Raw genomic sequence first — 144179 nt, 5'->3', positions numbered from 1 at the left:
AGACTCTGAGCATAGAGTTCAGCTGTGTCTACATGGTCTGCTGACCTTCACAATTGTGAGATAATATGCATATGTTGTATTAAGCTGTTAAGATTGTGATAATTTGTTACACAACAACAGAAAACTAATACAGGCAGCCTAAAGAATGGCTTGACAGCCAGAAAAGATACCTGTTCTAATTGTTTGGGTTAATTTCCAAAAAAAGACATTTTCATGTTTGCTTAGAAAAAAATCTTGTGGGAGAATTTTAATCAATACAAGTATTAAAAGGTAGCATTTTTATTTTCCTAATAGCATACAATAACAGGTTACTATGGATAATCAAGTTTCAACCTTTCTGAAGGTAGGTGGCCAACACAAAAAACAAGTAGGGATTACTATTAGAAATAATTTTTCAAAATAAGCACATTGGGTAAAATCATCACTCTGAATCCCCATGTAAAGACTCAGTTGTCTTACATTTATATATTATTTGTACTGGTCAAATATTTTAAAAGATAGAATAGGAAAAAATATCCCAGGATAGCCACTATGACATTACTGCTCAAGAGCATTTCTACTCAGTGAGCAGTTAATATTTTCTGATTTGCCTAGCATTTTTTTCTTATGGGTGATTTCACATAACACAGTCTCTTCCTCGAGGCAATCAACACTTGCTTCATGCTAACCAATCAGAAGAGCCCAAACTACACCATTTGTTTATAATGATTGGTTCAGAATTGTTCATACTACTAAAGCACCATCAACCAGTGAACTAATCATGAAAATATAAGAAACAAACAATAAATAGGCCTAGCCTCTGCATAAGGATAATTGTGCCATACATCAAATTCATTATGTCCCAATCACTGCTTTATCAAAGTTCTACTTTCTCTCTCTCTCTCTCTCTCTTTTCATTTCTTCCAATAAATTGCTCTTTAGAATTTAATTAATTATTGTACCTTCTTTTGTGTTTGGGAAAAGACTGGATAAAGAGAAAGTATATAATTTTTGAATTGCTATTTTTGGAAGCTGGGTAGTTTATGGAGAGCTAACTTGGGAATCATATAAAAACATAATGCACAAACATTATTTGTGTATCTCATCTCCAGATAACTCAAACTGCCTAGGCTACCTCTTCATTTGCTAAGTAAAGTATCCTTAAATTATATAAATTGCAGGAAAGCAAAGCTTGGGATTCAGCATCTCTCTGTAGGATGTGATTTGGTCATAAGTGACATGATTAGCTAATTTGGTGAATTGCTGTTTGAGCTTATTTTCAGTTGAGGTTCTGCTGATAGAAAAAAGAACAAGCAGGCAAGCAGAGAGTATTATATGCATCACTTATTGCTTATCTTTATTGCATATAAGTAAGTGCTCTTTTTTTTCTTTTTTTTCTTTTTTTTTCTGTTGCCAAGTAAGTCATCATATTTTAGTTCTGCACTGAATCTCTCAGCAGGAGAGAAGATTTGAACAGATCCAGAGTGCAAGAAATAAAAAGAATGCACATTTTGGCTCAAATGCTTCTCTCTCCATTCTCTATCTCAGCACTCTCACTGGTCACTGGCACAATTTATACTAATCTGTATGGAACATTTTATACAAAGAATGGTGAAGTTTTATGTTAATGTTGTTATCTAAACAAAAAGTATATTCATGATACATTACATAAACAAATTGAAAGACAAAAATCCCAGCAAAATAGGAATAGAGGAAGTATATCTCAGCATGATAAAGGCCATATATGACAAAAGTAGAGCTAACATCATACTAAATGAGCAAAAACTAAAAACATTTCCCCTAAGAACAAAAACAATATAAGAATGTCTGCATTTACCACTCTCATTCAACATAGTACTGGAAGTCCTAGCCACAGCAATCAGACAGCAAGAAGAAATTAAATACATCCAAGTTGGAGAAGAAGTGAAATTCTCATTATTCCCTGGTGATATGATATTGCACATAGAAAACCCTAAAACCTCCACCAAAACACTACTAGATTTAATAAATGAATTTGGCAATGTAGCAGGAAACAAAATCAACATCCAAAAACTGATGGCTTTTTTACACATCAATAATGAATTCTTAGAAAGAGAAACTAAACAATCCAATTTACTATTGTAACAAAAAAATAAAAATACTAAGGAATAAACTTAACCAAGGAGGCAAAAGACCTATAGAAAACTACAGGATGCTGAAAAAGGGATAGAAGATATAAACAAGTGGAAGAATATACTATGTTCATGAATTGGTAAAATCAGCATCATTAAAATGTCCATGCTACCCAAAGCAGTCTACAGATTCAATGCATTCCCTATTAAAATACTAATGGCATATTTTACAGATATAGAACAAATAATCTAAAAATTTATATGGAATCAAAAAGACCCCAAACAGCTGCAGCAATATTGAGAAAGAAAAACTAAGTTGGAGGAATCACAATACCAGATTTCAAGAAATACAACAAAGCCACTATAATCAAAATAGTCTGGTACTAGCATAAGAACAGGCACACAGATTAATGGAACAGAACAGAGAACCAAAAACCAACTCAAGCTATTATGCTCAATTAATATTTGACAAATGAGGCAAGACCATACAATGGAGTCAAGACAGTCTCTTCAATAAATGGTGCTGGGAAAATTGGACAGATATATGCAAAAATTAAAATAGATCACCAACTTACACCATACACAAGAATAAACTAAACAAGGAAAAAAAAGATTTAAATGTAAGTTGTGAAACCATAAAAATCCTAGAAGAAACCATAGGCAGCAAAATCTCAAACATCTCTTGGAGCAATAGGTTTACAGATACTAAGGAGAAAATAAACAAGTGGGACTACATTAAAATAAGAAGCTCCTGCACAGCAAAAGAAACCATCTACAAAATGAAAAAAGAGCCCACTATATGGGAGGACATATTTGGCAAGGGTACATCTGATAAAGGGTTAATATCCAAAATATATAATGCACTCATACAAATTAACCAAAGGAAGACAAATAATCCAATTAAAAAATGGGCTAGGGACCTAAATAGACACTTCACCGAAGAGGATATACAGATGGCCAAGAGATATATGAAAAAATGTTCAGTCACTAATTACCAAATCAAAATGACAATGAGCTATCATCTCACACATGTCAGAATGGCTACCATCAACAAATCAATAAATGACAAATACTGCTGAGGATGTGGAGAAAAGAGAACTCTAGTATAATACATTGCTGGTAGGAATGCAGACTGGTATAACCATTATGGAAAAAAAGTATGGAATTTCCTCAAAAAATTAAATATGTATCTTCCGTTTGACCCAGTTCTCACTTCTAGGAATGTATCTTAGGAAACCCGAAGCAGCAATCAGAAAGAATGTATGCACCCCTATGTTCATAGCAGCACAATTTATAATAGCTAAGATTCTAGTCAAGGGCATGTACCTTGGTTGCAGACACATCCCCAGTAGGGGGTGTGAAAGAAGCAGCTGACCGATGATTCTCTCCCATCGAAGTTTCTAACTCTCTATCCTCTCTCTCTCTGTAAAAAAATCAATAATATATATATATATATATAAATCTGTGGTACACTTATAACATGAAATGCTATGCAGCAGTAAAAAAAGAAGAATCTCTTATTCCTTGAGATAGCATGGAGGGACCTGGAAAGTATGATGCTAAGTGAAATAAGTCAGTCAGAACAAAATAAGCATCCATGATTATACTCATATGTGGTATCTATGTAACAAAATAAACTGATGAACAGAGTGGATCCAGAGACTCAAAGCATGGAACAAAGTGCTCGGACGGAACTCAGGGTAGGATGAGTAGGTTGGAGGTAATCAACTAAAAACCTTGGGTGCATATATACATAACCTTGGACACGGACAATAGGGTGCTGAAGACTTGGGATGGAGAAAGGATGGAGGGGTCAATGAGGGGAAAAGAATAGAAAATGTAATGCTTTCAACAATAAAGAATTATTTAATAAATAAATAAGTATATTTATTCTTCTGATAAAAAAATGCATTATTTTTAAAATACAGATATATGTAAGAAAAAGTAAAATTTACCTGAAGTTCCACTTCTTGGAAGCTCAATAACATTTCAGTGCCCATCACTTATCTCTGTTCATATATATCTACCCATATGCTATTACCGTGTTTCCCCAAAAATAAGATATCCTCCGAAAATAAGACCTAGCACATGGAAAGATAAGACATCCCCTGAAAATAAGACCTAGCACAACTTTGGGAGAAAAAATTGATATAAGACAGTCTTATTTTCAGGAAACAGGGTATTTAAATACTAGAGGACCGGTGCACGAAATTCGTGCATGAAGGGGGAATTTCCTCAACTCAGCCTGCACCCTCTCCAATTGAGGATCCCTTATGCCTGACCCCAGGGATTGGGGCTAAACCAGCAGTCAGACATCCTTCTCACAATCTGGGACCACTAGTTCTTAACTGCTCACCTGCCTGCCTGCCTGATCACCCCTAACTGCCCTCTCCTATAAGCCTGATGTCACCCCCAACTGCCCTCCTCTGCTGGCCAATTTGGTTCTGATTGGTCAGTTCCTATACCAGTCAAAAGCTTCATCTCCTAGGCAGCCATTCGCTCCCCACAGCACCCAGATTTGGTTCTCATTGTTAGGTTCCCATTTCAGACAGTGTCAAAAGCTCCACCTCTTAGGCAGCCATTGGCTCCCCACAGCACCCAGATTTGGTTCTCATTAGTCAGTTTCAATGCCAGTCAGCGTCAGAAGCTCTGCCTCCTAGGCAGCCATTGGTTCCCCACAGCACCCACCTTTGGTTCTGACTGGTTGGTTCTTATGCCAGTCAGCATCTCCAGGCCTATCCCTGGGCCTGATCAAAGAGTCAGGACTTAACAGCAGCCCTACAAGGCCAGGAGATAAAGAAAAGCCTGGCTTCTGGGGAAGAAAGAGGGAGAGAAAGAGAGAGGTAAGTACACTGATCAACAGCTTCCACTGAGGCTACAGATCAGACCCTGACTCACTTTCCAGATGGTCTGCCTTTGGTCGCAGGCTTGGCCCCTTCCGCAACTCAGCCCTTGTTTGGGAAGCGGCCCCTCCCCCTCAACCTGGCCCTTGCCCTGCCCCTTTAATAACAGGGTTGGCCTCTCTGATGGCTGGCTGGGAGTGACCTGGGTGCCGAAGAGGTTCCCGGGACCCAGATATGTATGCAAATTAACCTCCATCTTTATTGGGTTAATTTGCATACTCACTCTGATTTGCTGTGGGCATAGTGGAGGTACAATTTACCTGTTTCTCTATTATTATGTAAGATAACCATAGTAATATGATTTTTTTTTAAATTTCATGAAGTGTTATGTTTCCTTCCATGTACATCTTTCTCCTAATCAATCATATAAAATATATTATATAAACATATTTTACCTTAAAACAGACTCATATTTCATATACTTCTCTGTATCTTGCTTTCCCTACCTAGCCACATATTGTTAAAATCCTGAAAGGGTGACTGGGATAAAATTAACACATTTCTTTTTAATAGTTGTGTAATAAATCCTAGCATGAATGCACTACAATTTATTCCAATTATCCCCCTATTTATGAGCATCCAGATTGTTTCTAACTTTATTGCTATCACAAATAATGATGCACTAGACATCTTCATATGCTGGTGCTTTTATTTTTATAAAATAATGTCTCAAAGTAGAATTGTTAATCCAGAAAAGCCAATGGTATGTATATATTTGATGTTAATGATGTTGTAAAAGTCTTTCTTAAGAAAGCTTAAACAGTCCCCATGTCTGCAACAATGTATAAAGATGTCATGTTCCCTGCAACCCAACAGGCAACTGGACACAAACTATTTGTTCTATAATTTTTTTAATTAAAAATTTTTCATTGTCCTCCATTTTCACCCTCATTGCCCACCTCCACCCAGCCCTTGCCCACCCTCTCCCCTGACCTTCATTACACTATCATCATGGGCTAAGCATATATGTTCTTTAGCTAATCCCTTCACCTTCCTTTATCCAGTCCTCCCACCTGCCTTTGACATTTGTCAGTCTGTTCCATATATCCATACCTCTGTTTCTATTTTGTTCATCAGCTTATTTTGTTCATTAGATTCCACATATAAGTGAGATTATAAGGTATTTGTCTTTCCCTGATTGATTTATTTCACTTAGCATAATAATCTCCAGGTCCATCCATGCTGTTACAAAGGCTTGAGTGAGTAGTAATATTTCATTGTTACTTTAGTTTCCATTTCCTTAATAATAGCTTGACTAAATGTTTTTCCCCTATATTTATTGGCCATTTAGGTGTTCTAATCAGTAAAATGCCTACTCATTTCCTTTGCCCATTTTTGTCTAGGCTGTCTTCCTTTTACATAACCATTAAAATCACAATGATGGTTATTTGAAGAGCTTGAGGGATACTGTGATCCCTAATGTTTGTCTTTCCTGATGTGACCCTCTGTACTCATCTCTCCTTACATATGGCACAGTTGGCCAACTGCTCTCTTTAAGCATGTTTACTTTCTCTGAGAGGCCTGAAAATCCAACCACTGGGAAGCTTGTTTGGATAAAAATGATTTATGCTTTCTTTGGCTTTGGAGAATATTGCTATATACCAATTGTCATGAATAGATTATAAACTTTGGAGGAAGAAAAGGATTATTTGCTTTTAAAAAATGTATTTCTCATTTATCCAGGAATCTATTTATAGTACAACATAAAAAAAATTATTTTCATAAAGTCCTAAAATAAGCTGTGAATATTTCCATGATACAATTTAGCAGGGGCCAGTGGTTCTTTAGTGCTATTATTTGCAAGTAAGTTTGAGGAGGATATTGCACAGCCCAATTCTTTTCATTTACTCCAAGCCATTAGTAATCAGATTAATTCAAGTTGTGGAGAATATTTAGTATTTGTGTAGACATGGGTTATGCATCAGCTCTATAGCTTTGTTTGAAAGCACTAAGTTTCTCAGCAGAGTAGCTGAATGCTTGAGGGCTAGTGGGCAACAGAAATATGCATATATTTAGTTCTGTTTGTTCTGGCAAACTTCAGAGTGCAGCCCTGGCGATCTTGGCTCCCAGCAGTGTATGGCCAGACTTTACCTATATCTCTGAGTGTATTTGACTTTTCATTTATCTATCAGATACCTCTATCTCATCACTTCCTCCAAGACATGTCTCAGACCCAGTTCCTTCCTGATAGGACTGACAAAGTGGCTGATAAATCTCCAGTCTGAATGGCAGATTCCAAACAATATAGCCAGAACAAGTACGTCAGAGCTGGAAATATAATATGCTCTCTCATTCTCAGTGCTCCCTTGTAAAAGAGGGTACACACATTTGCTGACAGCAGGGCAACTTGTGCAAAGCTTGGGCTCTGCACGAGAAATAAAATGAGAGTCCGGGTTTTCTCAGTCCCTCAGGTGTGCCTCAGCCACAGAGCAATTTGCACTTTAAGCCACACTCGAATTGTGAAACACTTCCAATTTACTCACAAATCCTGCTTTTCTCGAAGTGATTCTTTCCCTTGAAGGGATCTTTTAATTACTGTTCTCTGAACTAACCACCCAAGCTGCAAAACCCTGAAAGCAGCAGAGTGCCCCTCCAAGACTGTGGTGCAGCCTCAGCAGGTTTCCCTGCAGAGGGAAGCAATTTCACCAGACACTTCCTGCCAAAGCCCTGAACTGAGTGGGTATGTTGTTTCAGGTATCATTGTGTTATCTATAAGAACAGAGAACTTTAGAGAGAATATTTTCAGAATATGAAAACTGTCATGAAGCTTTTATGTAAAACAAAACAAAAGATACCACGAGCCCTTTTGGGTTAATATTGTCCTTTCCTTGTGAGAGGAAATTTGGTTCTGCTCTAGTGTGGTGTGATGTTACCACAGGGAAAACTATAAAGGAACCATACATTTTTCCTGTCCTTACTGTACTGTTGCTGGTCCCCTCCTAAGTCAAAGCATAATACAGTTGTAATGGCAGTGAATAAAGTAACCATTCATAACCAATTCATAACCATGAATATTAAACTTACACTTGGTTGCATCCTACTCTAAGATCTGAGCAACAACTAAGTTTCTGCTAAAAACAAATAAAACAGAAAACATTTGTAAATGAACTTGGAATATGTGCTTTTCCATTCTTTTATCAGTGGACAATGTTGATACAAAGCTGTACTATCTACCAAGGAGAGGCAGCCAACTAGGTCCAGTCCAAGTCTCATCATTTAAAAAAGTTGCACCAATTGCTTGTAGGTTTACGCTTAATGAAAGGTGTGATTATAGTTTGGAATAAGATGAGTCACTGCACCAAACTTAGTTATGAAATAGTAGAGCTAGAAACGGCTTGCAGATGAGATCCAACTTTTTCGTCTGTCTCCATGTTATGTTAATGAAACCATATAAGACTACATTTTCCAAAACATATTTTATGAACCAAACAAGTCAAGCTATATATTCTGCCAGAGAGAGAGTTTTATTATGACCTTCAGCATAGAAAATGATCTAGTTGGTTTTACCTAATATTTCTCAAATAAATTTGATCACAGAACTCTTTTTTTCTCTATTACCCTTGTTGACAACCTGTGGAAGCGCTGATATATAGAAAAAAACTTTGAATAATGTTGATCAAATGATTACAATCACCAGATCTCCAGAGAGAATTTTAAACTGTCCTTCAGAGAGTTATGCCATACTCTCAGAAATATTAAGCATTATTCTTGAAAACTTTCTTTTGATAAATAGGCCTCTATATTTAAAAAATAGGGATCCCTGGCTCTTATTATTAAGGGGGAAGAGCAATGCTTATTAGCTGCTTATTATTTCTACAGAGTAAAGACTACTTGAGTACCCTTTCTGAGAAGGACTCAGGGAGCACACTTTCTATTTCTCTCATTTTTATGACTGCTTTTCTTCTGGGTGAGATTGGGGTAAAATCACTGCTGTTGTCTAGCTTGACCCCTTGGTTTTCTCTTCTTGCAACTACATGTGAACCTGGACTGTAAGTATACATGGGCCCATGCATAAGTGCCTTGCATTGTAGATCCAACTCTATCTTGATTGGGTCTTGAATTATGATTTGTGGGGCTGAGTAATGGAAATGAAATGGCAAGTGAAAAAAGGAAAGTAAGCAAAGTAACAGAGCACCTTGCTTGGATTTCAGGCCCAACTTATGCCCTACAACACAAGAAACCATGACTATTTAGGCTAGTAACACTGACTCTATCCTTTAATTATCATCTGGTTGCTTGTGTCTGTTCTCAATTTGGTTTTTGAAATTTGAAAAAAAGAAGTGAAGAGGAAAATAAGTAATTGGCATCCTCTATCCCCAGGACTTATTCTATATAATAAAAGCCTAATATGCAAATCAACCAAACTGTGGAACAACTGGTGAAATAACTAATCACTATGACATGCACTGACCACCAGGAGACAAATGTTCAATGCAGGAGCTTCCCCCAGCCCACAGATCCAAGGCCAGCCAAGGCCAGCCAAGGCGGATGCCAGTGGGGACCCCTATCATCCCGCTGGTTGCCCCACAGATTGGCCCTGATCGTGGCCAGGCCTAGGGACTCTACCCATGCACAAATTCCATGCACCAGACCTCTAGTTATCCTTATAATACCTTTTTATTGGTTATAAATTATTATGAGGTTACCCTGCAGCAATTTCTTCCTCAGCCCAAACAATTCTAAGTTCTTTTGTTCTCCATAGGTCCATTTGCCAACACTAATTATTTTTGTTGCTCTTTATGATTCATTTCCAACTTTCCAAATCACTTAAAAAATATAGAGCCTGAAATGGGACAAAATCTTCTGTGGGCCTGGCTTAGTCTGAGCTTCTAGATTGTTTTCAGGCCAGTAGTGTATGCAAGTGTATCTCCATGTTGTATTAGCTTTAATGACTATAGACTGACACTGATGACCCCACTCCGTGGCTTACTATAATGTGCACTCCTATATTGTGAGGGTGCTTAACAACCATGATATTATGATGATGGCATCAGCTAAGCATTTCTCATAAGTATCATATTGTTCACTTTTTCGAATTGGTTCACATAATATGCTATTCCTAGTGGATCAAATGGCTTTATTTTTAAATGATTCTAAAAAATATTTTGTTTAACTTTTCCTTGTAGTTTAGGCTAAAAAAATTCTCATTCATTTTAAAACATTCATAATATTTAGTCAAACTTACAAATGGTCATTATAATCTTGAGTTTGTAATTTAATTCCTACCTATTACATTGTTTTGTTTATGTACACTTAATGTTAAGATCTTTGCATATACAAGACATAGTTTATAGCAATTTGCACATTGCTTTCACAGTATGTTTTTCTTTATTCATTTGCTTGACAAATAGTATATCTTGACAGTGTGTCAGAAACTGTGCTGGGCACTAATAGGATAAAGGCAAATACAACATTATGACTGACATCAAGAAGTTCACATTCTGGAGTCCACGGGAACAATTGCAGTACCATGTGGTAAGTGCGTAGAAGAGGAAGCAGTGCTTTGTACATGGGCTGGGAGGAAGGTTTAGAAGGAGAGGAGCAGTTGTGTGAGGTTCACAATAGAAGGGCCAATAGGCTGCAATAGGGGAGTGAAGGAGAGAACACTACAAACAGAAAATGGGCACAGATTTTAAAGGTCTTCAATACACCTAAGCATTTACTCAGCATACTTACTCAGTACATACGCAGTGTATTATCTACCCAGTCTTACAGATGACAAATCTGGGAGCCAAAGAGACACATGAATAAAATGTTAGAAGAAAGATAAGTTCTAGACTTTTGACTCCTAGGCCATTTCTCTTTCTTCATGAAATGTCTGACACTAAAGTGAAAGGAATATGAAAAAGATGTGTGATTTAGTGCCTAATTTTTTCCTAAAGTTTATATTTTATATAAGGAGTTAAAACATAATACTTGCAAAATATAAATGAAGAATAAATAAAAATCACAAGGTAATAATATATTGAAATATTTTCTGTCATTTATATATATAAATATGCACAGATATTTTATAAAATTGCAGCTAATAGATATACACAATTGTATGGAAAATGATATAATAATAAATAACAATACAAAAATAAACTCTGTTTCATGTACTCACAACTATAAACCTATTTTTGCTCACCCTGTATACTTTATTGTATCCTCTTCTCTTCCTTGAATAAAATATAATGTGACTATTTCCCTCTTGCAAATAAATGTGATTTCATGTTATTATTTTTAATGACTGCAAAATATTCCTATTTTGGAATACTTTGGAATTTGTTTATTTCTCTATTTTTAGCATTTAAGCTTTTTATATTAGTTTTTAGAAGCACATATCTGATTCTTCAGGATAAGGAAGGAAGTCAGAAACTATAGTGCTTTAAAGACTCATGACACTTATTGGCAAATTGTCCTAATTTGCAATCCCACTAGCAGTGAGCAAAATGCCAGTTTCACCACCACTGGCAACACTGTGCATAATATAAACAACTATTTTTTGCCAACAAATAACTTTTGGATATGATTTTAGTTAACTTTTGGGAGAAAGAGAGAGGAGATGTGGAAGATTTCTGTAGTTACAAACCTCATTTACATTCAATGAGTAGGGGGCCCTTCCATTTCCAGCCATCCTGGCCCACGTGGGACATGTCCATCTTGTGTAGAGGGACCAAGCAAAGTCTGTGTCATTCACCCTGGCTTGTGACAAGTGTCAGAGCACAGTCCTCTCCAGTCCAGAGAGAAGGAACACTTGTCATATGGCCTGGGGCAGGCAACAGAGTTCTTCAAGGGAACATTGTTTCACCAGAGGCTTGAAACTCAGACAGTACCCTCCCAGCAGCGTCTTGCCATCTAGCTAGGCAGTCCTCCTGGGCAGTTGCCCCCTCTTTTGAGGGGCAGTGTCCTGTAACCATCAATCAGGTATACCCAACCCCACCCCCACCCCCCACCAAGTGCTCTCAGTTCCCACCTCCCTAATAGGCCCCACAGCAAAACAAGCACTTTAGACTCCTCTCCATGACATTTTACTACAGCAGAACTTTAAAAATATATACTTAAGGAATTTTAAAATTATGAAACCTTTCAAACATACTGAAAAGTACTGAGATTAATATAACACTCTTCAGCCCACTACCCAGATATAACAATTATTAATACTTTACAAAAGATGTTTCCAACATTGTTTTCTTCTTAAGAAATAGAATGTTAGAGATACTATTAAAGCCCCTTTATACTACTTCTTATTTATCCCTGCCCATTCCTCAGAGACAATCACAATACTGAGCTTGTGTGGATTCTTGTATGAACCAACTAGATGTCAAAGAAAACTGCTAGACAGCAGCTGTGAGTCACTGAAAGATGCCCAGGACCAAACCAGAAACAGTCAGACCTGTATCACCACCATTTGTCCACCACCCAGAACTGAAATACCATTGCTGACATGTACACATAAGGAACTATTTGACATTGAAATTGGGACTCAAAAGAACTGTTGGCCCAGAAAGAAACGCACTACAGACTGATTCATTTGCCTCTCAGCATAACCAGGCGTCTTCTCACATGCGGCCCGCAGAGGAGTCTGATCCAGCCCGCCAGGTTTTTTGGGCAGTGAGCGCAGCCGAGGTGTTACAGTAGGAATTAGTAGTTCATATAGTCCGGCCCTCCAGCTCTCTGAGGGACCGTGATCTGGCCCCCACTTTAAAAAGTTTGAGGACGCCTGCAACCGTTATTGCTTGTCTCATTTTTGGTTCTTACAAGTGTATTTCTTGTATCACATGATCTCACACAACTAGGGGAAATAATGAACAACATAAACTGATGAACAAAAACAGACCTGGAGGCAGGGAAGCATCTATCAGACTGTCAAACGTCAGAGGGAAGGTAGGGGAGGATGGGGGGAAGAGGGAGAGATCAACCAAAGGATTTGTATACATGCATATAAGCCTAACCAGTGGTCATGGACAACATGGGGGTGAGGGCATATGTGGGGAAGGGTTTGGAATGGGAATGGGGGGATGAGGACAATTATGTGATACTATAACCAATAAAGAAATTAAATATTACAACCCATAGTGACAAAAACAAACAAAAAAGAAAAGAAAACTGTTAGTTCTTTATCCCTCTCCTCAGCCAATCAGATTTCTTTTCACTTACATGGTTGAAAACACTGAGTAGGGCAATGAAGAGAAAGGCACTGCTTATTTGAAAGAAAAAAGTTGTTTTCTTTCTGATATGTGGCATCATCAAACCAATTGATAGTAGGAAGCCCCTTCACTTTGGTCCTGACCAGATGACTATGGTTGTGGAGTCAAGAATAAATATGAAGATCAGGACATAAATAGTTGGTCGAGGCAGCAGACTTACCAGAAAGACAAATCTGGAACAGTCTTTAAAAATGAAATAATTCTGAATGAAACCTTAAATGTTCAATAATAAAGAACTACATAAGCAAAATATGGTCAGTATTTTAATGACAATATTATACAAGCAACTATAAAATCATATTTTTGAAGACTACTTAATAAATATAGGGACAGGCTCATGACACAATTTTAAACTTATAAAACAAACAAAAAAGAAAAATGCTAAACTGCATATGTAGTATGATCCATATATATTTACATATATGCCCATGTAAGAAAACAGATAGAATAGATAGACAGATAATACAGATAAATAAGAGCCATTTTGTTTATATTTTGTGTGTGTGCATGTGCATATACTTATGTTTATGTTTTAAGTTAAAGACTAGGATAAAAAGCAAACTGAAATGTTAATGATTGAGTGATAGGATTATAAGTAAATTTTATTTTTCTAACTAAATTGTTTTTATTTTCAAACTAAATTGCTTGCTTAATTTCCCCAAGGTATTTCTTTCTATAATGTGTGTGTGTGTGTGTAGAGTGAAATTAGAGTTAAGTTTAACTTAATTCAATAGTAAAGGCAATTTTGTATTTCTCTAGCAATCTATGAAGAAGCTAGCTCACCTGAGAGCACTATTCCATGGTCTACAATTCATGAAAGACAGAAATGTTGATAAGTTTAAATGAATGGAAACATAGTTGATCTTTATCTTAGCTTCACATGAAGGAAGACCTATTTGCAAAAAAAAGGTGAGTATGTAATTTCAATGGTCTTTCCACTGAATCAGGTTGAATAAGTTACCAATGTGATCAACTGCATGTAACTGAATAATCAAGATAGAAAAAAGGATTAAACTAAAAATAATCAATACAATAGCCATATGTAGACTCAGAATCAATTTTAGAGTCAAAATAATGAGAAAATCAAGTAAACACTTGCTTTATAAACCTTATCCAAATGTGCTTGGGAACAATAACGAATATTTTAGATTTCCTTAAACTATGTATTTATAATGCTTAGTTACAGACAGCATGATTTTATAATTCTCATTTTGACAACTTTGGTAGTTTTAATTTAATTTCTTCATTTTTGAGTGGTTGCAGACTGCCAATCACATCAGGACAAGCAAAATCTCTCCTTTCTTCCCTCCTTCACTCCAAAGATCTTGGCTGGGTCTGGGATGCTATATTCTAAAAAGAAAAAAAAAAATTGTGAACAGGGGGAAGTTACTGCCCTACAGTTTTGTAGGGTTTTTTTAAAATTCTTTATTGTTTAAAGTATTGCATGAGTCTCTTTTTCCCCCATTGACGTATCCTCCACCATCCTCTCCCCCAAGTACAAACCCTCACCTCCCTACAGTTTATTGTTGTTGAAATAATTTTGCTCACAAAGTTTTAATTTCTGAAAATTTTATTTGAAATAGTAGACCAGCTAAAACAGTGGAAAGAGATATTCATAAAATAAAACTTAGTTTTGAAAGTCATAATGAAAGGGATCTCACCTTGGGTTGAAATGAAAATGTCTCAACACATTGTCATTCACAAACACATTGACAGCCATTAGTATGAATTAATAAAAGCATAGTATCAAAGGGGTGAAAGGGGAATTAGACATTATCTAATTCAATTTCTTCTTCATTTTTTTATAAGAAAACCATGCCTCCCCTCTCCCCGCAAAAAAAAAAAAAAAAAAAAAAGTGACCTGTTCAGATTGTAGCCAATCTACTCTTTTTAAATGAATGAATGAATACATACATACATAAAAGGACTCTTTTCCAAGGAGTTGCATGTAGTCATTCTTTGTTTACATTGCACACTGTTTTGTTTTATTTTTTTTCTTTCTTTTTTCATTGCATACTGTCTTAATCCTGGGCATTCAGCCTCAAACAAATGCCATATCACATAAACTGGCAGGGCTTAGTGGAACAGATGCCTTTATGAAAGCTCCTCAGCCCACCCAAACCACACTGCAACTGACGAAGACAACTTAGTTTAGAGAGCAGGTGAATCTAATGATATAAAAAGAAACCACTTAAAAGATAATTGCTTTCAGACGGGCTTCTTTAGTACTGAAGTCTACTATAAAATTGGTGATTATTGTATGTCATTATAGGAAGCCAATTTTTATGAAAGATCTTTTTTGTTGATTAAATGAAATTCTTTTTAGTGCCCTTGGGTCACACATAACATATGTCCAGTCAATTATTTTAGGAGTAGTTGAAGATTTCTCTTTTCACAGTAATAGTTTTTTTGGCAATCAATAGAGCTTTGAAGAATAATTTTTTTTGATAATAACCTAGATCTTTTTAATAGGAATTTCTTCCCCCAAGATGGATAGAGCTGGGTCATGAGGAAGGGTGGTCAAACGTGCGTTATTGTAATTTTTCCAGAAAGATCAATGGTTTTGCATTCCAAAATGATAGCTCAGAGCAATAGTCTTTAGTAACTTGAAATGACTAAAAACAAATGTGGGTTTGACTTGACAGATATCAAAAAATATTGATATTAAAGAAATAGCCATCCCTTTTCCAGGAAATCTCATCTCTTTTCATCTTATTTAGATCAATAAGACAAATTTAAGCTATATGGTGGTCAATAAGCTAGCCAGGTAGAAGATTCAATATTAGATATCTGGGAATTTAGCTGCAGGTCTAAATCTGATACACTAATTTTCTATGGAACAATCCTTTAAATTTTCATTGCTTTATAAATAAACTGCTAATGACTAGCTACCAATTGTGTTTATGAGAAAAATTACATACTTACTAAAAAAAAAAGACTTCTATTTATATATGGCTCTTTGCTTCCAAATTATGCTCAGATTGAAATGAATAATTCAGGGTCTGTTGATCTGCCCTTTAGTCCATACATATAATGTACACTAAGCAATATTTTCTCCTGAATGGGTTGAAAGTGTTTTTACTGAATAGCTTAACTATCAACCGCCTTTTATGTAAGCAATACTTAAATTGACAATTTGGTTAAACCCCTCTACCAATCCTGTCAGAAGCATCATTACTGACTCTGTTAAATACCAAGGGAACCTTGCTGACCTACCCTTTCTCTAAGCAAGACATTTGAAGTTGTGGCCAGACTTTATGCCTGGTACCTATGGACTATGGTATGAGAGGACAAAACATAAAGGTTAAGGAGAATGTACAGGCAGCACTCAATTCTTAGACCAGAATGGGCAAAACTGTGGAAATGGGCCAGTTTGTGCACATGTGCCTAATCCTAGAGCCACCAGCCCACCAGGCCAGGCCTTCTTTCAAACCCTTATCACAACACTAGATGAGAGGAAAGGCAAATGTTCTTCTTCCCAAGGAATTAAAACTACAAGGGAGCCACATCTAATTCTTATCCCTGATAGACTTAGAGGCATCCGATAGCTGCTTTATCCACACATCAATCCGGTATACCCAGCAATTATCGCAAAACAAATCTGTTCCCATGTGACTAAGCAGTGCCATGGGGGCTCCAAGTTAAGAAATCTGGAAACACAAATTAGGCATAGGAGTCTATTCTGTGCAATTATTTCTACCCATTAAAATGGTTTCTGCTCAACAAGTATATTCATTCTGTACATATTCGAAGTTACATAGAATGAAACACATATTTAAAGCTCGTTAAACCCCATGGCATCTCTTTTGGAAAAGAACAGAATGATCTGGGATTTCACACACATGAACACACACACACACACACACACACACACACACACACACACACACCACAATCTGCTATAGCCTTAATAAGGTTCCCTTTTGAGATTGTTAATTATGCTTGAACCAGCTCTACAGAGTTTGAGTCTGCAAGCTGAACCCTTGATCTGAGAGGATGGCAAATGGAAGATGGTCCTCCTGACTTTTGAATGTACTTTAATTACCATTAAGTGTCCCAACAGATGATGCTATAGATTCTATGCCAAACCAAATTATAAATGTTGACATCTTGATATATACCTTTGATATCCCTTTTCCCCAGTTCCTGATTAAGAATGTTCTAAATATAGTGTGACTATAGTATTTCTGCACTAACACCAATAACATATTGTCAAGTTTGGAAGTACAATTATTTGAACACAAATATCATTACTCATGGAGGGGAACTAAATCCAAGGATGTCCAACACTTCCTGAGATTTTCTATAACAAACAGTGGTTCATGCCCTACCTTTTCACTTTGACCATAGCAATAAAGAACTCTTCAGGAACTGATATGGGTAACCTGGCCATGGATAGGCCTTCAGAATTCCAACAGTTAAAAGCTCTGACCCTTATCTTGATACCACCTAGCCTTCCATGACCGCCACAGCTGATACCACAAGCATCCTGGCAAGAGAAATCTTAGTGCCCACATCTCTAGAAACATGGTCCTGCCTGAAATCAACATTGCTTATGAAACTTGGAAATTATAGTGGTTGATACCAAGTTTGAGTCAGATCTCAGTCAAGTGATGACAAGGCATCTAAACACTGCTGTCCAGAAAAGCTGAGGTACCAGAGTGGACAGGTGAAATGGCTGTGTTCTTTAAATGCTGCAACCTGCACACTTTAACTTTTGGAAAGCTAGCACCAGATATCAGGTCACACAAAAAAGCAGGGCTTTTTCTAAAGGAGAAAAGGCACATCACTGAAAGCTCCTATGTTCTGGGAACCTTCTGCCCATCCAGATGTCACTGTACCCAAAACAATATTCCGTTTGGACAGCATATGAGTGCCTGATCATGTCAGTGTCTAACCAAGGTACCACCTGGAGTCTTTACCAGGCTTTAAAGTATCCCTGACTATCTTAGAAAAGTGGCAGTGTATCCCAGCAGAACAATTAACAATAACTCCTTATTGTAGGCATGTTCTGGATTCCTGTTTAAACTCTGATCTCTTGCTGTGCTCCTTGTCTGTCTCACACCATTTTCTAACTTTGGTATCTGTGACCCTTATCATTTGCAACTGTCCTTTTGGCATTTGGGGCCTTAGTTTTCTTCCCATTGTAGAAAAATGATGGAAAGAAACTAAAAGCAAAAACAAGACTCTTACCTTTCCTTTCAGAGGTAATCACTGTAGTATTTTAGTGGTATGGCCTTCCAGGTCTAATTCAACATGCACACACACACACACACACACACACACACACACACATACAAACACATACACTCTATTGCTGCACATATATGCACATATGATATCACAAAGGGAAGGTGTGTATCACAATGCCTGGCACACACTAAACACTCTGAAAACCTGAGTTATTGTTTTATATCTGATTTGTAACTTGCTTACATCACTCAGCAATTTAGAAAGTATATGCACCATAATTTAATCCTCTATTGTTAGACATGAGGTGTTATTATGTTATTTTTCTGTAATAAACACAGATACAAGGAACATGGTTCTAGTGAATTGTCTATATTACAGAATAAATTTCTAATAATAGAATTGCTGGGTCAAAGAGCTTACATAGTACAACCTCTGATATAAAGCGACGAACTTCCCTACAGAACACAAGCTTATTCCTGTTTACAATCTCCCATTAGCAGCACATCCAAATGTCAATTCATTTGCTCATTTTTAAATTCAACACATGAATTTTATAAATTATGATAAATGCTACAGATACTTTAGGTACCAAATATACAAGAATCTTGCTCTCCTGGGTATGCAGTTTATTTATTTTTGTTTTTAAATATAATAAATCTTTATTGTTCATATTATTACAAAAGTTCCTCATTTTTCCCCCTCCACCAGGTTCCTTCCCACCCCACCCTCTGCCCTTTCCTCCACCCCCATTGTCTTCATCCATAGGTACACAGTTTGTTTTGTCTCTTCCCGTACCTCTAACTCCTTTTTTCCCTGAGAATCGTCAGTTCACTCCCCTTCCATACCTCTGATTCTATTATATTCAACAGTTAATATTGTTCATCAGGTTTTTTAATTCCCTTGGTTTTTAAATTCACTTGTTGATAGTTACATATTTGTTGTTCATAATTTTTATCTTTATTTTCTTCCTCTTCCTAAAGAACCCCTTTCAGCAATTCATATAATTCTGGTTTGGCGGTGATGAACTCCTTTAGCTTTTTTTTATTTGTGAAGCTCTTTATCTGGCCTTCAATTCTGAGTGATAGCTTTGCTGGGTAGAGTATTTTTGGCTGTAGGTTCTTACTATTCATCACCTTGAATATTTCTTGCCTTTCCCGTCTGGCCTGCATGGTTTCTGTTGAGAAATCAGCTGACAATCGTATTGGTGCTGCTTTATAGGTAACTACCTGCTTTTCTCTTGCTGCTTTTAATATTCTCTCTTTGTTTTTGGCTCTTGAAATTTTAATTCTGATTTGTCTTGGTGTTGTCTTCTTTGTATTCCTTTTGTTTGGAATTCTGTGCGCTTCCTGGACTTGTAAGTCTAATTCTTTCACCAGGTGGGGGAAGTTTTCTGTTACTATTTCTTTCAATATGTTTTCAGTATCTTGCTCTCTTTCATCTTCTGGGACCCCCATAATTCTGATGTTGGTTCGCTTGAAGTTGTCCCAGAGGTTTCTTACACTATCTTAAACTTTCTGGATTCTCTTGTCTTCTTAGGAGTGTCCTCTGGCTCTTTGTGTTCCAAATCTTTGACTTGATTCTTACAATCTTCCATTCTGTTTTTAGGGTTCTGTATAATATTTTTTATTTCAGACAATGTATTCTTTATTTCTAGTTGAGCCCTTTTCATATACCCTCATAGGTCTCGTTTATTTTATCAGCCTTTTCTAGGAAATCTTGAAAATCCTTATAACCGTGGTTTTGAACTCTATATCCAGTTGCTTTTTGTCCTCCATTTCTTTCGTTTGTGAACTGTTTCCTTGTCTCGGCATTTTTGCTGCTTCCCTGAGTTGGGAGGGTGACTTTGTGTGTTAAGGTGTCCTATATGGTTCAATGGGTCAGCCTCCCAGTTATCTGAGGTGGACACTCTTGGTGCAACCCTTTGTGGACTGTGTGTACAGCCTTTTGTAGTTAAGTCTTAATTGTTGTTAGTATCACTAGGAGGAACTGCCCTCCAGGTCAATTGGCTGTGAGGATCAGCTGTGTCTATACATAAAAGCCTCTGTGCTCAGCTTGGATGGGGCGGAGTTTCACGGTGGAGCTTACAGCCTTGGCTTCCTGTCAGCCCCGCTCTATGAGGTTCCTGAATCTCCTTTGGTACTCGGTGCTTTGGTACATGCTGCAAGCACCTCTGAGAGAAAGGTGCCCTCGAGTTTCCGGAACTGGAGTTCAGTGCAGTTGGAAGTGGGGTTCAGTGCAGTCCGGAGCTTTTGTCTCCTTCCTGCTAGGGCAATCCAGTGGCACAGTCAACAGTCAGTCCTCTGCCTCAATGTGTGCGACTCTGGGGCTCTGCCTTTTGCTGCTCCCCTGAGCTTCCGCCTTAAAGCCTAGAATCTCTCTATATGATCCTGGGACCCCAGAGTCTCGCCCAGAACTTGGGTTCAGTGCAGTCGAAACTGGGGTTCAGCACAGTCCGGAGCTTTTATCTCCTTCCTGCTAGGGAACGCCAACCAGGCACTCAGCTGCCCCTCCTCTCTGGCTCCGTCCTCTCACCACGTGTGCACCATGTCTCCGTACCTTAGGCTTTTATAGCTCCTCTGACTTTCTCTTTCCTTCTCGTTGTAGAATTTGCAGTCAGTCAACTTTCCTGTAGTTCTGGATAATGTCCACTTTATATTTTAGTTGTATTTTTTGAAATTGTTGTGTGAGGCTGCAATTAGCTGTTTACCTATGCCACCATCTTGGTTTTTTCCGATTTTCTCCTGGGTATGCAGTTTAAAGGGGGAAGAAAAACATTAAATAAATATTAATTAAATATTACAATATCAATTACAAAGTCTAAAAAGTGCCATGACTATAAAAAAAAACAAGGTGTTATTAGGTGTGTATTGGCTATGTACTGATGAATTACCCCACACCATAGTGATTTAAAACAATAAACATTTATTATCTTACAGTCTCTGTGGGTTAGGAATCTAATTGCAACTTAGTTATATCTACTGAAGAGATTTAATATGTATATTTTAGAGGATAACAAGGCTGGCCTCAGTGAAATATAAAAGGTGGATGAAGTAGCCTGGCCCATGTGACTCAGTGATTGATGATTGAGCACCTACCTATGAACCAGGAGGTCACAGTTCGATTCTGGTCAGGGCACATGAATCAGGTTCAACCCCAGTAGGAGCGTTCAGGAAGCAGCCCATCAATGATTGATATTCTCTCTCTCTCTCTCTCCCTCTCTCTCTCTCTCTCTTTCTCTCTCTCTCTCTTTCTCTCTCTCTTTCTTCTTCTTCTTCTTCTTCTTCTTCTTCTTCTTCTTCTTTTCTTCTTCTTCTTCTATTTCTTCTTCTTCTTTTTCTCTGAAATCAATAAAAAAAAATTTTTTAAATATGGATAAAGCAAAGAAAGAAATCCGAAAATATTTCCAGGGTTCCTGCTTCAGTAATTAGCTATAGATGTTAGAGCTTTTATTATTACTATTTTATTATTGTTAGTAGTATTTGCTTATTCAATAGGTGAATATTATTTTTCATTTTATTTTTAATGTAATTTACTTTTTTATGTGTTTATTGGTCAACGGGGTGTTTTGGTTTAACTATTTTATCATTACTTTCATAGCAGTTACAACACTATTTTTCCAAATAGTACAATTCATATTAGAAACTTGGTCTTTTAACATCTTTGTTAATCTAAACATTAGAAAATTTTAATGTATATTAATAAGAAATAAGTAAGGAATTTAGTAATTGTTTACAAATGAATATATAATAATAAATTTATGTTTGTAGGTATAAATATATTTTCAAAGGCTTTGTCTATAGTCAAATACTTAAGAAAATGGTAAGAGTATTTTTTTTTTTTTTTTTTTTTTTTTGGAGAAGAAAACTGATAGCTAACCAAGAGATATTTACTTTCCCTTTATACTTTGGCTAGATTTCAAATTTCATTCCTTATATAGATATTATCAGTTTTAAAAATTGATTCTACTAATAAGCCAATAGGTATGTATGACGGTTTTGTTGAAGTAAATATATGACATGCTTTAATACCCATTCATTCTACTATTATCTAAGGGCTATTTTACTAAATGAAAAAGATATGTCCAAAGGCCTCCAAGAGAATTCATTTTGAATATGCTGGCTCAAAAACATGGATTATATCATAGAGAGAACTGAATATAAAAAGTTAGTCTTGGTGTATGGTAGTCAGTAACCTGAGATCACTAGTAACAATAGTGTTTTGTCTGCATATTAATGTCCTCTGTTTATGTATTGTCTACACCAGATATCAATTACTTAGCATTCACTATTGAGCTGTGCATTATCTAGACTCTTTGATTCACGTCCTTAGTTCCTCTGCCACCTGATTCTTAATCATTCTTTTCTGTTCCTTAACAGTTCCAGTGTGTATGGTCATAAAGGGAATGGAAAAACTCAAATAAATTTGTTATTATTAATTGCAAATGTAAAAAAGCTTTAGGAGAAAAGCTGGAGGTTAGTGATTAAAATAAGATGTTTTAGTAATTTTAATTTATTTTTTCTTTTTATTCTTAATTCTTTCACATTTATGCACACTTCTTACTGCTAAAGATTGGTTTTTCTCTTCTGCTACCAAAAAAAAAGATAAATATGACCTACACAAAAGCCTATTTAGATGCTTACTGGTCCATTTGATATTCCAGAATTTATCCCCAAATCTAGGCAAAATATATTGGAGAAGCAATTTGCATTGCTGAAATGAGAAGTAACCAAAGAAAACAACAGCAAATTTAAAAATACATTAAGTGGACAAATAAAGTGGTATGGGCATGACTCAAGAATAAATACTATACAATGGCCAGAAGCAAACTGTCCCTAAGAAAACAGAGACTGTCATATACTTGCCGAAAGAACTTGGGGGTTGGAGGGGAGAGAAATGGAAAATATCCATACTTAGAAAAGAGTAGAGCAGGTAGGAATTGATGACTGAAATGACACTATAGTAGAAGCATTATATAGTAGGTAACCAATATCCATTCACCTTATTCTAATAACTGTCTCCAATTTATCTATTTGGGATCTGGTCCTCCAGTCTCAGTTCTTATGGTCCCTGAAGAGAAAATGCTATTTTGAATCCAGGGTTGGCACGTGGTCCAAGACTGGCCAATCAAAGCATCATATTTGCCTGGTAACAGTAATTGGTTCTCAGTGATCCCATGGCCCACGTTAGGCCAATCAAAGCCACTAATATTTATTTGGGATAATTACATTGCTCTTTGGAGAAGTCATTTACTGGTATGTCCTTTTATAATGGACTAGGAATTTGAAAAATTTAGATTCAGGATATGCTTCTGCCATCTCACTTTCGTGAATGAAGCTAAGAATCCAGCCAACACGCCAAGAGTGGAGAGCTGAGTCCTGCCAATAGGCCTGAGAAAAACCAAGACCCACTAGACATTGCTTGCGCTCTTGCCTAAATCAGCCCCACCAAAACCCATCCCTACTCCTGAACTTCCCAGTTACCTAACCTAATCAATTCCAGCCCCCTCACCACTACTGCTTTAAAATATCCCCATAGTTTGGACTGAGTTTTCATTGTACAGCAGAGTCCTAAATAACAGGTTCTACTCATGTAAGACCCTGCTGGGGGAGGGGAAATGGGGGGCGGGGAGTGTGTAGGGGGAAGATGGTCTTATTTTTGTCTGACTAATCAGGAAATATAGGTAAAGGTCTGTCTTATGGAACTGGCCATTCATTCCCTAGAAAGATCCAACCCAGCTCTGATGGGGCCATGAGAAGCAGGCTCTTCTGGGCAATAAATACTAGTGGTTTCATTTTCAAAAAGTCAGAAAATGGTAGACCCCAATGTAGGATCTCTGAGAAAATATCTGACATTAGCTTATCTAAAAAATTGTAACAGAAAATATTGACCTGTAAAAGAATGTAGATTTGAGACTGAATAAAAAAGTGAATAAAATTGGGAGGCAAAGAGATGGGACGGTGAAATTCAGGGAAGTGCAAAATTATTTCCATCTGTCATATAATTGAAATCTCTCTGAATGTGACGGTGTAAACTGATGCCTATAAAACAGTAAATTTCACTGTAACATTGAAACATGCTGAACTGAAATACTTTGCTTTCATCACACTTTGAAATCATCATCCTAGACAAACTTTTGGGAAAAGTTAAACAAGATAAAAAAAAAAACATAAAAATAAAAAAGCTAAAAACCTCTGAGTCACCTATGTGATAATTCCATGCCAGGAAGCAATGATCTCCTCAGAAAAATGGGACAGTGACATCAGTTTGCAGTAGATCAATAAGTATCAGGCAGGGTGACAAGTTATTGTACACTATCCAGTAAGATGCTTCTGCATGCAATATGAGACCAGAACTCTTAATTCTAACAATGTTATAAACAAACCTATGCAATTAAACCTAGTGCATGACTGGAAACAGAGATAAGCTAATAAGATTATGAACCAACTAAATAGATCCTGAAGCGATATGATGACATCATGAAATTTTAGAAGATGCAGCTGGCTTCCCATGATATTTTTGCATTTGAAAATATGATGCATCTGGTCTCTCACTTATCATTCTTTGCTGAAGTAGTTGCCATCTTAAGTTTCTTTTTATCATGTAGATGTATTAAGTTTAAAAATAAAGTTGGAAAATTTTGATAGAGCATGTTATCCATTTTGAGGGGAAAAAGATAAGCAAAAATTAGATACTATTTAATAAACTATGAGGATGGCCAGTGCCCTAAGCCTTTACATTTGCATTAAGCAATTTTTTACTATTGGAGCATCATTACCCTGGAGAATGATTGTTTCTTATGCAATATGTGGAACGTTCAATTCTTGAAAGCTTTCCGTATAGGGAGGTGGTGTAATATATTGAGTGTCGGTTTATTTGGTTCAGTCCTATATGTTTCACTGATCAAATTACTTAATATCCCAAGTTTCATTTTGCCCATCTATAAAATAGAAGTAATAGTAACTATTAAATGACACAATATTTGAAAAGTATTTGTACCATGCCTGACATATATAAGCCCCAAATAAATATTATTTATTACTAGTCACTCACTTAAATATTTATTGAGGTTAAACATGAGTTAGGCACTGTGCTAATCCCTGGGAGTACTTGACCAAGAAAAAAGAAATAGTCTCTTAACAAGAAACTGGCATGTAGGAATCATCTCTAACATTTTAATTGTCTGATACCACCATATGCTCCAGTCCCTGCCCCTTAATGAAGAAGATCTTTGGGAAACTGAATCTGGAATCCTGAGTTACAGATGAGAAAGGATCTAGCCAGAGAAACAATATAAAGTGACACCTTTATGATAAAAAAGAATGTGTTCTAGTTACATGCTATAATCCAAAACTAAATTCTAGGGGGTAGCGATGATGTTGGAGGAGGTTCATGAATATATTCCAGCATCTGAGTCTGTTTCTGATGTCCAGACCTGAGGTCAGTCTCACTGATTCCTCCTGTGACTCCACTTCTATGACATCTCTGCTTCTTCAACCTCTGCTACCACTATGCCTGCTGGCAACTTTTTCTTTTGCGGCAGCCCCTGCCACCTCTACCACATGCCCCGTCATCTCCACTACAACACTTCAAACCCTGACTCCACTAACATTGCCTCCAGCTACTCCAAGATTGGATAGTGTCCCTGTCTTCTAGGAACTCACAGTGTAGTAGGTTATAGGACATTTGGAAATTAATAATAAACCCCGGATGAAATAACTACTTCAAAGAAGTGCATTTTTTTTTCAAATAAGTATTTAAAATATAGAGAAAGAGAAGTTTTATGTAGAAATTGATGTTTGAGTTGACTCCGTGTTTTGATAGACAAAAAATAAAAGAAAGACCATCTCAGGCAACGATAATGTCATAAGCTTTTAAAAAGGTCATCACTTTACTGTTCTTTTAATAGTACAAAAACCCCAAACCAACAAAGGCTTTCAACAAGATGATCCAGCTACTTAGATCTTCTTGAAAGAGCACATTCAGGTCAGTTTTTCCAAGTATATATGTGTGAATGACATTTTTGGTTTTGCATGGTGCCAGAAGCAGCTGAAAGGATAGTTTGTGTGTTGTCTTTGTTCACTAATTTTTTGCCCAATGTAATGCAAGGGGTAGATTTAACACAAAATCCGTTATAATATGTGCAGGGGTATCAGGAAAGGGTGCTATGTACTTCTGTTTATGTACATACATACATACATACATACATACATAAAATTTAAAACAGTGACTTAGAAACAGGAAGTATTTTGAATTCTAAAACAATTAGTTTAATTTCAAAAAAAATAATGTTATTCAGTGATAATATGCACTATTTCTGTATCCTACTGGCATTAGCTACTGGATTTTTTTAATATGCAGAAATATTGTGGTTTCATTTTAACTACCATAGGCTAGTTTGAAAGCATATATACAGTATTTGAGCATTAATTACCAACTCTTTTTGTGAAGACTTGAATATTACTCATCCTTATTTACGTACCTGAGTTTTCTAAACATGGTGCCTACTTCAAAGAAGTGTATTTTTTTTTTCAAATAAGTATTTAAAATATAGAGAAAGAGAAGTTTTATGTAGAAATTGATGTTTGAGTTGACTCCGTGTTTTGATAGACAAAAAATAAATAGAAGATTATGAAATATATAGAAACAGAAAATGACTGAATAAAACAGTTCAGGCTCCTAGTATTTAGCTATGTCAATGAGAAGGTTTTAATGCCATCACAATAACATTTCTTATCTCTCTTTGCCAGAGTAGAACACAACAGAGCGTGAGAAATGCATATGCCCAGGTTTTAGCAAAGAGCCCATTACCATATTAGACTTAGCTGTGCTCAGTTAACTCTGAAAGATCAAAATATAGGCAAATGAGTGCACTTTATTGCCAAATGTGGCCCAAATTCAAGAGATTATTTTAGCAAATGTTTCATTAGTGTTTGACTTAACAGACAAACCACTACAGTATTTTCCCTGTGAGCATGTTTTAATCAAAATGGAAAAGGCAACAGATGCTGTTTGATAGTTTTTAAAGCTATACTAAAATTTCTCCCACCGTCAAACACATTTCAAGTTCTTTTAAAGGTGACATTAAGAATGTTTATGCCCTAATTATATAGCTCAGTTCACTTCAGAGCTTTTTTGCTATTTTATGTCAATTTTCCTCCACACATCATTCAAACAGGATTAAATCACACATGCTTTAAACTTACAATACATTGGAATAGTGAGTCAGATTGGCTTCCCAGAAAGAGTAATTAAGTTCATCGGTTTCTTCCTGGGTAGGAAGAACTTGTAAATTTGGTTCTTTGATACAGAATGGAGTTAACCCCCCACCCCAAAATGAGCTGGGGGGTGGGGGAGGAATCACAGGTAGGGGTAGGATAAAATTAGAATGACTTGTTTATATTATGTAATTGAAGAAATTTAAAAATGCCTGATTGGCAGAAAATATAACCCCTTTATCGATTGGCTTGTGGAGTGTCTCAAATTTCCAGTCTTCAATTCACTCCTTATGAATTTTCTAAAAACCTCTTCTAAGGGCTCCAACACAATAACTAACCAATTTATTAATTAGTGTATCAGAGACATTGCTATATCTGTGTCACTGGAAGAGATAAGTTTTCTGGAAGAATTAATGAAATAAAATTTTTTCATGTTTGCTCAAGAAATGAAACATTTGTGGTAAAGCTTTTCCTAACACCCTGAAATGTGTCTATAGATTATTATATTTTGAAAAGCAGAAAATCTTGTAACGGTATTTTTCTAAAGCATTTGTGAACTGTTGGATTAAAATTTTCAGTGGTTGAGGAGAGGTATCAGGTTAAGAATTACAGTATAGGCCAAAGCTGGTTTGGCTCAGTGGTAGAGCGTTGGTCTGTGGACTGAAAGGTCCCAGGTTCGATTCCGGTCAAGGCCATGTACATTGGTTGCGGGCACATCCCCAGTAGGGGGTGTGCAAGAGGCAGCTCTCTCTCATCGATGTTTCTAACTCTCTATCTCTCTCCCTTCTTCTCTGTAAAAAATCAATAAAATATATTTAAAAAAAAAGAATTACAGCATAGATTTTGATTATTCAATAAGTATGATAAAAAGTAGTACAAATTGATGGAAGGAGATTTGGATTATGAATAAAATGTCCTATTGCTACTGAAGATAGTTCCATCTCTACTTCTTATTAGCTTTGTATCATTCAGGCAACTTGTTTAATTTAGAGTACATAAGTATTTCATTTGCAAAATGAGAATCAATGCCTACCTGACTTATCTTACATTATTATGATACTCAGTAGACATAGGTTGTGCAATAACACTTAGGAAGTTACCAAGTAATATCATATGTCTTTGATTCTATGTCATGATTTATCACTTGACATTTTAACGTCTTTGAAATGGGAATGTGTCTTACAGTCACTGTCTGAGGATGTCATATGTCAGTGCATTTATATCAAAACATGCCCAATGGAAGTCAGCAGCTTGGAAAAAAAGTCCCAGAGAACATGGACCACTCTTTTTAAAAAAAATGGTACATCTCAAATAAATAAATAGCTTTAAAAAATAATTCTCAACTGAGGATAGTTTTCCATTGCTTTTTTTAGGGAGAGTGGAAGGAGGAAGGGAGGAGGAGGAGAAGGCAGAGGGAGGGAGGGAGGGAGGGAGGGAGGGAGGGAGGGAGGGAGGGAGGGAGGGAGGGAGAGAGAGAGAGAGAGAGAGAGAGAGAGAGAGAGAGAGAGAGAGAGAGAGAGAGAAACATCAATGTGAGAGAGACACATCAATTAGTTGCCTCCAGCATTCCACACAATTGCACAACTGGGACCCGGGATCAAGTCTTCAATGCAGGTATGTGCCCTTGACCAGGAATCGAACCTGAGACCATTTGGTAGGCATGCCAACACTCTGACCACTGAGCAACAACGGCTAGAGCTAAATAAATAACTTAAAAATAAGATAACATTGCTTAATGGCACAAAAGATTGAACTGAATTAAAAAAAAAAAAAAAACATCATGGACATCAATGATTGAGTGAAAAATGATTCTTAGGAGACTCAATGTGAAAACATTTTAGGAAGATGTTAAAGAATGTATGTCACTTACATTGTTCTTTTATTTATACACTAGAGGCCGGTGCACAAAATTTGTGTACAAGGTGGGGGTGGTAGTGTCCCTCAGCCCAGTCTGCACCCTCTCCAATCTGGGACATCCCTCTCACAATCCAGGACTGCTGGCTCCCAACTGCTCACCTGCCTGACTTCCTGATTGCCCCTAACCGCTTCTGCCTGCCATCCTGATCATCCCCTAACCACTCCCCTGCCAGCCTGATTGATGTCTAACTGCTCCCCTGCCAGCCTGTTTGCCCCCAACTTCCCTCCTCTGCTGGCCTGGTCATCCATAACTGCCCTCCCCTGCAGGGTTGATCACCCCCAACTGCCCTTCCTTACATGCCTGGTACCTCCCAACTGCCCTCCCCTGCTGGCCATCTTGTAGTGGCCATCTTATGTCCATATGGGGGCAGGATCTTTGACCATATGGGGGCAGCCATCTTGTGTATTGGAGTGATGGTCAATCTTTGTAGCCTTCTGCTTGCTCCATGGCTGCCGCCATTTCTGTTTGGATTTGTTTACCTTCTATAATTGAAACTTTGTAGCCTTGAGTAGAGGCTCAGGCCAGCTAGGGCAGGTGGAAAGCTTGGGAAACCCAAGTCTCCCTCCTGTTCTCTGTGGCTGCAGCCATCTTGGTTGGGGTTAATTTGCATACTACTCTGATTGGTTGATGGGTGTGGCTAATGAGTGTGGGTGGTGAGCATGGCTGAGGTATGGTCAATTTGCATATTACTCTTTTATTAGATAAGACTGATAAAATATTTGTAAAATTTATGTATAAATAAATATAAAAGGGTTCTTTCAATAAATGAGATTAAAATTATGTGTGATAAGAAACTATTGTGTCATTATTTGATTGCAATATTCTTTCTTAGTCATATGTGAGACAATTGATGGTATATTGGAAAGAAAATTGAAGTGTAAATGTACAATGAAGTCTCACTATAAGTGCTAGAAACAGGGTATGTGTTGGTACCAAAAATAAGGTTGGTACATTGTATAACTTTAAAGCTGGCCTTGATACCAAGGAAGAGATCATGGAAATGATAACAATCACTACTACAAAGAGACTTGAAAATTTTTAATGTGCATGCAAACCATGTGGCTATTAAAAAAACAAATTTTACCCCATGGGGGGACTCTGAATCTGCTTTCAATTGATAAAATACCATTCTAGCCCTAAATATTGACACATTGATAATCAACTAAACCTCCTGGAAAGATAATAACACCTGCAAAATATTATTTGATAACAGGATGCTATAGTAAGCTTTATTAAAGATAATCAGTGATGACCATAGGAGAAAAAAGCATATTGATAAATTCTTCACTCATTATCTACTTCAATAAACACTTCCTCACAAGAAGATGCCTTTTCTTAAACCTCCAAAATATGAACCAATGCTTCTTTTCTCTATAACACCCATCTTAGCCATAACTTTATTAAAGAACCTATCTAACTTAATATTAGATATCTCCTCTTATGGGTGACATAAAGCAAGTATTCATTGTTTGTTTATTTGGTATATCAATAAATAATTGGTCAAAGAATGAATATGTTGAATCTATTTTGTATATAAGAATCCCAAGCATTAATTTGTAGGTATACAGTTTGTAAATAAGATTAATGATGTTACAAGTCCTAATTTATGTGATGCAAAAGATAATGACTGTACTAGAAACATTAGTTTATTGATCTACTGCACCAATTTTACCCTTTCGGTTTTAACAGCCCTATTCACAATCTTAAGAATACCAATTCTTGTGTACTAAATAAATTTCTCTCACCTCCACTTCATGGCTACCGCTGATTAGACCAAGGATGGATACTTGCCCATAAAATAAAAAGTCTATCAAATTTTCTCTTTGGAGAACTGGGCCAATAAGCAGTCTAAACAAGTGAAGAATGAGGGCACATTATTGGTGAAGCACCAGGAAGAAGGCCTACTATGGTCTGCTGAGGGCTAATGGGACAGAATTTTCTTAGTTTCATGTGTTTTATACCTTAAAAGTTTCTTTTTTTTTCTCTTCAAATTAATTGGTGTCTCTTTCTTAATATCATAAATACCCTGTCCAAGAGTGTGTATTTTTTTGTATCCCAACAAGATCAAGGTACTTGTTAACACTTGTTGACCAAGTTTCCAAGATCTAGAATACAATGAAATATAATTAATGCAAAATTTACCCAAATTTAATGATCTTTGTGTAAATTGTTGTTCATTTTACAATCTGAAATACTTCATGTTCTTCAGAAACTTTGGGTCTTGATCTCTATTGGAAATAACTTATTGACCACTGTGCCAAATACTGCAGGATGACATACTAAATACCATTATAAGCTTTTTCTAGCATGCTTTTCTGGTTACGAGAAACTGGGAAGATGAATGTTACATACATTTCTCAGACTCAGTGAAGCCTGTGTTTCACAAGTGATCTGGTTTCTGTCAACCAAGTGTATCTATAAGACAAGGAAGGCGCATATGAACATTGGGATGAAGAATCTCTGGGACTGTTTGTCAAGCAAGATGGTTGAGTTATTTTGCTCTTCTATAGAATTATAATAGAGCTAATTAGCCAGTTTCTTCCTTAGTTCTAAGAGGCAAATGGTGGGTGGAATTTCCACTTGGCTGTCCATGGTTCATCTGGACATTTTTCCTATGTATTTATTATCAAACCTAATTCTTGGATCCTAGAAAAAATTTTGTAAATTTTCTATTACTTTGTAATAGTGTTTTCTGCTTAAACTAGCAAGAGTTAATTTTGTTTTCTGAAGCAAAGAGCAATGGCCTATATGATAATTGGTACCAGAAATGAGATACTGCAAAGTACAAATAACACTGATTTAGTAGAAGCAGTTGGATAGTGAGTGGAGAGGGTCTAATTTTAATATAGTAGCCAAATATTTGTTTAAATTGTCACTTGCTTAACTTAAAAAGCAGGCAATTTGCTGACTGATGTGACACGGTTAAGAGAAGTACTAAAATAAATTCATAGTGTTGGTAGGTGGTGGTTCATTTTTCCTATTTTTAGCAGAATCCTATGAATAAGATGAACTCAGATTAGAATCAAACTTTGCGGAAGCAGAGGTGAAAGGAAGGGAAATTTATTAAGGGAGGCATTCTCTGCTAACAACATTGGTGAAGACACCAATGATATGGGACTTGCAGTTTTGAAAAAGTCATCTGCTTCCATACATAAACTTGAAGTTTTAAACTGTGGCCATGAAACTCCATTCGTAGCAGGAGGTAAGACTCTTGCTTTGTCATAAAGCAGCAGTGCTATTGTAGATCTTGCTAGCAGGAGGTAAAGAATTGTTTTTTGCTTACCATCTAAGCCTTTTATTTTAGACTAGTGGTTCAGTGCACGAATTCATGCATGGAATAGCTGGCTGCTGCTTGTCTCAGCTGACGGCCATGCCCACTGCTGCTCATAGCTCTTCACTGCACATAGCTCACTGCTCCGCCCTCCTTAGCTCTCTGCCCACTGCCCCATCCTCCTGTAGCTCTCAGTCTGCTGCCCCACCCTCATGTGGTTAGGTTGTTAGTGATGGAATCCCAGACCAATTTGCATATTACCCTATTATAAGTATAGATGCTCTCAAGATAGCCACTATTAATTTTAGAAGCAGAAGGATGGGCAGAGCCCAGAGCCCAGTAAATAAAAGATGAGAATCCTCAGGTTCAAAAGTCATATCTAGACAAGTCTTTTGGCTAACATAGTAGTTTGTACATGGAATAGAATGAAAACTAGGTCTGCTAAATATTTGAAGAGATTATCCTCTCAAAGAAATCAAAACTTGTTCGGTAATACTCTATGATCATTAAAATTCTAAAAAATAAAAAAAAACTCTATGCCCCAATATTTCAAAATTTGTGAGGTCTCCAAGAAGTACATCCTCCTCTCTACTCACCTCAAATACATTTGTTGAGAAAAATTGGCAAGGAAGAATCTCCTAGGGTCAGATCCAGGAGCAACAGACATGAAGAAAAACATTTAAGAAAAAGACCCAGAAACTGACAGTTTGGCCAACCAATGAACTTCCTGCAGAGCTAGGGCATGGGGCCAATTATAGCTAAGTGAGTTTTGATCATTATTATGCATCATGACAAATGTGTATTTTTAGTTTTCCCTATTCCACATGACAGGTCTATCACAACAATCCATTCCTTCTCCACTATTAACAAAACTTAAATGTACTGATTGGTGAAAACATGTCTTTAGTTTATTGGTTGTCTTCATATAAGTTACCCCATCTGGGCTTCTAGGAGAGAGCTTTGTATCACCCAGAAATTTTAGGCAGTGGATTTGATGCAGTAACAGAAAGAGACATAGGTCTTGACCCCTTGGAGAAGCAATATGATTGTTCTATGTATGAAAACAAAAGCATGTATATTGTTTTGGGAAATCAAAGAAGCAAACCATGACAGAAAATGTTAACAGCTTACTCTAGTGCTTTAAAATATGTCCACACATTTTTTGATGGCCTTCCATTCTAGATGATTTTCCCTATAAGAGAGGAGTTAACTTAGTGGCTCACTTCTAATTAACAGAAAAAGTGGAAGTACCTTGTGTGAATTAGATCAGGTCATAAAGGACACGGCTACCTCATTACTTTATCTTGAATAGCTCATTCTGGGGGGAGTTAGTGGCCACGTCATCAGGATACTGAAGCAGCTTGTGAAGAGGCTTATGTGGCAAGGACCTGAGGCCACCTGCCAACAGCCTTGTGTGAGAGTCTTCTTGAAATTGGATCCTCCAGATCCAGGCAAGCCTTCAGATGACTGCAGACCCTGCCAATATCCTGACTGCAAGCACATGAGAGACCTTGTGTCAAAACATTCCAGCTAAGCTATTCCCAGAGAGTTTACCTATCAGAATCTATGAGATAACAGTTTCTTATTTTAAGCTACTAATTTGTGGGGATTTGTTATGCAGTATGAAATAATACACTCACTCAACATCAAGTCTTCTCTTCTTCTTTACAAACAAAATCTTTTTTTCTTTCATAATTGAGATTTTATTGTTTCGAAGATCAGTACACAGACATTTCCATTTGTACACAATTCTTAACATATGTACCAAAAATGTGAAGTCATGTAATTGTGATTCCTTTCTAAACAGTTATTCCAGTGACTTTCCAGCTTAAAATTTAGAGGCTAACTTTCCTTAATAGAGCATCAAGTACCAATATCTTCAAATGTTGATACGCTGTTACATCAAAGTCCCACTAATTCACAATTTAATATCATATATACTACATAATCAGATTTTCAATCTCTCACAGCACATTGACAAAGTTACTAGGAAAACTGGACTACCACACCAAAGATGTTACAGATGCACAAAATTCTGACAGGGAGAGCCAAGATCAAGGAGTGGTTTTCTTTAGGAAATAATCCTACCAAAAACATGTGAATAGAAGTAATTTAAAATGTTCAAGACATAGCAAACGCATGACTGACTCCAAATTGCCATTTAGTATGCTTTGTATTATAGGATATAAAAACTACCCCCATCTATGGAATGTTAAGCTGACACCCAAGACAATCAAAGTCTCCCATATTCAATATCCCACTATTTTCTGGTTGTACCAAAAAATAAACAACCAGCAAATGATTTCACCTCTTAAAAAAAAAAAAAAAGCATTTACACTTAAAAAAATGGGATGAAGTGGAATTCCCTCCTTCTTAAAAATGTTTCTAGTGCTACTAAAGTACTTGCATTTACAAAATAGTTGATAAAAATATTCCTCTGGATTGTACAAGAAGGGAGACAGGGACCACTGATCAAACATGGTACATAACATTAATCAGACTTGGCTTCTTTTTCTCCTGCTGCTTTTTATGGTTGGACTCTCCTCGTTTTTAGTTTCTCAGTTTTCCGCAGGTAGATCTTTAGGTTCCTTGTCAGCCACCTCGGCCTGCTTCCCCTTAGCTCCCTTTCCCTTTTGTTTGCACCTTTTTGTCCGCAGACTTATCCTTTTATTTGAGTATTATTCCTAGCTAATCCCCACACTGTTCTGGATACATTCAATGTGATGTTAGCACGAATTGTTGGATGGTACTTTCAGGAAAACTCCTTAAAAAGGTGACAGGCCACCCAAATTCTTCCTACCTGATAAATGAAACTCTTATTAGCCAACTAACATCATGAGGCAACCTGGAGGAAAAAAGTCAAGAGCTAAAGATTACAGAATAGAAGCAATCTAGAAATGATGGCATTATTGCCCATGGATACAGATAATAGTGTGGTGAAGGTCTGGGGGTAGGGCTAGGTAGAGGGTGGGTGGGAGACACAGAGATATTTGTAATACTGCAACAATTTAAAAATATATAGAATTTCACAAAAAGTGAACTTTCTGCTCCAAAACTCTCAAGACATTAAGGCACACCCAAATCTAAAAAAAGAAAACAAACAAATAAACTTCTATCTTGGTTGAATCATTATTTTTATATATATCTGTAATTAGCAACCAAATGTATTTTATTAGCTGATGAAATCTGAAATTTGATGTCTTGGAAATCTGACTTTTAGAAATACAATACATTGAACTATCTAACAGGAATAATAATTTAACTTTGTAGGAATAGTTATAAATTACTGAGTTGTGTACAAAGTCAGCTTTGTAGGATAGGAGTGGTATATACGGTTCATCCAGGATTCTTTTCCTACGTCACCTCTGGAATTCCATGTTGGCATTGCTGAAAGACCACACATAAGGACGCTTAGTACGGTGCACACTGCATTACTAACACTGGGGCAGTCCTGATGATAATGTCTTTCACACTTACTGTCATTTAAGAAGCACAAATCAGCTAAAGTTACTTTTCAACATATAGTTTTCTGGTTCTATAGAGATAAATATTATTATGCTGATTTTTGGCAAATCATGTCAACAAAAAATAATACTGAATTTTACCATTTAAAAAAAAAAACATTTACCAACTTAATTTTCTGATACATGTCAAAGTTTGGAGTATTTTTCTCAAAAAGAGAAATAGAAAAGTTCTTTAATGTTTATTCCTGTTTAAATATATATTATATATTTTTATTTGGATATAATTCACATAGCATACAACTTATCCATTTAAAGTTTACAATTCAAGGTTTTTAGTATATCTCAAGGGTTGTGAAATTACTATCAATTTTAGAACATTTTTATCATTCCTAAAAGAAATTCTATACCCATTCTATCCTCATTTCTTCCCAATCTCCTCACCAGCTTTAGATTATCACTAATCTACTGTCTCTATAAATTTGCATATTATGAACATTTCACATAAAAAGAATCACAATATGTGGTCTTGTGCCTAGATTCTTTTATTCAACATAATCTTTTCAAGTTCGTTTATGTCCCAGTATGTACTAGTAGTGTGTATGTGTGGTCTTTCATTTCCTTTTTATTGATGAGTAGTGTTTCATTGTAAGGATATACACATTTGTTTATCTATCCATCAGTTGACGGATATTTGGATTGATGCCCTTTATTAATGTTATGAAGAGCACTGGTAGAACATTAATGTATATGTTTTCATGTGGAGATAAATTTTTCATTTCTTTAGAGTATATACTTAGGAGAATTGCTGAGTAACCTTTTGAGGAACTGCCAGATTTTCTTCCAAGGTGGCTACAACATTCAAAATTTTTCACCAGCAGTGTATGAGGGTTCTAACTATTCTACATTCTTTTCAACACTTACTCTTCTTTTTTTCTTTTTTATTATAGACATTTCTAGTGAGCTTAAAGTGGTTTTTCATTGTGGTTTTGATTTGTAGGTTCCTGTTGATGATATAGAGCTTCTTCCCGTTTGTTTAACGTATATCTTCTTTGGAGAAATGACTATTCAGGTCCTTGCCTCATTTAAAATTAACAAGCTTTTTGTTATTGTGTTATAAAATGTATTTACATATTTAGATACAAGCATCTTAAGAGATATATGATTTGCTATTTTTTCTCTCATTCTGTGGATTGTCTTTTCATTTTTTTTGATAGTGTCTATTGATACACAAAATATTTTATTTTATTTTCTTTATTTTTTTATTAAATTATTATCTGTGTACATATTTTAACATTGCCCCCCCTCCCAAACATACCCCCCCCAGCGTTTTGTGTCCATTGGTTGTACTTATATGCATGTATACAAGGATACACAAAATATTTTAATTTAAGTCCAATATACCTATTCATTTTTGTCACTTGTGCTTTTGGTGTCATATCAAAGAAGGCTTTGCCTAACCAAGGTCATGAAGATTTATTGTTACTTTTCCTCCTATGAGTTTGTAGTTTAGTTTTTACATTTAGGCCTACTACAATCCATTTTAATTTTTTGTGTATAGTGCAAAAAATGGTTCAAATTTCATTCTCTTCCATGTGAATATCCAATTGTCACAGCACCATTTATTGTAAAGGCTATTTGTTCCTCATTAAATTGTGTAGAATCTTAGGGGTATACCTGAGTGTGAGTTTGTGTGTGCCCATGCCTAATTTTAGTAAATGTTACGAAAATATAGACTATATAGGAGTTTTATGTTACTTAAACTAAACAAATCTAAAACAGACATGTCAGAGTCTATGTCTATTTTTTTGAGTGTCAGTTATACAAATGGTAAATATACCAATGTTTCATTATAGCTATTTTCCCTACAAATCCCTGAATAATTGGGAAAACAGATATGTTTTAGCTGAAGGTTGTCTGAATAAAATCTCTAAATACTAAAAGAATCATGTTTTACTCAATTGATTTATTTATGGATGGATGTCTATAAAATCATGAAAATAAAATTTCTATTCATTTATGACAGGGCTGCTAAGTGAAATCCATATAACCCATTTCTACATAAAGAGATTAGTACTCCAGGTAATGGTTATTTTTAACCATTTAGACATGTTATACTAACACATCATCAAAACTGGCAGGTTTTCTTTACCTTCACTGGGATTTTTTGCCTTTAGACTCCTCAACTATACTTGACAACTTCCTGTTTTGGGAATGAGAAGACATTGTCCACATTTGCATTTCTTTGAAATACCTGACTTTTTGTTGTACATTTTCAACTGCTTTCTTTTGGCTATTAGTGTTTAGTTATACTATGTCCTAAAGGCCACTTTATTTTCAGACATTTTTTAAGATTCCATATTCAGGATTCATTTAAGTATAGAATTGTAGTTCTTGGCACTCAAGATATCCAGAAAGTAAAAGCTCCAATCTCATTAGGGAAAACTGCACAGGGTGTCTAAAGGCCTTTATTAAACCTTTCTCAATCCTCAGGCACTGCAGCATGCCCTACTTGCCGCAGCTTCAGGCAGGTGACTGCCTCAAAGGCTGGGGTAGATTTTACAGCCCATCATGGAAGAATTAAAGAACAAAACCCTGAGCTCCTAGAGCCAGGAATATGTTTGATAGGAGCTAGCATAGTGGAAGTTCTGTGTTCCAGAGAAGACTTTTTAAAAGCATACTCAACCCCAAATATAAATGTTTTATTTCTGCCATAAAGCCAGTTTACAATTTCAGTCCAACACCACAGTTAATAGAGACAGGAGTAATTGTGGCTACAGAGCACATAAAATGAAAACTTTGCTGATTCTCTAATTTTTATAAAAGCCCAGACACAAGAAAGCAATCTTTATAACATGGTATAGCTAAACACTGATAACAAACAAATGAAACCTTAAATTTAACAAGATTTCAATTTTCATCTCTAAAATTTTTAAACTACATTATTAAAGAATTCATCCATTCTCTAGAGCTACAGTGCCCAGTATTGCAGCCATCAGCCACATTCAACCATTGAGCATTTGAATGCAAATAGTCCAAATGGAGATGTTCCATAAGTGTAAAAGCCACACTGGAGTATGAAAACTTAGTGAAAATGAGCTAATGTTGTGCTCACTTTGAAATAATACTTTTGATACATTGGTTTAAATAAAGTATGTTATTAAAATTAATTTTACCTTTTCTTTGTATTTTACAAATATAACCACTGGAAAAGTTTAAAGTGCATTTGTGGCTTTGCTTTATATTTTTATTTCTTTAGAGGCTGAAACTGCATCAGTGTAACTATGCTGGAGTTCGACCTATTTATATTTTTGTCAGTTGTCATAGTTCATTAGTCACTAGTTCAAAGTGTATAATGTGGGTTCAAATACTTCCGAATGTATATTTTTGTTTACTTCACCCCATTCTAGTGTTAAACATTTTCCTCTACTGAGAACCACTTTCCCACTTTGCCTACTTGGAAAATTCTTCTTACCTTTTAATAATCAGTTGAAGCATTATTTTTTCAGTAAAATGTTCTTTGAATTCCCTCATCTCACACCTGTACCCCAAGTAAAAAGAAACACTCTGTCCTCTGGGATATGACAATATCTTGCCCCAAATCTACTGAATGCCTATGGTTTGCTGAGCACAGGGATAGCTAGTAGAAGTATGCAAATGTGAACAATAGAGAAATGAACCCTGTGCCTGTAGTACTTGCCTTTAGAGTGGAATGCAGACAAGTCAACACCAGGCACAAATTGATACAAAAAATGCTGTAACAGGACAGATTCAGGGAGCACATCATAAACATACCTTTCCCAGGCTACTTCTTTGTGGTAGATGAACATATTAAGCCTGCACTGTAAGTATGTGATCCCAAGGAAACCCTTGGTTTATAAAAATACTCTTTTTTAGTATATAAACTGAAAGGCATTTTTCCCCCCACTTCATAATTGGTTAAAATGAGAGCTATCTCCAAAATACCTACATATTACTGGGAGAGGGTTGGGAGACTGGGTAAAAAAGGTAAAGGAACTGCCGAGTACAAATTGGCAGTTACAAAATAGTCAAAGGGATGGAAAATACTGCATAGGGAATACAGTCAATAATATTGTAATAACTGTATGGTGTCAGGTGGGTACTAGACTTACCAGGGGGATCTCTTCATTAAGTTATATAAATGTATAACCTCTATGTTGTACACCTGAAACTAAAATAATATTAGATAGCAACTGTAATTGAAAAATAAAAAAAAACACAAATTACAAAATACAAATATCTGAATAGGCAATCTTATATTACACATATGCCCCAGTATCCCTGCAATGACTCTCCTAGCCAGGAAATTTAGGTATTGATTTTTTAAAAACAAAGAACAACAAAATGGCTACACTTAGCATGATTAAGTAAATATGAATTCTGTAAAATGTTTGCACTTAATTTAACATTAATGTACTATCAAAAAAAGGTCAGGATTTCAATAATTAGATTTCCGTGAAGCTCAAAAGATAGATAAATAATAAGAGGTGAGTAACTTTGTTAAGTCATCTAGCATATAGCAGTGGACTTCTTAACACTAGTATTGGAGGGCAAGACAGGTAAGTGTAAAATTCACAAGCAATCTCGATGATCTAAACATGAGTTAAGAAGAAAAAAAATGCTTTTAAAGCAACGTTTGAGCAGTCCAAATATCTGTCCCAAAGTCTATGCACTAAGGTTCATAGGCCTTAATTCTTGGTGAGCACAAGTTCCTTATACAGAACAGATTTTTACTTTAGATTGAACTCTGGAAAGTGAGGCTCTCTGGATTCCCAGCCTAGAAGCTGCCAATCAGAAGAGGAGGAGGAGGTTAGAGGCAGGCATGCTGGCAACAAAGGACAACAGATTGTTGGTTTAGTCATGTGGGGGGGAGAGAGATAGAAACTACAAGACAGAGATAATCACCAGGTCCTTGTGTCCTAGAGTCCTTCAATGCAGTGATTTGCAACTCACATACCTCCTGGGAACATCCCTAACATCAAGGAAGGAGCCTAATAGATGATGGGAACTTGATGTATTTGTTGAGTCTACTACAACCTACTATTATACAATCAATACTTTAAGTAAAATTAACCCTAAATATTTAAGAAAAAGCCGAATGAAGTCCAGTAAACTGCTTAAGAAAATAGAAACACTTATAATAGATTTTAGAACTTTGTATAACAATTAAAAACAGTGTTTTTAAAATGGGAGGGGGGGGCAAGGTTAAAATATGTACACACATAATAATTAAAAAAAATAAATAAAAATAAAGCATAAAAAAATAAAAGTGAGTTTGACTTCTTAAATTATGCTGTAACTGGAACAATTTGCTTTGGATCAATCCTGGGAAAATGATGCATTATAGAACAGATTTGTTACGTTACCTGGAGATTTCAAACTGTGGTATATGCAAATAAGCTATTATATTATCCGAGGTTTAAACTATATATGATAGCAACTCTCTGCACAGTTGAAATCACTAGAATGATATAAAATAATTGTTCTAAAATGTACCATTACCATTCAGCAAAATAGTTCTATTGATAGGTGCCCAGTACTGTGCTCAGTGCTGGATTTATTACTTATTTTTTAAAAATTGTTTCCACTTTTAAGATTATGAAGGTATTCCAAAGCTCTCACATTTTTAAAGGTTAAATGAAATTTTAAATACACAATACAGCCATTACATAACAGGCATAGAATACTGTTTTAGAATTTGGATAATATTTTTTAAAAGTCACTAAGCAACTCTTTTCAAAGAATAGAATTCTAAAGGATATAAAAACCCACATACAAGAATGGAGCGCCTCATTGCTCATTTGCTTTGTGTAATAAGTGTGTTATTTAACACGGGCATGCCATTTCAAAGCTAAGGCAAGGATGAGCTGCACTTTGAATTTTTGTATTAAGCGCAATTTCAGCGATGACTGACACTCATTTCCTCGGATAACCTTTTTCATGGCGAGTTACTAAAGGCTAGATGCTAGAGTCAAAAAGCAACCTGATATCTGGGGAAACACAGGGGGTGTCAATAAACCTAGGAAGCTGTGTTGAGGATAAGCTATTAGAGCAGCAAATATAAGAACGGAGAAATTATGGTTTCGGATGACTCTCTCCTCCCTCCACTTTCTCCCTTCACCAATCCATATCCCCCCACATCGGAGGCGGGTTCTGCAAGCTTCGGCTGCAGCAAACACAGAGGCTGCACAGAGCGGCCGCCCGGGCCTCGTGATGTAATTGTTGTTTCTGATTCGGAGACGGAGCAGCGGGAGCTGCCAAAGCGGCGGCAGCCCCGTACCCCGCTGTCCTGTGGGGTCACATCCCCTTCTCCCCGGGATGGGGAGGCTCCGCGGGAGCTTCGCGCAGACAAAGCGCCGGCCTGAGCCTTGCCCCTGGGGCTCCGTGCGCCCGAGGCGCCGAGCGGGCGCCCCGCGGCTCCCCCCACGATGCCGCCCCGAGTCCCTCCACGTTCACTCCGGGGCGCCCACTGCGTGCGGGGCGCGGGGTCACAGTGACCGGGAGTTGGTGCCGGTCCCCGAGATTAAAGCAGGACCCGCAGATTACGCAGAGGAAGTCGGGGTGAGGGAGCCCAGGGGGCGCGAGTTGTGCGGTGGAATGGGAGGAGGGCCGCCTGGGGCACCCCAAAGAGAGCCCGCGGCCTTTGTAGCCGGAGAGCCGCCCCGGGCCCGGGGAGGGGGGGGGGGCGTCCAGGCGCCGTGCGGTCGGGGCGGCGGGACCGAGCGGGGAGCCCGGGGGACCTCGGCGCTGAGGCACCCCGCTCCCCGCCGCCGCCCGGAGGGCGGGGCGGGAGGGGAACCGCACTCCCCGGCCGCGCGGCCCGGCGGCTCCCCGCCCCGGGGACAATGGCGGGAGGGGAGAAAAGGGTTAAGAAACTTGGCCGGAGCGCTGCCTGGCGTGGAGGCGAGGGGAGGGGCCGGCCGGGCCGGCGGGGAGGGCGGAGCGCGGCCGCGGGCGGGCGGCGGCGGGAGCGAGGCGCCGGAGCCGCGGCGCAGGCATTGCAGCAGAGCCCCGAGCGCAGGCGGCGGCGCGGCGGGGACGGCTCGGCCCACGCCCGCCTGTGGCCTCGCGTCCGCGCCGCGCTGAGGAGAGAGCTCGCCGGCGCCGGGGGAGTCGGGCGCGGCGCCTCCGCGGAGCGAGCCTGCCGGAGCCTGAGCCCGGGCGCGGAGCCGGCGCCGGGGTGAGTGCGGCGGCCGCGGGGTCCGGGAGCCGCGGCGCCGGAAGCGGCCGGGAGCGCGGCCCGCGGCGCTGGCGGGGGCGGCCGGGCCGCGGGGCGGCGGGAGCGAGTGCGGGCGGCGGGTGGGCTCGGCGCGGGGCCGCGTTCCGGGGAGTCCCGCCCCTCCCGCCGGCTCCGTGTCTCCCGGGAACTCTCGGGCCCGGGCGGCGGGGCCGGCAAGTTGTGCGGTTGCCCCGGGCTCGCCGCCGGCCCGTGCCCGTCCCGGGTCCCGGGTCGAGGGGCGGCCGCCGAGCGCCGCGCGGGCCGGGCGGCCGGGCCTGGGTCGCGGCGCTCCTGCCCCGCGGGCGCTCCTCGCCGCGCCGCCCGCTCCCGCCGCCCGGCTCCGGGCGCGCTCGCCGCCTCTCCCGGCGCTTCCCTGCTCGGTGCTCGCGGGGCTCCCGGTCGGGAAGAGCGAGCGGGAGAAGGGACGGCGCTGGGGTCCCACCGAAGCCCCCGGCCGGGTCCTCGGTTCTGGTCGCTGCCCTCCCGGGGCCAGGCTCCTTGGACCGCGGCCTCCACCATCACTTCACCCGAGCCAGGCTCGGGGCTCGCGTTCAGTGGGTCCTGGGAGGCTGCTTTTCTCCCCTCTTCCGTCAGTGTCCCAGTGAATGCTGTTTTATGAAGGGTGTCCCTGGAAATAGTCTACAAATTCTCCCATCTTTTCCAAAGTAGTTTCCAAATTTTAATCCAGTTGGTGTTTAGCCCGAAGGAACAAAGGAATCTACTGTGTCTTAGAGGTGAACAAGCTGGGAGTCTGTGACACATGTTGATCTCAGCATTACTGGAGTTTCTACCTTCTCGCTCCTCAGTGACTAAATTGGGTTTTGAAGATAGTAAAAGTACAGGATGATAAGTACTTTTGAGTTTTTAAAATATTGTTTTAATAGGACATTGTGTTTTTTGGGGAAAAATTAAGACCTTCCCAGCTACAAGGATTTTTACTCAGTTGGTGCAACTAAGTTGGAGATTGTCTCCAGTAATGTAAATGATTAAATGTGAGATTGTTCTGAAAAACTGTCTTTAGAGGAAGAGAGACCGTCTATAGGTATCCAAAGTAAAATGGTAACCGGGTTATATATATGATAAATGCTCTTTATATTAATATTATGGGGGGGCAACTGTGAAGTAAAGGGCTTTGGAAGTTTATTCTTTAAGGTTATGAATTGCATTGAACCTGCTCATTAGTGAATCATAGGCTTAGCAAGTGGGTGGCATCTTCCTGGTGTGATCATTCAACGTTTAATTACCAGCTTGCTACCTTTGTTGAAGAGACTGAATAAATGGACTTTTTAAACAAATGGTGCTTCGACTGCCTGGCACCTAATGTGGGTTGCTGCTTGTAATATGTTGAAATGTTTTTCAACTTCGAAGTAACATGCACTGGTTTTGCCCAGCCATTAGGTAATGGGGATTGGGTTTAACTGGTTCAGAGGCTAGTGGCTTCATGACCAATAGTAACTTTTCTCTGCCTGGAGTTAGTTCCTGGAGACAAAGAGGGGTCCAGTCAGCAGAACAGCTATTACCCTGCAGGCTGCGGAATTGTTACTCTAGTCTGTTGCATACATTCTCATGGGGAAAGACCCCTTTCCATACTTAATTCTGGAAGTGCCTGAGGTATGTGAGGGAAGAAAAATAAAAAATGAAGATACAGATAGTTGGTTTTACTCAAATGAATTCTCTATAGTGCCTGAGAAGTAGTTGAAAACCAGATTTTACACCTATAGGAAGACTTGCTTTAGACCCACTTGCATGTATCTCAGAACTATGCAAAACTTGGATTTTACTAATTTAAACACTCTGAAATATTGTAAGTTCTCAATAAAGAAGTGTTTGTAAAAGAAACTAAAGGCTCTCATGACTCTTGGAGTTTTAAGAGCAAAACATCCTGATAAAAAATAACCTATACCACCACCTAGAGTCTGTTTGTTAGTTTATTGCTCCTGAAGTTTGCTTAAATTGACATGTCTCTTGTGGTTCCAGTAGACCTAAAAATGATTAAGAAGCGCTAGCTTACAAACGGCAATCCAAGAGAACAAATATTTGTGTATTAAATAGCAAGTGCAATTTAAATGATCCATGCTACCTTTAGAATTGAAAGTTATGACATATTAAGTTGAGTGGGCTGTTCTCCAAAATATACTAATTCAGAAGAATTTAAAACAGGTATTCCTAGTTTGTGTCCCAAGATAGCTCTTATTGCTTAAAGACTTTCTGCGTTGTTACCAGAGATTCAAGAAATCTTCAAGAATTTAAATTCCATTCGGACTCCTTGAGGTCCAAGTAGAAACAAAAGCAATGATAAAGTAAAAATAATAAGGGAATGTTAAGACTCCAAAAAATTCTGTAAATCCAAAGGTAAAAGAGAAGGTAGACTATAGTAGAATTGTGGTTCAGAGATGTGAAAAGTAAAATCAACGTGAAATAAAGTGGTAATCTGCCTTGTTGGTAGTTTATAGATAACAAAGCAATCTGTTAAATGGGAGACCTTAGGAAGGCAGCCTGGTTGCCACGTGGCTTGTATTGTCCATGGAGGAAGTATAGCCCGAGGAGAAGAAGGCCTCCGGGATCTTTAATAAACACCAGTCGAACACAGAGAACTGGAACACCGTATTAATTCTGTCAAACATCACTATTTTAGAACATTGAGGACAACTAAAAATGAATTAAGTCATATCTGAAAGCAGAATTTTATGGAAGGTGACAGATGAGGTAAAACATGTCAATCCAGTGGAATAAACAGGGATACAAAGAGATGTCATCCTTGACTCGCTGGAACTACTAGAGGGAAGAACGTTAGTATTAATTATACAGACTCCATTGCAAGTCAGTACTAGGAGATGCTGGCATAGAAGTGATTTTCAACCAGAGTGGCTAAGGATATCTGACATTAAAGGAATTAGGTTTTTAATTTTAAAACTTTTAAGACTGTAAGAAACTTAAAAATAATAGTTTTGTGAATCAGGTTAAACGATAATTCTGCCCAAGATAAGTTCAAAACATCTCATTTTTATGAAGAAAATTTAATTAAAATTTTGATAGGTTCAGTTTGGCCTTTTAAAATTCAGGATTAGTTTTAAAAGTGTAGGTTAATAGAGAAGAAAGACTTTTAGTCTATGCTAAGCCTCTCTTTATAGCTCTGGTCTCCTTTTCTAAAATAAATAGCTGCTACAACTTTGGATGTTTTTGTCTATGAAAAGCCTTCCTCATTTGTTGCTTCTATTCCTGGTGGGGGGGGGGGGGGGTGAAGGTTCTTTATTCTTGTGCTTTTTCTATATGCCATTCCACGTGGCTGATACACAGTCAGCTTAGGTTTTGTTTTGTTTTAATAATGATTTACTGTTATATGGATGAAAATTGGGGGGGGGGGAAGCATCGCTCTTCCAACGAAGTACTTTGTACCCATGTCTTCCAACTGGAGAAATATTTTTATGAAAAGCAATTTTTTATTACTATTGAAAAGTTGAACATTTTTAACAGAATTGGAGGGAGGGACACTTTCAGGATAATGAGTTTAAAGGCATGAATTGAATTGCTCAAGATGCATATCCTTAAGTTGAATTTTTTTGAAGGGACTGTGGGGTTGGGTAGCAGACTCATTCTGTAGTATTTAGGTAACAACAATCAGAGAAATATAACACCAGGATAGTCACTAAGACTTGAGAAGGTAAAAATCAGGCATGCCAGATGATGAAGCAGGCTGATGGAACTGAGGATTATGTCCAGAGGTTGCAATGAACAAAAAGTAAATGAGAGAGATCTTGTTTCTGTATCCTGTTGGCATCTGATGCTGAAGCAGGGACATGAATTGCTGATGATAATGGATTCCCTTTTATAAGAGCAGCAATATTACATAAATAGTGGTTGAGGGGGAGCAATGACAGATTTCTCATTTGTGCATTGTACACTTTGTTTTTAAATTTCTCTTAAATATATCTAAAAGAGGATCAACATTGGTTGCCAGAATAGAACCAGAAATTATAGTTTTGGGGGAAAATGAATTAATATTAGATTCTTTTTTTTTAATTATTCTTTTTAAGATCTGGTATTTTCCAATGGTCTTATTTGAACATGGAGAACAGAATGCTGAGGTTTGGGTGGTTAACTGGAGAACTCTTTGATAGGATATCTGATAATAAGGTATTTTATGTAAATAATTACAGAAAGGATAGTTTTATTTTTTTCAAACTAAATATAAGGATTGAGATAAGTAGGACCTTATTATTAATTGCTGTCATTTATAGATAATACTCTGCATTTTGCAAATTCAAATGGATTCCTACACTATTTTACAAATAGTAAAAATAAAGCACTATAAAACTTGTGGTATTTTAGGAGCATAAGTTTTTTAAGATCGTAAAATATTGAGAAGAACAAGAATGAGGAAATTGTAAATGTGATACATTTTACGACTCTATTAGGTTTTTGTTAAAATTAATACTTTGAACCATGCTGGATATAACATTTAGTCTAGAACTCTAGAAGTAATATAGTGAGAAGCAAATTTGAAGAATTTAGAAGACTGGCAACTCATAGATATAGAAAAAAGTCACTTTTTGGAGATATGATGTAAAAAGGACTCTGTTTACTTAGTAGTATTAAGATATTTTTAAAAGGCTATAACAGATTTTAACATGGATTGTTCTTGAAGACAATTTTATAGATAATTACCTGTTAAAGAAATTATAACTCATCTGATTTGTTTTTTGGTAAAAATAAATTTAAGAAGAACTCCAGAATTTGTTGAAGCTTCAGCTAGGAAGGTGCTTGTGGTGTCTATCCATCCAACCAACCATCATCCCTCCCTCTCTCCTCAGCTTCTTCCCTCCGCATTCCCTCCTTCCCTCCTTCCCTTCCTCCCTTTTTGAATAAATAGGGCTAGAATAGAAAACATTTCGTTAAGAAACTTGGAACTAGAATTGCTTCTCTGGCAGGGTTAATATGTTTTGAATTCAAAGCTAATGTGTTTCAGTATCCCCAAAACATTTTTAGACTTTGTATGCCTCTGAGTTAAAGTTCTAAATTAAAACCCATATTCCTCTTTAGCTTTGTGTCATTTAACAAAAATATATTTAAAGAATGGAAGGGAGAGACCCTTATTTGACTTAAATTCCAGGTCACTTGTGTGACTAAGCCTACTGTCTCAAGAAATCTTAAACTGGAAGCCTGTTGGGAATTTGAGTCATCAGCTTAAGATACCAGGGGGACTAGGACAACTCTCACTGACCTGATGTTGGTGTTTATTCAGAGCTTTGGTGGAAAGGAATCTTTCACCCTTGGACTTGTAATTAAGAAAGTCATTTTTTAGTCACCTGTTAAATGATAGTCAGGGCTACTTCTTGTTTTCAAATCTATAATTTGCTAATGGGTTGAGGAATTAGAAGCTTTTGTTGTTAGTGGTTTACTTTGATTATTTTACTTTTGTTTTCTTGAACAGCTAAAATAGATGAGAAAAAAACTTAAGCCTTTTTGTGAGTAAGCTAGTTTTTTGTAATTTTGTGCTTTTAATTGCTGAATTTGCCTGTACTGTACATAACATGTGAACATGTTAATATGTTGCTGAATTAAAAAAATCAGATGATAATTTAGCACTGTGATAGTAAGATAGGAAGTTGTATTTATATTCAACCTTAAAATGACAATAGTATTATATTGTTTTGGGGATTTAATGACAGTATAGATAGGAGTCTGACATGTAACAGGGCACAATGAAAGTTGAAGAGTCAGAAATTCAGAATAAAATGGGACTTCCACTTGAGGAAACTTATCTAAAAATCAAGAGATGTGAATGGCTTAAAGGATTACAACTGCTTTTTGAAACACAGTAAAGTGGTGGTAGATTTATACAGTGGAATAAAGACAAATTAAGGAAAAGGAGGAAGACAGAAAAAAGTGGAGAAAAATTATTTGAAAACATGTGAAACACTCCCAAATGGGATATAGAAATATCTTCAAAATAAATTAATCAGAGTTATATTTTTACCCTAAAGGGAATATTTGCACAATGGATCATGTAGGCTCAAGTTTGATTTTTGAAAAGCATTTTAAAAGTACTTTTGTTATTCACACATACTTTCCTAGCTTAGATTCTGCTACTAAAACAATATGATACAGATAAAAGGAGCATCATTTTATATCTCTGGGCAACATCCGTAGAATCTGTATAAAGGAATAAGATTTGATTTTTAAATTCGGGAATTCTGACTCTACATCAATATATACTCTTGTTGACAATGTACAGTAAAGATTTCAAGCCTGTTGTTTTAAAAGGAATGTAGAGACATTGGGTAAAAACTTGAACTATAAAACAGTTGTTTCCTAGTTACTTGCCTTTAGCCTTTTTTTTAAAAAAGAAATATATTTTATTGATTTTTGACAAAGGAAGGGAGAGGATTAGAGAGTTAGAAACATCAATGGGAGAGAAACATCAATCAGTTATCTCCTGCTGGGTATGTGTCCGCAACCAAGGTACATGCCCCTGACCAGAATCGAACCTAGGACCATACAGTCTGCAGGCCTACGCTCTATCCACTGAGCCAAACCAGTTTCAGCTAGCCTTTTTTATTGGGATGAAGAGCAGGGAAAGGAAGATTTTGTGCTGGCCACTTGACAGTTCCCCAGTGACATATAGGAATCATTTTCTCTGTTTTACAGATAAAGAAACCTACTAGTAGTCTGAGAGATGCCTGAGTAACTTTCCTGAGGTCACAAAGCTATTGTAATTTCATTGATAACAATTTGCTTTTTCCTGAGAAGTATGCTATCATTTGAAGAGAAAACCAGACTCTCTTTGATTTTTAGAAAATCATCAAAAAACCCTGCTCGCAGTCTGATGCAGCACATAGTCTGCCTAGCCTGGATTCTCAGACCAGTCTTGCTGGGAAGGGACATCACTTCCAATATATGATTGCTGCAGCAGCTGATGTCAGTTGTCAGAGCTGATGTCCTGCTCCCTGTGCTTACTGGGGAAATGTCTTCACCAAGGGCAACTATGCAATCAGTGCTAACCCCTGTGAAGTGTACCACAGAATTGCCATAGTGTTCTTTGAGGCAACTGTTTCTTGATATAATTCATTAAAATAGCTTGTTATGGTCTTAATTCAGGTATTCCCAAGGATAATTACGTTTGCCCACGTCAAGGAGGAGTTGTAGCAAATTCAGAGCCATAGGTCTTCCTGGTTGAAAAGTTAAACCTCCTGACTATTACAGTTATTTATTTGATTTTTTTTATTGCCCTATCTTCATCCACAATAATTTTATTTTAAAGACTAGGTTTTGCAATAAAAAGAGGAAATTGATAGTGCATTTGTGAGTTCATCAGAGGGAAGCAGAAATAGAGAGATGAGTATTTAGCTTCATTTTGGGAGTAGACCATGGTGAGGAAAGAGATTTTTGAGATATGGAGGTGTGTAGCATATAGCATTTTTAAGGTACACATTGGGCATATTCTTTTATTGTTGAGGTAGTGAGAAATAGGGATATAAATCCCTCCAAATCTTTTTACTTGCCTCATTTAAAATTTATGGAATTTTGAACCCAAAAGAATCAAGCTGAGTGGTTCCTTCTACACTAAAAGGTATAGTCAAATTGAAACTACATTGGAGATGTAAGTCTCCTATACATAATATTTCCTAGTGAGCTTTGGATTTTTGAATTGCCAAGTAAATGTTGGATAAACAAAAATGTGTGCGCGCACACACACACACACACACACACACACACACTAGAGGCCCGATTCATGAAATTCGTGCAAGGGGCTCAGCCCTTGCAGTTGCAGCGGCTTGCCTCAGCCCTGGCAGCCCTGGCTACATCTGGAAGGTTGTTCGGCTGTCCAGTCTAACTAGCATATTACTCTTTTATTCTAATTTTTTTATGTTTGTTTTTTTTTTAACCTGGGCTTTCACAAGTTGAAGTAGTTTCATAGAAACCTTAGGTTTTTTGGTTAGAAGAGAATTTGAAATGGATGCTCTGGGTTTAAACATACTGTCTCAGAGTTATCTTGATCTACTTCCCTATTGTCAAGTCAATTTATAGAGGCATTTTGCTTAATGAAAAGCACATAGGATAGGTGGTTGGCATGGACTGTATACCAAATAGTGATAAATGCTGCCATTTAGTACTGGTATACCTTTTTTCTTTATTTTTGTTTCCTCTTTCCCCTATTTTTTCTTCTCAACTTCTTATTTTATTTTTATTTTTTTATTAAGGGTATTCTTGTGATACAGTTGGGTAAATGATTAATTCCACATTTTTATTATTGTTGGTAATTAAAAATTTCTTTAACGTTTATTGCCTGTATTTTACACAGGAAGAAGTTGAGCCCTAAGAATTAAAAGAAATTTTAAACTCATATAGCTAGCAATTAGGTAAACCCAGGATAAGAAACCAAGTCTTGCTGAAACTGGTTTGGCTCAGTGGATAGAGCGTCGGTCTGCGGACTGAAAGGTCCCAGGTTCGATTCCTGTCAATGGAATATATACATTGGTTGTGGGCACATCCCCAGTGGGGGGTGTGTAGGAGGTAGCTGGTCGATGATTCTCTCTCATCGATGTTTCTAGCTATCTATCCCTCTCCCTTCCTCTCTGTGAAAAAATCAATAAAATATTAAAAAAAAAAAAAAAAAAGGAAACCAAGTCTTAATTTATTTCACACTTTTTTGGTTTTTACTAAATCAGTCTCAGAATGAGGGGCTTGTGTTTCAGGTGTTAAAGTGTAGTCCAAGCAAACACATAGGAAGGATCTGTGATGACCACACTGACTGGGTCTTCTTAAGAAGGAGAGTGTGAAAAGGCCAATTATGTCATCCTTATTTTTGTAGCCTGTTTTCTTCGCATGCTATTAAAACATAGTCTTCAGAACAGTTTTATGATTTATTTGATATTCTGGTACTCGAATGTCTTTTTAGGCTGAGGGTTTAAAAAGAAATTTTACAGTACACATGCACATCTGTTCCACAGCTTTGTTTCTATATGTATATACATAGTTCTATTTTAAAAATTAGCAGGGCAACTTTTTGTAGATTAACAGAGCCAGGTACCTTTAGTCAACTAGCATGATCAGAATACTCACAGGCCAGCTCTGCTTCCTACTGAAAAGTGATGTCCTGAAACCATTAGTGGAGGTGAGTAGGTCTGTGGGTTTAATTGGGAACATAATGTGAAGATTATGGACCCCATTCCTGTATTCTGGGAAGAGGTAACAAAATGAGAGGGCACTCTGTGGACCTTTGCTGATGATGTGCCCTGAACCAATCCTCTAGGTCTACCCCTAGAAAGAAAGCAAGAGAGAAGAAATCTAATGGTAGCTGTTTATGTGGGCCACAGACAGACCACATTCCTGGACTTTGGTGAAGCAAACAAGAAAGAAATATTCCCATTTATGGGACAGTGGAAAAGAGAGCATAGATGCTGAGACAGTCCCCAAGCCTCTTAACAAGATCCGATTTGTCTCTCATGGTTCTCTTCATTGTAATGGTCACACTTGCTTAGTGTAATGTCTGTCTTTCTCAGTAGAGGGAAAGCCCCATGAATAAGACTATATTCATCAGTGTGCTGTCAGTGCTGTAGTTGCCTGGCACAGATAAGGCTGTTATAAACATTTGTTGAATTGCACTGTACCTATGCCAGCTCTTGGGAAAATCTGGCTTTTTAGGGGGAGAGGGTCAGGAATGGAGCCGCTGGGTATCCTATATAATAATGAGGTAACATGCAAATTGACCATCACACCCTCACACAAGATGCCGTCCCCATGTGGTCACAAGATGGCTGGCAGGGGAAGGCAGTTGTGGGCAATCAGGCTGGCAGGGGAGGGCAGTTGGGGGCGACTGGGCCAACAGGAGAAGGCAGTTGGGGATGATTGGGCCAGCAGGGGAGGGCAGTTGGGGATGATTGGGCCAGCAGGGGAGGGCAGTTGGGGGCAATCAGGCGGCAAGGGAGCAGTTAGGTATCGATCAGGCTGGCAAGGGAGTGGTCAGGCTGGTAGGCAGAAGTGGTTAGGGGCAGTCAGGCAGGCAGGTGAAGCAGTTGAGCCAGCAGTCCTGGATTGTGGGAAGGATGTCTGACTGCCCATGGAGGCCTAATCCATGTGGGCCTAAACCGGCAGTCGGACATCCCCTGAGGGGTCTCAGATTGGAGAGAGTGCAGGCTGGGCTGAGGGACAGCACTCCCCCTCTTGCACAAATTTTGTGCATCGAGCCTCTAGTAATTTGCACACTGAGTGGGGAAGGAGAGGGGAGTGTCCCTCAGCCCAGCCTGCACTCTCTTCAATCTCAGACTCTAGGGGATGTCCACTTTAGGCCACAGGGATCGGACCTAAACCAGCAGTTAGACATCCCTCTTACAATCTGGGACCACTGGCTCCTAACTGCTCACCTGCCTGCCTGATCACCTCCTAACCACTCCCTTGGTAGCCTGATTGATGCCTAACTGCTTCCCTGCAGGTCTGATTGCCCCTAATGGCCCTCCCCTGCTGGCCTGATCACCCTCAAGGCTTTTATTAGTAGATAGCTGCTAATTTATTATGTAGTAGAGGCCTGGTGCATGAAATTCATGCACTCAGGGGGTTATCTTAGCCTGGCCTGTTCTCTCTCACTGTCCGGGAGCTCTTGGGGGATGTCCAACTGCTGCAGGGGTGGGAGAGGCTCCTGCCACCACAGCTGCACTCGCCAGCCATGAGCCTGGCTCAAGGCTTCTGGCTGAGCGGCACTACCACTATGGGAGTGCACTGACCACCAGGGGCAACTTCTGTGCATTGAGCATCTGCCCCCTGGTAGTCAGTGCGCATCATAGCGACCAGTTGTTCCACCATTTTGTTGATTTGCATATTAGCTTTTTATTATATAGGATAAATTTTGCATAATAGCTTCTGTTCTTCATTTTTTCTTTAATGTATTTAAGTTAGAACTTCTAAAAGGAATAATATTCCTTCCTTAAAATTTATCTTTTTTCAGGCATATTAATTATGAAGGGAAAACTGAACCTAACTGTTGGTGACATTCTAATTACTTGGCACTTGGGATTATTTTGTAATGCTCTTTCTTTAAAAATATTCAATTTATAATATATTAGAAAACGTGGTCAGCAGAATCTTTGGGGAACATTTAAAATTTTTTAAGGAAATGTAACAAAATATTTCTAGAATCTTATAGGCAGGTTCCTTAGTCACTTTCAGTTGTCATAAGAATCCACCAGTTTGACACATTTAATGGCATTGGATTTGACTAGTTGGGAAGGAGGGAGACCTCTCAAATCTCATGTCCAGAGTAAATTTTGACATTCAATATTCTTAAAAGTTAAAGATATCAAGAATTGTTTGATTCAAACCAGTAAGTTATAATACTTTAGTATATGAAGTTCTTTTGTTATTTTTTATAAATTGAGATTCGTTCTTTTCTAGAGGTGAATTTTCTGTTAACACTGTCATGTTCAACTAGAGTAATAATGCTATGGCAGAAGAGAAATTTAAAATGGAGCTTAGAAATTTCTAGACTAGCAATTTTCAAATGCTAAAGAAAATGTATAGATTATCTGGGTTATATATTTACAGCATTGAGACTTAACAAATGCTCTTAAAATAACTTTAACCCAGTTTCTTGTTTTGTGAAGACAAAGTTTTTTACTAAACTTAATTTTGCTTGTGTGGAAGTAGATGTCTTGTAAACAGAAAAACCATCTCTTCTCATGGTTCATGTATTTTTCTGTGTAGTCACATGCTTATAAATCATAGCAAGAGAAGATGCACAGACTAATGGACGATTGTCCTCAGTAAAGAGCAAAAACTTAGCACACTATCCTATATAATAAAAGCCTAAAATGCAAATTGACCTAACAGCAGAACGACTGGTAGAATGCCCAGTCACTGTGCACTGACCACCAGGGGGCAGACGCTCAACGCAGGAGCTGCCCCCAGCCCTCAGGCCCCAGGTTAGCTAAGGCGGTTGCCAGCCAGGACCCCTGATTGCCCTGCAGGTTGCCCTGCAGATTGGCCCTATTTGCCTAGGGACCTTACCCATGCACGAATTTCATGCAATGGGCCCTAGCGTAGTATATCCTTCTTTGTGCTTTCATCAGTGAGTATCCAAACTGCCTTTTCCTTTCTTTGCCAGTCAATATATTATAGAGTGCATCAATTTTATACATTAGTATGAATTTTTCACTGTTGAGTTCCTCAGCAGAGACCAAAATTTAATTTGTATTTTCATGAACTGACTCTTATAACTAAGGCATGCTATTTGCATTTAAATTAACAGTATTTGCCAATGCAGCAAAAAAAAAAAAAAAAAAAAAAAAAAATGCAAATGAAACTCTAAGTCAGTGCTTTGCTGCTACAAGTGTTTGTTTTACTTTTGACTACTCATCCATCCGCATGCTTTACATTTTATACATCTTTGTGTATGCTCCTCCAAGAGATACTTTCCTTTGAAAGCAGCATTCTAATAACATGAACACATTCACTTTGAGTTTTAAACTCTTGTACCACATTCTCTGTTTACCTCTTAAAAAGTAGTAAATTTTGTCATTGGAATTATTCATCATTTCATCACAACTCTAAATGCTCTAAATGATACTTTATTTGAAAACTATTAGCTCTTTCATTTTATAATGGAGCTAACCTGTACGGTTCCAAGTTGCTAAAGGCAAAAATAACAATATTTGTTAATATTTGAAAATAGGCATTGGGCCTTTGGGCAGTCAGCCAAAAATTTGAAATTAAAATCTGACTCTAAATTTTTGAAAATGTAAAATTGATATGCTTTTTTTAACGAGTTATAAGTAGAAATCCAAATTTTATTTTATGTTATTGACCTTTAATTGTATAGAGTAGTAAAATGTTTTGTAATTATATGAAGTGGAAGGAGACATAATAAGACACATTATTATATACTAAAACAAAAATCCCCCGTAATAATAGCTTGTTTCATTTCATTTTGCAGTGAATTTTAAAGTTTTTATTTTTTAGTCTTCTGATAAATGTGAACAGCAATCAATATACATATAAGGTGTAAAAATAATTTTAAAGTAATCAGCTGTGAATTTGTCCATTGGGGTTAAGTAGCAATGTGTAATCGCTTCCTGGATCTTAAGTCATTTGCCCTATTGAAGACTTCAGTGAATCACCAGCAAAACTAAAAATTGTATTCATGCATATTGCTATTTAAGTGTTGCATAATTTAGCAGTTCTAAACAACCATTGCTACTTTTAAAAAAGAAAAAAAAAGGTAGTGAGGAGCTAGAAATTTTTGGTGTGTGGAGGAAAGGAAAAAATTACTTCTAAGCTCTATTGATGGGCCCATTTATTTTGCTTTAGGTCTTTGTGTGTGGTGTAGTCTAGAAGGTGGTAAAATGTAATGAGTTGTGGTAAAAACATCAGTAACCATAATACACTGCTGGGTAGTTTATTAATCAGAGGTACCATGGAGAATAAAAGATTAGAACTAGAGATTAGGTAGATTTCAATGAGGCTCCTCTGATGCCATGAAATAGGAGAGTCATTTAGTGTTTTCAGGCTTCAGTTTGTGAAAAAGGTGGTAGACTAGGTTGATAATTTGGGTCCTCTCTGTAGACTCTAAAGAATCAGTGTCACTCCAAATTGAAGTTTTGCTGTTGCATGCTTTAACAAGGTGCCTAGAGCTAAGGGTTGGGAGGATGTTCCTTATGATTTTTTGAGCATGGCATTTAATATTTTATAGCAAAGTTTTTAGTTTAGCATAATTGAACTTGTACTAGATAGGGTTAATAGACTAGAACAAAAGGTCAAAGCATAAGGCATTAGGCTTAATTAAGGGAGAGCAGGAGTGGCAGGAGTGTGTGACAGTTAAATGGGTTTCCCACAGACTAATGTCGGTTACAGTGCAACCATGCCTCAACTTAAGTGGGTTATTTTGTGCAAAGGGCAGCAGTGATTAGCAGTTTGACATGCCAGACACTTCTGGCCAATCCCATCTGTTTTAGAGGTTAAAAAAGCACACCTTTATGAGCTGATGGATTGATTTGTGTGCCCGTCTGGTAAAGATTAGAAGTCCAAGGCCAATGCAGTAAATGTCAGTTATAGAATATTGTACTTTCTTCCTTGGCTCATTGTTTTAACCGCCAACTGTTTTATAATGGGAGATAATTGCTATTTATGGAATTGAATGCAAGATGGGTGGGGGAACAGGTGAGAGAGGAAGAAATATATTTCCTAAATGGAATTGTGAATTAACATATTCTATAGCAGGTATTTCAAATGGAGAGATGGTCTACTCTAGATACACTTGATTTTATGGAGTGTTTATAGCTTATTCCCTATAGTTGAAGTCACATTGTTCTTTTCTGAGTGTTACCTAAGCAACCTTGTCAGTCCAGGATTTAATTTTACATATGGAACTGGTAAGTACTCAGGTACCTCTTTTACAAACTAATGAATAGTTTACCTCCATACCATCAAATATATTTAAGAAGTGTAATATTTTGTTCATTAGCCTCATGGTGGAGAGGAAAGGAAAAAGGAAAAAAAATAGAAAGACACACACTCTTGGCTTTGTGGGAGGATTTACTAGGCTCACCTGAGATTGATGCACTGTGTTAAAATTAAGTGTGTCTAAACCTAGACTCAGAATTATCTCTTTATTTAACTTTGGGATCTGTAAGAGTGATGCCATTAATATAGTTTATTTTCAGTTCAAGGTTGTAGCCCATTTAAAGATGTGCAAAGGCTTTAACACATCCATGAAAAGGAAAATCACAATTTTATGTAGGTCACATGTGCCAAACACAAGGCCCGCGGGCCAAATCCGTCCCGCCAGGCCTTGCAATGTGGCCCGCACCGCACTGTCATCACTGCACTCCGCTGTGTTTCCATCACAATGACAGTTTATGACTGTTCAGTAAACCATTCGGCCCGCGATTTAGGCTGGATTTTAGATTTTGGCCCCTTCTCTGATTGAGTTCGACACCCCTAATGTAGGTGAATTAGAATTTAGGTATTGTGATCATAATCAGTGAGCTTTAGGAGTATAAGGCTTTTAGTCATTTGGATGGACAGAGGAACTATTTGAGAAATAACAAAGTTATCTTTATCATCAAATTACTGCCAACTTAAAATTTTAGTTCAAATAAAAATATAACCAAGAACATTGGAAATAATATTAGAAGATTTTGATTGGCCCCCTTGCTTTTATACTTCTCAAAGTATTGTGAACCATGAATTGCCTGTTACATAATTATGCAGATTACAGTTGACCCTTGAACAACATCTGGGGTTAGGTGTGCCTTCTCCCTCCCTAATTGCACCCCAGTTGAAAATCCCTGTATAACTTTTGACTCCCCATAAACTTAAGTTGTCCTTCATTATCCTTAAAGGATTGGTTCCAGTACCTCTGTGGACATCAAAATCCACAGATGTTAAAGTTCCTTGTGTAGAATGGCTACAGTTGGCCCTTCACACCCACAGATCCTAACTGTGGATAAGAAATTGTACAGGTATTTATTGAATATGAATATCTGTGTATAAAGGGATCCACGTAGTTTAAACCCATGTTGTACAAAGGTCAACTGTAGATATTTTGTATTAGACCTTGAATTGCTTTTTAAAGAAAGAATATTAAAATATCTAAAGAGGATATGGTCACTGAACATCACATGTGATTTATAATAGTAACTAGTACCTTTAAAAATATTTTTATTTTACTACTGAGAAATTCCAAAGGAGATTGGCTTAACTTATAAAAAGAAATTGAGGTGTTTTATTTCTCATTTAGAAAAGACAAAGTAACATCATGCCATTGGAGTTTATTTAGGATTGTGCCACTTAAATATGTATACATCCTGTGTTCTTTGTGGAGTAGCATCAAATGAAATGATTTGGATCCATTATAGATTTACACGATAAAGGTCTTGCCCTTCTACCAAGGGAAAGAAGGTATAAAAGCATAAATTTTAAAATATCATTGTTTCTCTTTCATTAAATCATTTCTAAATTGCAAAAGATTGGCCTGAGTAGTATAAAAGTACTTGTGTAGTAAATTAAGTAATGGAAATTTATCTAATTTAATGGACATATACTTTTTAAATGAATTTCCTGGTGATATAATAAACCTAAAAAAAATTTGGCATTCTACATTTGTACCATTATGACAAACATTTTTAGTGTAACCTAGATTCCATTTTTTATAGTTTCCTTCCCTTTTCTCCAGTAAACTCAAGTGCCAATAATACATCATTTGTGTTAGAATTTTAGTACTAAACTGAAGGGAAATATTTTGTAGAGTTAGCTTGTATTTGTGTGTTTTGTTATATTCTGAGGTTTTTGAAAAAATACTTGTTTTTTTTAATCTCTGGTAGTTAATTTCCGTCATTTTATTGTGCTAACTTAGTTTTACTGATCTGACATTATTGGCTTTGAGGCATGTTAAGTCTTTTGCTCCTCTAAGCAAATTCCTTGGCATATGCTTGTTAAGGTTAAAAAAAAAAAAGCAGAAACTCTTAATATACAGATGCTTTTCAACTTAATGATGATGTTGCATTCTGAAAAACCCATCGTTAAGTTGAAAATATATGTAATTCCTAATCTACCAATCACCATAGTTTAGTCTAACCTACCTTTAATGTGCACAAAACACTTCCATTAGCCTGCAGTTGGGCATTATCTTGAGTTTCATCTCAAAAGTCATTGCCTTCCTCCTTTTCCCACTAGAAGCAGAAGACATAAATGGACATTTTGTAGACCTGATGGGATGTGAAAACAAAACACAATATCCAAAAAAATGCTGCCAGCACAGTACACTGTAAAGTACCAGTTGTTTACCGTTGATGGCTGGCCGACTGGGAGCTGCAGCCCACTGCCACTGTCCATTGTCACAAGGGAGAGAGTATCATACAGCGAATCATTAGCCCAGGAAAATACCAAAATTCAAAATTTGATGTATGGTTTCTACTGAATGCATTTAGCTTTTGCACCATAGTAAAGTAAAAAAAATTGTAAGTTGAACCATCAAAAGTCTACTTGGGATGCTGTTTTTGCAGTTCCTGTCCTAAAATTTTTTATAGCTTCATAACCTTTCATAACCTGAATTTTAGTTGTTAGCAATTTTTATGAGACACTGGAAAAAAAAGAATTGCCCTGTTTCATGTTTTGATTTTAAATGTCATTTGTCTCTATTCAGGCAGATTGGTGTTAATAAGGAAGCCATAATATGTGATAAACTTATTTAAATTTATAGTCTTAGTACATATTTATATTTATAAAATTAATGTGTATATATGTAATACATTTCAAATAGAGATGAACCTGTTAACTGCACTAAGCATTTGGTGTCTCCTAATGAGAGAGGGAGAAGGTGCTACCACACTGTCTTAAGTAGATCATTCCTCCTGGGTATATTGCATCATTTTCCTTGTCTTTAAATTTTTTTTTTTTTTTTTTTTTTTTTTTTTTAGAAGGGAGAGAGAGGAAAAGAGAGAAACATCGATGGTGAAAGAGAATCATTGATCAGCTGCCTCCTGCACACCCGACTCTGGGGATAGAGCCCACAACCCCGGGCATATGCCCTGACTGGGAAACGAACCTTGAACTCCTGGTACATAGGTTGATGCTCAATCACTGAACCATGCTGGCTGGACATACATTTTACTTTTTTGTAATGTGACCTTGAGTCAGTGACGTCAGCCCAGAATAGTTTCAAAGTCCTGTAAATAAAAGCAATTAAGGTATTGTTTATCACCTTACATAGTTCAGATGGGATCTTATTGGATAGAGAGGTTTGTTTGCTTTATGTGGAAGGTCAGAATGAGGTTAAAATTTATTATGCAAAATGATTTGGTAATGTTTTTATTTAGCTGCTGAAAAAGTAGTTTCCTAATAGGAAATGATTTGGGGCAAAAAAACCAAAACAAACAAACAAAAAAACCCCACAAATAAAAACACACACACTTTTTAGTCAGTCGGAAGTCTCTTCAGGGTGTTTGTGTATTTGTTCTTGCTAATAGTTATAATTCTACTTTAAGGTGTTACTTTCTGTCTTCTAAAGTTTGGGCAACATTCTGCCTTCAGTGTTGATTCTAGGTATTTTGACTTATACATATAAGTGACATTTTCTCCTGTTGATGGAGGGTAGTTTAGGAGCTACCAATATGGATTGTGAGAGGATTTGTGTTAATGTCCATTTATCATGCCAATAGGCTGTAGGACCTCACACAGTGGGACTGGAATCCCAATTCACCTATAAAGATAGATAACTGATACTCAGCTAGGCTAATAGTTTATAGGGCTTATCAGAGCATTGACATATATATTTGAAGAGTCTTGCTGATGAAGAACTGAGATGAGGGGAGAGGGGGTGGGGAGGATGACAGAGAGAAAGAATGAAGTGATTAAAAGAAAGGTAAGTATGCTGGGCTAGCATGATCAGTGGTTGAGCATCGACCTATGAACTAGGAGGTCACAGTTTGATTCCTGGTCAGGACGCATTCCCGGGTTGTGGCTTGATTTCCAGTGTGGGCTGTGCAGGAGGCAGCTGATAAATAATTCCTCCCTCATCATTGATGTCTGTCTCCCTCCCTCCCTCTCTCCCTTCCTTTCTGAAATCGTGTGTGTGTGTGTGTGTGTGTGTGTGTGTGTGTGTGTAATTTTTTATTTTTTTTAAAGCAAGGCAACTATTCTCTCTTGTAGTTGAACCATATAACTTGCTTTCCTTTTATGGTATTCTTTATTTCAGCATGGTATAGTAATTGATAGCATTTCTAAGATTCTCTGGTTTATTAAGCAAGACATTTACTGAGCATCTGCTCTGTACCTTGCATCATGCTAGGTTTTGGGGGATTCAAAGGTGAATGAATAGTTCACAGGAGAATGACAATAAGGAAGATATAGAGACAGTGTGTACAGTGGTTGAAGAGCCTTCCTTTCTACGATATTGAGAAATCATCTCTCAGGCATTTGGTACCCGTCTATGGTTTTAGGGAGAGTAAAGATCACTGACAAAATGAAGAAATAAGTAAAATAGCTACTTTATTTTGAGAGGTTAAAGTTCAGGTTTATGGACTTATTTCTGGGCTAAGCTATCATTTATGAAGATAGGTTATATTATAGGCTGTAGGATAGAAATTGAGAATTCTAGAAATGTAAAACAGATATAAGGAGAGTGACTGATATAACTGGAATGCTGCTGTAGTGGAGCCAGATAATTTGTATCATGTCTTCCTTATCTCCAACTAGCTTCACTGTCCTTGGTCTGCTGATCAATGTGAAGTTTCCTCAGCTGCCACAGTATTAAATGCCTCTTGCCTAAAACATTTCACCCACTGTTTTGTTCCTGAAACTATAAACTTCTAGATCTAGGATGGTTCCAATTCTGAGTTTAACAAATTTTGTTCCCAGTGGTCAAGAAGAAAAAAAAAAAGAGTTGTTTCAAACTGTTTTGATTACTATAAAAATTTAATAAAAACAAGTAGTCTATTTTGGTAAATAATTTTATAATGCAGATTTTTTATTTTATTTTTTATTTTATTTATTTATTTTTTTTCATGTGATCTTTTTTTAAATTTTATTTTATTTATTTTTTATATATAATTTTATTGCCAAAACATGCTTAAAATTTGAGAATTATTAGAGTTTACAGAATGATCAAAATTAATCCAATTATCCTTTATAACATAATCAGCAAAGTTAATACAGAACCAAATAGCTCCTTTTTGGACTTTTGTTTCTTTTTTTCTTTTATTTTTTCATCTTCAGATATCTTTTTTTTTTTTTTAATTTTATTTTATTTTCCCCCCTCCCTCCCTCCCACCCATCCCCTCCCTCCCCAGAGCTTTATGTCCATTGGTTGTACTTATATGCATGTATACAAGTCCTTCAGTTGATCTATTATCTCCCCCAGATCCTCCTCCCCTCCCCACTGAAATTTGACAATCTGCTTGTTGCTTTACTGTCTCTATATCTATCTTTTGGTTCATCAGTTTATAATGATCTTTATTATCCACAAATGAGTGAGGTCATGTGGTGTTTCTCTTTCATTGATTGGCTTATTTCACTCAGCATGATGTTCTCCAATTCCATCCAGGTTGCTGCAAATGATGAGAATTCCTTCTTTTTTATGGCAGCATAGTATTCCATTGTGTAGATGTACCATAGTTTTTGGATCCAATCATCTGCTGACGGGCACCTAGGCTGTTTCCAAATTCTGGCTATTGTAGATTGTGCTGCTATGAACATAGGGGTGCATATATCCTTTCTGATTGGTGTTTCTAGTTTCTTGGGATATATTCCTAGGAGTGGGATTATTGGATCAAATGGGAGTTCCATTTTCAGTTTTTTGAGGAAATTCCACACTGTTCTCCACAGTGGTTGCACCAGTCTTATAATGCAGATTTTTAAAATCAGATTTGGTCATCAGCTATGCCCAAGGAAAGTATGTATAGTTAAGAATATTTTGATCTTGCAATAAATCTTGTTTGTTTTCTGAGTTAGTTTATTTCAGTCAGTAGTTAGGATTTTGTTGTAAAACAAACTATTTTTTAAAAGATAAAATGCACTTGAAGTAATACTTATTTCTCTTAATTTTCAGGAAATGTTTGGATTGTGAGCTATTTCAGAGCTCTGTTCTCAGGACTCATTATTTTAACATTTCGGAGAAACACTTCCAGAAGGTATTGTATTTTGTGTCATTGCTCCAATTTTTAGAAAATGTAGATAAGCCATTTCAATTATAGGAAAAAATTATGCCATATTTTTCTATTTATTTTTCTTTTCAATTTTCATATCGATAAACTAGATGTTTGACACTTGTAACAGAGGAGAGGGATACATTTTTGTTGGTAAATTCTGAATTTAGTGTGAGTGAAAGAAATCCAATTTTGATAGAACCAGTTTTGCCTGTTTTAAACATACATCTGAAGCGTTTTACCTTTTCATTATTGCTCTTTTTATAAGAATGTTTTGATTCAAAATGAGATATAAAATGTTCCTGTTTTAGACATTGTGAAATATACATTAAATAAAGCAGGCAGTCCTAAGCTCCTCCTGCTTCTGAAAACTCTACCTTCTAGTTTAAGGGTCAGCTGCCATCTTTCTATAAGTGTTTCATCAGGATCCATGGATTTATGCAACCAGGTCACCCGCCTCTGCCTCTGAATGTCTTATCTACTAAATTCCCTGTTTTCACTATCACATGCGGTTACATTGATGTAGCATAGCAGTTCATGTGCTTCTTGGCCCAGAGTCTCAGAACATGTGATATATTACTAGGAAGGAAGGGTATAGAAAGATTGTCAGTTGAGCAGCTTACCTGCTTCATGTGAATACACTAACTAGTTTAACTAGCTAGTGGTAAACACGGTTCCATTCAGCCATACCCAAGGTTTTGTTGTTTGTGTCCACCTTTCCACCTCTTTTTTTTTTTTTTTTTTTTTTTAATATTTTATTGATTTTGTACAGAGAGGAAGGGAGAGAGTTAGAGAGTTAGAAACATCGATGAGAGAGAGTCATCGATCAGCTGCCTCTTGCACACCCCCTACCGGGGATATGCCCGCAACCAAGGTACATGCCCTTGACCAGAATCGAACCCGGGACCTTTCAGTCCCCAAGCCGACGCTCTATCCATTGAGCCAAACCGGTTTCGGCCTTTCCACCTCTCTTAAGTCTTGTTTTCCTTTTAAAAAACTTGCCAGCTATCTTGCTTGGAATACAAATAAATGAAAGGAGGGCACTTAAATTCATTTAATTAAATGATATATTTATTTTTTAAAATACGTTTATTTTTAATTTTCAGAGAGACAGGAAGGGAGAGAAATAGAGAGAAACATTGATGAGAAAGAAAACATCAGTAGGCTGCTCCTACATGCCCCCTACTGGGAATCAAGGCTGCAACCCCAGGCATGTGCCTGACCAGAATCAAACTGGTAACCTCTTGGTTCATGGGTCAGTGCTTAACCACTGAGCACACTGGCTGGGCAAAATGATATATTAAAGTTGTAAATAAGTCAAATTCTTCCAGTACATATTTACTTAATTAACTGGATATTCATGATTTATATTTGCATGAAATAACACAAATACCAGTTTTATATATTTTCTGAATCACTTGTTAAGGAGTATTAATTTCTAAAATTAGATGTAGTTTTTTATGTCTCCATAGCATAATATATTGAACTTTTAAATTAGAAACTCTCTATGTTCAAGATTATTCACTCTTAGAGGCCCCAGCCTGACCTGTGTCCCCTCATAATCTGGGAGCCCTCAGGGGATGTTGGGCCTAAACCGACAGTTGGACATCCCTCTCAGAATCCAGGATGCTGCATGCATCAGGGACCATACTTTTCATACAGGTAAAAGGCATCTTGCTATTGTATGTCAGCTACATTTTTTTGCCCCGGTTATAAAAAGTAGTTATGCTGAGGCAGTAGTACCATTTTCCGCATCTTATGGATGGAAAAACTGAAGCAGAGAGAAGTTAAGTAATTTGCTTTGTCACACAGTTATAAGTGTCAGAATAAGGGCTGACCGCAAAATGTGCAAGCCAGAGTCCATGCATGTCATCGCTGCATCATCCTGTTTTTTCAGTGTTGTTATAGAATAGCCTTTGCCAGGTTTTAATTTTTAAATCTAAGAGACTGTTCCCAATATATTGGGTAGGGTCCCTAGGGCCTGGCCGGCAATCCGGGCTGATCTGTGGTGCGACTGGTGGGCAGAGCCATCGGGGGTCCCCGCTGGCACCCGCCTTGGCTGGCAACCTGGTGCTGCCCGCTGGCCGGCCATGTTCCCTGCTGCAGCCACTGATTGCCTCCCTTTGTGGGGCAACCAGCAGGGTGATTGGGGGCCCCAGCTGGCACCCACCTTGTCTGGCAGCCTGGCACCTCCCACTTGCTGGCTCCACCTCTGCCACCGCCAGTCACCTTCCTCTCTGGGGGGCAGATGCTGGACATGGGCAGTTCATTGCATTGAGCATCTGCCCCCTGGTGGTCATTGCATGTCATAGTGCCCAGTCATTACACCAGTCCTTATGCCATTTGGTCAATTTACATATCAGAGTTTTATTATATAGGATGGGTATTTGGGCTATTTTTAGTAGATAAGTATAAAAATTGCTGCTATGAACATTGGGATACATACATTCTTTCTGATTGGTTTCAGTATTCTTAGGCTACATTTCCAGGGTGGGAAGGCTGGGTCAAAAGGCAGTTCCATATTTAATTTTTAGAGGAAACTCCATACTGTTTTCCACAGTGACTACACCAGTCTGCATTCCCACTAGCAGTTTCCTTTTCTCCACATTTTCACTAGCACTTGTTGTTTGTCAATTTATTCATGATAACCATTCTAGCATATGTGAGGTGATACGTCATGATAGTTTGAATTTGCATCTCTCTGATGATTAGTGACATTGAGCTTTTTTTTTTTTTTTTTTCATATATCTATTGGCCATCTGTATGTCGTCTTTAGAGAAGTGTCTATTCAGGTCCTTTGTCCATTTATTAATTGGATTGTTTATATTTCTTTTGTTGAATTGTATGAATGATTTATATATTTTGGAAATTAAACTCTTACCTCATGTACCATTGGCAACTATGTTCTCCCATACAATGGATTCCCTCTTCATCTTGTTGATAGTTTCCTTTGCTGTGCAGAAGCTTTTTAGTTTGATGTAGTTCATTTGTTTATTTTTCCCTTTGTTTCCCTTGCCCTAAGAGATATATCAGCAAAAATATTGATACAAGAAAAAGAGCTATAAACAGAGAACCAAGATGACGGCATAGATAAATGCCTGTACTTGCTGCCTCCCACAACCAAATCAAAATTGCAACTAAAATACAGACCAACTATCATCCAGCACTGTGGGAAAGCTGGCTGAGTGGAAGTACTGCAACTAGAGAGGTAAAGAAGAAAGCACATTGAGACTGGTAGGAGGTGCGGAGGTGTGGAAGGGACTGGTATGGCACCTGGGTGTGCCGCCTTTTTAATCAGGAGGGAGATTGCCTCTGTGGAGGCTACTTAGAGGAGCGAGGGGTTCCAGAGCTGGGGAAAGAAGTCTATTGGCAATATATCTATTGGCAGTAATGTAAAAATGGAAGAAAGCAGTATGAATTGGGGCTGAGTGACACACAGGCTGCTTGAGACCCAGCTGCTCTTCTTAAAATGCCTGCACCACAAACTGAATTTATAAGCTCCACTGGCTCTGAACTCCAGCGCAGGACGAGACTCTGGGGGACCGAGACACATATGGGGAGAAACTGGACTGTCTAGCATTGGGGCAGGAACTCGGGGGTGGCTTTCTTCCAGACGGAAGTGCTCCCAGTGCTGGGACCTCCCTTGTCTGGGGCTGACTGGCAGTCATTGCTATTTGTTCTGCCCTGGAGATTCCCTGAGACCCTGCCCCACCCAATTTACAACCCCACCCAAGCTGTGGACATCGGCTTTTGCATATGAATGGTCTTTCCTTTCTCAGCCTAAAGCTTATCAAACCAGCTGCAGCTAGGTTAGGGAGCCCTAAACATATCAGTAAAAGGCCCAATGACTGCACCAGCACCAGACTGCTTTGCTTCATAGGTGGGCCTTGTCTGGACACTTCCAAACCCAATACAAAGAGGGATAATCTGCAGATCTCTCTGTAGGTCCTGTTGGATGGCCCCAGGCAGTGGCTGACTTTGCACCTCCCTAGAGCCCCAAGATCTAGTGTACCAGTGGTCAATGTGAGACCATATCAGATTACAACTCTTCACATCAATAAGTGACACATTCAAGGGGCAGATTCTAAGCACCAAAGCCCTACTGAAGCAAGTCCTACCCCATAGGGTGTCTCTTGCACAGCAGCTCTCCCACTGTAGTCGCAGCTGGTCCCCATAGCCAATTGGCCTGGAGGTTAGGTACTCCTAGTGACACCAATAGCAATCAAGGGTCAACTACAACAAAACTGCACACAGCACACAAAGGGGTACACCAAGAGTGTCCACATTAGATGATTAGGGCTGGGCCACGGGGCCCTATAGGACAACTACTACAAAAGGCCAGTTTATCAACTCGAGATTACTGTATATAAAGTTCAAAACTACAGTTATAAGGTTACTCAAGAATCTTCTGGAAACCTTCGAGGAATTTAGTGAAACCTTCAAGGATCTTAGTGAGAATGCCAAAAAAGAAAAAAAAAATGGAAAAGCACCAGTCCGAAATTAATCATACAATGACTGAAATAAAGAATAATATATGGATTAATATATGGATTCAACAGTAGACTAGAAGATCCCAAGAATCAAGGAAGCAAAAATCACCCAACCAGCAGAACAAAAAGGAAAAAGAATCCAAAGATATGAAGATAGTGTAAGGAGCCTCTGGGATAACTTCAAGCATACCGAAATTCAAATAATGGGGGTGCCAGAAGAAGAGAAAGAGAAAGATATTGAAAAACTATTTGAAGAAATAATGACCGAAAACTTCCTCTTCCTGGTGAAAGAAATAGACTTACAAGTCTAGGAAGCACAGAGAACCCCAAACAAAAGGAATCCAAAGAGAACCATACCAAGACATACCATAATTAAAATGCCCAGGGTAAAAGACAAAGAATTTTAAGAGCAGCAAGAGAAAAATAGTTACCTACAAGGGAGTGCCCATATGACTTTCAGCTGATTTCTTTTTCTTTTTTTTAAAACATATTTTATTGATTTTTTTACAGAGAGGAAGGGAGAGAGATAGAGAGCTAGAAACATCGATGAGAGAGAAACATCGACCAGCTGCCTCTTGCACACCCCCTACTGGGGATGTGCCCGCAACCAATGTACATGCCCTTGACCGGAATCGAACCTGGGACCTTTCAGTCCGCAGACCGATGCTCTACTACTGAGCCAAACCGGTCTCCGCTGTCAGCTGATTTCTTAACAGAAACACTGCAGGCCAGAAGGGAGTGACAAGAAATATTCAAAGTGATGAATAGCAAGAACCTACAACCAAGATTATCCAGCAAAGCTATCAGTTATAATTGAAGATCAGGTAAAGAGCTTCACAGATAAGAAAAAGCTAAAGGAGTTCATCACCACCAAACCAGTATTATTTGAAATGCTGAAGGATACTCTTTAAGAAGAAGAAGAAGAAAAAGGAGGAGGAGGGGGAGGGGGAGGGGGAGGGGGAGATAAAAAATTATGAATAAGAATGTGACAGTAAATACTTATCAACAATTGAATCTAAAAATGAAATGAATAAATCTGATGAACAGAATAAACTGGTGAATGGAATAGAATCAGGGGCATGTAAATGGAACAGACTGATGATTCTCAGAGAATGAGGTGTCGGGGTGCGGGAAGAGATTAGACAAAGCTATTATATCCATGTATTCATTACATATGGACACAGAAAACAGGGTAGCGAGGACCTGAGGTGGAGTGGGAACCGGGTGGAAGGGAGATTTGGGGTAAAAGAAGAGGGACATCTGTAATCTTAATAATAAAGATTTTTAAAAAGCTATAAACAAAGCTAAGTAAGTAATAACTATTTCAACTGAAAAAAATATATATTGCTACAAGAGATGTCTGAGATTTTACTCCCTACGTTTTTTTTCCCCCCTAGGGTTTTTATGGTTTTTCGACTTATCTTTAAGTGTTTAATCCATTTTGAGTTTATTCTTATATATGGTGTAAATCGTTAGTCTAGTTTCACTTTTTTGCATGTACCTGTTCAATTTTCCCCATAACCATTTATTGAAGAGACTGACTTTATTTCATTGTATGCTCTTGCCTCCTTTGTCAAATATTAATTGACCATAGACACGTGAGTTGATTTCTGGGCTCTCTTTTCTGCTCTGTTGATCTATATACCTGTTCTTATTGCCACTACCAGGTTGTTTTGATTACCATGGCTCTGTAGTTTACTATCTGGTATTGTGATTCTTCCAACTTTGTTCTACTTTCTCAAGATTGCTGAAGCTGTTCAGAGTCTCCTTTGTTTCTGATAGGTTTATCACATGTACACCAGTGATTGGTTTGTAAGCTTATATTTTAGAAAAAAACATCAGGGATAGAGAAGATAGAAGTAGTTGTTTTGTTTCTTTGTTTTATGAAAAATAAAGTAACCCAAATGATATATTTCTCTTAACTCTTGTGTAGATATTTAAGACCATAATGGCCTTCTATACTAATAAAAGGGTAATATGCTAATTAGACCGGGAGACTTCTGGACATCCTTCCGGACAAAGCCATGGTGGTGGGGCCAAGGCAGAGTAGTTAGGGGTGATCAGGCAGGCAGGCAGGTGAGCGGGTAGGAGTCAACGGTGCCTGATTGCAAGAGGGATGTCTGACTGCCCATTTTGGCCCAATCCCACAAAGGTCTCAGATTAGAGAGGGTGCAGGCTGGGCTGAGGGGCACACTCCTTCCTTCTCCCTTTTCCCCTGGTGCATGAATTTCATACACCAGGCTACTAGTAATTTAATATAGTGATATATAAAATGCTGGTCTTAGAATCATAAGGTTTATATTTGAGCTGTAGTTCACTTCAGATTGTTAGCAAATTATTTAATCTGAGCTTCGGTTTCTTTATCTGTATAAATGAGTATACAACCTATATCACAGGATTATTATGCAAAGTAAATGAGGAAATAAAGTTTGCTGTCTCTAGTAATGCTTTAGAAAGGTAATGTATAACTGACAATATTGTTAATTCTGTATTTTTTTTTTAAAGAAGTACAATAGATATTTGGATGATCACTGTTCTACTTAATAGAACACTCTTGCACAAGTTTTGCACTTTTTTTTTTCTTTTCTGTACTTCACTTTAATAATTTTCACAAAGCCTGATCCATGCTTTTGAAGTTCTTTCAAGTTTGAATCAGTTAATATCTGCCACCTACTGATTTATTCCTCCAACTCTGCTCTCTCCTTACATCTTACTTGTTTAAGCTAAGTGGCCTTCACTTGATTTTTTCCAAAGATTGAGATTAATGCACTGTTAGAAACAGCAACTTCTAAATATGTTTGCATAGGAACCAGTAATATTCGTTTTTCTCCCCTAGAAAAAACAGTTCTCAGAGAAAACAATTAGTAAAACACTATGTGGACTTGCTTTTTCTTCCGTTGTTTAGTGGTTATGGGTTTTTAAAATGAGGTCTGCCTACATATTAAAAATGGTCTCAGTATAAAGTTTCTGAAGTGATTCACCACGTATGCAAGTACTTCAAAATGTGTGCCCTTAACTATTTGAATTTTTATAGGTTTGTAATTTTGCTGACTGCAAGAATAAAATAAAAGGCCTAGTGCCAGTTATTACTAGGTCAAGATTTATTTTAAAGTATCAACATTTCCTCAACTTTTTGATACTTACAAACGTTTTAGAGATTTTCCTGCAAAAAAGTTTGACTAGGTTTTACTTCAGTAAGGGAAATTTAGGGTGCTTATGCCATTAGTAACAAAAGCAATGTAGTTGGTGAATTTGTTAATATAAATTGCCATACACAGGACTACCCTAGAGATGTGTTTTTATTTAAAGAGTATTTATGTCTTCAGAGAAGCTCTAGGTGCAGAAAACTTGACCAGTGATTTGAAAACAGACTGTTAGTCTCCTGAAATGATCAGAAGACCAGTTGCTGAAATCAATTCCTGTGACACTAGGGAGGCTTTATAAGGTAACGGTTTGTGGGATTAAGGAAGCACACTGACCTGAATTTGAATCTATCCCTTTACCTGTTGTTCAATTTTGGGCAGTACACTCTACTGCCCTGTATCTTATTTTCTTTATCTGTAAAGTATGTAATATCTATTTAATATGCCGAGACCGGTTTGGCTTTTGGCCTGCGGATTGAAAGGTCCCAGGTTCGATTCTGGTCAAGGGCATGTACTTTGGTTGTGGGCACATCCCAATCGATGATTCTCTCTCACCGATGTTTCTAACTCTCTATCTCTCTCCCTTCCTCTCTGTAAAATATCAATAAAATATATATTTTTTTAAATCTATTTAATATGCAGTGATTAAGTGGAAAAACATATGACTTAGCACTATAGTCAATAACTGACATTTACTTGCTGCTGTATTACTTTTAGAATCAATTTATAAACCTTTTGGGGTTTGATCAGCATTGCATTAAATGTACTGGTTCAGTTTAGAATTTTTATTTTATGATATTGAGTCTATCATGAATATCCTACTTGCTTAGGTTGTATTTAATGTCCTCCAATACAAAATATTTTTTTTTCCGTATAGAATTTGCAGTATTTACAAGTTAGTTTTATTCTTTGGGTATGTTTTATTGTTGAATTTTTTTAAAGAGTTATTTTCTGTTTGTTACTATGTAAAAATAGTTGATTTTTAAGTGATTTATATTTAGCCACAATAATTGAATACAAACACACCTACTCAAATAAATGTGAGACAGGTTCAAAAGCAAATAAATAAGATTAGAAGTCCAGGTTTTTAACCTGAAATTATTTTGTTGTTTTAATACTACATAAAAATTCATCACTTTTATAGTTTCATTGAGATATAATTAACATACAATAAAATTTACACACTTAAAGCATTCTTTATAGTCACACGGTTGAGCAGCAACCATCATCTAATTTTAAACATGAGGAACCTCATACCAATTCACACTCACTCCTTATTCCCATTATCCCCCACCCCTGGCCCTAGGCAGCTACTTACTAATCTGTTTTCTGTCTCTGAACTTGCCTATTCTGGATATTTCACATAAATAGAATCATAAAATATTTATTTTTGATTTTTTTGTGTGATTGGCATCCTTCACTTTAAATAATAATTTTTAAGGTTCATCTGAGTTGTAACGTGTCACTACTTCATTCCTTTTTATGGTTAAACTTGAGGCCTGGTGCACGAAATTCGTGCATTTGGTGGGGGTGTGTCCCTCAGCATGGCCTGCGCCCTCTCGCAGTCCTGGAGCCCTGGGGGGATATCCGACTAATGGTCCTAAGTCGTCATTCGGACATCCTTAACATTGCCATGGAGGAGGGAGTGGCTTCCACCACTGCTGCAGTGCTCGCCAGCCATGAGCCTGGCTTCTGGCTGAGCGGTGCTCCCCTATGGCAGCACACTGACCACCAGGGGTCAGCTCCTTCGTTGAGTGTCTCCCCCCTGGTGGTCAGTGTGCATCATAGTGACTAGTCATTCCACCATTCGGTCATTTGCACATGAGCCTTTTATTATATAGGATACACTGTAGATGAGATCCCCTAGAACCATAAGAAATGCAAAAGAATTCACTGTCAACTCATTTTCGAATTGCCCCTGTGGGGTGTGTGCTGCGCCTTGGGAACCAGTGGGCTTGACACTTTTCCTCTCTGAGCTTCATTTCTGAATCCATACGCATATACCATGGGAATTGTAATCTCTTCTCCGCCTGCCTCACTGGGTTGTCATGAGGTGGTTCTGAGCTAATAAACCTAGAAATGTTTCATTAGTAAGTGATGTCTAAATGGAAGGGATTGTTATTTTTAAGCTTACGGGTACCCTCTCGCAGGTAGCAGGTGCTGATTAGGGGTGGAGAGCATGATTGTTTCCTGGGACTGTAGCTATGGAAGCTTTGCAGAGGGTTCTGCAGGCCTCGGAGGGGTAAGCTCTGGCCAGCAGTCAGTCGTATAGCTGTGGTTATCCCTGAGGTGCTGGTAGAGGGCACTAGTGGGGCAGCGAGGCAGAAGGGAGAGTAACTGTCAAACCTCCCTGCGTGGCGCCATTCTTTAAATTGTACGTGGCTGTTTTGCAGTTGTAAGTCCTTGGGGCAGAGCGGTGCTCCAATCTCCTGGAGCTCGGCGGGGACTGGCCAGGCGGGCTATGGGAGGTGGGTTTAGCCACACCCCTGGCCAGGTTCAGTATGCTTCTGCTGTGGAGAAGGTGCTGCTGCTGGAGGTGGGGGTCCTGACCCTGGGGGGTCGTTCAGGCCTGCCTTCTTGTGGGTCTGAAGTTGTAGGAAGGACAGGTGTGCCCAGTCCCAGCGGAGGGGGCCTGGCAGCGGCAGGCCTCAGGCCCCAGGTGCCTCTGGGGCACTGACAGGTTGTTGCCAGTGTGCTATTGTTGTAGGCACCCCTGGCTGGGGAAGAGATTGATAGTCTTGATAGTCGGAGATGTGGTCTGTGGCTACCGCCAAGGCTGAGTCTTCTTCCCGTCTATTCAGTCTCCCCTTCCCCCCGGAGGTGCGGGGGCTGGGGTAGGGTGGATGTGAGGGGGATTGGAAGAGCTCCCCGAGGCTGCTGCTTCTTCCTTCTTTGCAGTCCTGGCTCCTGTCAGGCGCTCTCTTCAGACCTATGGGAACTAGGCTCCAGCCACCCCACCCCTCTGTGGCTTCCTGCAGTCCCTGCCCCACTCAGCTCTCCCCGGCCGCCCGCCTGTGGGCAGCACGACCCTGGGGCAGGGGTGGGGGTAGGGGGAGCAGCTGTAGTCAAGTTTAGTAAACCCCCAGGTCGGCATGGGGATTCTGTGGGCAGCACGACCCTGGGGCAGGGGTGGGGGTAGGGGGAGCAGCTGTAGTCAAGTTTAGTAAACCCCCAGGTCGACATGGGGATTCGGCTGTGGGGCTGAGTGGGAGTCTGCCTGGGCGGGATGAAATCGCACTAGACCCGGAGCCCTGCCCACCTTGTGAATGATCATGATCGTGATGTGATGAAGTCCTGGATAATTTGCATATTCTTCTATTCCTGTGGTGATAGACACACACACACACTAGAGGCCTGGTGCAAGAAAATTCATGCACTGAAGGGGGAGTCCCTCAGCTCGGCCTGCCCCTTGTCACAGTCTGGGAGCCCTCAGGAGCAGGAGGTGACCGGCAATCAAGGGAAGGCAATGCCCCATCACACCTCTGCTGCCGCCATTGCCGGCAGCACGAGCCTCCGCTGGCCCTGGATACTGAGCCTCGTCCGGCCCTGGGCGCCTGGGCAGCCGCCATCTAAGGCTTGCCTGTTCCTCCAGCCGGCCCTGGGCAGCTGGGGGGCTCAGGGCGGGTCTAGCTGCACCACGCACCTGCTACCCTCCTGGCGGAGCTGAAAGAACTGAGGGACTCTGGTGGTGCTAAGGGGACTGGTTGTTGCCCTTTTGTGGCTATTGACGCTGCCATATCTGTGACAGCATGATGGTCAATTTGCATTTTCCCTCTTTATTAGATAGGATAAAATTCCATTGTGTTAGATACATCACATTTTGTTTATCCATTTATCAGTTGATGGACACTTAGGTTTTGCAGGTTTGGCTGTTATGAATAATGCTGATAAGAGCATAGAGTTATGGATTCTTGCTTGGACATAGGTTTCATTTCCCTTTTCTTAAACCCCAGAGTAAGAATTTCTGAGTCAGATGATAACTCTGTTTAACTTCTCAAGGAACTGCCAAATTGTTTTTCTTTGTGATTGTACCATTTTACTTTTCAACCAGCAGTGTAAGAGAGGTAAATAAGTCATCGTAAGTCTACTTTTATATTCTCCAAAGAGTAATTGTTATACATTTGGTTTATCTTAAATTATGATTTTTTAAAAATAATATGAGAAATTACAACTTATACATCAGATTTATTTTAAAGCATTTTTTAATTCTCTATTGAGCATCTATTTTTATGTTTTACTGTCTTATTGAGGTATAATTTACATACCATATAATTCGTTCTAAGTGTTCATTATGATGATTTTGAGTCAGCTTATTCAGATGTGCAGCCATCACCACAGTACATTAGGAGGATATTTTCATCACTCCAAAGAATTCTTCATGCTCATTGTAGTCCATTTCTGTTCCCTTCTCCTGTCCTAGGAGATGATCTGCTTTCTTTCCCTATAAGTTGTGTTTTCTAGACATTTCATATATAAATAGAATCATACAAATAGATTATATGTATCTAATTCTGTCACTAAGCATTGTTTCTGAGATTCATTTTCGCATGAATTTTTCGTTCATCACTTTTTATTTTTGGTTATCACTTTATTATTATCCCTTCATCAGTTGATGGATGTTTGGGTTATATTCGGTTTTTGGCTATTATGATTGATGCCACCATAATCCTTTGTTTTCATTTCTCTTGGTTAGGTACCCTGGAGTGAAATTGGGTCATGTGTTAAAGTGTATGTTAATATTTTAAGAAACTGCCGTACTGTTTTCCAAAGTGGAAAATGAATGAAGGTTTCACTTTATCCTTGTCTTCTCCAACCTTTGAATTTTTTAATCTTTTAAAAGATGTTTTTTTTCTAGTGGGTGTGTAGTGGAATCTCATTGTGGTTTTATTTGCATTACTCTTTTTGGTAATGATGATCTTTGTATGTATTTATTGAACAATTAGGTATCTTTGGTGCAATGTTTTTAAATCTTTAGCCCATTTAAAAAATTTGTTTTTTTTTTTTTTTTTCTTTTTATAATTGACGTTTAAAGGTTTCAATTTGTTGGGTACTATTTCTTTATCATGTATGTGAGTTGCAACTATTTTTTTCTCATTCTGGGGCTTGACTTTTATCTAAATGATATATTTTGGAAAAGCTGATGATGTCTACTTTTTTAAATAATTGATTCCACTTACTCATATTTAAGATATCTTTCTCTAACCTAAGATCACAAGATTTTTTTCTTATGCCTTCTTCTAGAAGTTTTGTAGTTTTATTCTTTCTTACAAGTCAAACTATTAGACATTTTAAGTTATACTTTCATATATATCTTAGGATAAATTTTACAAATAAAAGCACATTGAGATTTTGCTAGATCTATTTGGAGAAAATTGCTCTCTTTACAGTATTGAATATTCCAGTCCATGAACATGGATTATATCTATATTATAATAAGATTTTCTTTAATATCCTTTAACAGTGTTTTGTAGTTTTCAGTACTGGTTTTACACCTTTGTTAAATTTACTCTTAAGTTTCTTATTCTTTTTGTTGCTATTGTAAATAGAATTTTTTATATTTTATTTTTTGATTTATTGTAATATATAGAAATGCAAATAAGTTTTGTATGGGTTTTTGTATCCTTCAGCTTTTGTAAACATTGTTATTAATTTTTGCAGCTTTTTTCATAGATTCCGTAGAATTGCCTACATATAGGATAATATTGTCTACAAATAAATATATTGGGGTGACATTTGATTAATAAGGTTATGTAGGTTTCAGGAGTATAATTCTATGATGTATGATCTGTCTTTTATATTATGTGCTCACCACCCAAAGTCATATCATTTTCTGTCATCATTTTTTTTTACTCTCTTTGCCCTTTACTACCCTCCACCCCTCTTCCCTCTGGTAACCACTGTCTGTGTCTATGAAATTTTGTTTGTTTTTGTTTGTTTATGCTTTCAGTTTTATATCCCAGGTATGAGTGAAATCATATGGTAATTAACATTTCCTTTCTGACTTAATCATTTAACATGATAGTCTCATGTTGTTGCAAATGGCAGTAATTTTATCTTTTCTTATGTATTCCATTGTATATATGTACCACATCTTATTTATACAGTTATCTGTCAAAGAACACTTGGATTGTTTCCATGTCTTGGCTACCATAAATAATGCTGTAATGAGCATAAGAGTGCATTTATCTTTGCAAATAAATGTTTTTTAATTTTTTGGGTAGATAACCAGCAGAGGTATTGCTAGGTCATATGGTAACTTGATTCTTAATGTGAGGAACTGCCAGACTATTTTTCATAGTGGTCTATACCAGTCTATATTCCCACCAGTTAATGAGGGTTCCCTTTTCTCCACAACCTCTTCATTATTACTTGTTTTATTGATATTAGCCACTCTGACAGGTGTGAGGTGGTATCTCATTGTAGTTTTGATTTGGATTTTCCTAATAGTTAGTGAGGTTGAACATCTTATCATATACCTGGTGGTCATTTGTATGTTTTATTGGGAGAAGTGTCTGTTCAGGTTCTCTGCTCATTTTTTTTTTTATTGGAATTTTGGAATTTTTGTTTGTTTGTTGCTGAGTTGTATGAGTTCTTTATATATTTTGGATATTAACTTCTTGTTGAAGCTGTTGTTTGCAAATATCTTCTCCCATAATTGCTTTTTTAATCTGTATGTCTTTATGTTTCTTGCTGATTGCATTGAGTAAAATCCAAATAACTAATTGCAGACATCCTTGCCTTTTACCCAGTGTTAGAGGGGAAAGTATTCAGTCTTTCACCATTAAATATGGTGTTGGTTATAGACATGTATCTTGGAAAGAAAGGGTTCTTTTCACATTGAATCATTCAATTAATACAATATACCTTATTAATAGGATAAAGAACAAGAACTACATGAGTGTCTAAATAGATAACAGAAAAAAATCAAGGACACAGAAATAGAGTAAAATAGAGCGTAAACAAAGTCAGGTAGAGAGGAAGCTACTTTACATAAAGTAATAAGGAAAAGCTGTCTGAGGAAATGGCATTTATAATTACAACAAAATTATTTAAACTGTATTTTTAGACATGCTCCCTGTCTTCATAATCTAAAATCTATCTGGCACAATCAGTTTCACGGACTTGGATTTAAGGCTTATTTATATATTTATTAATATAAGACAAAAATCAGATACAAATTATGGGCTGTGGAGATTTTTAATTTTTCACAGGAAAAAAATGTAGACTTAAACTTATGTGCCATTGCCAAGTGTATTAGACTACCAGAATTGAGACTATTGTAGGTACGTAGTACTACAAAAAAGTCACTGTTTATGTTCTAAAGAACTGCTAAGGCCCCATGTTTGTTTCAAGGAAAATGTGCCAGAGTTTGAATTCTATAATACTTGAAGCTGTTATCAGTTTTGTGATTTGGGGTAACTGAAACTCAGTTTCCTCATCTATAAAATGGGGCTGTGATAGTAGTCATCTTGTAGGATTGGTTTAATATCATGTATATAAAGACCTTAGCACAGTATCTGACACAACAGAAAGTGCTCAGTAAATGAGAGCTAGCATTTCCTTTTAAGTCTCTTATAGTCCGAACAGTGTTGGTAAGAATGTAGCTATAAGGGTTCCTTATGGTTCAAGGCCTCATTAGCAAATACTGATCAGTGATTAATAATTCTCCTCTGAAGATGTTTACTTTTACTCTTGTCAAGGGTATGCCATTTTCTTCACTGAATATGCCTCATTTGGAGACTGTTCCTTATCTGCTCATATTCTCAAAAGAGATTTGGCCCAAAAAGTAGTATTTTAAAGTGCCATTAAGTTAGCTCTTTTGACATCAACTTGAGGGTCACTATGATATTTGCAGCATTCAAAAGGTGAGTTCCTTTCTCCAATTTTTAAATAAAAGGTAATACCTTTATTTTTCAAGAAGGAAAGAAATGCAATTGAAAACTGAACAATTTAATCCTACCTGAATTTCAGTAGTTTAGTAGGTTGTCTGAGGTTAGGTACCGGGGATTTAAACAGTCCCCCAAACCCTGCCACATTTTAATAGGAATACTAATATGATTGCAAATATGGTTATTTTTACGTTCATACATAAATCACTGCCTTATAAATAATCAGGAAAAGTGACTGTTCCATACTCCTCTTAGAATTTCTATCAGAATTTGTAGTCAAGGCCCAATTTGAGTCCAAGACCTATAATTTTAGGGCATGACACTTAACCAGCCCTGCTCACTGTTTGCCCTTTAGAAAATGGGGTAATGTGTTCTCTGCCTGTTGCACTGAGTTATGAAAATCAAATTAGGTCATGTCCAGGAAAGCACTTTGTAACTGGTAAAGAATGTAGCTTACTAATTATTACTCTAGTTCATCCAGTCGTACCGGCTCTTTTCTCACTACTCTGTGGTATGTTGTTGGTGGGGATGACATGACAGCCCAGAGTTCTGTAATGTACACTACCTCTTAGGAGTGCTTCTTTTATACTTCTAACTAGAGGCCCAGTGCATAGATTCATACACCGATGGGGTCCCTCAGTGTGGCCTGTGTGTATCGGGCCGAAACTGGCAGTCCAGCATCCTCTGAGGGATGTAGTAGTGCGAGAAGTGGCAGGCAGCTGGGGAGGAGCCCGAGCCCAGGCTGGGTGCCGCTCTGCTAGGTAGGTTTGCAGCTGCCCTGCTGCGGTCTCCATGCACCCGTCCTAGGGCGATACCAGTGTGCCCATGACCGAGAAGTGGCCACAGTCAGTCCCGATGCTGGTCCCAGTCTTGGTCTGGATGGGGGAAGGACACACAGAGGGACCCCACTGCAGCTATGTTCTCCAGCTGTGAGCCCAGCATCTGGCGGCTGTTGGTCAGCTAAGCAGCGCTCCTGCTGTGGGAGCACGCTGACCACCATGGGGTAGCTCCTGCGTTGAGCGTCTGCCCCCTGGTGGTCAGTGTGCATCATAATGATCAGTCAAATGGTCACTTAGGTGCATATATATATCATTCATATATATATATATGAATGAATGATATAATAAAGTCTAATATACACATCTACTGAATGGTGGAATGACTGATCGCTATGACACGCAATGACTACCAGGGGACAGACGTTCAATTCAGGAGCTGACCCCAGCCCACAGGTCCTAGGCCAGCCAAGGCAGGTGCCAGTGGTTGCTCCCTGATCGCCCTGCTGGTAACCAGGCAGAACATGCTGGCCAGGCCTAGGGATCCTACCGATGCACAAATTTCGTGCATGGGGCCTTTAGTATATATATATATATATAAAACCCTAATATACAAATAGCTCGAACGGTGGAACAAATGAACCACTGAACAACTGGTCACTGTGATGTGTGTTAACCACCAGGGGGCATATGCAGAACATGGCGGGCATCAGCTGCGGCAGAATGATGGAGCAGATGAACGGGGGCATCAGACCAAGTCAGGGCTGTCACTGGGGAAAGCCTCTGGTGGTAACTGAAAATTTGATCTCATGCACCACAGTCTCGCTAGGTGCTCACACCTGCTGCCAGTGCCTGCCCTGCTTACACCTGCTGCTGGAGCCAAAGCTGCTGCTTGCACCTGCTGCTGACACCTGGCGCGAGCCTCGATCACACAGCTCCATCAGTGAGTGCTATCGGCGGCAGCTGGCCTCAGTTTGCCTCTGAGGGCTTTTCCACCTTCCCATGCTCCTGAGGGGTGATTGAGGCTGGCAGCCACCTCTTGCACCTGCTGCTGGCAATGGCCTCGCTTGCATCTGCTGCCGGGGCCAGAGCTGTCCCTTGCACCCACTGCTGGTGTTTAGCACCAGTCCCAATCACTTGGCACCTTTAGTGGGTGCGAGCGGCAGCTACCGGCCCTGATAACCCCTGAGGGCTCCTCCATTTCCTCGTGCTCCTGAGGGGCAATCGGGGCAGCAGCTGCTGTTCACACCCGCTGACAGAGCTAGCCCCAATCAATCTACTCCATCAGCAGGTGCGAGTGGGGCCAGCGCCATTAGGTGTGGGAGCAGGGCTGCAGTGGGAGGGGCTCGGAGGAGTCACAGAGCATGGGCCGAGATCCACCTCTATGCTCACCACAGCCTCCCTGCCCACAGTTCCTTTCAAGGTGCACAAATTCATGCATGGGGCACTAGTATATAAATGGACAAATGTAGACTATTGCTAGTTTCATCTTTTAATTTATTACTAAAGTAATGCATGTTTATTGTGGATAAACAAGAAAATATAAGTCATTGAAAAGGAAAAAATTAAAATTGCCTCTAAATGCAGAAATAATTGCTACTTTTATGTATGCTTTTGAAACATTCACTTCTCAACATAATATTTTTTCCTTTTTTTATTATATAACTGGAGGCCTAGTGAAGTTGTGCATGGGGGGAGCCCTCTCCAACCCGGGACCCCTCAGGAGTTGTCTGACTGCCAATTTAGTCCTGATCTCGGAGATAAGGCCTAAACTGTCAGTCAGACATTCCTCTCACAATCTGGGACTGCTGGCTCTTAACTGCTCTCCTGCTTTCCTGCCTGATTGTCTCTAAATGTCCCCTTGCCAGCCTGATCACCCCTAACCACCTCTGCCTGCTGGCCTTATTGCCCCTGATTGTCCTCCCTTGCTGACCCAATCTCCCCCAACTGCCCTCCCCTGCTGGCCTGATCGCCCCCAATTGCCCTTCTCTGCTGGCTTGAGACGCCAAGACTGGCCTCCTCCATGCCTCATGGAACCACAGGACCCCCAGGCCTCACCATGCAGAGCAGCCTCTGTACTCTGCCTTCGCTGTGGCCATCTTTGTGGCGGCCATCTTGTGACGACGTCATGCACAAATACCACCTAGGCTTTTATTAGTTTAGATAGTAGTATCCGTTTTTGTTTCTGAGTAATAAATAGTCCATTGTAAAGACATAACATAATTCATTTGCCTAGTGATAGGCATTTGAGTTGTTTTCAATTTTTAACTATTAAAATTAGAAATGCTTTGGACAGTGGTGTATATGTCTTTTCGTGGACATAAGCATTTGATATTCATCCTAAATTTTGTGCTGGAAGTAGTAGTTTGAAATGGAGAAAGCTTAATATGAAAGAAACTATTGCCATTGTCTTTTTATTTATTGATTTTTTAAATATACGTTTGGGAGGGTTTAGAATTTTTAGGTGTAATTTAATTGAATTAATTTGATGAAAATTTGAAATCAACAAAAGTTAACAAATGTATCTTAGCAACTATAAACCTTTTTTACATTTTGTTTTCTTGAAGCATCTAGGTGTATTGTCTAGAAAGCAAAGATCTGTTCTTTTCCTTTAATGAACAATTTATATTTCTTAAATAATCTGTATTTCTCTGTCAAAGGACTACTACATTGAACTTGATCACGAAATGGTACTAGGGAAACTTTATAAAACAAATTCCAGAATCTGACTTGGAATAGATACAAAACTGACTTTTTCCTTCTCTTTACATATACTCTAGACCAGTGGTTAACAAACTCGTTAGTTAACAGAGTCAAATACCAACAGTACAATGATTGAAATTTCTTTAGAGAGCCACACTCAAGGGGTCAAAGAGCTGCATGTGGCTTGAGAGCTGCAGTTTGTTGACCATTGCTCTAGACTGAAGGAGGAGCAGGGAATCTGAAGACTCCAGATGACATCAGAGTTACTTTTCAACAGCCTTCTCAGTTTCCTTTCTCAGAAAGCAGAGACTCAAACCTAGGAGGTAGAGGGTGAGAATATTTTTCCTGAGTTCTTAAGGCTTAATTATTATGATTTTAATATATTTTAGACAATCCTTTCTAACTTATAAATTAGCTTATAATCACCAGGTTTATATTTCGTGTTTTATCTTTGCAAATTATTTCATTAGGCACTGTTTGTTTGTTTGCTTGCTTGCTTTTTAAACATATTTTTATTGATTTCAGAGAGGAATGGAGAGGGAGAGAAAGACAGAAACATCAAAGTTGAGTGAGTATCATTGATTGGCCACCTTGTGCATGCCCCACACTGGGGATCAAGCCTGCAGCCCGGGCTGTGCCCTGACTAGACATTGAACTGGGACCTTCTGATTCATAGGCGACACTCAACAACTGAGCTATGCTAGCCAAGCAGGCACTGTTTTTTGTTTTTGTTTTAAAACTAAGTGTGATACAACTCTATAATTAAGGAACTTAGAGGGCAAGGATAAATATAGATAAGTTTAATCAAGCAGTAGAAAGAGGTTAAATTATATAAAAAAGAAAAATATTCTTGCCGAAACCCGTTTGGCTTAATGGTAGAGCGTCGGTCTGCGGACTGAAAGGTCCCAGGTTCAATTCCGGTCAAGGGCATGTACATTGGTTGCGGGCATATCCCCGGTAGGGGGTGTGCAAGAGGCAACTGGTCGATGTTTCTCTCTCATCGACGTTTCTAGCTCTCTATCTCTAGCCCTTCCTCTCTGTAAAAAACCAATAAAATATATTAAAAAAAAAAAAGAAAAAAGAAAAATATTCTTGAGAATTAAAAGGTGTAGATTACTTCCAAAGAGAATGGCTGGGAATCTTGAAATAAATAGTATTTGTGTTAGTGATACTTAATTTGTTTTTATAAAAAAAAATGGATAGTTAATGCAAAACTTAAAATAGCAATCTGATTTCAGATTAAAAGTATTGTTTTGAAGAAAAATAGAATCATATTTGGTTATTGTGGGTTTATTAAAGTCTAAGTCTGATTACTTTTTGAATTATATAAAGTGATTGCCTCTTACAAGGCAAATAGTATCTTAGCATTTCTGAGAAATGATAAAATAATCTGATTAATACAAGTATATGATCATACAACAGAGATGACTGAGTGTTTAATTCTACTTGGATTAGCACCCCTGTTTTCTAGTTTAGCTACAGCCTATGATGAATTTGTCATGTCATAAACTCTTGAACTTTATGCTGTCTTTGCCAGGGCAGAAACAATCTAAGTAAGCTGGGAAAAGACACAGTGATTGATTGTTGTACTTATCATTAATTGTGAAGAGTTTACTTTTAATTAGCTACTTGAAAACTCTGTTCGGAAGAGAGATAGTAGATAGAATATATATCCTAAACATCACAGTGTTGTTGTTTTTTTGTTTTGTTTTTATTTTTTTATTTTTTAATATATTTTATTGATTTTGTACAGAGAGGAAGGGAGAGAGCCAGAGAGCCAGAAACATCGATGAGAGTCATCGATCAGCTGCCTCTTGCACACCCCCTACTGGGGATATGCCCGCAACCAAGGGTACATGCCCTTGACTGGAATCGAACCCAGGACCCTTCAGTCCCCAGGCCGACGCTCTATCCATTGAGCCAAACCAGTCTCGGCATATCATCACAGTGTTTTAATGGATTTATGTATGATGTTTAAAAGGGAAATGGCAGTTTTTTTTCTTTATTTTTTAAGTATATTTATATTGATTTCAGAGAGGGAGAGGAAGAGAGAAATAGAAATATTAGTGATGAGAGAGAATCATTGATCAGCTGCCTCTTGCACACCCCCTACTGGGGATCAAGCCCACAACCCAGGCATGTGCCCTGACCAGGAATGGAACCCTGACTTCCTGGTGCATAGGTTGACACTCAACCTCTGAGCTATACTGACTGGGCAGGGATGGCAAACTTGTTTTTTATTCTAGGCATAATATGGTCAGCACAGTGGTAATACTCGTTTTCTTTACTATTCTAATTATATTCAGAATACCTAGTAATAAAGTGTTTTTTTAATCATTCTACATATATATTTTAAATATATATATTCAATTAAATTTATTGGAGTGACATTAGTCAACATGAACATTAAGTTTTAGTTGTAGGTTTTTATGTTACAAGATCTGTATATTGTACCATGTGCCTACCACTCAAAGTCAAACGTTCTCCTGTCACCTTATATTAAGACCACCTTCTCCCCCAAACCCTTTACCTCAGGCAGTTACCACACTGCTGTTTGTGTTCACGGGTTTCAGTTTTTTATCCCTCATATGAGTAAAATCATATGGTTCTTAGCTTCTTCCGACTGACTTATTTCACTTAGCATAATGTTCTCAAGGTCCATCCATGTTGTTGCAAATGCTATTTCATTCTCTACTTATATTTTAATCACTCTGATTATCCTTGCTTGTAATTTCAGCAAGAAAATATTTAAAAACAAATTTATTAAATAATAAAGAATAACACTTTAATTTTATAATTGTAAAATTATTTGGTTGCTAGTCATTCTTCACATATTCATATATTATTGTAATCTCTAAATCGAGACTTTAAATTAACCAGATTTCTACTTGTAAATATTAAGCAGTCTTTCATTCATGTATAATTATGTGTATAAACAGTTTAATAAACCAAAATCAGCTCTTATATTTGATGAAACACAATAGGTATTATACCCAAATTCTCAATTTTAAATTTTACTAAAACTAAGCATGCATATTTTTATTATTAATTTATCAACACCTTTGTTTTCCCTACTAGCTTATGACCATTTATGATTTATCTACTAGCTAATTACCATTTATGATAGTTGGATAACTAAATATAAAGCCAATAAGTTATTCTTGGAATATGATCAAATTTAGATCTTTCCCCCAGATAGAAGAGGAGACAGGATGTTTAGAATGTGCAGTGACAATTTTGAAAGCATGTAAAAATAAGTTATTGGTAATTATGTTATTTATAAATATTTTTAAATATTTCAAAATTTTAAAAGTGTGTGCTTTCTAAAACGTGTTTGGCAAGCAATTTTTTCCTTTGAATGAGGAGCTCATGGTCACATAAGTTTGGAGAAGTTGAATCATGATTCCTTAGCCAGAGGATTGTCAATCTCCAAAGGAGGATCCTCCAGAAGGAGGGTCATTCATACATATATATATTAGGAAACTAGTGTGCAATAGCATATAGTTGAAGACTCTGAACTAATATGTTTCATGAGGTTTTACTGTAGTTTATCTGCCATACAGTTATACTCTGGAAATAGTCACATTATATATTTAAGTTATGTCCATCTGAATGAGAGGTCAAAGAGGGTGATTAGGAAAAAGGGACAAGGATTTTATGAAATGAATATTGCAAAACTTATAAAGCACAGAGTATTTTATAAAGTTTCTTAGTGTCTTAGGCCAGAATTTTCTTACTTGTTAACTCTCCTTTTTGAAAGAAATAGTCATCCCATGTGACTAACAAAATCAAATCACCCTTTATTGTATTTTATAGGACTCCATATACTTTCTGTACCGTTTATCTCAGAGTAAACATTTATTATCTAATTTGGATAAATATTAAAAATAGTGAAAAACTCTGACCTCTCAGGGGATGTTGGAGAGCCGGTTTCGGCCCCATCGCTGCAAGCCAAGCCAAGGGACGGACTCCACTAGTGCACAGGTGCACTGGGCCTCTAGTATGCATGTAAGATCTTTGATTAATCTCTTCCCGCTCTTCTCTCTCCCCCTTTTCCTCTGAGATTCATCAGTCTGTTCCACATTTCTGTGCCTGTGGTATCCTCTCCTTTGTTGAGTGCCTGCCCCCTCATGGTCAGTGCACTTCATAACTACTGGACGGTCACTTAGGCTTTTATATATATAGATGATTTCTCTTAGCCACCACATTTTTCTAAAACTTCAGTTTGCTAGAGTTACTTCTCTAATAAAACTAACTCAGCAATCTCAATCACATAATGACCTTCAAAAAGTAGTAGTCCTTCCTTAGACAACCCTAATGTATTGTTGCAATGGTAAACATTAATGTAATTACCATTTTCTAAATTTGGTGTCCTTAAATAATTGATTTTTCTTATGTCTTTTACTTAATATCTTAATTGATAATAACTGACAGCATTTTGGAGGGGACATTCCTCACTATATCAAACCTCAATATTATTAGGCTTTTTCTCTACCATGAAAGTATTCAAATGAAATGATTAAAATAATTTAACAATGTGTTGATCAAAGTGTCAATTCACTTTCTCTTCTTACACAGACCCTGGTATTTTTCACTTAAATTAACTCTGGTGAACCTGATATTCTCCTTGACACTGCTAAGTTTGCCCTTCAAATGCAGCCTGAGGTTTGCACAACAGTTAGCGAGTCTAACAGTAGAGCTTATTATCCATTTTATTTAAATAACTAGAATTTCTCTATTCTGATTAGAAATATAGTAGTAGTTTTCAAACCTCTTTTAGTACTTTTACATATATCTATAGAAAGATTATTGAAGTACAATCTACGTAAGCTTCTAGCTTAACGCTTTTATCTCCTGCTGTTGTTTCTCCTCCTCCCCACCATCTTGTTGCTGGTTTTCTGAGCTTCTTAAAGTATCTGTGGTGAAGGACCTGTTTTTGTTTGTTTTCATTTTATTTTTTAAATAAATTACTTTTATTATATTTTGAAAAGCTTCTTATCTATGACAGATTGGAAATTATGAAAAAGAAATACAGACTATAAGTACCAGTCTTTATTCATTAAACTCAATAGACGTCAAATTCTATAAAAATTTCTAATTACTCCCAATTTCTGTATTTTTAGTAGATTACTTAAAATTTAAACTTTCTACAATGTGTACTGCGAGCTGCTGTGCTGATGTTCCTCACTACTGTTTTTTTTAGCTTCTTTTCCAGTTCGCAAAGCTTTGATTATTGCTAGAGTCAATTCGCATGCCACCATTGAGGGATGCATTTGCTAAGAAAAGTGTTCCCTGCCTTTTCACTGGTCTTCTTCCCCAGAATTTGCCTTGCATACCTTTTCCACTCTGTTCATGCTTTTTCTTAATAGTTCATGCTTTTTCTCACTGTGTTGCTGATCATATTTTTCCTGACAGGATTGTGAGCCCACTGAGAGCTAGTTTATCACTTAAGTTACCTTTCCTTCATCAGCTCCTAACGCAGGCAGCTTCTTTATAAATATTTGTGGATTTGTCAATTCTTGTAAGGTAAATTTAGAATGGTAGTAACTGTGCAAAGATGGGAGGTGTTCCAAATACCCTAAAGTCTACTAATCTCTTTAAAAATATAATTTTTTCTTTTTCCACATGGATCTTGGACATATTTTTGCACAGAGGAGAATATTTATCTGGCATGATTATTGTGTACATTTTTGAAAATTAAAAACTAGAAATTTTCAAAATTTCTGAAGCTTAATGAAGCTTAAAACCAACATTGTACTTCCTAATGCTTTATTTCAGTAGACTAGTAGCAGTTCTCAAACTTCTTGGTGTCCAGACTTCTTTATACTCAAATAATTGAGGACCCAAGAGAGCTTTTATTTATGACAGCCATATCAACTGCTGTATTTTTCAGACCATAAGACGCTCCGGACCATAAGACGCACCAGTTTTTAGAGAAGGGAAATGAAGAAAAAAAGATTCTGAAACAAATAGTGTCCTAAAATATTTTATGTGCATTAAAACCCAACATCACAGTCATAAACACATGTAATCAACCCTGTAAAGTAAACAGCAGCATTTAGAACCATTTTAGAGCCCGGCAAGCACACAGAGACCACACAGAGCCGGGCAAGTAAAAAAACTTTTTTTTTAAAGTATATGTGTAGGCTATATTTGGACCATAAAACGCAGGGACTTTTTCCCCCCACTTCTGGGGGGGGAAAAAGTGCGTCTTATGGTCCGAAAAATACGGTAATAATTACCATATTAGAAATTTTAATAGAAAAATATTTTAAAACACAAGAATACACAGGGATGTATTTCAGTAGTCACCAATACAATGACACGTATCATGTAGCCTGTGGACAACCCCACTGTTGACTTATGAGAGAAAGTGACAAAAAGGAGATAACAGTTTAGTATTATGAAAATAGTCTTGACCTCATGTGCCTCCTCTGGATCATGAGAACCGTTGGAGTCCATGGACCACACTTTGAGAATTGTTGCTGTACAGGAATTTACTTGTCTAATGCCAACAGAATATTTTGTGTTATTTTTATTTTAATAATGTTTTAACCTGGCTCTTGTATATGTGGATTAGTAAATTGTTAGGTTTTTAAAATATCTGCAAAGCTTGTCATATTACCCACCCTTCTATTAATGTCTAGACATAAAATGTGCTGGAACTTGTTACCAGTGGTGGCTTGGCAGCTATGAGATGGAGATGCTTACTCAAGGAGAAGTCATTTTATTTGTGGATACTTGGTAAGGTCATTCCTAGTTGTGCCCTGTCAGTACCCTGGCTTTCAAGTGCTAGCCCTTTTAATAATATGTAAACCTCTTAAATACTTCTCCTGTGATGATTCTTCTGACTCCAGGGGGTTTAGGGCTTTGTTCACTTTCTTAATGATTTTATAGAGTAAAGTTACTTCTTCGGGGAGCAAGAAGTCTTTCCTTGGAAGTATGCTCTTTCTCTCCTTTGACCTTCCCCTCCACTTGCTTCAACCTGATCCCTGATGCTGGCCCTCCTTTTCTGAGAGTACAGTCTGCTCTCTGGCACATAGTTACTTGGCCCTAGTGACTCCTGTTCTTTTTCATTGCTACCCTTTTATCTTGGCTGATACTCTGTTAAATTCTTCCTGAGGTCTTAGCAGGACAGTCAGTCTCTGGAGTATTTGACGACTCACCTCAAATTACACGGGAGTTCTGGGAACGCATTGTGTACCTGTCAGCTACATGGGCATACCAGGATGGCCATGGTTAGGCTTTTCATCCGCTGACAGCTCTTTACTGTGTGCTGTTGTCACGGTGTGAGCTGTAATTTAGGGACTTATCATTCTGAGTAATAAACAGAAACCCAAATTAGATTAAATCGTGGGGACTTTTAATTTTTTAATATGTACTGACATAGTAGGTACTCATTAAAGGTCTAAGTTTTTTTTATTTTTTATTCTCCTTAGTGTTTGTATATGAAGCTCTTAGTTCTAGCAACCACATTATGGTTTAAGCCAGACTTCTCTCTCTTAATAGCCAAGGGAAATATGTCATCACACCATTCTGAAAGGTAGATGTTGCTGCCTTAATAAGCAAAACCCTTCCCTGGTGCTTCATGGAGATTGTTATTTGAAATGTACAAAATTAAAATCTCCAATAGAATCTGATTCTGACTCTGTTAAATATCTCTATAGGAGTTCTTAGTTTCTTGAAATTTTTTTGTACATCGTATCAACATAGTGTTTTACAAGCATAATTTTGATAATTTTGAGTCTCTGTGTGCTTGCCCGGGTCTAGTAATAATTAATGTCGTTTTAAAACATTCGTTTAAAATCTTGCTTGGCGTTGACTTGTATTGACATAACCTTCAAACACGTGGTATCTACAGAACGTGTGAAGTGCAATTAACAAGTTTTGCTTGAAAAAGTTTGTGTTTGGTTTGGTTTTTGTTGCAAAACTAGGGCTAAGAAGATGGCGGATGAAGAGCATATTCGGCACTACATGCTTTACGAGTTCCAATTAGGAAGAAAAGCAAGTGAGGCTGCAAAAAACATCTGTAGTGCTCTTGGTCAAGATGCAGTTAGCGCCAGAAAATGCCAGCGTTGGTTTGAGAAATTTCGCGAGGGAAATTTTTGGTTAGATGACAAGAGTGGTCGAGGCCGTGGGTCCAATTTTGATCAAGAAGCTCTTCAAGCTCTTTTGGTGCAAAATCCTCAAATTACCCAACAAGAGCTTGCGACAACTTTAAATTGTTCACAAAAAACAATTTCCAATCAATTGCATGCACTTGGCAAAGTCCAAAAGTTTGGAAAATGGGTTCCTCATAAGTTGACCCACAACAACCCTAATCAAAGAGTCACAATTTGCAGTTCGCTCCTCTCTCGTCAAAACCGTTTGCCGTTTTTAGAGCAAATTGTTACCAGAGATGAAGAATGGGTGCTGTATGTTAATTTGAAAAGGCAGCCTCAATGGTTGGACAAAAATGAGGCTCCGCAGCCCACGCCAAAACCTGACTTGCATGCGAAAAAAGTGATGTTGTGTGTTTGGTGGAATTTTAAAGGAATTCTTCATTATGAACTTTTACCATCTAACCAAACCATTACAAGTGCAGTGTATAGTGCCCAATTGGAAAGGTTAGCCCAAGCTTTAAGAGAAAAAGAACCCGCGCTGATTAATCGGAAGGGCGTAATTCTTCACCATGATAACGCAGGACCGCATACTGCAAGAATCACTGCTGAAAAACTGCGCCAGTTGGAATGGGAAGTTCTCCCTCAACCTGCATATTCTCCTGATATTGCCCCTTCCGATTACCATTTGTTTCATGCTTTGCAAAACTTTCTTCTTGGAAAAAAATTTAATAATGAAGAATGCCTCAAAAATGCACTGACCGAATTTTTTGCATCAAAATCACAAGAATTTTACAACAGAGGGATTAAAATGCTTCCTGAGCATTGGGCACAAGTAGTAGAAAACAATGGCAACTATATTGTTGATTAAATTTTGTTGTATTGTTTAAATAAATTCGATTTAAAGTATTAGAAAACGACATTAATTATTACTAGACCTAATATTTGCTATTTTAAATATCCTACTTTATTGTACTATTGTGATACAAATTGCTTTCTAAATATTCAGAAAATCTTCACTGTTTTTCAGTTGTCTTTTTTTTTTTTTCAACTCTCCTGCCCTTACCTTATTTAGTCTGTTTTCTGCTCTGTACTAATTTGTCTCATTTTATTCTTTGCTCCAAAGCCATCAGCAATTCTGTTTTTAACATGTAGCTAATTGTACCATTTCCTGTAAACCTTCTACTGGCCACAGCTTCTTGACATAGCCTTGATTCAAAGTCCTTGGTTCCAATTACGCTTCCTGCATGGCACTCCACTCTTCCCTGCTTTTGAGTGCTAGTTCTGCAACCTAAAGTGGCTGCCGTTCTCTTATATTCTTCCTCATTTTTTTCAACCATCATTAACTACTGCTGAAGACACAAACACATATGAACTAAAACCTGGTTATTGTTCACTCTGTGTTCCCAGAGCACTTTTAACTTATTTCAGCCATAGCATTTCACACAGTATATACTCTTCTTTTGAATGATGACTAAAGAAGAAATTCACATGTACTGTTCACTCTCATGTTGTATGTACTTACTAGCTAGTACCTGACCCTTTTCTTGTCCCATTCAGGAAAGCATATCTGAATTCAAGTGAAATTTAAAATTATGCTGAATTCAAGTGAAATTCAGCATAATCTTAAATTTACTTATTTTTTTTAAAAGGGCATGATTAGCAATTTACTGGACTTTAATAAATTCTATATCTTACACTCAGTGTACTTTAACAGTATTAATGATATATCTTATATCTGCTGATAACAAACTAACATTTCATTGATGGAGATACGCTGATTTTAGAACATTGCATTGTAATTATTACAGCTGTTTGTTCCCCTAGATTATTTCTTTTTTTTATTTTTATTTTATTGATTTTTACAGAAAGGAAGGGAGAGAGGGATGGAGAGTCAGAAACATCCATGAAAGAGAAACAACCATCAGCTGCCTCCTGCGCGCGCGCGCACACACACACACACACACACACACAAACACACAAACACACCCCCACTAGGGATGTGCCTGCAACCAAGGTACATGCCCTTGTCCAGAATCGAACATGGGACCTCTCAGTCTGCAGGCCGATGCTCTGTCCACTGAGCCAAACCGGTTTTGGCTAGATTATTTCTTGAGAACCGTAGCTACTAAATTAAATTTAAGAGTGCATTGCCAGGGAATACTCACACCCTCTGCTGGCATTAATATGCTCTCTTTGGACCCCTGCATTGGAAATACTATGACATGCCCTACCTGGTTTGGCTTATTAACTGGGGCTGTGTTGAAAGAGGCAACCAATTTATGTGTCTCTCTTACATTAAAGTTTCTCTCTGTTTCTCCCCCTCTCTCTAAAAATCAATTGAAAAATATCCTTGGGTGAGGATTAACAAACAAACAACAAGGAAATACTACAACACAATAATAAAACTGAAAGGTTAAAGTCAGCGGCATGTGGACAGGCTAAATAGCCATCTCAGATAGTGATTCAAGAAAACTGAAATAATTTAAGGAAAAGGGGATATCCAAAGGGAAGGGCTACACAGAGAAAAGAAGACTTTGGAACAGATTCAGGATGTTATCCTGAGGTTGCCCGCTGCCCATTGCTCTCCTGGTTGCAAGCCTCCTTGGGTCCCTTACAGGTTAGTGATAATGTGCCTGTGGGGGATGGTGCAGGCACCTTCTTTGGAGCTGGAGCCTGCATTGCACAGGGTCCTTTGTCCTGAGTGTATTTATCTCTCTTGCAGGTAGAAATCTTAGGGGAGGACTCAAGGGAATGTCTCAATAGAATATTCATCAGCTTTCCTGGTGTGTTCCTTCAGGGTTGTGTTGTCCACTGAATTGTCGGCGCCAGGGCAGGGGATTATTAGTTAATGTAGCTGGTTGTGAGGCATCCCTGGCATCACTTGCCTGGTTTTGCTGCTTTTCTGGTCCTGGAATACAACTGAGGCCTACATGTTATCTTTAGGGAGGAAAAGGTTAGGGGGTCTGAAAGATGCGGGGTTTAAAACCGCATGATGTGCTAGGGGGAGGATAGTTTATCCTGTGGGGGAAATTCTTGTTTTCCCAGTTTTGCCCCTTGCTAGGCATCTGGAGCTTTCTGCCCCGGTGAATTTCTTTACCTGCCTATCATCTTTGCTCTGCTCATGGCTAACAAAACGTCATGCAGATTTCTTATAACAAGATTGAGATTGCTTTTTCTTGTTCTTCTTATGTTCATTCTCACTATTCTGATTCTTTCCTCCTCTTAACAGTATATCCATATGTTTGGAATAAGGCATCAAATAAACATGTAATGCAATTTTCTTTACCTGTTGTAATTTTAGTGAACTCTATGTAATATGTAAAAAGTTTGTGACTTAATCAGTTAAAAGCTATTCTTTAAAAAATTCTAGAAATTAACATTGATAGAAACATTTCTTTATCTTCACCTATTACTGTGCTGCAAATCTAAAGGATAAATAGAGCTCTAAGTTTTACATTCAATACACTAAAATATGGTCAAGAAAAATTCCACCTGAATTATTTTATAAACACAATGGGAGGGTTTAGTGGCCTCATTCTTGGTGATTGCTTCCTTACATAATTTGTTATGAAAGAATGCTTCTCCGTAAATCATCTCTCCAGAATGCTTGAGATTTGTTATATTCTGCTTAGGAAGGGTTAAGAGAAGACAACATCCTGTCAAAGACCTTGTTTTTAATTTTGCTTCTCACACTGGCACAGATCCTGCTAAGAGCAGCCCAGATTAGTTCAGAAAACCTTTGAAGAGATTTAAGATGTCCTTCAGCCAGTTTGAAGGTTTTTGTCTTGCAAATCCAGTACTAGGGCGCCTGCAGGCATCTCGACCCTTGCTGTGCTGCTGATGCAGCTCAAGGTCACACTAACCCGCCCTGTGACATTCAACAACAACAAAAATTATGCGGTGAAACTGCTTCTGTACTCAGCCAACCAACAACTTCCTTTAGTGAGGACCTAAGGATGAAGTATTTTTCCTCCTTGTTTTCTTTTTTTGGGGACACCGTGAATTTTTGCTGTAGGAAATAATCCCGGATTTCTGGTGTGTGTGATGACAAGGTCATTTCTTAATTAGAACACATGTAAAGAACAAAGCTAAATGGCTTCAAAACAGCTTTGTAGTTGATGGAGAGGATTTAAATTATTTAAAGAGATAGTCACCCATGTATGATGGAAGCTGAATTCTAAAGGCATTAACTCCTTCATTTCTGTCTACTTGCTATTTATTTCTTTGAATTCCATGTCTGTCTTGAAAGGTTGCCTTCTAAAATTTAAGAAAATTTATAAATACCCATTCTTTTAAAAGGGTGAAACATTATTTATATATCAACTTCCCAGATATCTTAATGGAGCTGTTTTCTCCCCATGCCTTTTATCTTCTAGAAATTTTATCAAGTGGCTTGAGTAGGAATGAAGAATTTTAAACTTCTCCCTCTGGTAACTGATTTATGTATAATGTATTGGAGGAGGGTGTGTAAAGTGCTTCTTTACTGCCTCACCTTCTAGTTCCTCACTTTCACCCTTTTGTGATTTAGAATTCTAAATGAGCACATCACCCCTGCTTCTTTAGAAATTATACCACATAACCTTCAGGTTTCTCAACTTTCACAGAAGTGATGTAGAAAGACATATGCTTTTTTTTTTTAGGGAAAAATGTAATTTTATTTAAAATAGACTTTAATAAAGTTGTTTCTGAATGTACGTAACTTTGTGAAGACTCTAGGAAACCGGTCCATAAACACTTTATGGCCATATTGGACCTTCTTTGCTTTGGAACTCCCCCCCCCCCCCCCCATTTTGATCCTCCTTTGTTGCCTGTGGTACTCACTCCCAAAGACATTAGTTGGATAGAGTCCAAGTTAATTGGTTTTCTATGCTTGAGACAATGCATGTCACCTCTGTAGGATTAGAGCAGAATGATCTAAGAGTAATTTTATAGTTGATATTGTGTGTACACACACACACACACACACACACACACACACATCAGTGTGGAAAAACACATTGCTGTTATTTCTTTATGCACGGAATCACATGTAGAGAAATTTAGCTTCAACATTATCATATTAACAGTTTTCTCAGAATTCATATCCAGTTGCTTTCTTAACAACATGTTTCCCTTAAGTGTGACTGTAGTAGAATCAGAGCAAATACTTTATGAAGGTATATACTATTTTAAGTGATTATTTGAACTGAATTTTTTATTTTTTCAGCCCCTTAAATTTTGTGGGATAACAGAATGGATTGCATAAGAACGATTTAGAATTAACTAGACTTACTAGTCTGAAGGATTTTCCTATCAAGAAACAATTTATTTGGGTTATCCATGAAAAGTAAAAAGATATATACACACTTTTAGGTTATGGGTAATTTGAAGGATTTTTGCAACAACAAAAAAAATAATAATAATTTGGAGGGAAATATGTATGTAGGAAAATGGTTAGTGTGAATCCTGTACATCCCTGCCCTTGCCTGGAGTCTGCTATGCCCTTATGTCTTGTATGACCCAAGCTCACCTGCCAGTAATTTCCAATTTACTTTCCTAATTCATCGATTTGTTATCACTAATTGTTCTTCATTTACTTCTGTATAGTTTCCAGTACCTAAAGGGTTGAAAGGTTGCTGTAATTGGCACCCGCAGCTGCTCTTCCTTTTGACAGGGGATAATTTTGCAGCCTATGCTTTGTGTGACAGCTGCCTAATTGGGCATTCTCCCCTTGTAGCAAGCCTGCCTCCTCCAGCCTTCCTGCTGACAAATGGCGGTGGATTATAGATGAGGACACTCTGACCCAAACGACCTTGCTGAGACAGCTGGGAGGGGCCTCCTTCCACTTGAGGGAAGCTTTAGGTCATTTAGAGGACAAGGTCATGAGCCAGGTGGGGAAATGACATGATATCACATGACAGTAGCCTGATGACATGGTCAGTGTGTCAAGGACAAAAGCATCAGTATCAATTAAACATTGCAGTACTTCATTTAAGTATTTCTTAATTGTTCTTGCTAATTTTTTAAAAGGGTACAGAATAAGATACATGTATTTTAGCAGTGTTAAAGCAGTTGCATACATAAAAATAGATCTGGTTTAGGAAGCCTCCTCATAAGTTTCTCCAGTTACCTAGAGTATTTTGTTCTTAATTATTTCTTAGTTTTAAGCCCCTTGACTGTCAGTACTTTTCAAGAGATATTTGAAAATTAAGACAGGCAAATTAAAATGAGATAATGTGTGCTGTTAAAAAAATATTTAACAACTTCTGTCATCACTCTACTCAGTGGTGGCATACCTTTTCATATATTGAATAAAAAAAAATAGCCAAATGAAAATTGAAAGGGACCTCAAAACTCTGGATTTATGAGATCAAATAATTGTAAAATGTTAAAGATGTTTTTAAATAATTTCTGAGACCTAAAAATATTTTTTAAATAGCTTAGGGTTATAGTTAATGTAAAATCTTCAAAGTAAATGAATTTTTTGGACATCTCTTTATTATTGGTAATGTATAACTTTTCTTGAAGAAAAGAACTTGAGATATTACAGTTGCAGTACCTTTTTAAGTGCAAAATCTTAAGAATCTTTGCTGAGTCTATTAATCTTACGTTAATGCTTGAAAGTATAAGTCCATGTAAATTCTATTGCATAGTCTAATTTAGAAAGATGCTGTGTTTTAAAAACAGTGAACAGTTTAATGCACAGAATACTGATCATGATTTTAGTTTCTGGAAAAACATAATTGTTGTTGAATACTGTTGGATTTAAGCCCACAGAAGGTAATTTCATGTTCCTGAGATTAAAAAAAAACAAAAAACATATCAATGGTGAATTAATTCACTGAAGTAGACACATCTGTATTTTTATGGCACATGCATGGTGTGTGTGTGTGTGTGTGTGTAATTAAGACTGTGCTTTGTATGTGTTAGCTGCTCTCTAGCCCTGACTCAAGCTTGGAGGTTTAATCATGTGCGTTGTAAACGCAGACGTGATTAGTAGTTGTGGTTATCTCAGCAGAAGACATCCCGCCCTCCTCCTTGTATTGGTCGGGACCTGTGCATTGGGGAGTCAAGGCAAAGGAGAAAGAAAAGAAATTTTACATTAGTATTCTATGAAAGCCTTACTGTCTGCAGAGCAAATTGATTGCTCCGGTTTACCTGTGTTTGGCACCACTGCTGTGAAAGAAAGGTAGGGTTGTAATCTGTTTTATTGTATTACATATTGTGACATTACAGGAATATTTAACTTGTGCTATTTCTACGGCACGTGCTATAAGTCTAAGTTAAGAAAAAGGATATAAATGAATGGAAAGTATATGGGTGACAGCTTTGTTTACTGCAGTCCATGAGAGTTCATACGAGTAAGATAAATTTGCTGAAAGTGTCACTGGGAACATAACCTGATTGATAATGAAACCCTAAAAAGTATACCGAGGCACTAATCTGTTTCACTACTTGAGACATGTCAGGCAGAAATGAAATTCAAGCTAATGTTGTAAGATTTTAAGATGAATGGGAGAAGTCACAGAGGTGGTTATGGACCTAATTAGTTTAGGAAATTATTTATAATAATTTTTCAGCACATTATTATATTGTTAAAGGTACTACATAACATGGTTCAGAGAACAGAAAAGAGATTTTCATTTAAATAAAAAAAGAGGTAGCTACTAATCCTACCTTAAACTATATTAAGGACATTTAAAAATGTATTATTTACTTTATTTTTTTACTACTTTGATTTTGTAAACATTGTACTGTTTGATTCTGCTGTGGAAAAGTCTCTCTTTTTAATTTTTGCACTTTTTTTTCAGATAAAGACTTGTAGTGTAAAATTTAGGATTGCTCAGTATGAGTATGAATCAAATATTTCAATATTTCACAAAATGATTGAAATATCTGTTATTGGGATTTGACCCCTTGCTATTTTCAGGCATTCTTGAAATGTTTTCATAGGTTATGTGTAAATCTGCACTGTGAGGAGAGAGGAGAAATTCCTCTTGTTCAAGCCTCTTGCCATGTAAACTGCAGGTGCCCTTTGCCTCCTCTGTCCCCACCCTGATCCTTTGATTATAATTAGAGCACTTGATTTAGAAGAGAGAGGAAGCAAATAGCTCACTGATGAAATTAAAGTTGTTTTGTGTTGTTTACTTTTATGTTCTTGGAATTAGTATGTAGCATTACATTTGTTAGATTATATTTCACTTTCATTTAAATTATGTGAATAATAGTTCTGTATATACTAATTATATATCATAAAAACATCCTGATAGCGAAGATCATTATAATCAGAGGCCGTGAACATTAGTGTGCTCCCAGATACATTTATGGAAAATCGGTGGAGAAACATTTTAAAGCATTTTTAAAATAACAAATACAAATATACTAAATCCTAACTTGAAACATTCATTAAAATTAACTATTTGAGGTCATGTTATCTGTCAAGGAAAGAAGGTATTTTTAAAGAACTTTCAAACTTCATTGCAAAATCCAGACTATAAGAACCAAAGTGATTAGTACTGTCTTCTTACACATTTACTTTTTAAAAAAAAAATTTGTTAATCCTCACCCAAGGATATTTTTTCCATTGAATTTTGGAGGGGGAGAGAGATGAAAAATATCCAGGTGAGAGAGACAAATCAGTTGGTTGTCTCCCACACACGCCCCAGCGCCGGAGATCAAACCTGTAACCAAAGTATGTGCTCTTCACCAGGAATCAAACCCATGATCCTTCCATGCACAGTCCAATGCTTGAACTACTTAGCTACACCAGCCAGGGCATACATTTGCTTTTGTATAGGACCTCTTTTCTTATCGAAAAAGTATAAATTAAGAGATTGTGGAGGAAAAAAAAAACAAAAAAGCAGAACTAAGAATTAGAATATTTAATTTTCTATAATAAAACGTTCTAAATTTTTTCTAGTTTTAACTTTAGTTTTTAATTTTGTAATTACCTTACAAATTTTTAAAAAATTGGAAGCTTCCACCCTTCCAGAAGAAATGCCCAGTGTGCATATATTTAATATTTAGCTGATTCAAAATGGGAAGATAAGGAAATTGTATTTGTTTTCTTGTCCCTCCTTTTCCTCTGGTTCTTTCTTGGTGGAGTAGGGGTCGTTTTTTGTTTATCAGTGTATCCACAATACTTAAAACTGTTACCTGGCACATATAACTGCTCAATAAATACTTGTTGGTCAAGTGAATAAAAAATTACTCAACTAATCCCCTTACATATATACATACATACATACATACATACATACATTGTTTTTCCTCTCTGGATACTTTTCTGTTTTAATTTGTGGTGTGCTCATAGTAGTGAGATAATTTCATCAGCTTCTCTTCTGAGAGTATTCTGCACATTGCAGGAATTCAGTGTTTTAGAATCAACCCTGGAGTAATGTTCATAGAATTATTTTACAGTCAGAGTAGTTCAAGTGACTACACTTTAAATTATTCTTTCTCTGAACAGAGATAAGCATGCATAGACAAACATGTTTAGAGCTCTTTACCTGAATTTCCCTCCATCTTTTTTCCTTATATGCTGACCTACTATGATGTTGAATTTTTTAAAACTGTAAAGTCTATTTCTTATTGGACTCATTTTGTAAATCTAGATACATTGTATTAACCAATATTAACAAATTATTTTGAACGTCCAAGAAAACTGCATGTTAAACTTCAAAGTGACCTGGGTACATTAAATCTGTGGAGAAAACAAACATGTCTGACCTGTTATTATGACCATGAAATGAAGTTATCCCTGGGGACAACTTTAAATATGTAAGTTACACTTCTCTAAGCACAGATAATGGGCAGGTGTTTTTATTATTTGGTGTCTAACATTAGCTAAGCTTGGACCAGTTTTTGAGCAGAAGGATCCTTAGAAATTAGTTAATATTAAGAGTACATTTAACAAATGAGAAAATTGGGCTTTAGACAGGTTGCTTATTTGCCTACTGTTATAAAACTATTTAGTAGCTGAACCAGAAATAAAGTACAAATTGCCTAGTTGTGTGGTTTATTTTAAAAAAATATATTTTTATTGATTTCAGAGAGGAAGGGAGAGGGAGGGATAGAAACATCAGCAATGAGAGAGAATCATTGATCAGCTGCCTCCTGCATGCCCCCTACTGGGGATCAAGCCTGCAACCTGGGCATATGTGCCCTGACCAGGAATTGAACCCTGACCTCCTGGTTCGTAGGTCAGCAGCGCTCAACCACTGAGCCATGCTGGCTGGGCACAAATTGCCTAGCTATTCAGGGGTCCTCAAACTTTTTAAAGTGGGGGTCAGATCACGGTCCCTCAGAGAGCTGGAGGGCCGGACTATATGAACTACTAATTCCTACTGTAACACCTCGGCTGCGCTCACTGCCCAAAAAACCTGGCGGGCCGGATCAGACTCCTCTGCGGGCCGCATGTGGCCCGCAGGCGGTAGTTTGAAGATGCCTGCTATAAATGATCATTTTTTCACATGTCAATTCTTTTATCAAATTTTAAGCTTCTAAAATAATTGTTATGTTTATACTAGCCAAATCGTATACTTACAGCCACTGTAAAATTTAATTTATTCTCAAATAGGATGTAAATGAAAACAAACTGATATTACATCATTTTATACACACATATTATTGTGGATTGCTTCCAATGCATGTGGGTCCAGTGTATTTTTATACTAGAAAGAATAATAAAATATTGGGTATCATTAAAATAGATAATAAAAGCTAAGAAAAAACTTTATATAAAATTATAGTGTCTACGAAAGAGTAACTTGTGAAAAGTACACAAATAAATACACTATAGACTATTGATATCTAATAGTTTATGGTAGTGTTTTCTTTAATAGTGTAGACACAGCTGAGCAGAGAAGGGGGATAGCCAACTGATACCCTTGCTGGATAGGGACTAACATGGAGAGATATTAGTCAGGCATGGCCTTCTTCAGGCATAATTAAATACTGAATTGCAAAATGCAAGAAATATTATAATTCAGACTGTTAGTGGAAAGATTAAACTCCAGGGGGTGGAGCTGTGGTTTGCAGAGAGGTTCCAGCAATAAATGGCAGTGGGTATCCAAGTTAAAGATTGAGAAGTCCCATGTAAAAATCATTGTCTGGTAAGACTAGACTTACCTCCATCCAGCTGGGCTGGGATCCATTAGGTTTTATTTCCAGCAGAGAAGTTGTCTGGAAACCAAATTGACCAAATATGGAGGCAATGGAAAACTAGTGGGCAGAAAAGGTGTGGCTTGGTTAGCTCATGCTAAAAATTAAGTTTATTTTGAGCAGTAAACTGTTTAAGCCTTTCCCTGCGATTATCTGCAGAGGTGAGGATGAGGAAGAATCTTCACACCTAGCTCTTTGGTTCAACAGTTGGGCAGAGCAAAGTTTGCAGGCATATATTTAATCTCTTGAAGCCTCAGTTTGCTCATTTTCAAAAACTGAATTATACTGTGTCTTTTTTTCTTTTCTTTTTCCCCCGGAATTATAGTATCTGCCAATTTAAGTTATTAAGAATATTAAATAAGAAGACACGTGTATATTGTCTTTAGATATATCTGACAATTATTTGTTTGTGTGAATATGAGACAGCCATGCCATATGCAGATGTATTCTTTACACCACTACTAATAACTGTAATGTAATGTAGTAGAGTTGTTAGGAATTTCAAAATTAAGCTGTATGCAACTCTAATTCCTCCTTTTTTTTAATCTCACCCAAGGAAATGTTTTTATTGATACTGAGAGAGAGAGAAAGAGAGAGAGAGAGAGAGAGAGAGAGAGAGAGAGAGAGAGAGAGAGAGAGAGAGAGAGAGAAACATTGATCTGTTGCCTCCTGTACTACCCCAACCAAGGATTAAACCCCTTAAAAAAATAGTCTGTATATTTATTAATATGCTTCCTCCTCAAAACTTCATACTTAGTCTTGATCAGTTATATGATTTTATTTGTATTGACTTTATTAAAATATGTATCAAGAACTGTAGAACTGTGTGCTCTAGCCAGTTTGGCTCGGTGGATAGAACATTGGCCTCTGAACTGAAGGGTCCTGGGTTAGATTGTGGTCAAGGCCATGTACCTTGGTTTCCGGCTCAATCCCTGCCCTGGTTGGGCACATGCCAGAAGCAACTAGTTTATGTGTCTCTCTCAAATTGATGTTTCTCTCTCTGTCTCTCCCTCTCTTTTCCTCTTTCTCAAAAAATCAATGGAAAAATATTCTTTGGTAAGGATTAACAAAAAAATAATATAAAACTGAGTTTAATTTTCAGTGACAATCTTTCCAATGTAAAATGCCTGTGAATCATTGATCTCACTTAAGAATTATAGTAAATAATGAAAAATGAGAAGTGAGAGCAGATAAGTTAAATTTGTTTACTGTAAATATTAGCTAAAAACAAATTAGCATTTTTCAAGTGCTACTCAGTTTCCAGAAATGCTTAGCAATTACAGGCTTCTGTAGATCTTTAGAAGACTGAGGTGATCTGAGTTTACAAATGTGAATGCCAGATAAACAGCACTTAACAGTTTTCTCTGGAAGGCACAGAAAAAAATATTATAAATGCTTTATAATTTGACCTGAGTTTAAATAAAGTTTTACTTTTTTTCTATATAGTACTTGTAATTTTAAATGAAGTGCTTATTTCTTTTGATCTTTATAAAATAAGATGAAACTCCTAAACTTATAACCTGTAAGCATCTTTACTTGGCTTACATGATAAATTTAAATAATTGTATATATATTTTCTATGTTTCCAGTTGCTTTTCAATATTGTGTATAGAATTAAGTGATCAGAGAGAAACTAAGAATATGTATAGACATTCATTTACTCACCAAAAATTCAGTGTCTCAAACATGGCTGTGGCAAACAGAATAAAACTAAAGTAGAGCAATAATTACAGTGTAGTGGTGGAAGATAGGCAATAAACAAGAATTAAAAACAAACAAACACAAAACCAAGGGCCCAGCTGCATTGCTCAGTGGTTGAGCATTGACCTATGAACCAGAAGGTCATGGTTCTGTTCCTGGTCTGGGCACATGCCTGGGTTGCAGGCTCGATCCCTGGAGTAGAGCCTGCAGGAGGTAATCTATCAATGATTCTCTCTCATCATTGATATTTCTGTTTCTCCCTCTCCCTTCTTCTCTGAAGTCAATACAAATATATATTAAAAAAAAAAAAAGTTGGAAAATACAGCAAAAAAATTATAGAATGAACCCAGCTGGTTTGGCTTAGTGAATAAAGCGTCAGTCAACCTGTGGACTGAGGGCCTCTGCTTTGATTCCAGGCAAGAGAACATGTCCAGGTTGCAGGCTTGATCCCTAGTAGGGGGTGTACAGGAGGCAGCCAATCATTGATTCTCATCATTGATGTTTCTATCTCTCCCACTCGCTTTCTCTCTGAAGTCAATAAAAAATATATTTAAAAAGTAAAAAATAAAATAAAAATAAGTCGTAAAACAACTGTTATCTTTTAGGTAGTACTCTGCTAGAGGGGAAAAATGGAAATAGACTCATTTACAAAGGCCATTAGGAGGTGATATTTAAGCTGAGTTGAGGAGGAGGCAAAGGTGCAGCCAAAGAGCCTTCCAGGAAGAGGGAACCAAGCTTATGTAGGCTGGCAGGATGTAAAGAGCTTTGCTGTGGAAACCAGCACTGCAGCCTGGAGCCACATGTGGTTTATCTGAATTGAGATGTGCTCTAAGTGAAAAATACACACCAACTTAGAAGATTTAGTATGTATGACAAAAAGCATGAAAATATTTTAAGAATTTTGTATTGACTTTATATTGATACTCTAATATTTTGGATGAAATATATTGGGTTAAATAAAATACATTCAAAATAATCTATTTTTTAAAAAAAATATATCACTGCTAAAAGTTTTAAAATTATATTTGTAGCTCTCATTATGTTTCTGTTGGACTACCTGAGTAGTGTAACGAGCAAGGGACTAAATGACTTAAAATAAGATTGTTTACATTTACTGCAGCCAGATTATGCTAGGCCTTGCTCACAGAGAGTAATTCAGACTTTATTTTAAGGGAAATAGGAATCTATTATGGGTTTTCAGCTGAAAGGATTTACCTTTTACAAAGAGTATTGGCTACAGTTTGGAGAATGTAGTGGGAGGGGGTCAATTAGGAAACTAGTACAGTAGAAAAACGTGCGCGCGCACACACACACACACACACACACACAGCAAAACCAGTTATCACAACAGTTGTCAGTGTTATATAAAAAGTCATCACTGCACTCATCATTGAGTTTCTAAGTCTTATTTGATGTAATTTCTTTAGCTATTACAGGCATTGGTTTAGGTTTACATGTATAAGAATTCTTTTTCCTCCATGTTTATGGAATATTAAAATTCTTACAAAATATTGTAAATTTACCAGCCTCCCAGAGCACTAGAACATGTGGAAATAGTAGTAATATTAAATCATTTATAGTTTTAAAGATTTTCAAGAATCTTAAAAACCTGCAACATTTGTTAATATTTTGGGGTTCTGCCGAAACCTGTTTGGCTCAGTGGATAGAACGTTGGCCTGCGGACTGGAAGGTCCAGGTTCGATTCCAGTCAAGGGCATGTACGTTGGTTGTGGGCACATCCCCAGTAGGGGGTGTGCAAGAGGCAGCTGATTGATGATTCTCTCTCATCGATGTTTCTAACTCTCTATTCTCTCTTTTTCTCTCTTAAAAAAAATAAAATAAAATATATTAAAAAATATATATTTTGTGGTTCAAGTAATTATTTGATGATTTGATGGAAGCTATTGACATTGCAGATCAGGCCAGCCTATATAGCTACCATTTGGGATTGTATGTTGTGATTTCCTCATATCTAATGGGTCCTTTTATGTAGTATACTAGAAGCCAGTGCATAAAATTTGTGCACTTGTTGGGGGAGTTCTCAGCCCAGATTACGAGAAAGCACAGGCCAGGCCAATCATGATCAGAGCTGGAGAGGGATGTGGGAGGTTGGCCAGCCAGAGAGAGACCACAGAAGGGCTCCAGGGCGTGTCTGGCTCATCTCACTCAATCCCTATCAGCCAGACCCCAGCAGCAAGCTAACATGTTGGACCATCTCTCCCCTGGTGGTTAGTACATGTCATAGCGAGTGGTTGAGCAGCCTTAGCATATTGTGCTTTGGTTGAATGGACCACCAGATATTTAGCATATTAGGCTTTTATTATATAGGATTTGTTTGCATGAAGGTAATTTAGACTTATTTGTTTTGTGTGTTGGTTTTTTTGTTGTTGTTGTTTGGGGTTTTTTTGGTCTCAGAAACTGTTTGTGGTACTACTGTTTAATTTATATAAAATTGGAGTAATCATAACCCTTGGCTTTTTATAAACATAGAGGTGTATACATTCCTTCTGATTGGTATTTTGGGTTTCTTAGACTATATTCCTAGAAGTGGGATCACTAGGTCAAATGGCAGTTCCATATTTAATTTTTAGAGGAAACTCCATACTGTTGTCCATAATGGCTGCACCAGTCTGCATTCCCACCAGCAGTGTACTAAGGTTTCCCTTTTCTCCACATCCTCACCAGCACTTGTCATTTGTTGATTTGTTGATAGGTGCGAGGTGATACCTCCTTGTTGTTTTAATTTACATCTCTCTAATGATAAGACACTGGGCATTTTTTGGCATGTCCAATTTGGAGAAGTATCTATTTAGGTGCTTTGCCCCATTTTTTACTTGGATTGTTTGTCTTTTTTTTTTTTTTTTTTTTTTTTTTTAAGTTGTATGAATTCTTTGTATATTTTGGATATTAAACCTTTATCACATATATCATTGACTAATTTGTTCTCCCATAGGGTGGGCTAGCTTTTCATTTTGATGGTGTTTTCTTCTACTGTGCATAACCTTTTATTTTGATGTAGTCCCATTTGTTTATTTTCTCCTTAGTTTCCTTTGTTCTAGGAAATGTATCTGTAAACTTACTGCTATGTGAGATGTCTGAGATTTTATAATCCTATAGTTTCTTCTAGGATTTTTTATGGTTTCATGACTACATTTTATCCATTTTGACTTCATTCTTGTGTGTTGTTTAAGTTTGTAGTCTAGTATCATTTTTTGCAGGTATCTGTCTAGTTTTCCCAACATCATTTATTGAAGAGATTGTCTTGACTGCATTGTATGCTCTATTTTCTTTGTCAAATATTAATTGAGCATAATGGCTTGGGTTAATATCTTGGACCTCTGTTCTGTTCCATTGATCTATATTATATGCCTGTTCCTATGCCATTACCAGGCTGCTTTGAATACAGTGGCTTTGTAGGATAATTTGATATCTGGTATTGTTATTCCTCCAACTTTGTGCTTCTTTCTCAAGATTCTGTGGCTATTTGGGCTCTTTTTTGGTTCCATATAATTTCTGGAGTATTTGTTCTAAATCTGTGAAATATGCCATCGGTATTTTATAGGGATTGCATTGGATTTATAGATTGCTTTGGGTAGTATGGACATTTTAATGATGTTAATTCTACCAATCCATGAACATGGAATATTTTTCCACTTGTTTATCTCTTCATTTACCTCTTTTACACCCTAAGTGTCTGTAGACACAAGCAACATTTCCGTTTTAGATGCATGGCAGTTAACTGGTTTACATTCTGTAGTTTTCTGAGTACAAGTCTTTTTCCTCCTTGCTTAAATTTATTTCTAAGTATTTTAATTTTTTTGTTGTTGCAATAGTAAATTGGGTTGTTCGTTTAGTTTCTCTTTCTGAGAATTCACTATTGGTGTACAAAAGAGCCATCAATTTTTGGGTGTTGATTTTGTATCCTGCTATATTGCAAAATTCATTTATTAAATCTAAGTTTTTTGGAGAAGTCTTTAGGGTTTTCTATTTACATTGTGTCATCTACAAAGAATGAGCATTTTACAACTCCTTTCCAATTTGGATTCCTTTTATTTCTTTTTCTTGTCTGATTGCTGTACAATCCAGTACTATGTTGAAAAAGAATGATTAAAGCAGACATCCCTCTCTTGTTCTTAGGGGAAATGGTTTTAACTTTTGCCTATTGTATATGATGATCCTTGTAGGTTTGTCATATATGGCCTTTATTATGTTGAGATATGATCCCTCTATTCCACCTTTGCTGAGAGTTCTTACTAAAAAAGGGGGTTGGATTTGGTAAAATTCTTTTTCTATTTCTATTGATATGATTATGTGATTTTTGTCTTTCAATTTGTTAATGTGATTTATCGCAATTATTGATTTTTGAATATTGTAACAGCCTTGCATCCCTGGAATAAATCCCACTTGATTATGGTGTGTAACCTATTTAATATATTGCTGGATCCGATTTGCTAATATTTTGTTAAGGATTTTAGCATCTGTATTCATCAGGGATATTGGCCTATAATTTTCTTTCTTTTTAGTGTCTTTATCTGTTTTTTGGAATTTGGATATTGCTGGTCTCATACAAAGAGCTTGGAAGTGTTCCTATCTCTTGGATTTTTTGGAATAGTTTGTGGGGAATAGCTGTTCTTTGAATGTTTGGTAAAACACTCCTGTGAAGCCATTCGGACCAGGGCTTTTGTTTGCTAGGAGGTTTTTTTTTTTTTTATTACTGTTTCAATTTCATCAGTTGTTATTGACCTATTCAGGTTTTCTAATTCTTCCTGATTCAGATTTGAGAGATTGAATTTGTCCATTTCATTCACATTTTCCAGCTTGTTGGCATATAGTTGTTCGTAGTATTTTCTTACAATCCTTTGTATTTCTGTGGTATCATTGTTACTTCACCGCTTTTGTTTTTGACATTATTTATTTAGTTCCTCTCTTTTTTTTCTTCAAGAGTCTGACTAAAGTTCATCAATCTTGTGTTTCTTTTCAATGAACCAGCTCTTGGTTCATTGACTTTTTTTTGTTTGTTATTTTTTACTCTCTGTCATTTATTTCTGCTCCCATCTTTATTGTATCTTTCCTTCTGCTTCCTCTGGACTTTTCTTGTTGTACTCTTTCTAATTCTTAATTTGTAGGGCTAAATAGTTTATTATTAATTTTCTTGTTTTTTGAGTATGCCTGTAGTGTTATAACTGCCCTCTCAGGACTGCTTTTGCTGTGTCCCAGATTTTGGGTTGGTGTGTGTTCATTTCCATTTGTTTCCAAAATGCTTTTTACTTCTTTTTTTGTTCTCATTGATATCCCATTCATTGTTTAATAACATACTATTTAACCTCCATGTGTTTAAATGTTTTGGGATGTTTTTACTTTAGTTGACTTCTAATTTCATTCTATTGTGTTCTGAGTAGATGCTTGATAAAGTTTCAATATTCTTGAACTTGTAGAGCCTTTTTTCTATCCTAACATGTGGTCTATCTCTGTGAATGACACATGTGCACATGAAAAGAATGTATATTCTGAAGCTTTGAGTTGTAATTTTCTAAAAATGTCAACTAAATCCATCTGATTCTAGTGTGTCCTTTAGAGTCACTGTTTCCTTGTTAATTTTTTGTTTGGAAGATCTATCCAGTGAAGTTAGTGGGTTGTTAAAATGCCCTACTATGACTGTATTACCGATCTCTCCCTTTAAGTCCTCTAGAAGGTTTTTTATGTATATATTTAGGTGCTCCTGTATTGGGTACATATATGTTTACTAAGGTTATATCCTCATGTTGGATCAAGTCCTTTAGTATTATGTAGTTACTTTCCTTATCTCTTGTGATTGCCTTTATTTTGAAGTCTATTTTGTCAGATTTGAGTATTACTATCCCAGTTTTTTTTTTCTTTTCCATTTGCATGGAAAAAAATTTTGCATTTCTTTACTCTCATCCTGTGTGAATCGTTTGTTCTGAGGTGGGTCTCTTGTGGACAGTATTTATTTGTGTCATGTTTTTATATTCATTCAACTTCCCTATGTTTTTTTTTTTTTTTTAATATATTTTATTGATTTTTTTACAGAGAGGAAGGGAGAGAGATAGAGAGCTAGAAATGTCGATGAGAGAGAAACATCGACCAGTTGCCTCTTGCACACCCCCTACTGGGGATGTGCCCGCAACCAATGTACATGCCCTTGACCGGAATCGAACCTGGGACCTTTCAGTCCGCAGACCGACGCTCTACCACTGAGCCAAACCGGCTTCGGCCCTATGTTTTTTTAATGTAACATTTAATCCATTTACATTTAAGGATATTATTTATAGGTACTTATTTATTGCCATTTTAATTCTGTATGCCTGTGTTTCTCTATTTCTTCTTATTACAGCAGGCCCTTTAGCATTTCTTACATTCCTGGTTTGGTAGTGATAAACTCCTTTAGACTTTTCTTTTGCACCATTTATTTTAAAATTACTGGGTATAATAATTTTGGTTTCATATCCTTGCTTCCCATTGCCTTGAATGCTTTATGCCATTCACTTATGGTATGTAGAGTTATTGGGGCTCCTTTCTCTTGCTGCCTTTAAGATTCTTTATTTGTCTTAATTTTTGGCATTTTAATTTTGATGTGTCTGGGCATGGGCCTATTTGGGTTCTTTTTGCTTGAGACTCTCTATGCCCCTATACTTATGTGACTTTTTCCTTCACCAAGTTCTGGGAATTTTTTGCCATCATTTCTTCAAACACATTCTCTACTCGTTGCGCACTTTCTTCTACTTCTGGCTCTCCTATTATGTGATTATTGTTACCTTTCATGTTGTCCCATAGATTACTTAAGCTTTGCTCCTGTTTTTTTTTTAATTATTTTTCCTTTTTGGAATTGTGATTGTATGATTTTTTTCTATCCACTCTTCTAATTCACTGATATGATTCTTCACTTCCCCTAATCTGCTGTGTATTCCTTCAGCTGTGTTCTTCATTAGTGTTCTGTCATTCTTCATAGTTGTTATATCTTTTCTCATGCTGTTGAGCTTCTTTGCTATCATTATTCTGAGTAAATTTCTTATCTCCATTTCATTTATCTTATCTTTTTTCTTTCATTTGGGGTTGGGTTTTTTTTTTTTTTTTTTGGCTTCCCATTTTGGCTGCCTGTTTTGGTTTGTGACTGCATAATAGACCTGCTAAGCTCACAATTTCTAGTGCAGAATAGTGTCAAATGCTGTTTCTTTTCTTCACATGCTGTTCTGACTAATCAGATCAGTTAAAGACTCAAAGCCTCTAGAAACTGCTTTTACCTGCAGACTGATAGATTCAGTCTTGTGTAGGCTGGTGAGGCAATAGGTTTTCCAACAGGGTGGGCAATTGCTTTTTCCTGGAGGCTAATTGTTATTCTCAGTCTCTTAATTGGCCTCAGAAACTCCACTGAGTGGAGCACTGTGTTTTTCAATAAGGTGGGGTTTAGTTTTTAGTTATTAAAAAAAAAAATCCAGCAGAATAAAACACGTCTTCCCCCTAGGCAAAAACCAACTTGATAGCAAAAGTCTACCAGATGAAGATGCCCTCTGCAGTCTGAAGGAATGACTAGGCACTGGAAACAGGTGTCTAATTTCTGAACTCCCATCCCAGACCCCCCAACTCTTGCCTCTGCTCTCACAGCTCCCGTCCAAGGTGAATAGCGCAAATGAAATTTTGTGTGTTGACTCTTTTAGAGGGTGCCTGCATTTCCAACTCTCCCTTCTTGACTGATAGCAGTCCTGCTGCTTTCACAGCCAGATGTTATGTGGTAACCTTTGTCAGTCTGGTGTTCTCTGCTGTAGTGCCCCATTTAGGGTTTTAGACCCTAGAGTTCTCTGTGGCAATCCCCCAGAGCTGAGAGATATCTCTGCGGAACTTCAGCTGTGAGCACAGCCAGCCTTTTCACACCTCCACACTTCCTGTCAGACTCTATGGGGTTCCCAGTTTTCATCCTTGGTTATCAGGGTTCTTTCCAGCTCATCTTCAGTTGATTATTTAGGATGTTTGTTTGTTTTTGGTATTTTAATTGTTCCATTTTGGTCCTGGAAGCATGTCTATGCAGCATCCACTTATTCCACTGCCATTTTTAATCTTCTCTGTAGGTTTTATTTGGATACTTCACCAATCATCTTTTGTCCCAGGCTCATCACCACCAACAGATGTGTAAGCACTTGACACTGCAAAATTCATAGATAGCCCTCTGCAGAAAAAGTGTTTTATTCTGCTGGATTTTTTTTTTTAATAACTAAAAACTGATTATTGAACAGATGTAGGAAGGCTTATTCATTATCCCTTCGTATTCATAATTTTATTAATAAAATTTGAATAGTATCTGATGGCCCTTTTGATTATATAGCTAAAATTAGAGACTCAAAGTATATTTACTTAGTTTTGTTTTAGTATGCAAGTTTGAGTATATAATTGTCTTCTTCCATTTGATTGTTAGACAAAACTGCTTCATAGTTTTTATGCTACTAACAAAAATGTTGTCAAATTTGGGGGCTTTGCTTAATGCATTTTAAGATTTTTAGTATATTCAAGTTTTGTCCTTCCATTTGTGTTACTCTTCTGAGAATATCTCTGTAGTGTACATAGATTTTTCAGAATGGGGCAGACACATGGAAAATCAACTTTGATAATTATGTTTTAGTAAGTCCATGTTTACAGTTAAGACTTCTGAGAAATGCTAAGTTTTTTATTTTGAAATTTGAATGGTATTTTTATATAAATGGATCATAGAAACTTATCAACTATTTCTACAAATGCATCTATAAACCATGAAACTCACTCAAGCTGAATTTGTAGGTTAAATTGTTTAAGTGATATCCTTGACTCTGTAATTTATTTCCAAAATTGGCTGAATTCTCTCCGGCCAGTGTAAGTCAGTGGTTAAACATCTATCTAAGAACCAGGCGATCATGGTTAGATTCTCGGTCAGGGCACATGCCCAGGTTGCATGCTGTAATCTAGAATCAGGAGCAATCATAATTTATTTCAGGTTTTGGGCTCAGTACCCTCTGAGGGAGGGAGGATAGGGTAGGAGGCAGCCAATCAATGATTCTCTCCCTCTCTTTTCTCCATATATATATATATATATATATATATATATATATATATATTTTTTTTTTTTCCTCCTCAAATAGCTGATTTCCTTTAGATACTGTGACAACATATTCAGAATAGAAAACATTGACCAGAGAAGTGGAGAAAAAGAAAAAAAAAAATCTTACATAAAAGACTTTTTAATCCTGGATGAGGCTTTTTACCATCTCAACTGTAAACAGACAGAATTTTTAGTATTCTTTCACTTTAATACTGGGAGTACTTTGTCACATCTTTGTCACCTATGTGGACTGTAAGGATGTTGTGGAAAAAGTAAATAGAATAATGAGCACTATGTTTTCTCTGATTTCTTCTTTCTCTTGGAAGAGTGTATTAATTTATTCTATTCACTTTTCAAAATTGTGGTATCATTTGTGCAGGTAATAGTTGACCCTTGAGCATTGTGAGGGTTAGGGGTACCCCCATGTTGTTGAAAACTGAATATAACTTTAACTGTTCAAAAATGTATCTATAGTTCCTCAGTATCTATGAGGGATTTATTTCCCTTAATCCCTGCATATACCAAAATCTATAGATGCTTACATCCCTTTTATAAAATAACATAGAACAAGGCATAGTCAGCCCTCTGCATCTGTGAATTCCAGGGATCAAAAATACTGTTTTTGATCCTCAGTGATTTGAATCTGCAGATGCAAAACCCCAGGATGCAGAGGGTCCACACTAATATTTAGTTAAAAAAAAAAAAAAAAAAAAAAAACTGCCTGTAAGTGGATGCATGCATTTCAAACCCATGTTGTTAAGAGATGAACTATATTTTTATTTCCTTTTGATATCCATGATATTTTTAACTGCAAAAAATTGGAGTAACACTTATAAAAAGTCTCCCTTTTGAGATAAAAAGGAAGATGGAAAACAAGCATTTTATTTCATCTAGAGTGAGAATACATTCTTACCCCCAGAAAGGAGCATCAGTCCTGAAAGATCAAGAAGAGATAGAAAACAATGATTAGGCTTAGCTGCACTTAAGAAAATTCTCCAGAAGGACATTAAAGGCTCTCTCTTTCCTTTTGGTGGAGCAGAAGGCACCATTATGGGAGTCGACATCTGCTAGGACAAAGACCGAAAGGTTCCGTGCAAGGAGCCCAAGAGCCAGGACATCTACCTCAGGCTGTTGGTCAAGCCATGCAGGCTCCTGGCCCAGGGACCAGCTCCACTTTCAGCCAGTGGTGCTAAGAGGGTGTTTATGAGTCGCACCAACTGGCCGCCTCTGTCCCTTTCCCGGATGATCCGGAGGATAAAGCTTCCTGGTTGGGAGGGCAGAACCGCCCTGGTTGTAGGGACCATAACTTATGACGTGAGAATCCAGGAGGTGCCCGAACTGAAGGTGTGTGCCTTTCGTGTGAGCAGCCGGGACTGGAGTCGTATCCTCAAGGCTGGGGGGGGAGATTCTCACCTTCGACCAGCTGGCTCTGGACTCCCCCAAGGGCTGTGGCACTGTCCTCGCATGGGCCGAGAGGTGTACAGGCATTTCAGCAAGACCCCAGGAGACCCCCAGCCACACCAAACCTATGTGCCATCGTAAGGCCAGAAGTTTGAGGTGCAAGAGGGCGCTGGGCCAGCCGTGGCTACAAAAACTAACCCTAAATCCTATCATGTTATTAAAAAGGTTTGGGGCCAAAACTGATTTGGCTCAGGATAGAGCGTCAGCCTGCAGATTGAAGGGTCCCGGGTTCGATTCCAGGCAAGGGCATGTACCTTTTTTGCGGGCACATCTTTGGTGGGGTGGTGTAGGAGGCAGCTGGTCGATGTTTCTTTCTCATCGATGTTCCTGGCTCTCTATCCCTCTCCCTTCCTCTCTGTAAAAAATCAATAAAATCTATTTTTTTTTAAAGGACTTTAAAATAAGAAGCTAAAATAATTAGAGCCTGGGGAATTACAATAGCTCACATTGAACCTTCTGCTTTTAAATGTGAATTGAGGCACAAAGAGATAATGGTCACTTTTTTCTTTCTTCAATATATCTCATAGTCCAAGAGTTCCAGGAGTTGGTCCACATGGGTAGGTTAATCATCTTACTGCTGTTGATGCCACCCAGGTCCTCTTAATAAAAGAGGCATTTTATGTGATAGTTGGAAAGGATTTGAGAGAGACGCAGTTGTAGAACTGTAGCAGGGCAATCTTGTGCCTCTTTTGTCTTATTACTTATTGCACCATGCACTGATTGTTACTCCTTACTCCTTCCTTTGGACAATAATTATCAAAACATTTTGGGCCAAGGCTATAATCTAGAATCAGGAGCTGCCATAGTTTATTTCAGAAGAATTGGAGACAGATAGAAACCAAATAGTTTACAGCAGCAAAGGAAACAAGAGAAGCACTTGGAGATCTTAGGTATAACCTGGCCTTAACTGACCCAAGGTAGCGCACTCAGCTTCACTAATGAACTTTGTAAGCATTGTAATAGTGTGATGCTGCTCACTGTTAGATCCCATTTGCCTAGGAATTAGGGGCATATTTTGCTAGAGATGGTAGAGGTAGTGGAACCAAAATCTTCTGATCTAATATTTTGCTATCTAGCCCTCTGAGCAAGAACTATTTGGTCTTTATTTGCTTGCCAACTTCAGTATAACCCATCCATCCTTTGTGCTAGGAAATGCGTTTTTCATAATTATTTACACATATAGCTTGAATACCCAAGTCTCCCTGAAATTTTTTTATCATTACTTTTTATTTTTACAATTGCAGTTGACATACAATATTATATTAGTTTCAGATGTACACTCCAGTGATTAGACATTATGTAACTTAAGTTATCATCCAAAAAAAATATACCCTTCTGACCACATGTATAGTTACTAGAATTTTATTGTCTATATTCCCCATGCTGTACTTTACACCCCCGTGACTATAACTACTAATTCATACTTCTAAATCTCTTCACCTTTTTACCCATCCTCCCACCCCTTTCCCATCAGGCAACCATCCAAATGTTCTCTGTATCTATGAGTCTATTTCTGTTCTACTTGTTCATTTATTTTGATTTCTAGATTCAATTGTTGATAGATGTGTATTGCCATTGTATTGTTTATATGTTTTTTACCTTTTTTTTTCCTTCTTAAAAAAGACCCTTTAACATTTCATGTAATTCCAGTTTGGTGGTGATGAATTCTTTTAGCTTTTTCTTGTCTGAAGTTCTTTCTCTGGCTTTCAATTCTAAATAATAACTTTTCTGGGTAGTCTTTATTGTAGGTCCTTGCTTTTTATCACTTTGAATATTTTTTGCCCCTCCTTTCTGGCCTGCAAAGTTTCTGTTTAGAAATCAGCTGACAGCCGAAACTGGTTTGGCTCAGTGGATAGAGTGTCAGCCTGCGGACTGAAGGGTCCCAGGTTTGATTCCGGTCAAGGGCATGTACCTTGGTTGCGGGCACAACCCAGTGGGGGTTGTGCAGGAGGCAGCTGGTCGATGTTCCTTTTTCATCAATGTTTCTAGCTCTCTATTCCTCTCCTTTCCTCTCTATAAAAACTCAATAAAATAAAAAATAAAAATAAAAAAAGAAATCATCTGATTGGCTGGTGGACATGGCTTGTGGATGTAGCCTAGGTACAGTCAATTTGTATATTACTTTTTTATTAGATAGGATTGGTTTCAGAGAGAAAGGTAGAAACATCAATGATGAGAGACTCAAATGATCAGCTACCTCCTGCATGCCCTTGACTGGAATCGAACCTGGGACCCTTCAGTCTGCAGGCTGACGCTCACTGAGCAAAACTGGCTAGGGTCCCTTTGGCATTTTAATTATGATGTGTCTTGGTGTGCGCCTCTTTGGGTTAATCTTTTTTGGTACTCTGCTTTCTGGATTTTTATGTCTTTCTTTCACCAAGTAAGGGAAATTTTCTGTCATTAGTTTTTTCAAATAAGTTCAATTTCTTACTCCTTTTCTACTTCTGGCATCCTCATGATGCACATTTTGGTACAATTAAAGTTATCAAAGAGGCTGCTTACAAAGTTATCTTCATTTTTTGGATTATTATTTTTTCTTCTTTTTTGCTATTCGGATTGGGTGTGTTTTGCATTCTTATATTCAAAATTCTTGATTTGATTCTTGGCATCCTCTAGTCTACTGTTGATCTTCTACAAATTATTCTTTATTTCAGTTAGTGTATCACTCATTTCTGGTTGGCCTTTGTTGTTGTTGATGTTCTCACTAAGTTTCTTGAAGTTCTCACTAAGTTCTTTGAGCATCTTTTTTTTTCATATATTTCATTGATTTTTTTTTTAAATTTTTTGTTTTTTATTGATTATGGTATCACATAATTGTCCTCATTTCCCCAATCCCATCCCAAACCCCTTCCTACATATGCCCTCAACTCCCCGCCCCCCTCCTCCCCCCTTGTCCATGGCCACTGGCCAGATCCATATGCATGCACACAAGTCCTTTGGTTGATCTCTTCCCTTTAGCCCCACCCTCCCCTACTTTCTCTCTGAAGTTTGAAAGTCTGTTCGGTGCTTCTCTTTCTCTGGGTCTGTTTTTGTTCATAAGTCTATGTTGTTCATCATTTCCTCTAGATGTGTGAGATCATGTGATCTAAGAAATACCCTTTCTTTGAGCATCTTTTTAACATTGTTTTGAACTCTATATCTAGTAGTTTGCTTGCTTTCATTTCATTTAGTTCTATTTCTGGAGATTTCTCCTGTTCTTTTATTTGTGACATATTTGATTGTGTTTGCATTTTGAATGCTTCCCTGTATTTGTTTCTATGTATTAGGTAGATCTGCTATGTTTCCTGGAATTGGTAGAATGGCCTTGTTTAGTATGTGTCTTGTAGGGCCCAGTGGCTCAGCCTTTGTGCACTCCTTTGTGAACTGTGTGCACTCTCCTGTTGTAGGTGAGCCTTGGTTTATGTTCGCATCACTAGGAGGGATTAACCCTCCAGGCCAATCAGTTGCAAGATTCAACTGTGACTACAGTATAAGAGCTGCTGTGTAAGAGCCAACCTATGCAGCAGCAGGACTTGCTTCAGTGGGCCTTTGGTGTTCACTGAGTCCACCTCGTAAGTGTGTCACTCATGGAAGTGATAGGGTTGTAAAGCTGACCACCAGGTTCACTGGCTCTGGGCCTCTCAGGAGGTGGAAGGTCAGCTGCTTCTTTTGCCCTGCCTGGTGTCACCCAGCGTGAGCTACAAAGCAATCTATAGATAGCCATACTTCCTACTGGTTTTTACGTCCAGAAGTTGTGAGGACTCCCTTCCTGGCACTGGAACCCTGGGCTGGGGCCCCTAGTGTGGGGCAGGGATGTCTCACTCCTCAGGGAAACCTCCACAGCCAAGGTATTTCTCCTGAGTTTAAACTGCCTTATGTGTGTGTGGGGCCAGCGCGTTTCTTGATTCTGCCCTGCCTCTTTGCCCCTTTTACAGCTTCTTTTTTAATTACCTAATTGTAGGACTTCTGTTCTGCTAGATTTCAGGTGGTTCTGTCTTTAAGTTGTAAATTTTGATGTGGTTGTGGGAGGCAGGCAGCGAGTACCTTGTTTACCTAAGCTGCTATCTTGACTGGAAGCCCTCTTTTAAAATTTCATTCCTTCTTGTCTGATTCCTGCTGTAGTTCCCTTCATGGGCCTTTACCCTCTTCAAATTAATAGGCATAAAACCTTGCTTGTGTATCAGGTCAAAGCATTCCTACTAAACTGGACTTTCTTCCATCTATTCATTTTCACAGTCTTCAACCTTGCTCAAGATTTGTAAATCTTAAAGCTTGGGCAACTCTATAATAGTTTGAACTACACTTGAGCGTTAATTCTTGCATTAAGCATTCATAATCCACCCTTTACACCATTCGCAACATAGGACATGCGGCCTTTATATCAGCATCAGGAACCTTTGTAGTTGTGAATTCCAGCAGATTCATGAGTAGAATTAATTTATGATTTGAGAATTAAAAGATGGAGAGAGAGAGAAGTGTGTACAGCATTTGAGAGAGGAGAGGTGAAGCAAGGCAGAGGAGAGAAGGAATGATGAGGGGGGATGCATGCTTAAGTATCAGAGCAGCTCTTGACTATTGTCTTGGGCTAATGGTGTGATTGGAGTCATGATTTGAACCTACTTGATGGGTGTGAATCTGAAGCTGGGGTCTTAGGAAGTGCTCTTGAACTTAATACTCTAGATTTGTTGTCATCTTAGCAAATTTATAATGTTAGAGAAGTCAGGAGTGGGCAAGAAAATAGGCCACCTGTGCTTTTTCATGGTTCCTTTTTTCCTTGATTGAGAGGAAAACCAATATTTTGTTTTGTTTTTATGTGAAAAGAATAATGAGCCTTTATTTCCTTTCTAGTGGCTATTGTCTATATTAATTTTTTTTAATATGAGAAATTTTTAATATCAGACAGTTTCAGTTTCCTCTGCCATGTGCACACATATGGAGTATTATAAGTTCATAAGTAATTTCAGAATAGGTTAAATTGGCTAATAAGAAGATAAAATTTTATCTTTTAAAATTTAATAGAATAAAAGTAAATAAATAAATACTTTAATACAGTATGAGGAAATGATAAAATTAAACTGTGAAGTTCTTCAACATCAGTAAGTTTCACACAGCTGCAAGGATAACTTGACAAAAAGATATGTTCCTCCAGATGGCCTGTCCTGGCCTCCTTCCCATTCCTGCAAAATATATGTTATTCACTCCCAGGGTATTTCAGGGAAAGAGCTGATTATGAAATTAAAACAACCAATGTCCAATTAACCCCTATTTTGGTCAATGTTTTTTACACAGTTTGGGTAATTGGCATACTCTAGTTCCATCAAGGGAGGCAGCTGGTTTATTGGTTAATTTAGGCTCCTGGGAATAAGAAACCTGAAATGCTGTTATCAGCTCTGCCCCTACAAACTCTAAGTATGACCATGGACTTCTTTGTGTCATTAGCTTTCCCTATTTGAAAATTGGAGATCCATGAGGTAGATTTTGTAGGAGGCTGTTGATACTTATAGAGTCTTTAGGACTGTGGATTAAACAGGATGCTGTAATTGCGCAGAACAGAAGCCCACTCAACAAAGCTCAAGCACAGGGGTGTTTACTAGAGACATACAGTAGGCTCTTTGGGAATCCAATGGTAGGGGCGCATTGCATTTGCTTGAAACTGGAAAACTATTTAGCAAATCTTTGCTATCTCTTCTCTCTCCCCTTTTCCTTTCCCATCTCTGCTTCTCTGTATGTGACTACTTCATTCTTTCAACATACTGACTCTTCTGTATACTTATCTGTGAGATGTAGCCTCATTAAAGCAGCCCAAAAACGAAGGATTTCAGTTTCTTTGAATTTCAAATCCTAAGAGAGGAAATGAATTTAGTCCATTATGGTCAGGTTCTCAGAATTGGTCCATTCCCCTGTGGCTATGGACTAGGAACAGGTGCTTTAAGAAAAAGTTGTAGGGAGGTGTCCTTTGTACATAAAATTATCCTTTGGTTTAAGTAAACATGTTTTACAAAATTAAAAAAATTAATAGCTAGGTTATTGAGTTATTTTGCGGATCCGAAGTATTTAAATGTTTAGGATATATATAGATATATTAAAGCATTCAACAGATAATTTTGAATGCCTCTTTGCTCTCAGGGATGGAGATACAAATGCAAATCTCAAAGAACTTCATGTAAAGTGACTGGCAAGAGAAGGGGATTTTTTTTTTTCTTTTTCCTTTTTTTTTTAGAAAAATCCTAAAATCCTTTGGTCTGGTACTTTATCCACGAGTAATAACACATTTAACATTAAATGTATACTTGGAAAATGCCAGGTGTTATGCTGTTTTATACACACATTATATTTACTACAATAACTTTGTGAACTAGATACTATTTGATTCCTATTTTACAGCTAAAGAAACTGAGTTTCAGACAGATAGGAAATTTGACCAAATCACCCACTGATGAATTGCAGGGTCAGGAATCCAAAAACTGTTTTGTTCTCTTAACCACTAAGCTTTGTGACCTTTCTAATAAAACAAACAAACAAACAAACAAAACCAGGAGACTTAAAACAACAGAGACAAGGTTTTAGGAAGTAAGAAAGTAATCCAAAATTCTCAAAGTGCTACAAAAACATTTCCTTATCAAATGTTTCCAAATTCACTTTTGTCATAGTCTATGGCAGTGTTTCCCAAAGTGTGGTACGCGTACGTACCCCCAGGGGTACAGGAAGAGTTTGGGGGTGGGTGGATACGTGTTGCACTGGAGTTTGGTGGGGATATGCACTGAACCTTGCTTAGCTGCGCCTAATTCTACGTACTCATGAGTACGAGGGGTACTCAGCGTTACGAAAATTATAGAAGGGGTACACATATGTTAAAAGTTTGGAAAACACTGGTCTATGGCAATCCTATATAATTCTATGTAATAAAGAGCTAATATGCAAACGGTCATCACACTGTCACAGCTCAGACGCTCAATACTGGGGAGAGAGGAATAGGGACCAGCCAGGCACAAATGAGCTCATGAGAGAGGAATGGGGACCATCCAGGCTGTGGCCGAGGAGAAGGACAAGCCACCTGCCCCATGGTCCTGGCACTTGCAGCTGCGGCCCAGGCAAAGCCACATGCCCGGTCCTCTGCAGCTGAGGCCAGCCCATGCGAAGTCGGCCCAGGTCCTGGGTGCCTGTGGCCGGCCAGAGGGAGGAAAGCCTGGGTCCTGGGTGCCTGCAACCAGCCAGAGGAGGGGATCCTGGGTCCCGGGTGTGGGGCAAGACAGAGGCAGTTACGGGCGATCAGTCAGGCAGAGGTGGTTAGGGGCAATCAGGCAGGCAGGCAGGTGAGTGGTTAGGAGCCAGTAGTCCTGTATTTCAAGAAGCAGATTGGAGAGGGTACAGGCCAGGCTGAGGGACACCCCTCACCCTCGTGCATGAATATCGTGCACTGGGCCTCTAGTTTACTATAAGAGGAAAGCCTAGAATTGAGAAGACCCTAATATGGTTTTGGATGAGCCTCTTATTCACCAATCACTCCATTGGTGAATGAACAATGAACCAATCACTCCATTGCTCTGAACATTAGTATTCTTGTTTATTAAAATGTAAATGAGGATAATTATATTCACCAACCCCATGAGGAGAAATGAAGAAAATATACCTTGGTGCTTCATTTGAGGAGGAAGCATGGGGTAATTAAAGCAGGGCTTTTTCATGTCAAGTGAAATCCATCAGAGTCAGCAGTCTGTGGCAGAGAGCTTGCTTCCAGTCAAGAATTTATAAAGAATTACATCTTTGCAGCACCCACCACACATCATCATCCAGGAAAGTTCGTTTTCTTTATTTGGCCTTCGTTAGACTTCTGTCAACAGTGGAATTTTACTATCTTATCTAAACCTTAACAAGGTGAGGGACTGAGTGGAATATAGTAGCTCTTTCTAGGGTTTGAAGAATAACTGAAGGATTAGGTTTGTTTTCTGTATGCCCAAAAGGACCAGGGATCAGACTAATAGGAGACACATTTTAGCCCAGTACAGGGAAGAATTTAATACTATTGCAGCTGTGCAAGTATGAAACAAGTTCTTTGAGTAATGGATAGAGCTGTTGAGCACCTGCTTAGTGTACAGGCGCTATACTGAGCATTATATGAGCATTGTCATATTTATTCCTCATGGCTCCATGAAATAGGTATTGGTTTTTGCACATTTATAAATTAAACTTTTGTGAATAGTTAACTTGCCCAAGGTCAAACAATTGATAAGTGGAAGAGCCAGAAGTTGAATCCATAGCCGTATGATTCCAAAAGATACCACATTGGATGCTAGCCTATGGTCAGTAGAAGTGTCCAGAAATAAATAATACAACTAGAGTAAACAAATCTATATATATAAAAGCCAAGTGGCCCATTAGAGCCCTGAATAGCCCCCCCACCAACCTCCCACAGCCCCTCCCCCCAGCCGGCCCAGCCCTCGATCATCCCCCACCCCCAATCCCACCAGTATTATTGAGACTAGGATATTAGTTTAGCTTTTAAAAGAAGTTATTAGTCCAAGTAAATACAGTATCTGCCCCCCCAAAAAAATGTTTTTTAGTAATGGTAGACAAAGATTTGATTTGAATGATGTAGTATCTTTAAACAAATACCTAAATAATAGCTTTTTGTATATAAGATTTGTCTTATTTTTAATACATATTAAAAAGTGTCTTACTGTACATTTTAGAAAACTGGGTTTTCACAATCTTATTCATCTACATAAAAGTTAGATATCTTCTAGACTAGGGGTGTCGAACTCAATCAGAGAAGGGGCCAAAATCTAAAATCCAGCCTAAATCTCGGGCCGAATGGTTTACTGAACAGTCATAAACTGTTATTGTGATGGAAACGCAGCAGAGTGCAGTGATGACAGCGCGGTGCAGGCCACATTGCAAGGCCTGGCGGGACGGATTTGGCTCGAGGGCCTTGTGTTTGACACGTGTTCTAGACCCATATGACTTCTTAATCTCCTCCGACTTAAGAAACATTAATTAGGTTTAATGCCATACCACAAAGCAAGAGGCGATCTGAAACTTTCCTTCAACATAGATCAGAGGAGTGAGCATTCTTGATTTTTATATTGCTTCTAACAGCAACATGCAGACAGGATAAGAAGTAGACAGGCCACAGCAATGACATGTTGACTCTTCTCGAGTCCATATTCAAGAGTTACTTGGCTAATGTTTCTTTTTGTTAAATTGGTTTTTAGTTTTTCAGCTTTAAAGTCTTTTAAGGGTAATTTTACTACTTTTACATATTCTAATTGAGTCTTTTTATGGTAAGGTATTGTTTTTATTTAGTCTAACACAGTGAAATCTCATACTTGAAGCTTTTCAACAAATACACATTTAAATGAGAAAGTTCATCTGAAGAAGCTTTGACCAACTTGATTTAATCTGTCACACATAGTGTAAAGGGTACAGGTTCTTTAGTATGGCATCATTATTTGCTTCAGTGATTGCATTTTTAAAATGGGCATAAAGAAGCAGTTTCTCCACTGTGGTTGACATAATACAAAGTTAATTCATAAAGGCTTTCCCTGTTTTATCATAACTATTTATTACAATGAGTTGGATTTGTATGATTTGGGGGAATAAATATTTTGATGTGATACTTCATTTCTTAATGTCTCTCCATCATAAAAAAATTAACAAAATATTAAAATTATTAAATAGATTTTATTCATATTTTCTAACAGAATACTAGACACACATGTTTTCCAAACCCACAGAACTTCAGTGTATGATAAAATACTTTAATATTCTTTAACTTTGTGAGTTTTTTGTTTATATTCAGCATGGGGTAGATATCTTGAATTTAAAATGAAACATTATAAATATGAAACATTATAAATAACATCATATCATTTTAAATCTTAAGATACCTTGGAATTATGACATCCCCACCTCTCATTTTATAGACTCAGGTGGCTTCAGGAGGCTGACTTGCTGCATGTGCTGTGGGAAGTGCTATCTCTGCCAGGTGCTGGGATATAAAGATGACAAATACATAATCCTTGCCCTTAAAGAGTTTATACTCTGGGTAAGGGCCAGGCATAAACAAACCAAAGTAAAACATTTTTAATGAGGTTATAGCAGAATCTGCTGAGTACTGTGGGTCCCAGAGATGAACAGCGGTCCTTGGCCTGTGGAGTTCTTGGAGGCCTACCCCAGTAGCTGTGAATGCTCAGCTGAGGCTCACAGAATAAAAAAAGATACCTTATGCTTTTAGCTTGATTTTAGGCAAATGAGGTTTGCACATGATTCAGAAATACATTATATGATGTATTTTTTAAGTTTGATATATTTTCTCAAATGATGATGGTGATAGGGCTGTGTGGTGAATGGGTAGAGGGGCACTAAACAGAAAGGTTACTCCTTATTCTATACCATATTATTTCTCCCAGTTATGTTTTTTATTCTCATGTGTAATGACAAGAATATAAAACAAATTCTTTATTGTATATAAATGCTACAATTAAAAGCATGGTAAAAAAAACAAAACAACAAAGCAATATAAAAACAATAAGAAATGTTGATATAAAAATTTAAGTAGTTGATACTCGAGCTGAACAAACTACTAAACAGAAGTAAGAAGTATAATATACATTTACCATTTTACATATCATTCTATCTCAAACCTACAAAAGGCACAAAACAATGTGCATAATAAGAAATTGAGATTCTCAAAGTCTAAAGTATTTAATGTTTCAGTGTTAAGATGTTTAACTTTATTAATAATGCTAATAGTAGATAGTAGGTTTTTTTTAATGATTTTAATTGCTAAAGTTTTTTGGGGGGAGGTGTCTATTTAATAAGTAAAGTCAGAAGATCCCTAACCCAGACTGCTTTTCTTGTGCAGCTTATACCAGCTTCTTCTAAAGCCTCATTACTACCCTAAAGCCCCTTTATTCTGAGTCTGTGTCTGTCAGGTGCCTTGGCAAAGGCCACTTGCAAGCGGTCCCTGCTGTACAACTAAATATCCTTGAGACCTGGATAGCAGCAAACCTGGGTCTCAGATTGGCAGTTACTGGCTACAGTTCCTGAGATGATTACTGCAGGCAGTTGCTTATGTGTACAGAGGGGCAAAAGAAAGGTCTGGGGACAATATGGGTGGTTATTTCTTCAATAAAAATACAACCTTATGTTTAAAGTAAATAACCTGCTAATGGTATGCCAGTAATTTTATTTTTCTATTTGAAGAATGTATTTTAGAGTCACCCATGAATGTTTTAAAGACCAAAATTATCCAGGTACATTGCGTATTTTCTTATTCTTTATTAATCCTCTTTCTGATTTATTGAATTCATATTGACAGGTAGCACTATATCCGTCTAAGAATTGGGTCTCTAGTGGTAATTCTCAGTCACAGACTGACCAAAACCTTTAATCTAGAAAGCTTGTGTTTGGGCCATCATAGGCAAGAGTGATGTCAGAGTTCATGGTTCATTCACAACAAGGCAGCACTTTCTAGACGCATATAAAGAAGGCATATTTACTAATTGATAAATGATTCCTTTAATATACCTTAATAGTATACTTTATAAAGAATTTTATTTATTTTAAAAGGAAATATGACCATAGATCCTGAGATCAAAAGTTGATGTATAAATTAGTGTCCATTACTAGTATTTTCTATATCAACACTATTTCTGCCTGGTAAAAGAAATTCCATTTTCAGTGGTATTTAATTTTATATGTTTTTTTCCTTTTTACTTTGTTATTGAGAAACCAGTAGTCTTTCTAGGATATATCAGTTCTGATATTTTTATTCAAACTCATTTAATTCATGAAAAAAACATTTTTGCAAAATGAAAAACTGATCATTCAGAACATTTACATGTACATGTATCATAATTTGCAAATTATATGAAGAAAGCTATAGTAGGTGATACATGAGTTAACAAGAAAAGCTTTTATATTATAAATTTACTTCAACAGCATTATGAATATTTAAAATAATTTTTTTTATCAAACTGCTTCAGTCATTCGTTACATAATTCTTAGTTTTATAAATGTAATTTAAGGTAAGTTTAATATCTTGTTTGAGTAGCTGAAGCAAGAGTTATAGTTTTGTTGGATAATTATGTTGGTTTAGTAATATATTCCCTTAACAATCACTCTTATTGCTGCTGTTGATGACCAAAGTTTCTTCCTATATGCATACTTTGGAAAGTCTCATACATGAGTATAGATACATAATAAAATGTTTGTGGTTCAGTCAATTTTTAGCGGTTAAATTTGGGAAGAAGTGGCCCAAGATATTGAAGAGTATACAATTTCCATTTCAGCTAATACAAAAGTTTGGAGGTATGGGGAGTTTGGTCAATTCAGCGACCTGCAAGTTAAATTGATTTCAAAATTGTCACATGTCAGTGATTAGTTATAACAAACAAACCATTAAATAAATGAATATACAAACATATATACACACACATAGATATACACATAAAAACTCATGATTCTGAAACACACTCCCAGTTTCTTCTCTTATTCTGTGATCCAGTGTAACATTTGTAGCAGAATATGTGCTTTGTAACAATAATTATATGAAGATCTTATCTTTAAAGGTGGAGAACATTTTTAGAATAGAGTGTACCCTGTGAGTAAATATAAAGTGTCTGGTATATATACTTAAACCTCTGGAGTTTTGATCAAACGCCTGCTGTTACATCAGTTCTGTTGGCAATTTTTCTTCTGATCTGTGACCTTGATCTTGTGCTGTGTCTGCATATTAAATCTGTTTTAGGGATGAGGGACCATAGTTGAATTTAGTAGGATTTGTGCTCAATCTCAAAGAATGTGTTTATCTGTGTGTATATTTAAATTCCAGGAAGAATTAAAAAGCATTATTTTCCATTATATTTCATATTTTGATAGATATTGGAAAAATGCTTTTGAAGAGCTATTGGAAGAACTACACATTCTCTTCCTTTTTAAAAAAATATATTTTATTGATTTTTCACAGAGAGGAAGGGAGAGGGATAGAGAGTTAGAAACATCGATGAGAGAGAATCATCGATCAGCTGCCTCCTGCACACCCCCCAGTGGGAATGTGCCCGCAACCAAGGTACATGCCCTTGACTGGAACTGAACCCGGGACCTTTCAGTCCGCAGGCTGACGCTCTATCCACTGAGCCAAATCGGTTTCGGTTCTCTTTCTTTTTTATTTACCATAAACTCTTTCACACTTATGTGCTACCAAAATAATTTGTTAAGCCCTAGCCAGTTTGGCCCAGTGGATAGAGCATCAACCTGCAGACCAAAGAGTCCCAGGTTCAGTTCTGGTCAAGGACAGGTACCTTGGTTGCAGGCTCCTCCCTGGCTGGGTCCCTGGTTTGCTTTTGTGCAGGAAGCAACCAATCGATATGTTTCTCTCACATTGATGTTTTTCTCTCTGTCTTTCCCTCTCTCTTCTACTCTCCCTAGAAGTCAATGGAAAAATATCCTCAGGTGAGGATTAACAAAAAAAAAACAATAATAATTTGTTATAATTATTTTATGTTTATTCAGAGAAACTTGTTTCTGTGAGAACCGTAAGAGTGAACAGACATTAATATAAATGATAAATAAATGTTGCATGTATTCTTCATCATATAGTAATTCTCTTCCTGGATTTTTTCAAATTGTAAATAGAATTTTATTGAATGATTTTTAATTTCCTGTGTTTTTAAGATAGTACAACACAACATCCAAGAAGGTGCTGCATTTTTAGAATATAAATTTTTTGGCAATTAGGCTTTTTCTCTAGCTCCTTTGTTTCTGTGAGCTTTTTAAACTTGCAATCTCTAACTTCTTCACCTTAATTTTGATTTAAAATTATTTTTTAATCTTAGAGGTAGAATTAAATAGAAGTGGATTTTATTGAATATAATTCATGTAGCAAAGCCTCTGATGATAATTAGAATAAAGAAGCTCTTATCAATTTACTATGTCAATTATAGATAGGGATACTTGTTTCTGTTGTTGAAACAATATTCTACCTCTTTTATGAAGTTCTATCATTAGGGATCCTAATTGCACTTTATTTCACAACCATTGTGTAATAAGGAAAAGATTCAGTTTGAATATAAGGTCATATTCTATCTAATAAAGAGGGAATATGCTGATTGACTGCCATGCCCTCAAAGATGGTGGCACCCAGTCCACTCAGCCCCCCAGGGCCACCCAAGGCTTGGGCTGCCGGCAGTGGCAGCAGCAGAGGCGTGATGGGGCTTTGCCTTCCCTTGATATCCAGGTCACCTCCCACCCCTGAGGGCTCCCGGACTGTGAAAGGAGGCAGGCAGGGCTGAGGGACACACACCCCCCCTCCAGTGCATGAATTTTCATGCACCAGGCCTCTAGTTTAGCTTATAAATGAACATCTGTTTGAAATTTGATTATTCCATTAAAGAAAGTAGTAAAGATAAATAACTTTGGGGAATTGGATGGGTAAAGAGTATGGCTATTTCAAAATTGTTCTCTGAAGGAAACGATAAAAAGGTTATGAAGTATATTGGTCACAGCTATTTCTACAACTTTTTGACAACATATCTTTTTGGTTAAAATGCATGTCATTTTTATCAACTACATTTAGGTAAATTACTTGGAATAAAATTTTAGAGTTGAAGAGATCCTCAGATACACATGTGCTTGAGTTAAGCACTTGAGACAATCAACCACTAGTGTGTCCTAGTGAGTTTCTTTTAGTAGGAAATGTGAGTGATGGTATTTTACTCCTATGGAAGCAGCTAAATGCAAGTTAAAGCTGATAGACCTCGAAATTAGGACCAAATTTGGCCTTGGGCAAAAATATGTAAGTCTCTCAGGAGAGCAATCTGGACAGCTGTCTTAATCCCTGAAGACTATTCACATCTAAAATGAGAACTAGTAGGAGAGGGCAAGAAGCTCATACAGCCTGTTGAGACCTTTACTTGAACAACTTTTTAGATAAATTTACTTTCTTCACACCTGTCAAATTGTACAACCATATATACATTTCTCTTTTGATAAAGATAATACTACAAAGTAAGTTATTATATTATAATTTAAATTATATCAAAGGGCATAAAATATTTTGAATAGAAATATTTTTTCTTCAAGAATAGAAATATTAATATTCTCTTACAAATGAAATTTCAGGCTACTTGTTTGCTGTATCCTTATTATTCTCTGCTGTGAAATGACAGTTGTTACTTTTATTCTTTTTCTTAGTTTTTCCAAAAAAAACTAACTTTTAATTTATAAAGAGAATTCTCTATAGTTTTAACTTTTCCAGAACCCTTATCTGAAATGTTTTCCTTCCTCACTCTAGGGAATTGAGTATTGGATTTATGTAATTTAACTCTATGGTCTTTGGCTTGGAAAGCTAATCTTAATCTGTTTGGATAAAAAATGATTAGTGTTATATCTTCTTGATAAATTGTTCTTGTTTTTTTTTTTTTGTTTGTTTGTTTGTTTGTTTCCTATTCAACTTTAAAACTTATTTTCAAAGTCTTACCATAGAGAACACCAAGAATTCTCCTAATTATTTCTCTTGATTTGTATTGTTTAAATAAAAAGATCAATAATTAGGATCTTATACTATAAATCTAGAGGCCTGGTGCATGAATTCGTGCACAGGTGGGGTTCCTCGACCTGGCCAGCAATCCGGGCCAATCAGGGCTAGCCACAGGAGGTTAGCTGTGGGAGCACACTGACCACCAGAGGACAACTCCTGCATTGAGCAGTGCGTCATCATAGTGACTGATCGACTGGTTGTTCGGTTAAATGATTGTAACGGTCATTTAGGCTTTTATATAGATAGATGATAGAGATAGATAGATAGATAGATAGATACAGATATATAGATATGATTCTTCTAATCCTTAATAACACATCTTAATTTTCCCCCTTTGTATAAAAAATGCCCACTAAATAATCCATAGTGAAATTTATTTTAATATATTTTTATTGATTTCAGAGAAGAAGGGAGATGGAGAGAGAGAGATAGAAACATCAATGATGAGAGAGAATCATTGATCGGCTGCTTCCTGCACACCCCACATTGGGGATTGAGCCCACAACCTGGGCATAATCCCTGATCAGAAATCAAATTGGTGACCTCTTGGTTCCTGGGTCTATGCTCAACTGCTGAGCCACACCCAGCTGGGCCATAGTGGAATTTATCAATAGATAATATTGTACAGTAGGAATTATTCTTGAATACCACAATTAAGTAGCCTTTCAATTACTTCTTATTTTGAATGATCAAAATAATCATTAAAGATTCCAAATAATCATTAAAGCAACACTGCAGAAGTACCTTGAAATTCACTACTCACATAAAGTATTATTTGGTAATGGAGAAGATGTTGGAGTAGATTTCATGGAAACAATCACAAAACATGAGGTATTCATTAGACATAATTTAACCCTTTGCACTCCGAACCATTCTGGACATTGGCTACCAGCTACTCGACGCTACTTTGCGGCAGACACGTGCGTTGAATTAACTCAATTCCACGTAATCACTAATAAACTGCAATGTCCCCCCTGAGAGGGGACATCCGCGTGATATGCTAGAATTCTGATGTCCCCTGAGAGGGGACAGCGGAGTGCAAAGGGTTAAATAGCATACAAAGTCACTTCATAGAAAGTGTTTTAATGGAGAATTTGTTTATGAATAAGATACTGAATCCTTTCCTTAAAAATAGCTGGAGGAAGACATTTCTCATTATTTATCTCTCAATTAAAAGTAGTCTAACATATAAGAATCCTATTATATGTATCCTTCATTTACCAAAGTAAAATCTTATTACTTGGACTTTACCATTTTAAAAGTATTTAAAAATTCAGCAAACTTTACCTTTGCTGAATAAACCTTTACCTAGGAAGTGCAAAATAAATTGCAAAGGAATCACTATAACACTTGGGAACTGTTCAGATGTAAATTTATTTATAACTGTCTTTTATTAAAGCTCTAAAAAAAAAAAAAAGTTCCAACTACAACATAATTTCATCTTTATTTATGTTGAAACTTTACACTTGATAGATTTCCCAAAATCTGTCAAGTGTATAGTCAAGATTCTTTGGAATTATTTTATGGTTTAATTTTATTTTATCATTTTAAAAATAATTCTGCCTTAGCCCTGACTGGTGTGGCAAAGTTGGCTGGGCATCATCCCATGTACCAGGAGGTTGCTGGTTTGGGCACATGCCAGGGTTTCGGGTTTGATCGTTTAGGAGGCAGCTGATCAGTATTTCTCATTAATGTTTTTCTCTCTGCCCCTCTACCTTCCTCTCTTTAAAATCAATAAAAACATATTCTTTACTATAATAACAACTAGAGGCTCAGTGCATGAAATTAGTGCATGGGCCAGGGAGAGGAGGCCCACTCAGCCTGGCATGCACCCTTTCCAATTTGGGATCCCCCTCACAATCCAGGACCGCTGACTCCTAACCACTCATTTGTCTCCAAAGGGCTCTGCTAATACTACAGCCAAGGTGTGGAATTCTTCCTCCATGGCACACAGCCCCAGGAGACCTTCCAAGTTAGCCAAAAAGGCAACCTCAGCATTAACGGGATGGCATCCCTTTGCTGAGAAATATAGAGAGGCTAGATGGGGATTTTGTGAAATTGTGGAGCCTTGCAAATTAGGTGAGCTTTCAATCTCTCTTTGAAAGGGCAGCGAAGAGGACCCTTAGGCTGCCAGAGCAACAGCGAAGGGTAGGCACATTCAAAAACAGAAAAACTTAAATATACAGACATGAAAATCATATTGGGAAACTGAGGGCAGAGCCCCAGGAAGAATGCAAAAATCATCAAAGAGCCATCATCTATCTTGATATATGTTTGCAAACAACACATAAACAATTTCAGCTAATGGCACATGAAATGCAAAATAGTTCTGTTGTAAGGTTCTTTTTGGCCATCCTTAAAGTATAATGAAATCCAGCTGGTGGAAAGCTATATCTTCTAGCATTAGACCCCACCACTGATGGGAGGATCACCTAGATAGCCGCCCCCATGTCATCCCATGATGGCGGCCCCTACATCGTCCCAGATGTCAATTAGGCTGGCAGGGGAGTATTTAAGGGGTAATCAGGCTGGCAGGCAGAAGCAGTTAGGCACAGGCAGGCAGGCAGGCAAGCGAGTGGTTAGGAGCCAGCAGTCCAAGATTGTGAGAGGGATGTCCAACTCCTGCAGGGATTGGGCCTAAACCGGCAGTCAGACATCCCCTGAGTGGTCCCAGATGTGCACAAATTCCATGCACCAGGCCTCTAGTGTATATATTGATATAATATATTTTTAATATGTTCACCTGTTGATAGGCATTTGGGTCATTTCCATATCTTAACTATAATTAATGCTATAGTTAATAGGAGCATGCATATAGATTGGGTATAGAAGAAGCCAAATCCTTAAATGTGTGTTAACAGTTAAATATTTTTCACTGAATATACACAATAGTGTTAAACACTTGGTTACATTCTGAAGCAGTATACTTATAAAACCAAGCAAGTGAAGTGTTATTTTGGTGGTTAAAAGTAGTGTAGTTGTGTTTTTACTAAAAGAAAATGAGTCCAGTCAATTCTAACTTGAAATTAAGCAATTTTAGCATTAAGAAATATATGTATTAGGCATTAGTAATATTTTACATTCATAATACTATAATATCCATATGTCTCAATGAGCTGTATTGTATCCAAGTATTATACCTCTTTTTCTTTTTTTCCTGAATTTCTCAAAGTTTATACCATAGAAATGAAAAGTTAAGATTTAAATAAGATGTAAGAAGGATTTCTCCCACTTTAGTTGTTTAAGGGATAGAAAAAGAAGTTATCTAAAGAAATTTGGCTCACTCTGTTTCCTAAAGGTTTTAAATTGTAGGGTCTGAGTGAATTTAGACCTTAAGTAGTCTCAGAATTCCTACTTTCTTAGGCATTTCATTATCTGCTGGAATGGTGGTAGGTGTGGCTACTGAGTGGCACCTGAAGCAGTCTGTCAGGAAATGCAATCTTTGATTTACACATTTTCTTATTAAAAAACAGGTTTCTATGAGAAGTTATTTTTCTTCTCTCTGCTGTATGGATTGGTGCTGTTTATAGAATTTCTTCTTAAAGAGATTAATGACAAATAATCACCTTGATTTAGATAGACTTTTCTGGAAGCAATTACTCATCTTCTTTTCTTATCTATTCTAAATTTCTTTTCCACTTTTTTACATGTTGATGTGCTTAGCTTAGTGTATGCACACAGTTATATCTATATGTACTATAGCAACCATATTTTCTAAACTAAAAATTGGTGCAAGTATCCTAACACATTTTTTTAATTGTTTTTCATTTTTAAATATTTTAAAAGATTTTTCAAATCAAAGATTTTATTTTAATTTAGTTATACTTACTGATACAAATTCACAAAAAAGAAATAGCATGGGTGAGAAGATGACTATTTTATATTAGGAATGTCTTACAAAAATAAGGTTACACATTTACCAGTAACATGTCTTCTGCATCTGATAGGAGTGGACCTCATATTAAAATTTTTAATAGAACACATTTTAAAAGTCGATGGGATAAATGGTGATGGAAAAAAAAAATTTTAAATCGAAAATAAAAATTGACATTGATAGATTATAACATTGATTGATATGAATGAGCACATAAAGTACCATTCTCTGCTGTTTTTAAAGTTATGGTAAAAATTAGGGATTAAATAAGCTTGTTATTAATATCTAAATGTTTATGAATATGAATAAGACTGTCAATACTTTGCACAGGCCTACAAAATAATCTTATCCTTGTTAGGGCTTTCATTTCTTTGAAAACAGAAATTCTAAAAATTAGTTAATGGAATATCTGGTGTTTGGAAGAGGATGCCAGAAGTGGATCTGTTCTGTAGGCCTCACCCACATTAAACTCATCAAATGGGGCCATGCCATGTGCATCTCTGTCCCTCATGCACTTCTGCCTGTTTTTTCTAATCTGTCTGTAATATAAGGAACTAATTCCAGCTCCCTTATAGAGCTATATTGCTATAAAGTAGACTAAGCATTCACATTACTTGGCAGAAGTGTGCCTATGAAAATTCAAAAACTTGGTGGGCTTTGGAAAATAGTTAAATAATATAAAAATATTTAATTGATTTGATCATTTTAATGATATTTAATTCATAGCATTTCCAACAGAGATTTCTAATATAATAGGAATGGCAATAACATAAAGAAGTGACTATAATGCATATTTATGTATATTATAGTATTTATGTAAAGTACAAGTATTTTTTTTTTTTGCTTATAGATACCATAGTATAATTCTAATTCTGCACCTCCTTAACTATTTTCTGTGTTTATATTTTTTAGAACACTGATATTTGCATTTAATGAACAAAAGATGAAAAAGGAGACTCAAGATATTCACTAAGGATTATATCTGCTTGCTGCTGCAGACCTATGTATTAAGGAATTCTGCTTTTTCTTGCTTAAGAGTTGATCAGCTCTGTGTCAAACTGCATCGGAGTTTGCTTGCCTCTTATCTTGTCATTGCCAGAAGAAATCCTGTTCAGTATGTAACAGTACATCACTGTCTAATTGCTATGGAAGGTGATAAACTGACACTCACTTATTAAAGCTATATCTCACTCACCCACGGAAAACCATTCTTTAAAGTGAACAGAAACCTAGCCCTCGTGACACTTCTATTGAACATGACTCATGGAGAAGAGCTTGTCTCTGATGTGCACCAGGATTCTGTTGTTTTAACTTATCTAGAAGGATTACTAATGCATCAGGCAGCAGACGGATCAAGTACTGCCATTGACAAAAAGTCTGCTGGGCATAATGAAGATCAGAACTTTAACATTTCTGGTCATGCATTTCCTACCTGTCAGAGTAATGGTCCAGTTCTCAATACACATACATATCAGGGATCTGGAATGCTGCATCTCAAAAAAGCCAGACTGTTGCAGTCTTCTGAGGACTGGAATGCAGCAAAGCGGAAGAGGCTGTCTGATTCCATCGTAAATTTAAATGTAAAGAAGGAAGCTTTGCTGGCTGGCGTGGTTGACAGTGTGCCTAAAGGCAAACAGGATAGCACATTACTGGCCTCTTTGCTTCAGTCGTTCAGCTCTAGGCTGCAGACTGTTGCTCTGTCACAACAAATTAGGCAGAGCCTCAAGGAGCAAGGATATGCCCTCAGTCATGATTCTTTAAAAGAAGAGAAAGATTTAAGGTGCTATGGTGTTGCATCAAGTCACTTAAAAACTTTGTTGAAAAAGAGTAAAGCTAAGGATCAAAAGCCTGATACCAATCTTCCTGACGTAACTAAAAATCTCATCCGAGACAGGTTTGTAGAATCACCTCATCGCATTGGACAAAGTGGAACAAAGGTCATGAGTGAACCCTTGTCATGTGCTGCGAGATTGCAGGCTGTTGCAAGCATGGTGGAAAAAAGGGCTAGTCCTGCCACTTCACCCAAACCTAGTGTTGCTTGTAGTCAGTTAGCATTACTCCTTTCAAGTGAAGCTCATTTACAGCAGTATTCTCGGGAACATGCTTTAAAAACACAAAATGCAAATCAAGTGGCAAGTGAAAGGCTTGCTGCTATGGCCAGATTACAAGAAAATGGCCAGAAGGATGTCAGCAGTTTCCATCTCTCAAAAGGAATGTCAAGCCATCTTAATGGTCAAGCAAGAACATCATCGAGCAAACTAATGACTAGCAAAAGTACGACATTTCAAAGTCCGATGGGTATTATTCCTTCTTCCCTCAAAAATGCAGGCTATAAGAACTCACAGGAAAGAAACAACATAAAACAAGCTGCAAATAATAGTTTGCTTTTACATCTTCTTAAAAGCCAGACCATAACTGCACCTATGAATGGACACAACCATAGTGAGAGAGGAAGCATTTTTGAGGATAGTAGTACACCTACAACTATTGATGAATACTCAGATAACAACCCTAGTTTTACAGATGATAGCAGTGGTGATGAAAGTTCTTATTCCAACTGTGTTCCCATAGACTTGTCTTGCAAACACAGAGTTGAAAAACAAGAACCTGACCAACCTATTTCTCTGGATAACTTAACACAATCCTTGCTGAACACTTGGGATCCAAAAGTCCCCAACATAGATGTTAAAGAAGATCAAGATACCTCAAAGAATTCTAAGCTAAATTCACACCAGAAAGTGACACTTCTTCAATTGCTACTCGGCCATAAGAATGAAGAAAATGAGGAAAGAAACAACAGCCCTCAGGAAGTGCAGAGTGATGTAACAAAATTCAATAAACGGATGTATGCGAGGACTTCCGTAATAGAAAGCCCCACCACACATAGGACTACTCCTGTGAGCACTCCTCCATTACTTGCATCTACCAAAGCAGAGTCTCCCATCAATCTCTCCCAGCACTCTCTGGTTATCAAATGGAACTCCCCTCCATACGCCTGCAGCACTCAGTCTGAAAAACCAATAAACACCACATCTAACCACTTGATGGATCTTACAAAGAGCAAAGAGTCGCAAGGAGAGAAACCAGTCCAGAATGAAGGTACACAGAACTCTGCGACTTTCAGTGCCAGTAAACTGTTACAAAATTTAGCGCAGTGCGGAATGCAGTCTTCCACTTCAGGGGAGGAGCAGAGACCCAGTAAACAGCTGAGTGTAAATACAGATAAACCCATAGCTATGATCGATAGACTAAGTAGCCCTCTGCTCTCAAATAAAACAAATGCAGTTGAAGAAAGTAAAGCCTTCAATAGTCAGGCAACGGATTCTGAACCAAGACTTTCTGGTTCTGAAATAGAAAATCTGCTTGAAAGGCGCACTGTTCTCCAGTTGCTCCTGGGAAACCCCAACAAAGGGAAGAGTGAAAAGAAAGAGAAAATTCCTTTGAGAGAGGAAAGTACTCAGGAACATACAGATAGAGCTTTAAGTGAACAAATATTGATGGTAAAAATAAAATCTGAGCCTTGCGATGACTTACATATTCACAATACAGATGTGCACTTGAGCCATGATGCTGAGAGTGCCCCATTCTTAGGTATGGCTCCCCCCATACAGAGAAGTGCAACTGCCTTACCAGCTTCCGAGGACTTGAAATCGGAGCCCCTTTCACCTCAGGATTTTTCTTTCTCAAAGAATGGTCTGTTAAGTCGACTGTTGAGACAAAATCAAGAGAGTTACCTGCCAGATGATCTGGACAACAGTCACAGACATAGTGAACTGACACTTCTGGAATCAAAGAATCTTTGCATGGTCCCTAAAAAAAGGAAACTTCATACTGAGCCATTAGAAAATCCATTTAAAAAGATGAAAAATAGCATCCTCGATGCTGCCAACAGTCACGGAGCCCCAGAGGTGCTGTATGGGCCCCTGATTAACCAGCAAGAGCTGAAATTTAGCAGAAATGATCTTGAATTTAAATATCCTGCCAGTCATGGTTCAGCCAGTGAAAGTGAACATAGGAGTTGGGCGAGAGAGAGCAAAAGCTTCAATGTTCTGAAACAGCTGCTTCTCTCAGAAAACTGCATGAGAGATTTGTCCCAGCACAGGAGTAACTCTGTCGTTGACAGTAAAAAGAGAGGACACAAAAATAATGTGACCAATAGCAAACCTGAATTCAGCATTTCTTCTTTAAATGGACTGATGTACAGTTCTTCTCAGCCCAACAGTCCCATGGATAACAGGACATTTCCATACCCAGGAGTAGTAAAAACTCCCATGAGTCCTCCTTTTCCTGACCACTTGGGCTGTGTGGGGTCTAGACCAGAATCTGGGTGTTCCATGACCAGTGACAAGGGACCCATTAAGTGGGTTATCGCAGACGTGGATAAGAATGAGTATGAAAAAGACTCTCCGAGACTGACCAAAACTAACCCAATACTGTATTACATGCTCCAGAAAGGAGGCAATTCTGTTACCAGTCGAGAAACACAGGACAAGGACATTTGGAAGGAGCCTTCAACTGCTGAAAATGTCTCACAGGTTACAGTCAAAGAAGAGTTACTTCCTGCTGCAGAAACTAAAGCTTCTTTCTTCAATTTAAGAAGCCCTTATAATAGCCATATGGGAAACAATGCTTCTTACCCACATAATGCAAATGGCGAAGTTTATGGACTTATGGGAAATGTGCTAACAATAAAAAAAGAAACAGAATAAAATTTAACCTGCTATTCAGCTTTGGATCTTTTTAAACCTAATTAATTGAACTTGAGATCTGTATAAATAAGAGCATGATTTGAGAAAAGCATGGTATAATTGAAACTTCATTTTGAAGAGTATCGGTAATGTTTAAATATGCACACTGCTTTTTGCTTTACATTAGAGTTCATGAGGAAACTACTGAACTATTGGTTGTTTAACACTTCTGTATGCATCAGATAACTGTGAGTAGCCTATGAATGAAATCTTTATGATCACAGATAATAGGCATAAGTTAAAATGTAAATTTCCATCCATGGTGGATAAATGCATTTTGCTGTCTTTATGAGGGTACTCTATTTTTATTTCAGAAGTCAGCTTACATAACATTTTTTAAAGTCCAAATCGTTAAATAACTCTTTAAAGGATAATTATTGAATTAAAAACCAAATTGTTAAATAACTCTTTAAAGGATAATTATTGAATTAAAAACCTAATGCTGATTCACTTTTCATTATCCAATTCAAAAATAAATTAGAAAAAAATGTGCTTACATTTTTCACTTTTGCTAAAAAAAAAAAAAAACCACAAACATTTATTTTTAACTCTTGGAAGGGGTTTTGTGGTTTCCAGTGTGTGTCCCCCATCCCAGTCCTTTGCAATATATATTTCTTTAAACCTTGTACTAATTAGTAAAAATTGATTACAATTGATGAAAGTTTGATAGATCCTTAAAAAATGGGCAGATTTCCATTTTTATATTTTAACTACTGTATTACTATTCCTCCTTTTACATAATTAGGAAAGTTAACATTTGTCTTCAGGTGGTTTTCTGAATAGCTGAATATTTAAGAAGTTGTTTTTAGCAGAACAAAATGGCTTCTTTTTGGGTAGATTTCACCATGTCTAGTAAAAGTTACTTCTTACCATTACTATGGTACCTGTGAGTTTATGACCAGGATTTCTTAAACTGCACTCAGACCACTTGCATTAAAACCATATCTGGAGTACTTGTTTTAAAATGCATATTCCTAGGTAGCGCCTCAAATCTACAGAACAAGAATCTCTGCTAAGTGTACCTGGGAGTCTTCTGTCTGCATCTGAACACCTTGGTGTTTCTTCTATACATTGAAGTTTGAGAACCGTTGCTAATAACCTTTCTCAGAACACAGGACTGTACAAAAAACAAAACTATTTGATGCCTGTATTTTCCCCAATAGTCACACATCAATGAAATATTTGCAATATTGTAGTTCATATATTACTGTTATATCTTTGGAAATCAGGTTCAGAACACTTTTTATGACCAAAAAAAAAAAATGGGTGGAGGGGACAACTTTCCTATCTGGCTGAACATCTCAGGAAAATCTGTGATTTATGTGTTCTAATGAGTAACATCTACTTAATTAGCCTTAGGGATGGAATAATAGGGCCACTTACCAAACTCAGGTGATTCTAGGATGGTTTAGAAACTTCTCTTGAATACATCCTTAACATCTGTTATATTAATTGTTTTAAGTACAGTATTGACAAAGATGGAAACATTTATTTCAAACCAAGAAAGGCCCTAAACTCAGATCAACTAAACAGAAAAGTTCAAAGGGCACATATATTGTACATGACAGTAGAATTCTACACAGTCACTCCATTGATCTATTTTAAAATAGTGGTTAAAAGTGAAAATCGATACTGTCTCAGAAGAACTTAATACATTATTGAGCCACCTGGGGTTTTGATCTTGAAACAAGTCATGTTTTTAAGTTCACTTTTTACAATCCACAATATACTCACCAGATTTTTTTTTAATTGTGAACCAGATTAGCTGATGTATCAAAAATTGTTATATAATCAACTAGTAATTAGAAGGAAATCTATTTGAAGTTGTTTCTAAGATTTTTATATTAAATATGGGTGTTATTTCCTAATATGATCAAACCCCATAAATGATTATTTTTTTCTCAGAATGATTTGTAAATAGTTACTGAGTATATTATAAATAATAATCAGGAGTGAATATTATGCTACATCCTGGAGAGAGGAAGTCATATGCTTTTTTCTGAAATGAAAATTCCACTGGCAGTGCATATATTCTACTCCATCCCATATTTGCTCTGTGGCAATAGTATTGTCTACACTATATAAAGAAGCTTTTAAACAAGTCATTTTTTTTTCCTGCCGTTATGAAATATCTAGAACCTTGGAGGCATGCTAGAAAAAAAAATGGACTTTTACAAGAGTGATAAATTTAGGTCAGGGAGAAGAACATCAAGGGCCAGCATTAAGCATAAATATTTTTTGTGTGTTTCTTTGGTTGGTTGGTTGTTTTTATTGTTAACAGTTGAAGGAATAAGGATATGTAATACATAAATAAACATGACCACACAGAATGCTGTTCTATTTTACTAAAGAATGTCCCCAATTTGAGTTTAAGATAATTTTAAAGAACAGCAGTGAGAAAGGGCATACATCCATAAATTCACTTTGCTTATGCAAATGTAGATACAAAGTACACAAATACACACATTCAAGAACTATTAAATATCTGGACAATTTCTTCCTAATTGAAAGGGTACTACAGCTCTCATTGACATCAGTAAGGTAGTATTACCTGTTTATTCCCTGCTGCATCTTACAGAAGAGTAAACTGGTGAGAGTATATATTTTATATATATATATTATATGTATATATATATATACATATATATATATAGACTTGTTACATGAAGATGTTAAAATCAGTTTTTAAAGGTGATGTAAATAATAATTTCCTTAATGAAAAATACATATTTTGTATTGTTCTAATGCAACAGAAAAGCCTTTTAATCTCTTTGGTTTCTGTATATTCCATGTATAAGTGTAAATATAATCTGACAGGTTTAAAATTTGTGCATGTATGTATACAGTTGCAAGTCTGAATACATGTATAGAATAAACCTTTTATTTAAGTTGTGATTACCTGCTGCATGAAAAGTGCATGGGGGACCCTGTGCATCTCTGCATTTGGCAAAATGTCTTAAGTCAAATCAGATGTTCATCCCAACATGGCAGTATTCCATTTCTGGACATGAATTCTGTGGTTTCAGCTTTGTGAAAGAATGTGCTTTGAATCCAAGGGTCTTAAAACTTTTTAAAATCAAGTCAACCACTTTTCAACATAGAGTTCACACAGCTACTTTCATGAATTTTAATCCCATTAGAAACCAATATGCAAGGAGTGTTTCAGTATACTGAAATACAGGCACATTACCATTCATGGTGTGAATTCTGGGGTTTACACAACCAATTTTGATGCGATCTCATTATATAATTTGTCATTTTTATTAGAAACTTAATTTCTTCATGTAATGTACATACCGCAGTGTGAATTTTGTTTTTTGTTTTTTAATCTTTTAGTGTTTACTTCCTGCAGTGAATTTGAATAAATGAGGAAAAAATGCATTACTTCTGGTTTGAAATTATTGTTTATTTTGTGGGTTTTCTCTGAACTTTAGTTTTCCATAAACAAAAAATCTGTGGTTGTGAAAATAGCAATAAGTCTTCAAGGATGGTTTGTCCTTCTCAGAAAAAAATAAAGACTAACGAAGAATGCGACCTGCGAGTTAGTTTATCTAGAGAGAGGGCAATTGAAGTGCATAGCTCAAAAACACAATCAGTCTATTGTCTGTGCTACCTAGCTTTAATTGTGTTATTTGGCAGGTAACTGGAATGACCACTGTAGAGTTTTAAAGTGGGAAAAAGTTTGTAAAGTGTCCAGATAAAATCATTTGATAGATATTTGTTTTAAGATAAGATTTTATTAGAAGTTTTTTTATCCAAGTTTCAGTGAGTATTATTTTTAAATAAAAAAATAAGGTTTACATCATTTTTCAAAAATGAATGTTTGCACACATACATAAGCAAATATATACTGTGTATATCAATGAGTACTTGAGAATGATGAGCAATATGCATATGTAATAAATAATAGAGACCAATTTATTTTTTTAAAAACGAACTGGGAATTTTTATTTTTATAAATATTTATTATTGACAATTTAGTTCAGGAGGAAGGTGTCTGGCACTAAAATACAATAGGACTATTAATATCTAATAGTGAACATTTGCAGCCTCTTCCCAACGGGTATATAAATACTGTCTTTAAAAAAATCCAAGCAATAGGAATGCATCCAGCTTTTCTACATTATTAAAATGTTGAAAAGTTAGACCCTGTCATATGTGTAGACCCTTTCAGAGCTCTACAAACATGCTTTGTTTATTGATTTATATGATTAAAAAGCATAACAATTGCATTAAGTAATATAGTATCTGAGAGGGATTTTTTTAAGAGAACCACCAATTAGTAATTCTTGACTATAGGGTAGTGCTGATGACTAAGAAATAAGGCAAGCCCCAAAATTCAAGGGTCCTGGTAGAACACAAAACATACTCGGGAGCTAGGCAGCAAGGCAAACATTTTTACTTCTACTTAGAAGGGTGTGCATGCCCTCTTTTTAAGTGTCTAAAAGTAAATATATAAACCTTTCCAACAATAACCCAGATTTTCAAATAGTGTGCCTCTGCTCCTGCAGTAGAATCAAGATTTTTTAGCCATTCTGGTCTTTTTACATCCTTTTTAATTGACATGAACACCTAGACAAGTTTCTATTTTCCAGTCTTTGCTTTTACCAGACCTCATTGGAAGATACTTTAAACTTTGGGAAAATTTTACAGTCCTTTTGGATTGTCCATTTTTTGCTGATAAAACAATTCACCTCTGAGATCATTTCTGGAAAGAACATGAGCAAGCATTGTATGGCCTTTGTTTTTTGACAGCTATACCAACAGCACAGTGTGGAGCCACAGTACAGGCAATCTAAAGACTGGAAGGATTGCCTCTGGCAGCCATTGTAGCTAATATTTTCATAAGCAAGCTGCAAATCCTTACAAGACTTTTAGCACCCCACTGTATGTGCCAGCTACCACTTATGGTCTTCCTTGCATTTTTACACCTTCAGCTCATTCTCCCACCATCTAACACCTTATTGCCAATTCTATTGCCAGTGTTTAAATCTTCCCTTCACTGTTTTCCTGAACACATCTTCCTTCTTGGCATCAGTACCTCCAGTCCTGTAACATTGTCTGCCTAAAATACCTCCCTCCTTTGCTCTCTATTCCTTGTAAACTTCTGTTTGTCTTTAAAATTTTAACAAAGATTATCTCAAACTAACCCACCCTGTCTGATTTTTCTAGTCACTGTGTTGTTCAGCTCTTCGCAATCCCATCATGTTATATAGACCTCCCTTACTACATTCATTAGAGTGGCTAACATACTTGTTTTTCTTCTAAAGGCAAGTAATGTGTGTTCTTAATGTAACATTTAGTACTGAATCCAAATCTTGACACATAGAAGTTATTCAATAAATGAATGCCTCGTTGGAGAATAAAAGATTTCTGGCCACACACAAATAAAAGACTGCCTTTCCCTTCCTGGACTCTCAAGCCAAGAAAGT

The 144179-nt window shown here is 37.4% G+C and overlaps 1 protein-coding gene and 1 pseudogene across 5 annotated transcripts; both read left to right on the top strand.

Moving 5' to 3' along the window:
• The first annotated feature begins 42802 nt into the window (after positions 1 to 42802).
• NRIP1 (nuclear receptor interacting protein 1) lies at positions 42803 to 139227 on the top strand. 5 transcript variants are annotated; one of them, XM_036444360.2, is made up of 5 exons: positions 43218 to 43444; positions 64020 to 64101; positions 83335 to 83447; positions 89765 to 89861; positions 134912 to 139227. In XM_036444360.2, the coding sequence occupies exon 5, from the start codon at positions 135256 to 135258 to the stop codon at positions 138706 to 138708; it is 3453 nt and encodes a 1150-aa protein (XP_036300253.1). In that variant the 5' UTR covers positions 43218 to 43444; positions 64020 to 64101; positions 83335 to 83447; positions 89765 to 89861; positions 134912 to 135255; the 3' UTR covers positions 138709 to 139227. The 5 variants fall into 5 exon arrangements, with proteins under 5 accessions (XP_045440031.1, XP_045440032.1, XP_036300253.1 ...); XM_045584075.1 differs by lacking the exons at positions 43218 to 43444; positions 89765 to 89861 and adding an exon at positions 42803 to 42825; XM_036444359.2 differs by lacking the exon at positions 89765 to 89861.
• On the top strand, positions 114195 to 114777 carry LOC118722641 (annotated as a pseudogene).
• Positions 139228 to 144179: the final 4952 nt, after the last annotated feature.

This window comes from Pipistrellus kuhlii, unplaced genomic scaffold (genome assembly GCF_014108245.1).
Source record: "Pipistrellus kuhlii isolate mPipKuh1 unplaced genomic scaffold, mPipKuh1.p scaffold_m20_p_2, whole genome shotgun sequence".
Classification (NCBI taxonomy): domain Eukaryota; kingdom Metazoa; phylum Chordata; class Mammalia; order Chiroptera; family Vespertilionidae; genus Pipistrellus; species Pipistrellus kuhlii.
The sequence above is the reverse complement of the archived record's forward strand: the minus strand, read 5'-3'. Positions and strand labels throughout refer to the sequence as shown.

Bases quoted from the DNA above. Each gene is read 5' to 3' on its own strand.
- NRIP1 (XM_045584075.1), top strand. From the start codon at position 135,256: ATGACTCATGGAGAAGAGCTTGTCTCTGATGTGCACCAGGATTCTGTT.